This window comes from Sphaeramia orbicularis, chromosome 8, assembly GCF_902148855.1.
Source record: "Sphaeramia orbicularis chromosome 8, fSphaOr1.1, whole genome shotgun sequence".
In the NCBI taxonomy this organism is placed as follows: domain Eukaryota; kingdom Metazoa; phylum Chordata; class Actinopteri; order Kurtiformes; family Apogonidae; genus Sphaeramia; species Sphaeramia orbicularis.
Window position 1 is genome coordinate 28080462 of NC_043964.1, and position 144179 is coordinate 28224640.

General features: G+C 39.3%; 1 long non-coding RNA gene across 1 annotated transcript; it reads right to left on the reverse strand.

The window, feature by feature from the left end:
- Positions 1-46202: 46202 nt before the first annotated feature.
- On the reverse strand, positions 46203-115197 carry LOC115424743 (uncharacterized). The gene is made up of 4 exons (XR_003936129.1): positions 114613-115197; positions 66605-66667; positions 49826-49887; positions 46203-46822 (listed from the first exon to the last, which is right to left on the reverse strand). It is a non-coding gene; the product is annotated as an uncharacterized LOC115424743 (long non-coding RNA).
- Between the last annotated feature and the right edge of the window lie 28982 nt (positions 115198-144179).

Genomic DNA, 144179 nt, shown 5'->3' on the forward strand with positions numbered 1-144179 from the left:
ACTGTCAAATTTACATTATTAATCATAACACATTCATCTTAATTTTGATCCCAGCATCTTGTACATTAGACAAATATGAAAAAAGTCAACGATGTTTCGAGCAGTCAAGTGACGCTATCAATTTCAAATAATAAAATAATGCTCTCATGAGTAAATCTCTGCTTTCCATTGTAAGCCTGCATACGTCTCAAAAACTGCAAGTGAGGACTATTGCCAGAAACCCGAGAAGACTCTTGACAAGCAGAGTCTCCAGAGCAATGGAAAATAAGTCTGAAACCCCATCAATCACATCACAGGAGATTGGTTGAAAGACCTGCTTTTCACAAACAATCTTCTCTGAGATCCTGACAAGATAATAGATTGTGAAGCAGAATGGTTTGATTGAGGAGACACACTGATCCTAAATCAAAGACATGATTTTCCAGAGTATACAGAAACCCAAAGTGATATATTGTTATTACTACAATATTACTGTAGAATTGAAGATTATGTTTTCACGGTATCCTACAGAAATGCAGGGCATGTTATTTGACCAGACAGTTTGACATGGCAACCCCTGCTTACTGTTCCAAGCTTCCAAACTCGTCCAAAAACTCACTGTATTCCACAAAAATCAGAGTAGAAATAGCCGTTAAAGAGAGCATATGAAAGACTAAATGGTTATCTGTAAGTAAATGACCACAAGCAGATGCACAATGAGCACTCCTGGCAATAAAGACACACTTAGCATGATCGAATTAGTCTGCCTGTGGTCAAGGGACGAGTGGAAGGATGTGGAGGTGCCTTGACAGAACCCTTGACCTGTGGGTCTTAGTTGGGGTGGGTGCCCGTCAGTTGGGACAGGATGGGAATGATTGATTGGGTCTCCGTCGGTGGGCTCAGCTGGACATCCAAGAGAGATTTCCTCATCCATCAGTTTTGTCCAGACCCAGGAGGAGCTGCCTCCAGATGGGCAGCATTGTTCCTGGGCCACCCCTGCTAAAGTCTGGAAGTCTGGAGGACCCTGCAAGACCTAAAATGTTACTGACAGCATCCACAGTCAACCCACAACTTCTACATCTGTGCTGTCTGTCATCATGCTTCAAGAGTTGTAGCACACACCCAACTTAATCAATACCATACACAAGATACAATTTGCAGAAACAATAGCTGTCATTACAATTAGGAGCCGTAGCTCAGTGATCATTCACAGAGTGGAGATAAGAGGTAGCAGTGATGTAGCGCTGGCAGTGAGCACTGTGTCTAGTGACTAGTGAGGCATGAGATGGAGGCTTAATTGTGGTGCAAGGCCTAATTGCATGGTTAGGACAGGGGGTAATGAGTTAATCCCAAACCAGTCATCCATGATGAGAAGAAGCAAGTCTTCAGCACAGTAATTACACCCCTGCTCATTAAGTTTCAGGACATTGCAGAGTGCAGCATGTAAGATTTAGGGGATCTTTCACATATTTTAAACCAAACACATGTAAGCTTTGATTACAGAGAAAGTGTTTGTTACTGGTGGCCTTAGATGTAATCCTCAAGGCATACACTACCATATCGAGGGAGGCCAGAGGTTCAGTCAGTGATTTGGAGCTCCAGCGGTACATGCCAGTTTGCAAACCCTGTTGACAGTTTTGAATGTATTTTCTGTGAGGGGGCTCTTCAGGGAAAGAGGATGGGGGAGATATTTAGGGGAATGGGTGGGGATATATGTGATCCCATGGCCCCACTATGACAGGCATCACGCCGCTCTCTGCTCCATGATTTCTTCCATATGGACTCAGAAATGGTCAGTCTGTGTTTACATGAACTGATCCCTAAAACGTGTCCCAAGCCTCAAGCCCAAGAGGTGAGAAGACGAAAGGCGCTTGGGCAATCATGGTACCCCCTGCTGAAGATCCATTAATGCAGACTGCACAGTGGCACCAAGCAGAGCAGCAACCTGCCAAAAACACTCCTGGTTTCACATGCACATATACTCGTACACTTAAACACACACCACTTACTGTTAGAGATTACACCCATCATATTTTCATAATTGTTGGAGGCACCTGAAGTCAAGGCCAAGTCAACACATTTTGCCTGGCAGCCTATGAAAGGTCCATTTGTGTGAAATGTATCTCAAAAGTATTTCATCTGTGTTTGCTTCACCAAATTGAAGAAAATATCTGGGTGTCACATTCAGATGGCATCCTTGCAGAATCTGAGCTTCTTTGTCAACCTTGGACCAAAAAAGGTGTCAAATAATTTTAATGAGGTGGAAGTCTAAAGTCTCTTTGACTGTGACTGCCAAACTAAATCCTGGCAGCTTGACTTTTGACTGGTGTCCGTGTGTGTAACCATACAACCCCGGACAAAATGTGAAATGTTCAACATTTAGGAGTGTATGGTCCTTGCACTTACTGTACTTAAAAATGTTAAGATTTATTATGATGGAAACTGCAGGATGACTACCAAGTGATATAACAGAGAGTTTGACTGTTTTGGTTAAGTTCACTTTTACTTAAAATGTAGTTTCAAACATTGTCATGCCACACATTTATGCAGATAAAAATCTTTCAATTTGTGGCCACTGTAGTCCTCTCCTCAGCCCCCCTGATTGGTTTTCCTCAATTCAAAACATCACTTCATCCTCAGAGTATAAACCCCTCGGTGGATGTTTGGAGAAGGGGGCTCTCCCCATAGTCTACTTAAATAACCACTTCCCCTGGAATGAAAACAGATCCATTGTAGGACAGTGGTATCTCTCCTACTGGGGCACTTCTGCTGGTCTCTCCTGACTGAGTTCAGGGTCTGGGCTTAGCGATGGGCGCTGTGATGGCAGAAAACTGCCCCTTCTCTGTTGACTCAGAGCTGGAAGTGAGTAAGCTGAACTCAGGCCTCGTCTCACTAGGGACCAGCCGCACCCCGCTAATGACATCCAGCCCTTGACATTCTTAAAAAGTCTCTGGTTATTAAGGAAAACAAACAAGGACATCAGACTCACTCACTCTTTGTGCTAACAAATACCATCCCCAGGCAATCCAGTGGATTGCTGGTGCAACTCAATAGTCCCTTGCTAATAATCATATCAAGTTATGATGATTTGGAATGTACAGCGAGCATACCTCAGCATTTATTCTGTGAAGGGAAAGAAGCAGAATGCCTCATATCTGATAAGACACACACGGTCAAGTTCTGATGAAACACACACACATTGTCGTCTAAAGTGAGTTGTCCTCATTGCAGGGTGTTTAATAATGAGATGTGCTTCTCATCCCATTGGGGGGAGCTCTTTCAACCCCTTCACCTGCCCCCACACCCCAAGCTGCCATTTCCCTTCCTCCACTCACTTCCTCCCCCATCCTGCCACACATCATTGCCCCGCTAAACGCTGACAATTGGTGACAAATGGACTGCACTGCACACTGTGTGTCAGTTGCCCAGGGAGACAGTGGCGGACTTGGGGCAGGGGAGACGAGCAGAGGAGGAAGCAAGTGGGGAGCCCTCGCAGCAGCAAGGCGCCTGGCACAGGTGGCTGAAAATCAATACAGATCCGGCCTCTGATTGGGCCTGACAGCATAAGAGCAGTGGAGTGTGGGAATCCACTGAGTGCCACACACAGCTAAATTGGATGATGGAGGGTAAGAGAGCAAAGGCAGAGCAGGGAAGAGAGGGAGGGGCATGGACACGTTATTCTGCATTATCACCATGACATTTTGACAGGGTGACAAGGACACGTTCCGAACGCATGCACACACAACACGACAAATAGGAAAGACAGTTTAACAGATGGCAACAGAACACTTGCTCATAATTCATATTTTTGCATGTTTCTTTGATTATGTTTCAGTCCCGAGGGAGTTACAGTGTTTTTTATTAACGGTGCAGTTGCTGACAGTGGCACGTTCAGCTATTAGGAGGCCAAATAGTTCAGAGAAAACAAGTGAGGCTCATGCATACGTGTACACATACACTTGTGGGATATTTTTCTTTAATCTACAACTGCAAACTAATTTCATCCAAGGCTTAGTCATGCACTTAAGAGTTTGGCACCAAAGGCCACTGTGACTGTGACCGGCCATTCATGCAGGACCAGGGAGGTATAGCTAAATGAGAAAAGGAAACAAAACACACGAGTTAGTAAAGCAACTAAAGTAAACTTTGCCAAAAAAACATGGAATAAAATATGATAATTAAAGCTTATACAGGCCTTTCATCAATCACCTCTGTCATGTCTTGGAACAATGCTTTGGCAAGTCCACTATAAACTTTTGACCAAACTGTTTCATCACCATAAAGCATATTGTTACATTTAATAAATGTACAAGGAAATGAAATGTTTATGCATTTTTGATATTTACATGATTATTATTAATAAACAACTGTAAGTGGAGTAATTGCATTTTTTCAAAAAGTGAGATAACAATTTAGTGCAGGAAACATAGCTGACAGGCAAAACCCATACAGAGAATAAACAGTATGTGACACAAGGAAAGCATTTTAATCAGACTTTTATAGCAAAGGGCTGCCTTAAATAAGTTCTGGCCTGCAGTCAAGCTGTGATGTCTTGATGAATAAATGAACGAATGTACCGTGACTTGATGTAACATTTTAGTCAAACCTATATTTTCTGATTTTTGGCTGTGGATAAAGCAAGTGCAGTCCTGAACCAGCACTGATTATCTGAGGCTTAAGCCAAAAAAAATTCTTTAAAGATAGTTGGAACTCAGTCAGAAAGTCCCCAGTTCACTGTCAGTCTATTTGACAGGGAGGAATCTGGACTTGGGTAAGTGACATTCCCACCCTACACTCCCTAGTGAAAGACCCCTCCCACATATGACAGTACAAATTAATCAAGGTCCCAGACAAACCCTCACCATTCATGCAACAAAAGGATTTTCCTTGGCCCTCTATGGCCTCAGCAGGCAATTAAACTACATGTGCAAGTGTATGTGCATGTTTTTGTTCATGGGTGCATGCTTATATGCACCTATATCAACAACTGCATCCCAAGTCATAAATTTCAATTCATGCATTAAACATGAGCAAATATCTGTGCCAGACCAGCAATGTATATTTATGTGGATGTGAGTGTTTGCATTGTAAGAGTGTGTGTGAGTGTTTGTACATGCATGTGTAGAAAAGTGTGTTTTGTGTGAAAGGGGGGCACAGAGGGGGGGCTGCAATCAGCTGTGTGCAGGTTGCAGTGGGGGTGTGAGGACATGTCGGCCCTGTGTGTGGGAACCCCGCGCTCCTCACTTCTCATACATTGTTTTCCTGCTCCTACAAACCGTTAATGCCACAAAAGATGCTCAACCTATTGTGGCCCGGGACAGCTGAGGGGGGAGGGCAATTGGGCGGAGGCAGGCGAGGAAGGAGGGGTCTGGCCCGGCCTGTGCCTGGTATGGCTGCCTCGGTTACCTCCCCTCCTCTCCTTTCCTATCATCTCTCCTCTCTGCTTCACTGTCCTCTCCTCTTCCACTCTTTCCACTTCTCTCCTCACTCAGCTCTGCCACTTGGCCCCTCTCAAGAGGATTTGGCCAGGCCGGATTTAGGCAGCCGATGCTTATCATACAAAAGAATTAAACCAACTCAAGGTCCGAGCTTTCTCTTCTAGTCCGCTATGGCTAATCTGAGAATCTGTGAAGGAGGGCTTAGGTGATGTTACATTTTCATTAGACTTCTGATGGCAAACGGGCCACTAATGGTAAGAGCCCTGGGTGCCTTTGTGATGCAAATCCTGATTATTTCTTTAATTAAAGCATTGGAGGGGGGCGAGAGGGGAGAAGGGGGTGGAGTTGACACTGACAGAACTGCATGTCCTTACCCCTTCTAGACAAGGATTCTCACGTCCATACCAGACTGGAGATCTGGGGCTCTGGGGGATTTGGCTGGTTTGTGAGGGGCAGGTCGGGCTAGGGGATTGGGGCTGAGCCTTTGAATCTGTGACACAGGTCTCCTATAACAACAGCCCATAATATCATCTATGTAGGAAACAAGTTGTGACATTCTTGTTTCATTTATTGGACACTATCATCTCATCACAATCAGTGAAATAATAGGTTACAAATATTCTGAGATATATGACAAAACATACATCTTTATTAAAAACTGAATCAGGATTTTGAAGTAATATCTTTAAAAAATGACTCATATTTAGATCATAAACCAGTTATGACTGAAGGGATGGAAAATTAGGAAAAAAGAAAATAATTCATGTGAATTCAGTGCTTTGATAATCAATGGCATTCTGATTAGTCACTGCATATAACTGCAGTAGAATTTATTTTGTGATTTAATTGCATTATGTCATTACATAGTGACTCACCAACACTCTTTTTTACAACTGCTTTAATCCCTGCATATTACCCAAAACACAGAGAGGATCAGTTTAGTGAAATAACAAAGTGATGGCTGTGACGACCGTCTGTTACTGCAGGATTAAAATTACGGCAGTTGATGGTTTCTGTCCTATTCTCTCGAGAAAACGACTGCCACAAAAGAGGAAGACCAAAAATATTTGGTAGATGAGCAAACCGCCCTCAGGATCTGTATTGTTTGTCCTCGCCACGGTTCTGGCATTCATGGGAAGACTGTGTGCACCCCGTGTGGCTGTAGACCAGATGTGGACAGGGACCACTGTACGCACTGAGAAACAGCCAAAGACGGGAAGACAGAGATTGGTCTGTGGGTCAAATGCATGCTAGACACACCTCTGGTCACCCTTCAGTGGTGAGAACAGTGTGTGTGTGCACGTGTGTCATGGTTGGTGGTGCACGTTGGTGATGACTGTTGAAAGTGGAGGGATATGGGGGAGAGTGGGGTGAGATGTGCGGGGGTGTGTTTGTGGAAACCCTGAGAACTTTTTTTTTTCTCTTGGCGTAGCTGCGCTGCTCTCCAGGACCACGGAGTGTTGCCCCCCTGCAGCTAAAGCCCCTGTCTCTTTTTGTCCCGAGCACAACAGCCTGTAGCATTCCATGGCAGCAAATCTGGCTGTGCTGTCACATGGAGGAGATTAGCCAAACTAAGACCTCAATAGAATGCTCACTTTACTCACCCATTCCAGCAGTGGCCTCCCCCCTGCTCCCCCAAACACCCTTACACACCCAATTTAACCGTCCCTCGTCTAGACAGAGTGCAAAGCGATTATTATTGGCATTATTAAGACTTATAAGAAATGCTCTTTTTGTCATTGTCACATTCCCAGCGGTACACATGAGCTGCCAAGCAATGAGCCCCGTTTCCCACTGTGAAGGACACTTCCTTATTGGTCAAACCTGTGCATTGCTCCAGATTGTGGAACTAAATACCTTGCAGTGAATTTTCATCTATTTCCTATCCATTTTCTTGTGTAACTGTGGTCGCCCATGCCTCCTGGCTCCTCCGGTCCACCTCCCCTTTATAATGCAGTTATTCTGGGCTTGGTCACAGATATTTAAAATGATCCCAGCCACACTGCCTGTACCCAAACACACATCATCCTTATCTAGTCAGAGACACTCAGAGGAGGATCTTCCGGGAAACTGCAGAGCTCTGTGGCTGCCTGAAGGGACCTGGGATGAACTGAGAGAAGGATAGGGGGGAAAGAGTAGAGGAGATCTGCATTGAACAGAACCCTCTCCTAGGGGGTACTGCAAGAACAAAGCCATCTGACTGCATTTACAGACAAAGAGGGAAACACATATGGTTCATGTTTGTAGCATGTCAGACTTACACCATTTGCCCCTTTTACGCAACCCCTCCAGCCTCATTTACATATGTATTCATGCCCAAATGGGAATTATTAGATTAAGATTTACCAGATATATCCCCTGGTTAAACTTTGAAAACCCTATTTACATCAGGCTGGAGTTAATGTACTGAAAGAGGACACTAGTAGACAGACCCAGATGATGGTTATGATTTTAAAGTAGAAACCATTGTTCCAGTTATTGGTTAAGTGAATCAATCTCTGGGTTAGCTTTGCAGACGTGGGGAAGCCTGAGCTTCATGAGGCTCAGGAGCATGAGGCTAAGTTTGCAGCTGGAGATGAGGGGCCACATTTGCAGCGGCACTGAAAATAATTAGGTTTATTTTCACGTAATGGTCTGCTGCCCAGAGCAGCACCATTGCTAAGCATAGGCAAAAAGCTATTTTATCGCTGCCACATAAAAGGACCTCTCCTACTGCCTCCAAAAAATGGATGTCATTAATGCACCAGGTCTGGTTGCAAAGGGGTGAGGGTAGGGACATTGCAGACATTAATGAGGAATATATGGGCAAGAGTTGCCCAATCCAAACTGGTGAGCTATGAGGGCTGTAACCTCAGTGGCACCGCTCGCCTCACCTGTTTTGCATTACAGGCCGAGCAAAAGCAACAGTAAACCATGAACCGTGAAGTTTAACCACTGAGCATTGCCATATAATGTAATTGCCATCCTCGGTCTATCTGTTGTTAAGTCACATATGGTGTGTAATTAACAGCATTACTTATCAAGAACACACACTTGAAGTTTTGAGGTGCACGCAGACCACAAGGATGGATATTCAAAAAAAACGTACATGGAGTTACAGTGTAATCACAAGCACCTGCCAGTACAATGACAGGTCACTGGAGGCCATCTGTTTTTGAGGACCTGCTAGTATACAGTTTACTGAGTATAGTTTGGTGAAAATGTGTGTTCTATTATATAAATAGTAATGCTGTAATACAGGGGTGTCAAACTCATTTTGGTTCAGGGGCCATATTCAGCCCAATTTGATCTCAAGTGGGCCAGACCAGTAAAATAATGACTTAATAACCTATAAATAATGACAAATCCAAGTTTTTCTTCTTGTTGTAGCACAAAAAAACCCCAATTAAATTAGGAAAATATTTACATTTTACAAAAAAGATGTGAAAACCCTGAAAAAATAGAAATTTCATTTGAAAAATTAATGCAATTTTAACAATATTATGTCTCGACTTTTTATACATGTACATTACATACAGTGTTACATAAACATTTGGTAACGGGCAGAATATTGTTTAAATTTTGGAGTTTGGGACTAAAATTTGAACAGTTTCTACAATATTCTATCTCTTATTATTAACACGACTACAGATAACAGTGGATCCATAAATGCATAAAACATTTAGTAACAGGCAGAATATTGTTCAAATTGCACATTTCGGGTTGTTCATCTTTGTTTTTATTTATGTATTTATTTGTATTTTATTGTGAAAGAATAGTTTTGTAAATGTAAATATTTTCACAGTGTAATGTTATTTTTTTGCTAAAATTTTTTCCACATAATTTTTCACAAAGAACATTTGTAGATGTCATTATTTATGGGTTACTGTGTTATTATTTTTACTTGAGATCACATTGGTCTGTATGTGGAACCTGAACCAAAATGATTTGGACAACCTTGAGTGTTCAGGTTCATTTTTGTACTTTCATCCCGTGGGCTAGAATGGAACCTTTGGCAGGCCAGATGTGGCCCCTGGGCCGCATGTTTGACACCTGTGCTGTAATATGTAAAAATTCTAAAAATGACTAGGCCTGTTATTTTGCTTACTTATATACAAATGTTTTGCTTACTTATGTACATTTTATCAAATGTCTCCAACAATGTTAAACGAAATCCATAATTTTGCTCAGTGTTTCATTTGGTTGCATTAAAATATATTGCATTATGTAATTTGTAAACATGATGTCCGTCTAAATCATATTAAATAGATTTTCACTGAAATGATGAAAGCTCCTATGATCATATGTTACTTCACTACATCAACATTTTGTTATTGATTTGACACATGCCACTTTTACACCAAATGTATCAGCTTAGCTCAGTTTAGACTCCAGCATGTCGTAAAAGTTTTACCAAGGCTTCGTCAGATGAGACTATAGTTGTTTAGACTTAAAATCTTGATTCATCAGGATAGACACTACTTGAAAATGTATTGTGGTGTTTTCAGAGATTTCCTACTAGCTCAATTCGATATCCCACGTTGTGATATAATGACACACATATACAGTTGTGGAAAAAATTATTAGACCACCCTTGTTTTCTTCAGTTTCTTGTTCATTTTAATGCCTGGTACAACTAAAGGTACAAATATAATAAAAACAACAAAAATAGCTCATAAGAGTTTAACTTCAGTGCTGATATCTACCCATTTTCCATGTTTTCTTGATAATAACCAACTCACTTCAGTTCTTACATCAATACCTATGACATTGTGCTGCCAAAAACAGTGCTTTTAGGCATTCCATGTTTTCTTTTCTGTCTGTTTTATCCACATGATACACACAGGAGTTAGTACTTTATTGCATAACCATTGTTTTTGATGACTTTTGATGGTCTAATAATTTTTTCTGTGACTGTACATTGTCACGGGGATATTTGTCATTCAACAAATCTGTGATCTGCATGAGTAATGTAGCATTGCAGTGGTTTGGTTGGAACCTGAGCAAATTAGGGACCCCTATGGAGAGAAATGTTTCTTTATTCATCAATTAAAAAGAATAGATTTGCAATTAGAAAGAATAGATTTGCAACCAAGAAAGAGATTTGAGAGCAAAAGACAGTAAGTGGCAATCAAAAAAAAGATCATTTTGCTTCTACAGGGTGTCCCATAAGTCTCCATACATAGGAGACATAATACATTCCATACATATATGGTTCTAACATGTATTTCTGTATATTTCAGATAACCCAAAGAATGCATTTGAATGAAGAGCAACGAATTGAAATCATCCTGATGGCCGATTCAGCAAGCAGTCGTATGGTTGCAAGCGCATTTAACAGAAAACATGGGACGAGTATCACACACGACACTGTGGCAAAACTTATTGTCAAGTTCAAAAAAACAGGAAGTGTTTTGGATCAATTTGTTCCCGACAAAATGGCAGTCATACAGAGCATATTATATAAATAAAAATGGTTTATATCAAGAAACGTTTATTTTTCCTATGTATGGAGACTTATGGGACACCCTGTAAATCACTCCTCTTTGCTCATGAGTTAAAAAATTTTGCTTGCAACTTCAAAAGTTTTGCTTGCAAATTAACTGTATTATTTTTTATAATTTCTTTTATTTTTTTAAATTTTATTTCAAAAAGAGCCATAGACTATCAACATATGTCCCAGCACAATGGAGAAGGGGGTTTAACATGGAAGATAGAGCTGGCGCTGGAGCCAGGTCAAACCCACCAACAGAAACTCTTCTCTCGTCCGTCAGCGTAGGCCCCGCCCATTAAGTGCAGTTAAATTCACGAGCAAAACTTTTGAAGTTGCAAACGAAGAGGAGTGATTTTCAAGCAAAACTTTTGAAGTCTCATGCAAAAGTTTTTAACTCACAAGCAAAGAGGACTGATTTATTAAGCAAAATGATCTTTTTTTTTGATTGCCACTTAATGTCTTTTGCTCTCAAATCTCTTTTTTGGTTGTAAATCTATTCTTTTTAATTGTAAATCCCTTCTTTTTGATTGATGAATAAAGAAACAGATTTCTCTAAATTGGTCCCTAGCAGCAGAAATTGTGTCCTGTGTGTTTGATGAACAGATACACTGTTTTAATCAGTGGACACTAGTAGTGTTTCTTGATATAGATCTGACTGCAGTTCAGTTGGGTTTATATGTAACACTGTTTTTGTTCCAGGCGTCGCTATCTGGCAGCTGCAGCCAACCCAGTGCACCGCAGCAGTACGCCTGTGTCTGCCTTTCACTGGACACATTAAGTCATGCCTTAGCGTCTGGGAGACATTGAGAGACCCAGTGATCATTTAAGCCACTAGTGATCTAACCCATCAGTGAGGGACGGGCACCAGTGATGTTAGTAAATCACATAATTTCACATGGAGCTCAAACCTTTGTATCTCCAAACCTTCTTCAAAGGGTCCAGCTCACCTAGTACCCCTGGCTCCAGAGCTGCATCTGAATCTAATGCGAGCCATGTTTGTAAGTGATTTTTTGCAATAAAATGCAATATAGTCCAGAAGTTGTAATAATAATAGTATGTGATGGACTGGTCCAAGATGAAAGTAATAGCCCTGGATCATTGCAGAGTTGGAGGTCACGGGCATGTAAATGATCAGAGGGTGGAGCGCTCCACCCCTATGGGTTTTGGGTGGGTGCCTTCATCTTTCACCTCCATGAGAAGGAAAGCGCTTTAGCCAAGTTTACCTCTCTTTGTCAAGCTTTGGGCGCCTGTCAAACAGACAAACCTTAATCACCTCCTCTTGGCAGTTGACCCAATTCTTATACTGGCTTTACCACATAGAAGCAGCAGGGATATCCAACATTATGCATTAAGTATACATTAATCCCTACTTGTTACATCCCCTGGGACATGGGATTACCAAAAAAATCTAGGAAAATAAGAAGGGGATTATTTATGGGGAGACCAAGGAATTTTTTTTTTTTTTTTTTTTTTTAGAGATGACCTTTTGCTGCTCTCACACACAAACACTGAGGTGCAGAAATACAGGAGTGAAGTCAGTGTTTGGCACAAAGACTTAGTGTGGGTACCTGAGATGTCAGGGTTTTGGCTCCGCTGTAGGACTTACTGCCCCTTCCTATTCCTTCCATCCTTCCCAGTTTCCACTCAAACAGCAGTGCCTTGCCAGTGGGGTCACCATCTCATACAACAGACTCACAATGCTGTATTGTCCGTCATACGCTTCTGCTATGAGGCATTTTCCGGCTGTCTCATGCAGAGGCCATTTGCCTAAAAGAACCAAAAATTAGTATTCATGAGGCATCCTACACTTCCCTGCTTGTTTGCACTCTGCTGTGTTCTCACCATAAATTTGGCTCCCAGAACAGTGACTTACAATGGTTTAAATACTTCATGTTTTGTTGAGTGTATGCATGCATGTGTTCCTGCGAATGTGTTTGCACAGATGCTTGATACACATGACTATGACTGTGTAATTATTTGGAGAAACTTATTGATATATGTCACCAAACACTTGCTGCTTAAGAAGTACGTTCCCATGACCAGATGTGACCATTTCGTGTGAAATCGTTTCAGTTCTGTTGTTTTTGAAGAAGACACATATAATACTGCAGCCTAGATAAGCAGTTGGGAACTTTTACCGCATGCTCTGGTGGAAAACATACAACCACACGGGCAGGTTGAACATAGAAACAAAAGAGCATGCATGCTGGGAAAAAAGCTGTGAATCCCCTCTGCCAGAAGCTGGGAATGTGTTAAATTTGGACTATCCATGGTAAAGGGAATGCACCCCAGGATGCCACATGACACTCTGAGCCAGCTCTAGAGAAAAGAGAACAAACCACAGAGCTTAAACAGATTACTATGCAGAAAGAAATTGTCGCAGTCATGTCAGTATTTTGTGGGAAAGACTGACAGAGTGGCGTACTTATAGACCGTGACAGACTCAGAACTTCCCCTTAGAGGTTGGCGAAAAATGAAAATGTGTCTGCATGATATCACTCATGTCAGACAGACGTGGAAAGTAGAGAGAAGTGAAAGTGCATCGTGCTTAAGCTACAATGATGATGTCAAAGCCTCTCATGGAGATCAGACATCTGATCGTGCTGAAAATGTGAATCACAACATTAAAATGAAGTGAGCATAGCGTAACTCTAAATTATACAGCGAAATTCAATTATCTTTACTAATGTCAGAGTTTATGAAGAATGAGATCAACTTTTCCTTGATTTTATGAAGAGGAAGACAACATTTTTCAACAAAAATAGACAACATGTTATGGTTTTGATTAAAATATAACACAGCGATGGATATATGCCTCATGGAGCTGAAGATTGCAAACATGTTGGTGTATGGCTGGATTCAGAACAGTCAAAACACACATTAATCATGTCTTATATAAAGTCAACCTTGGAGTCATCATTCACAAAATATGAATAAAAAGCACGTCTGTCAACACATACTCCCTTTTCTACTTTACTGTGATGTCTATCAGAGTTTCATGCATGTAACCGACTTGTTCTTGAATGTCCTATTCCTACTTATCAGAGACAGAGACACGGTGCCATCTCTTTCGGTTGTGCCCCATAAGAACATATTTTGGGAAAAAAATTATTACAGTCAACGGTGAGAGACAAGTATGTTTTTGATCCTGCTTGAATTATGGAGTCATTTCCACATATGATGTTTGTCAGTTTTTAAAAAATAATTTCACAAGCGAGGAAAGGTACTATTTTCTTTAAAATCGTTTTATTATTTTCACATATTTTCACAGTTTAATTGTATTAGACTGTGCAAATGTTTAAATACAAAGACTTCACACCCAAATGTGACATCATTCTAACTGTCTCCATAATCCTTTGAGAATTCTGCAGCTTCAACATGACCAAACTTAAAGTTTTCGTGTTGTTTTTTTTTTTTTTTTTTCTTTTCTTTTCTTTTTGGCCTCTTTTAATACTTTTTCACCTAACTGTCAAGGAATGAGGTGACTACATCAAGGTACGAGTCATTTTGGTGGTGCTGACAGGTATTGTATGCAATGAGAGATAATATCCACTGAACCATTCCACACAAATCTACGTAGATGTTACTTTACTGTATGTACTACAAACTCTCATTTTCATGATATGGAAAATTATCTTTTAAATTAACAGACATCATATGTGTAAATGGTGGCATAGTATATGCTGATTGGTTATTTATTTATTTATTTATTTACTTACTTACTTACTTACTTACTTACTTACTTACTTATTTATTTATTTATCAACTTTATTTATTTAACCCATAAAAACCCAAACACTCACCATGAACCAAAACCATCTACTGATCAAAAATGTCTAACAACTGTTGATCCACTAATTCTATCTATACATGTAAATAATTGGTGTAAAATGCGCTTTCTCATTTTTCATGGTCATAATGAAAGTGGAAACATCGTCATCTTCTACAACATTTATTCACCAGTAAAACCCATGGAGTTTGATAAATGACAGTGGTTGGAGATTTTTGATTATATGTTTAGTTAATGATATTTTTGTTAAAAAAAAAAAGTAACTTTGTCCTAATTTTTTTTTCTGATTTGTTATAATAACCTTTGAATTTCTTAGCTTTAATGAAAATCTACACGATCAGTGAATCAAATATAGGAAAATACATCATTTACACTGAAAAAACTTAAAATAAAAAGGATAATATTAGAATAAATGGTGATAACTTACTTAAGAAAGGTTAAATAAACAACTTTTTGAAAATGCGAATGAAGTCATATTTTGTTTTCATGTAACAAAATATGTTTTTCATGTTTTCTTGCAATTTGTTTCATTTCTAATGACTAAAGTAGGATTACTTCTGTTTTGTTGCATATTCAAAATAAATAAAATAAAATAAAAAGCTCAAAATATATGGAAAAATTCATTTGGGAACTGCCACAGAGGTACCACTGGGTCTTTATGGTTAAAAAAATAAATAAATAAAAGTTACACAGCATTGTCCACACAAATAAGGGAAACAAATTCATCCAAAGTATGGTCAAGACGTAATGAAAAGCATTTAAACCAGGGGTCTCAAACTCATTTTCTTTCAGGGGCCACATTCAGTCCAATTTAATCTCCAGTGGGCCGAACCAGTAAAATAATAACATAACAACCTATAAATTATGACATCTCCAAATTTTTGTCTTTGTTTTAGTGCAAAAAAAACCATTAAATTCTTAAAATACTTACTTTTATAAACTATCCAAACAAAAAAGATGTGAATAACCTGAAAAAAATGAAATTTCTTAAGAAAAATAAGTCCAATTTTAAAAATATTATGCCTCAACTTATCATTTATACATGGGCATTATGGATCGGATCTACAAAGACACTAAACATTAGTAACAGGCAGAAAATTGTTAAAATCATGCTTAATTTCTTTAGACATTTCAGGTTGTTCATATTTGTTCAGGTTATTCACATTTTATTGTTACAGGATAACTTGTAAATGTAAATATTTTCATAGTTTAATGTTATTTTTTTGCACTAAAACAAAGAAAAAAAAATTGAAGTTGTTAATTCAAGATTTTTTGCTAAATTTGAGATTTTTTATTATTATTTTTTTTTTGCTTAATTCAAGATTTTTTTTTACTTCATTGAAGATTGTTTTGTTTTGTTTTGTTCAATTCAAGATTTTTTCCTTAATTCAAGCTTTTTTTTTTTTTTTTTGCTTAATTCAATTCCAGACTGGAATTTTTGTATTTTGCAAAAACATCCCACGGGCCAAATTGGAACCTTTGGTGGGCTGCATTTGGCCCCTGGGCTGCAAGTTTGAGACCCCTGATTTAAACCAACAACAAAATCAGTTTAAAAAAAAAAAAAAACAACAATGCAAGAATATATTAAAAAGACAGTAAAGTCAATGAAAGACAAGTCTAAAATAGCCAGTTTGTAAAATAGTTTCCCTGATCTCCTCTGGCAGGTCATTCCACAGCTGAGGCAGCAAAAATAAATAAATAAAAAAAGATGCTCAGCTGCCTTTAGTTTTAATATGTACTAACTCATTTGTAGTAATTCATAGAAAGTCTCAGAAGTGACAGAAACGCAGACAAACCGACACAGAGCAGATGGGTTGAGCTTTCCCCAGTCACACTCTCTGACAGTACAGTAATTGGCGTTCTTGGATGCTGTATGCCTGGACATTATACACATCTCTGAGCCCGTCTTGGCTACCGACGGCGACAGTAACCCTGGAACTGCCTGCGCTCGCTGCCTGTACTCCCTTTGTGAAATCCACAGATGACCCATGAGTGTGTCGGCAATTTAAGGTGGCAAATTGCACAGCAAATCTGTCACAAAGTCTTCAAGCAACTGAGCGCAACGTTATGGGAGAAATGTAGGAGTCACAGCCATAGCACGAAAAAATTTTCCAGCACCCTTTCCTGAATGCAGTGGAACTTAAGTCTCATACCGGGTATCAGTTTCCACTTTCCAGCTCCCTATAATTGAACAAATTGCTTTGAATCAGATTTACTTGCATGGTCTGTTCTTTGTTATATGAGTTCAGAGTGATTACAGGATCATGACTGAGCTTTGCCTCAAATGATGACAAACTACATGGATTCTCCTGGTAATGTCTTCTCCCTTGGCTAGCCTTGTGTTGCTACATGCTGGCATGTTCTGATATGAGAGGCCCGGCCGAATAGTTTCCCTATTTAATGGACTTCATATAAATGTATAAGGAAAAACATAGAATTAAGATTAAAGCGTTAGCCCCTTTACTGTTAAATAAATGTTTGAGAAAATTTGCTGTTGTGTGCTCACTGAGCTGTTGTGGCTTCAAGAACTTGTACTTAAATTGAGAACAAGTGTTTTTCATTACAGAATTATTTGGAAAGTATTTCTTCGCCAGGCTTATTAATTGCCCACTTGCTGCTTGTTACCAGATAGGTTACTCTACCCTCCCTTAAAATGTGCCTTTTAGTGCCAAATGCATATGACCTGTCATTATTTTTACACACATACACTATCCTAATGTGATACCTACACAGAACAACATTTAACTGTTTAGATGAACTGATGCATGTGGACACCACACAGGAGAAGATACAAGCAAAGGGACACAGTTTTAAAGGCCCAGGCATTACTGTGAAACTGAAAGAGTCTTTTCATCCATCCATATTATCTGTTTGTTTGTTTCTTTCTTTCTTTCTTTCTTTCTTTCTTTCTTTCTTTCTGTCTGTCTTTCTGTCTGTCTCTTTCTTTCTTTCTGTCTTTCTTTCTTTCTTTCTGTCCGTCCGTCTGTCCGTCCGTCCGTCCGTCTTTCTTCTTTCTTTCTTTCTTTCTTTCTTTCTTTCTTTCTTTCTTCTTTCTTTCTTTCTTTCTTTCTTTCTTTCTTTCTTTCTTTCTTTCTGTCTGTCTGTCTGTCTGTCTGTCTGTCTGTCTGTCTGTCTTTCTTTCTTTCTGTTTTTCTGTCTGTCTCTTTCTTTCTTTCTGTCCGGCTGTCCTTCTTTCTTTCTTTCTGTCCGTCTGTCCTTCTTTCTTTCTTTCTTTCTGTCTGTCTGTCTGTCTTTCTTTCTGTCTTTCTTTCTTTCTGTCTGTCTCTTTCTTTCTTTCTGTCCGTCTGTCCTTCTTTCTTTCTTTCTTTCTTTCTGTCTGTCTGTCTGTCTGTCTGTCTGTCTTTCTGTCTTTCTTTCTTTCTCAAACAAAGAGAATCAATAGTAAAAATGCAGATTAAGGCTATGCTTAAAGGTAGCTGGGAATTTTTTTTAAACAGAGATTTCCCCCTCTCTGTTTTAACTGAGGTTTTGTTGATGTTTTGCAGAATAATGTATGTGTGTGTGTGTGTGGGGGGGGGGGGGGGGGGGATCAAAAAAACAAAATTCAGAAGAAAGAAAAAAAAAAGAAGAAAAAAAAACCCTCTTAGTTAAAAAAAACCCCAATTCCTGAAAACATGTTGATATTTTCTATGTTCTTTTGTAAAATTGCACTTATTTTTGAGATGAAATGGAGAAGACTAATCCAAGACTGATCCAATATCTTAGCAAAGAATTAATGCAACTCTGGACAGAAATAAATACTATGAGATTTATTACCTCTGCCAAGGAGGTTATGTTTTTGGCGGCATTGGTTTGTCTGTCTGTCCGTTTGTCTGTCATGCCATGTGCAAAATAACTCAAAAGTTATGGACGGATTTGGATGAAATTTTCAGGAAATGTTGATATTGACACAAGGAACAAATGATTAAAATTTGGTGGTGATCGGGGGTGGAGGAGTCACAGGGGCCCACTGATCTGCCTTGGCGGAGGTCTGTGCTCTCCGAGTGCTTTTCTAGTTGTAACTTTGCGTATAAATTGCATTGCATAAACTGGGGGTGTCAAACATCCGGGCCAAGAGATGACTTTTCAAAGTGCAAAAATTACACAGAACACATTAACAGTCAAGAGTGTCACTGAGTCTTGACAAGTTGTTTTGATCATAAAGCTAAATGCTGTATTTTCTGGTTCCAGATGCATGATACTAAATGTTTGCCTTTGTAGATCCACTGGAATCTGTAATGATCTGTGATAGACACATGTAAATGATAAGCTGAGGTATAATATTGTTCAAATTGGACTTCATTTTCTTTTTTTTGCCCATGCTTGCTCAGGTTATCCACATTTTTTTGTGACAGGATAGTTTGTAGGCCCTAAATGTAAACATTTTCATCATGTAATTTAAGTTTTTTGCACTAAAACAAAGACACAAATTTAGAGTTATCATTATTTATAGCTTATTATGCCTATTATTTTACCGGTTTGAGGTTAAATTGGACTGTATGTGGCCCCTGAACTAAAATGAGTTTGACACCTCTACCGTGAACAATGCACTAACCAGTCAAAGCTAAAGATGCTCCAACCAAACATTGTGCCCAAAACATTTTTTTCTATCCAGGTAGTGTTTATTTACATTAAAGGAGCAATATTTTGTTTTTTTAAATGGAATTATGGATTTTAAAACATTTCCCTGTGGTCTACATAAACTGTAAATGCTCTGCTTGAGTCTGAATTCTTCATTAATTCAACTCCACAGGTCCATCTTCAACCCTGTTTCTGAGTAATGACACTAGAAAGGTTATTTTGAGCACTGGCCCTTTAAATGCAAATGAGCCACTTCACGCCCCACCCCCTCCAGGTTGTTAACAGTGCTGCTCTGTCCCGTTCAGCCACAAACTGAACATTTTGGGTAATCGGCTCGAAGTTTGGACATATTTTCAGTTTTTACTACAACCGTTGCTGCTGACAAACTCAGAGAAATGTTCGTCGGAAGTCTTGACCTTATATGTGCAAATGTCGTGATGTAGCTAGTTATAGACTACAGGTGTCAAACATGCAAAAACGCCCAAAAACGGCCCGCCAAAGGCTCCAATCTGGCCCCTGGGATGGATTTGTGAAATGTAAAAAGTACACTGAAGATATCAACAATCAATGGTGTTAAAATCATTTTAGGTCATTTCACTCTAAAGTGGGTCAGACCAGCAAAACACTATCATAATAACCTATAAATAAAGAAAACCACAAATTTCTCTCTTTGTTTTAGTGTAAAAAAGTAAAATTATACAAAAACGTTTACCTTTACAGACTCGCCTTTTACAAAAAAGTTTCAATAACCTGAAATGTCTTAAGAGAAGTATGTCGAATTTTACCAATATTCTGCCTGTTACTACATGTTTTGTGTATTTGTAGATCCAGTGTGTTCTGTAAGTTATGATGCACATGTATAAATGATAAACTGAAGTGTAATATTGCTAAAATTGCACTTATTTTTCTTTAGAATTTTCAGGTTGTTCATATTTGTTCATGTTATGTTCAAGTAGAGTTCGTAGATGTAAACATTTTCATCATGGAATTTGACTTTTTTCACTCAAAAACATAGAGAAAATTTTGGTGTCGACATTACTTATCAGTTCTTATCCTATTATTTATATTATTTTACTGGTCTGGCCCACTTTATTAGTCTGTATGTGGCCCCTGAACTCAAATGAGTTTGACACTCGTTATAGACGTAACAAATTAAGCAGGAATTAAAACGGGTTGTAGAAAGCCACTCGATTTTTAAAGATAGCTTTGCAGCACCTGGAGGGTTCAAATTCAAACTTTATTTACTATTAGGGTCCAAATACACAAATAAATGTACCAAAGACTAATAAAAGTGGGTTTAGCAAAATACGACCCCTTTAAAGAAGCTCTCCCTGTCTACAGTGCTGCTTTATTTAGATCTAATTATGTTTTATACATCATATATACAAAAACCGTCTTGAGTCATAGATTGCTTTGAGATTAGTTAAATAGAAAACGATGTAAATTATCCATAATACTGCAAAAAAAATATCAAGATTTAGTTTTTGGCCTTGTAGCCCAGCCCTACCTGCAAGTAATTTTACACAAGCAGAACTCCTACGGGGCTCCCTTTCCCATAAGTATTTCCCATTATTCTCATATAATGTATACACTATAATACTCTCCAGTGCAATAATAGAAGCGCCCTGAGTTTCTATTGGACAGACATTCCCAGGGTTTCAGCTGTCCGAGATGCCTGCCAGGATGTTGTTGGCCCATGCAATACACAGCCATTTCCTCTCAGGGCCAGGTGATTGACAAAGACACAACAGGCTGCAGAGCCAAAAACGACCCGCTGCTCCACTGCCAAGCACTCTGGGTTATAGTGCCATTCCCATACTGAACAAAAGCGTCAAGCAACTGGAGATAAAGGCCCATATCAATTTCAGATTTAATGAGCACCTTCTGTACTCAAGCTTAATAAGTAGAGTCACTAGCTATCATCCAAGTGAGCACCTTACAGGAACATGAGAAAACACATTTTATGATTACGGTTGTTATTCTAAGAGCCACGTGATGCGAGCTAGTGGCAGATTTACACATCCATAATGACAACATAGTTTATATGGTAGCGAGTAAATCATGTCTCTCAGCTATCATCTTCATGTTTATTTCAACACGGCATAAAAGAGTATTGTGAAGCGACATGTATCGGAAGTGAGGGAGCTTCATTACGCCAAAAAAAAGCGAGCATGTACGAGACCCGACCTATAACCATAAGGACCCAGTGTGACTTTTGTGCCAGTTCTTTCTGTTTAACCTTTCCTAATTGATTTATCACCATTTATTATAATATTATTCTCTGAATTTTGCATTTTTTTCCCAGTAGAAATCATGTATTTTCCTATATTTAATTCACTGATCATGTAGATGTAGATGTAAATCACAACTTAAACATTGGATGAAGGAAAACCAAGCCTGTGACCATGAGTAGATTGTCCTCACTGTGTTGTTCTGTGTGTTTTTATGATGTTTTGCCTTTTTGTCAACAGTCTTTCTTGCCACCTGCCTGGGGACTACAGATGGAAACAAGTGTTCAGAGAACGCAAACCTCCGCTAAGCACCCCGAACGGTGTGCATGTGTGCATGTGACTATTTCTTTTTAGATTAAACAGTTTCAAGGTTGTTCCAAACAGCAGAAAAAGTTGAAGCTTGGTACCAGTCATGTGTATGTCAAATTATATTAAATTCCAATCAATATTTGTTGAGTTATAATAAAAAATGTGTCATAAACAGGATTTTCAATATTAAATTGAAATGTCCACAGAGTCTACATTCCACAGTGGATGTGGACAATTTTGTGCCAGATACAAGATATTGTTATAAGCTACAGGTGCATCAAATTGGAGGCTACTCGGAGTCGTTTTGAATTTTTTAGGAATTTTCCAAAATTGCTCAATGATGAGAGATCGGAAAATTTGATATTTTGTGACCTTGCTGTGACCTTGAACTCTGGCCTACTTGGCCCAATATTTAATTGGTTGGCCCCAGGGCCTAGGCGTATCTGTGGGTAAAATTTGGTAAAGATGGTTGGAACAGTTTTCCTGTAAAGTTGCTAACAAACAAACAAGCAAACAAACAAACAAACAAACAAACAAACAAACAAACAAACACACAAAGCAAAGTGATCACAATACCTCCTGGTGGAGGTAATTAGCAGTGCTGCAACAATCCAGCATATTTACAGCTGCATTTGTTGTAGATGTTCATTAATATGCACTGTAAATAATAATAAATAAATAAATAAATAAATAAATAAATAAATACAACAGATGTTCATAAAAGCTGAAGGATAAATTCAAAGGTTATTCTATGAAAACAGAATAAAAAGTGACCTTTTCAGTCAAATTTATCATTAACTGAACATAAACCAAGTGTCTCCATCCACTGTCTTTTATCAAACTCTATGAGTTTTACTGGTCAGTCAGTGTAGAAGATGACTGTTTCCATGGTAACTACAGAACCTCTAAATGTCCAAATGGGTCATATCTGATGACCATAAAAAGATGACAAACTGCATCCGGATCAACAGTTTAGATCAGTAGATGCTTTTGGTCAGCGGTAGCTGTTTGGGTCTTTTATGGGTTAAGCTGCTTTACGCTGTAGTTGAGTTTACAGCGATGAGACGTGACCAAGCCTCCCTCCTGGATCACATCTCCCAAGATCAGCTCAAGGTGAGATGCTATCATGGGGGGGTGGCGATAACATCAGATGCAGGCTCCCAAACATCCCTCCATGAACAATATTTGCTAATTTGTTCCTTTCTCTCTCTTTTTCTCTCACTTTCCTAGAGTTCCAGTGAGTGTACGTAAGCTTTTGTTTTGTCAAGCAGAGACAGTGAGACAGATTCCTTGTCAAAACTCTTTTCCTTCAGGCCTCTTTCATGAAGAGTTTGACTTTCAACCTGTTGACTGTGCTGATGACTGTGAGGATGTAGCTACGTGTGTGTGTATGTGTGTGCAGATGTGCGCATGTTAGGCCAAGCTTGTGCATTTCCTCGCAGTAGCTGTTGAGCTCATCAGGTTTTTTTTGTGTTTTTTTTCAGAGACGGCTTCTATGACAGGTGTCGTTAAAGTATGAGTAAGTGTATCTGTGCACGGGGACGCTCACAGGCTTACAGTTGCCTATTATTAAAGAAAACATTCAGCAGTCGCCATAGCAATGGCAGCGCTTTGAGATGGCTGCTGGGAGTGCTGACAAGCCTGTGTCAGAGCAGAATTTCCACCCCAACATTTAGGAACACTTCACTCTCCAACCCTCCTCTCATTTCTTTTGTCAAACCAGTGATGCTTCCTATACAACTACTCTTCTTTGTTTCTGCTCAGATTTTCTTCTTTTCCCTACATTTATCATATTTTTTTCCCCTTTTCACTGTTTTTGGCAGGCCTAACAGTCTCAAACACACACAAACACACACACTTCTATTAGTTCTCAGAATGAGAGACAGGCAGCAGCAGGTAGAGCTGCCTCAGTTTTCACTCTAGCCCAGGCAACTCCCTTGTCTTCTGATTTAGGTCTTTATATTCACCACTTCACAGGCGTGAGGCGCTTTAACCCTAAATGACACTGCTGTATCTATCTACAAAAGATGTTCTATGAAGCGAGGTTTGAAAGTAATAAAAGCGCAACTTTAAGGCATAAAGACCCAAACAGCAACTGGCGACCAAAACTATCTACTGATATAAAATACTGAATAACTTCTGGAGCTATAATCCTATCAATACATGTAAATAATTGATATAAAGTGCAGTTTGTTATTTTTTCATGGACATCAGATATGACCCATTTGGACGTTCAGAGGCTCCGCGGTAAACATGGAAACACCGTCATCTTCTACAACACTGATTCACCAGTAAAACCCATGGAGTTTGACAAAGGAAAGTGGGTGGACATGCTTGTTTTTATGTTGAATTATGGATATTTTTGCTAAAAAAAAATTCACTTTTTCCTCATTTTTTTCTGATTTGATTTAATAACCTTTGATTTTCTTCGGAGCTTTAATCAACATCTACATGATCAGTGAATGAAATATAGGAAAATACATCATTTACACTGAGAAAACTTAAAATAAAAAGGATAATATTACAATAAATGGTGATGAACAAGTTTACAAATAAGCAAACAAAGTCATATTTTGTTTTCATGTACGCAGGGTGCAATTTACCCAAAAAACAGAAGGGGGGATGTTTTTTGGGGGGTTTTGGCGGGGGATGGGGCAGCAGTTATATACATGGGGGTGCGGTCCATAAGTACCGTAACTAACGCTGGCGTGAAACGGAAGTGAAACTTTACATACTTTCAACGTCCAACTCCCGGGTTTTATTCCTCTATTATACAGCAGATCTTACATGAAATTTTTTTCAATTTCTAACTTGTATCCACTGGACACACAAATGCTGGGCCCCATAAATTTGTCACGTTTACCCCCCCTTTACGGCGCCCCAGTGCATGGGCACGTTCGCGAATTCTGAGACTGCCGACAGTTCAGTTCAGGTGAACGTTAGTGCCAGTAATGTAGGATATAGGTGTAAGAAAACTGTCACAACCTGCTGTTATTTCAGTTGGTTGGTTGTCCCCCCCGAGGATGAAATTCATTGAGCAGAAGTAGGGATGTAAAAACCAAAGGGGGGGTTGGATCCCCCCACCCCCCTCAACAAATTGCACCCTGAGTACATGTTTTTCATGTTTTTTTTACAGTTTGTTTTATTTCTAAGGTCTAAAGTAGGATTACTTTTGCTTTGTTGCATATCCAAAATAAACTATAATAAATGGTGATACATCATTTAAGAAAGGTGAAATCTAGAGAACCATTTATTTGTGCCACAAAAGCAACACTGGGTTTTTTTTGGGTTAAATATAGAAATACAGAAATTTTAAAGCAACTCTAAAGCACTTATCTGAGTGTTTATTTTTCACAACGTAAGTGATCAGAAAGAAAAGAAGGACCGCGTAAAAGAGATAACATTCAGAGTTGAACAAGCATTCGTCACAGCAGAGTGCACACATTACATTCTTACAGCACAAACATAAAGACGTGATAGAATACCCCAGTATTTGCACTGTCAGTCACTGTAAGTAAGTAGACAAATAACAGTAGCTAAAGATACTTGTGTGAGTCTGGCATGAAGAAGCACATACCAGTTCCTGTGTCTCACCCACCCAGCGCAGATTTCTGGGTACAAGCCGTCAGCTTATGTGTTCTGCATGACTCAGATTTTCTGATTAGTGGCCTGTTTACATAGATACAGAACAACTAGAAACAAATGGAGATGAAGAATAACTAATGGCACGCTCTGAAGGAAAGAACAATTTATTGAAATTGAAGGTTCAAACAGCGGTCACTGATAAGTAGCCTACTGGCTGTTTGACTTCTGAATGCAAAATGAAGTTGATTAATGTGGGCGTTACATCCATGTGTCTGAAAAACTGTCACGTCAGAAAGAAATCATTCATAAGTTCACAAAATTTATGACCAGGTCTGAGCCTTATTTACCTCTAAGGTGGATTTTATATTTTATCTGTCCAATAGTAGGAAAAATGTGCACTTTTATGAATGCATACTAAATAAATATATACGGTAATTTCCTGACTGTTGAGCGCACCTGAATATAAGCTGCATTCTACCGTCTCCAACGTCTCACCATCGATTCACTAATGCCAAGCTTACGTGCAGCAGCTCTATTTCCTTCTTCGACAGCCAGATCGATCCCCTTTAACTTGAAAGCTGCCTCATATGCATTTCTTCATGTGTTTTCCATGATGAGGGAGTGTGGATGACACGCAAAATGATTAATCTGAAGAATTTAGTGTGAGTACGTTTGATTTACAGTGATTAAAACGATTTCATTGGTCCACTTCGACCTGTTTGGTAATTTCATTGGTTTGGTGTGATGAGCCTAAATGTATTGGCAGCATGAAGCTCGTTAGCCCGTAAAACATGAATTAGCTGCATCATTGTTTAAGAGACAGGGTTCAAAGCGTGTGAATAAAGTAGCGGCTTCCAGTCCGGAAAGTGCGTTTTTTTTTTTTTTTTTCAAGCTTTGTTAATTTGGAGTTCTGCAGAAATTGAGCAATACAAACAGTGTGTCATATGTGACCAAACAAAACAAACAATCCCTAGAACAACTAAACCAACCTTCTCCATTAACAGGAAAAACGGCCTAAAAGGTTCACATTTAGAATAATGATGCATTATGTGTTACACAAGGTAAATAGCCAGACAGAAAAGAGAAGAGGACTAGACAGAAAAATTAACATAAAGGTCAGTCTGGAACAAAGGGGAAATTAGTTTTTTTGACTAGTTGAGACAAAGGATTCCAGATTTGTGTGAATTTATCAGCAGAGGTCTGAAGTGTCACTCAATTTTTTTCCAATTTGAGTAAATACAGGACATGTCTAAGCCAGTGTATAAAGGAAGGGGCTGTGGTGACTTCCATTTTAAGACAATTACCTGTCTCGCAAGAATGGTCATAAAAACAAGAGAGTTACTTTGAGAGGTACTAAATAAAGATTTAAATTGCTAACATGAAACATATATATATGTTGTGGTATATTTTGCATGGATTTTTGAACATAACATTGGATTAACAACATGCTCCGATTCCTTTCGTTCAGTATTTGTTGTGGTTACAGACATGCAGGGGAAAAGCCTCCATGTATTACACCTGTAGATGTGTTGAAATGTCACCTCACGGAAACATGACAAGTCTCCACCCCTTCTAAGCAGAAAGCTTGTCCAACTTCTGGGTCTTACATAAGTGAGAGCTCACTTAGTTATCAGCAAAGAGCCTCTGCCACTTAGGAAACATCACATTTTTATGATCAAGATATATTTTACACTCTGAGTCCAGAGTGTCAGGCTGAATCATTACTCTGTGTTGATGGAGTCATTGCGACTCATGGTCATGTATGGAGCCTCTGAGAGATTTGTCATAGCGCAGCAATGTGATTTATGAATTATTTTCCACCAATGTGAAATCATCTCCAGTGTGTTTTTATAGTAGGAGAATATCATAAAACTTTGGCACCCCCACCCATTTTCTTTCATCTCATTTTCTCTTCCCCCAATTTTCCTCTTAATTTTTAAGGCGCGTGGTAGTAAAGTAGCTGGTAAAAATTGGAACAGCCACAATATGATGACAGATTGATGGTGAATTTAGGAAGAGGCTTTTCAAGTGACGCACAATCAAAGACGCGAAGGAAGTTGGATCCAATCTGTTTGTGATCCTCCTCTAAATGTACATGGATCTGTGTTTGTTGTGCTGCGCTACCACGTGAATGTAGGGCAACACACAAACACACATTCATTCTCTTAATCACTCACCTTTGCTCTCTCACCTAGCGCGCACACATGCCAATACATGCAACTTTGCAAACACACACACACACACACACCATGAGCACTGCGATCAGATATAGAGCTGCTGACAGTTCCTTAGGACTGATACTCTCTAGCTACAGTGACAGGCCAAACAAGTTTGAGCAGCGTATATTCATGAACTTTTCATTACACCTGGCCTGAGGCCTTAGACACAGTAGGCAGCAGGACGGGGCTAGTGCACCTATTACTCTGGCACCAGACCTGGTAATGCAGCACAATACTCAAGGTTACACTCCTTTTGATTTAACACAAATAAGTCAGTTAGGATTATTTTAACTGCTCTGTGGGATTTTGTGTACGTGTGGAGGTGATGGTTCATTTGCTTCATGCTTCATGACAAAAAATACCTCAATTCCAAACCCTTAAAAAGCTTTGTGAAACTCTAGACAGTCAGTGTATAGTTGCATACTTCTCCAGAGGACTGTTTTATCACACCATGCTGTTCCCTCTCACTGACAATAGCTATACGTGACATCCCATAATTTGAATCGTGTTTCATTTTCAAGTGGTTGTGTATCACCTAGACAGCATCTATATAAGCCTGTCCTCCAAGTGAACTGTGCTCTGTGCCCTAATGAAGTGGAGGGGAACAACAGCCCTCATGGCTATGGGACAGCTAAATTGCACTCAGAGACAAGGGGCTGTTGTGCGAGACAGAAACATGACACGTTGTGATGCAGGAAGTGATTTTTTTTTTTCTCCCACTGTGAAATAAAGAATTAAACCCTGGGAAGAGGGAGCATTATAGAAACAATACTGGCACCTTTGTGTCTGTGAAGGTGTTAGAACAAGGTAATGTGTGACTGACAAGCAATATGTTCCAGAGCAGAGCATGTCTCATCATGTATAAAACTGCAGCACAGTTTGTACAACAGAGGGATATTACCATTCAACACTGTATGGTACAACAAAATTGCCCTTGGAGCTTGCCCAGGCAGTATCTAAGCTGTGGATAACAGACTTGCATGCAAATACAGTACAGCTCATATAGAAACAACTCAAAAAACTGTCTCCTTTACGATCTAGATTGCTTGAAATATATTGTTGCAGTGGTCAATATTATCAGGGAGAAACTGACCCACAAAAGCATAACATCTGATTTCCAAACCCAGCTTTTCTATTTAACCCAGCTGACATTTCAGCTTCCTCTTGTCCCCTGACAAAAGTCCAATATAACAAGACAGCAATTAAGAAACACACAGGATCTGGTTTTCTCTGAGACAGCAGTATCTTTGGCTCGAGAGTTGATATCTGTCTGTGACGTGTAACAGTATCTGAATATAAAAGACTGTCTGCTTTGCAATATAGCCCTGTTTGGCAGTTCTACTGTTATGCTAACATATAACGTCATAGCGCTATTTTTTGGTGCCAAGATGCAGAGACGCTAATGATTTGTGCTTTGTGGGAAAGCTCATGCAGCATGCATGGATGGGATCTTGAGAGATTCAAAGATGAGTAATATATGGGGATAATATAGATACCATATGTTCTCCTGCCTCTGCACAAGGCGAGTAGGCTGAAGGATGATGAGGTGCTAGGATGTCAGATCCTTGACACTCAAAAATCTAGGTGATAGAGGAGAGGAAAGGATAGGGATAAAGAAGAAAAAGATGAGGGGAAAGTAGGAACGGGTGCTGAGAGAGATTCAAAGACAGTTCCCATGCATCATGCCAAGTATTAGACTGGGGCATACAGTCTATGACCTCACTGCTCTGCGGCTGGGTAGAGCTGCTCGGCAACTTCACTGCATCAGCCCCTCCACTTTTGTGGTTTTGTTTGGGACGGATCAAGAAAGCCCAAATGGAGCACAAAACATGGAGGTGGGCTAGCGGCCCAAAAATGATCAGAGCCTGCCAAGTGCTTGTGGTCGTCTAGTCAGGTCAGTCCTGGTCAGAGTAGAACATCGCCCCATCCATCCAGCAAAGCAAGCTTACACTGGCCTCTGCAATGACTGCATCACAGCAGAGAAACCCCTCTTGACCCGGGGCTGTGCTACCCCTCTGGATGGAGCTGCAGCCACGGCAGCACGGGTGCAGGAGCTGGAGCCAGAATAAAGATCACAGCCATGTGGCTCTGGAGGTAGAAGCACCACTCTAACCCTGCAGTACTGGGAAGAGTCAAGCTTCATGAGAAAACAAGGAGCAGGACTATTTTGGGATTAGGGGATATTACCCATAGTGGATAAACTGAAGTGATGATTGAATGCATCCTGCTAAGATACAAATGGAAAAAAGAAAGTGATGAGGGATAAATGTCTGAGGAATGACTCGGATGTGTGTTGGGAGGAAGAAAGGTGCTTCAAATCCTCCATGGGTGTGTGCATTCCTGTACTAACCACAGTCAATATGTTAAGTACATAAACCATCCTTAGGAGTCATCATAGAGCGAAAAAACTGCATTACATATGTTGGGTTTTTTTGGACACATAATTTATATGCTAATAAAAACTAGTCACTTAAACCTCAATTTTAAGTAGCATTTTAAACAGTTTTATATTCATTTATTCATTCATTTATTTTCTGAACTTCATAGTCCTTGAGACGGTCATGACGGACCTGGAAGCGGTTCTGTTTTATATTGTCTGTTTACATTTGTCTCCTTTTGCTTAATGTAAAGTGACAGACAGGGAATCATATTAAAAAAAGAAGGACAGCATGAGAAATAAAACAACTGATAAAAAATAAAGAGATAAAACTGATTATATGGCAGCATTTATTTAGACATGATAAAAAAATAATTATGTACTAATCTGTACAAATGTGTTTCTGAAAGGGTTTTAAAAATAGACACTAGTAGCTGTCATTCACTTATAACTGATACAGTTCTCATGCAGGTGTGAGCATGTTAGCAAGCTGACAAAATAGCAGACACGGTACATCTCATTTGCTGCACTGTAGCTGCACCCTCTGCACAACTTTATTCAGTTGAACTGCCTGTTTATACTAAGGTGTGGTTTTAAGAAAACATTTGTGATGAAGCTTCAAACCGCCCACTGTAAATGATGCATACAAAAAGAATAATCAGGTTATGCATGTGACTTAATCTGCAGGCCTGAGAATGTTTGGTGGGAAGTGTGGCAGCTTTCATGTCATGCTTACATTAGAAAGTGCTTTCTCTCTTTGTAACTTTCATTCCTCTCCCACAGAGCTGAACCTTGTCCAGCAGCTGTATCTAGCTGAGCACTAGCCAGGATGCTAACCAGTCCCAGGTGCCGTCAGAACTATGCTAGCACAGTAGGCCCACCTAGACTGTGAGGCCTTGGGTTTCACCTCAAACCACAGGCAGCCCTCTTACAAAGATCCAAACTATACCATAAAAGTGTTGTGGCTAAGTCAGACTAGCTCTTGTGCAAGCATGTCCTGTCATGCATTCTAAATCTATCTACATTTCCATTATGCACAATGTCTCTCAATCACATTTCTGAATTATTCTTCACTAAAGTTGTTTGCTCTTCTGACATCCTGAATAAACTGTGAACAAGTAATCCTGGCCAGTAGTGGGGTATTAAATACTTGATTGACTTGATGAACTGACACCAAAGCTGACTTTCACACTGGATATATTTGCTGTCTTCTATTAATCTTGTTCAAAATGAAGTAGCTCAGAATAAAAAACTTCCTTTACTTGCCAGAACACTTCCTGTTTCTGGGTGAGGCATACTGTATGTGAGTGGTTGATCAAATTTTAGAGGCAGAACTAACACAATATTTTTCAGCTGTCAATGTCTCCCTTAAAATTAACGAACATTTATAGCTGCATAATATACTGTTGACCATAAAACTGGAATAATATTGTTTTGAGATCCGTTCCTCTTTTTATTCCTATTTACACACATCAATAATCACATTTTGACCAAGTGCAGTGATTCCATACTGGGTCCCAGTTACGCTTTATCAAGAATAAATTGCATCGCCACAATCATTACATAAGAAGAGGTAAGAATGTTTTGTTTTGTTGTTTTTTTTTTCAACTTTATAAGGCAACAGTGCTAAAAGAAACTGAAATGGGCTGCAAAATGATGACACCTAAGATAAAGACAAAGAAGGAGAATGCACAAAACTGAAGCTCCTCCCCCTCAGTGCTGCCACCATGCTCTGTATATAGATATGCTACATGCATTATGCACGAGTGCATACCAGGAACAAGCTAAATAACACGTAATCCCCTTCATATCACATCAATCGTAGTCATTCCTGTGTGTGTACCCTCACGTAAACTCCCCTCCATCTCACCTCTAACTTCCTAGAACACCCTCCAGCCCACAAATCCTTTTGGGCCATTGTCATTATCTCACCTGGTATCTCTGTGATTTGCTGTCTCTGTACCCTGCCACTCCTCCATCCCCCTTTAAAATACACAAACACACATACGCTGCCACCTCTACCCTAGAGCCTGAGCTAAAAAATGCAACAGGCAGCGCTGTGAAAACATGTCCCCTCATATCCACTTTTCTGGAGACCATTTCAGCTGCTTGAGCTTGTCTAAGCCTGAACAGGAGACAGTCCAAGGCTGCACTGCATTTGTCTTCCAGCGTGACAGTGATCTTTTACATCTAAACATTACATCAGTGACACCATGCAAAGAAACTTACATGAAATGCTATACATTGCTAAACAGCTATAACACAAAAACTGAGTTGCCGTTCCAAGAGGATCCCACCCCACAGCTGCAGCGGTATACAGGCCTGTCCACAGAAACACAGAGGTGGTGCACAGATGTACCCTGAACCACCCCAAAAGGACGGTCAAACAGTTCTATTCCAGCATAATGAGGTAATTCCCTTTACTTTCTTTATGTCATTCTCTTATCACTTGATCTTAAATGTTTTTTCCGAATCATGTAGGTTTTTGTGTCTCTTTTATGGCTGCGCTGCCGGGTCATCCACAGGCTAACTGATGTCATCTGATCCTGAAGGCTGATTTTCATAGTGTCTCTATCAGTAGTCATCTTATTCAGCTACTGTTTGTTTTTCAACCCACACAGAGAGACAAGATTCTTGTCAGCGCAGATACATGACATCATGTGTGAGAGACAGCTTGTTAGGGTGAGAGCTGTAGATGAGGTATGTCCATGCTGTTTGTACGAAAGAGAAAAAAAGAGAAAAAAGAAGAGAGAGAGAGAATAAATAAGCAAGAGGAATGCACAGAAGGCCAATGAGCAACAACATATTGAAGTATATGCTCGTCTGTAAAGCCCTATTCATAGTAGAGTGCTTTTTTTCATCTCCTCCACAACAAAGATCCATCTTCATGGATCAATCTAATCATGTAAACCACATTAAAAGGCTGTGCTGTAATCTCAGTGTAGAGTGATGTTAAGTTAATGCCAACATTAACAGAACGTTTCTACAAGCAGGTATGTACAGAACTTGTTTGAGATTAAAACAGATAAAGAAATCAGATGTAAAAGTTATCACAAACTGAGAACAGGGTTATGTTTATGTCATGGTACTGGAGGAATTAATATTCTCATATAATTAGTCTGGCTAATGAGACTTTATCTTGACATATCAGTCTTACTTGATATGTCTCACTGCAAATGTCATCTAAGTTGATTAAAGATTGACGAGTGACTGTGAAAGAAGACGACAAACAAGTATTGTCACCTGCCAGACAACGTAAAAAAAGAACAATGCACTTCCACTCATGCAGGTTTGAAAAAATGTGTCTGACATATGCCACAATGTGATGAATTGATGTCAAGAGGTTAAATATAGTAACATGAATAAATGAAAATGGCTGCATATGATGAGTGTAAAGTGGATGTTGGTTAAGATGTTCATTGTGTAACATGAGGGTTCGTTGGTGGTTAATAGTTTATTCTTTATAAACTGAGCCAGCAGGATGGAGACGGTTTTCTTCTTAAAACAGTGCTTTACTTTTCACATACCATAACTACTGCTACGACATTTCCTGAAACATCATCTCACATGACTGAACAAACCAATCAGGAGCTAACATAACTTAGATCAGTAAATGTAAGTGATTTAGAAAGGCACATACAACAGATTCTCTTAGGTGTTAGTATACAATAAATAAAAATAATTAACGGCTAAAATTTTCTTAGGGGGTTAAATGAGCGGCCATTTTTGTCACAAAAAAAAAAAAAAAGTTGTAAGAAATGCATAGAAGTGTGTTGAAATAATGCTAATACATTTGTGCACAGACTACTGATATTATTTGACAGTGGAAGCTATATTTTCAGAAATATTGGATTTTGAATAGCACGTGTATGTGAAAACTTTTTCTGGTGGACGGATATGACATTACCCATGATGATCTGGTCAGTACCAGTACTTTATTAGTAATAAACTTATAGACTGACTATTGCTAATTATGCTCTTATTCATAAATGTTAGTATTGTGGATCTAAAAAAATAACAGCTGACACAAAAACACAAAATGTGGCAGTGGACGGATGTGACATGGTTATTACGGATCCCATCATACTGATGCTCGGCAGCCATGTCACCGTTTCCATAAATGATCCCTGTGCAAAAACTAGGATCAGAATTATTTATTGTATAGTTTATCATCATACTAAAGAGGAAATAACAATATAGAATTGTTATTTCTTTATAAAAATGCATATTATTAGAAAACTGTTGATTTAAAAAGTGATGTGTGACATTCTTAATGTATGTATTGGCGTAACATAATCAGGATGGATCAGCACCATACTCCATATTTCAACCTGTAAAAATAAAACGTGATATGTAGGATAGAATCTTGAAAGAAAAACTGGGGAATCTAAAAGAATAGAATATTTGTTTTTCAGGTAAACTCAGTTAAAATATAACTTGGCCATTTGTGACATGAAAATATAGCATTAATTGTGATGAAACTGGACATTTTTGACCTGAAAACATAGTTCATATGACCATCAACATGTTGCAACAGAACTGAAATTCTGTAAATTTGCATAACTCGTATTTACCAACACAAAGTTCCTTTGGGGATTTACTTATATTGATTTCTTATGCACAAAGACATAAATGAGATCTCTAAGCAAATTTTAGCCATTAAATGTGTAAAGGTGTAAATAATAATTCTGCAAACATAAATGTAAATAGTTATTTGGGTAAACACTGTCAATATATTTTTAACAAACAGATAAATTAACTCATTCCCTGTAATTTATTCCACTGTTAAACCTAACATTTCATCAACATAAATTATTTTAACTTCTGAGCCTTACAATTGTAGTGCAGGTGCAGGATCAGAGGGAGTAGTGCATTGCATTGCGAGTGGGCAGGCAGTGGGTGGTAGGGGTGGAAGTGCAGTGGAGATAATCCCCAGCTTTTGCCCTAAGTCCAATGCACGCTGGGCAGATCAGGGACTGAAGGAGGAGTGGTGCTACCTCGTGGCAGTCACCCAGCCCCGAGCCTTCCACCTGACCAGCCTGGCAGCCCTGCAGGCCCGGAGACTCAACCTTCAGTTTCACTTAAGGACTGCTGAACACTTATGCCTAAGTCTGGCTCAGAAGGCTTTGAGCTTGTTGTTGGCGTGACTGTGTCCTTAGCTGCCCCGGTCCACAAATGCAGATTATCCAGTTTCTTCAAACACTCCATCATGTCACATTTTTAGAGTCAGAAATGTAAATGAGCATCTTGAGATGTTTCGTAATAGCTATTGCTACTACTGAATGAGGGTGAAGTGTCCCATGTATCAATAAGCAGGACACAGGGGTCAGTAGGTTAATGCGTTGGTAGGTTAATGGTCGTGCGTTTGGCCCTGGGGAGGCATGAAGTTGAGAGGTTAACCCAGAGGTTGAAAGGTCAGGTAACCCCAAAAGCACCGTTCCAGGACGAGCCCAGATTCAGCTGGAGACTCTAAGGAAAGACCCTTTCAACCCACGCATCGGCCTGCACGCAGTTGGGAGAACCAGCTGTTAAGAAGAGGAAAAGATGGGAAGAGGGAGGGAGCTCAGCTGACAGGATGTGCTCCGGTCCCAAGACACCATTCACTGCTGTCCATGCAGCCCACATTCTGTGTTAGTTATCAATCATACTGAGAACTTTCTCCGCTCATTTAAAGAAATTCCCTACATAGTTATAAGGTCTTAAATATTTCAGACTGAAATTTTTAAAGAGTGATAAATAATTCATTCAAATGGCTTTATATGACACTAATTTTTGAATGAGCTTGTGATGTGAGACTGGGTAAAAAAAAAAAAAATTGTGGTGTCATGGTTAATCAGCCCCCCCCCCCAGTGGCAATAAAGTGTGGCTCTTCCTCAACCGGCTTTAACCTCTCTGTAACCCCACCACTACTGCTGTCATTATAGCCATCACAAGAGTCCTAACCATGTGATATGCACATATCTCCAGCCTGGCTCCAGCTGTGAAGCCACAGCCTCACACCCATGTCCATCAGCTCCACTGACTCCAACATACACTGCTTGTAAACACATAAACAAAAGTCAAGCACATTGCTTTACTGGAGGAATTCTTCAGATAGCTGAGCTGACTATTTCCCTAGTCTACACCACAAAGTCACTGTTAGTTCCCTCTTGAGGTTGTTATGAATAACTCTGTCTTGATTTCCCTATTGCAGGGAAGTTCCCAGGTGTTTTATAGCTTAATACTGAAACAGGAGGACGATGTTATCAAAACACGAAGCGATGTCTTTACCCGAGTAAAAGCGTATAATGATGTTTTTTTGAATATTAAATCATTATGCTGGGAAGTGGGAAGTGAGAAAATGGGTCTATTTTTTTAATCAGAAACTGAAAGTAAAACATTGACACCAACTTCATGAAAACTTAACAGGAATGAACTTTTAAACAGCTTAGTTCATCTATTTTTATATTCCTTCTGGTAGTTACTGTGACTTTTGACTTGAATGATAGACAGTTTTTTTCCTCCAACCTGTGGCTATTCAACACACACTTTCACCTTCTGCCCTTGTCAGACAACATGACATAAAATTAGTTCTTTTCAGGTTTGACCTATTCTTTAACTGAGCAAAGGTCGGATTGGCTGTGAGTACGTCCCTTGTTGTCTTCAAGAGATGAATAAGAGCTGCGTAATTGTGAGGGACTAGTGTCTGATTTAATCTGCTGCACAAAAGAAGATAATATTGCCCTGTATATTGTAATTGTGGTTTTCAATTAGACCAGAAGACATTTGCAATAGGTCCCATGAGAACCAGGAGCTGTTCCCAACAGGTGACAGATTACACCCACCTGTTAAGAAGACAATGTCCTTTAAACTTCCTCAGGTAGAGATGGGACTATATGCCAAGGGTTATTCTCAGGAGGATTCAGCGTGGGAGTGATTTCTGTGCATAAATGAGCACAATGAATGTTTTTATTTTCAATGAAAGAGCTGAATTCTCCCATGTAGACCTGTCCTTGATAAAAACACACCAAACAGAAGCACACGACACATCAGCGAATGTAGCGTTTCAAAGTACCTCTGCATCTTTTCAACAGGAAAACAATAAACAGCATGAGAAGTCAGTGAAAGCAGAGTTTTGGCACAAAAGCTTGCAACCAGGTTCAGAGGCACTCTGCCCCTGTTACTGCGCTCTCATATAAACACATCCCCAGAGAAAGGACACATGGAGCCAACTGCTGGAAAAGTTTGCACAGTCTTGACTCAGTCACATGAGGCACCCACCCTAAAACGCAGCAAACTGTGAGCGATTGATGTGTGTTCATACAGACAGATCCCAGGAAATAAAAACGTGCAGCAGCATAGTGTGTCAAAAAACATCCATATTCAGGCGTTTTGGGGTTTGTTTAAACAGCACTTTGCCTGATCAGCTTGTATTATACGTTGTACAGTACCACTGACAGATGCTACTGCTACACTTTAGTCCAGAAACCTCAGTGACTGGACTGAGTCCAGTGCAGTGCATTTATCCATCCAAATAAAATTCCCGTAAATGAGGGAATTCATGTTTGTTTCTGAACACAGTGGAAGTTAACTCTAGGGAGTAGCTGAGCTCAATTAGCATGTTGTTTTAGCAAATGGACTTGCTGAGTCGTATCCAGACACTTTTGCCATGCTAAAAGGCACAGAGCTGAAATTTCAAACATTCTGTGCAGATGTTACGAGAATGTTCATAAAGTGACCCATGATAGACTGGCTATAAAATGTACATAATCACTAAAAATGACAAGTGTCCCCATTAGAGAAAGTGATGACCAGAGTGAGGTCAGAGTGGTAAAACAGCATCTTGAAACATGTAAGACTGGAGATTGCCTTTACTGTCATTGTACAATTAAAATACAAATTATGAGGTGTTACTTTTAAATCATACTTAAAAACAAACAATCATCATACACATCCATACCTACATACACCCCGCACACAACACACACATATACAAACGCCCCTAATAAATAATATATGTAAGAAATAAGTGGCAAGGTTAAAAGTCAGAGTTACACAAATTAATTGCACTTTAAAATATGTGTCTTGTGCTGTGAACATGCATTTATAATAGCTTAGAAGTAAACTTTAACAATATTTGTTAAACTTCCTGTACTAATATTCCTCTAGCGGTGATACTTGTCATGTTTAATGATACTTATATTTTTTAAGAGTAATAGTAAATAAACAACACCTCTCCTTCTTTTAATCACATAATGAAAAATCTTCTTTATCTCACTCAGATAACTCAAAATGTGAAAGAAATAATAAAATCAGTGAAAACCCAGAGCTTTCGAAGACATAGGAAGCGTTTTGAGTTACTAGCAGGGACAAGACCATTCTGGGCCCCTGTGATAAGATCACACACAACGTCAACTTTTCTGGGCTACGTTTCAAGCAGGATGAAGAAGACAAAGCCGTCTTTGAAATATAAATGCAAGTGAAGAAAAATCCTGAGTCTGCAGTATTTTGATCATTCTCTGTTTCAAGATAAAAGCCATTCTAATTTAGTCTTGGATTCCTCAGATTTCTGACTACAGGATGCATGCTGAATTTAACCTTTACCCTGTTTGGCATCATTATTTATATCAGACACTTTCTCTGTAAATATAAACTCCTATTTTTCATATAGAATAAAATCAAAGGTGTATCTAAGTGATTGACAGAAGTTGTAAAAGGATCGTTTTGTCCTTGTCTGTCAGTTTGTCATCGAGGTACATGTGCAGCAGGGTTGATGGAGCTGAGTCTGCAGACTGTGGGTGCCGAGGGCCTCATCGTCTGTGTAAACAGGGCCCGACTACCCTCAGAGCTGATGGCTATCGACCAACCAAAACCCTGGAATGACAGGTTTTTATCTGGAAGTGGGACTGAGATGCATGTCTGTGTGTAGCTGGTATGTACGCGTTCTTCAAATCTCTATACGACACCGGCTCAGTCTTAGTAGCAGCACCATCCATGTTGCAATGTCATTACTTGAGTGACACACAACCAGCATCTTGTTGATTCTTTCATTGTGATAGATAGCTGTGTGAGTTCTTGTTGTTCCTCACCTCTCTGCCAACTCTACACATTAGGAAACGAAATTCAAGTGCTGCATGTAAAAAGGAACTTTGTGTGCATGGGTCAAGGGGTCACCGCTTTCCCTTACCAAGAGGATTCCTTCAGTGTGAGAGCCAGCGAGCTGTCAGATCTGTCAAAGTAAAATAATTGGATCCTAATACACACTGTAATCATCCCTAAAAGTCTCAGAAGGAGCCGAGAAAATCACCTATGGCACAACATCAGCAGATATTACCATCTCATCCCAGGGAAGATCTGTGCTATATGTGTTTTCCCCAATGTTGAGACTCATCAGCAGCCATAGATTTATTTGGATGACAGGGATTTAAGGTGGAATTGAAATGGCATAAGGGGAGATGAGACATAAAAAACAGATAGAAACAGAAATGGAACAGACAAGAAATTTAGGACCTGCAGAGTGGAGAAAACACAACGAACAATATGACCTTAAAAGTATTTCAAATGCCATTAATGTTGGTGCATTTTCATCCCTTAACAGTGAGTGAACTTTAACTCCTGCATGGTGTTATTGAAGCTTTAGTTAAAACTCTTATATTTGCAATAATTACCACAAAGTACAAAGCTAAAATTACTTAATGGATTGTTTAATTAATTGTTTCCCCACATCATCAGATAATTGATATTACCTTGTATGTGTAACATCCACGACAGTTACGCTTTAGATGAAGTTTTCCTAAATAAATAAATCATGCTATCTATATGGAGAGAGGCTTTTGGGCACTATGCTAAAAATATATCTATCATTAAAGTTGTGTTTAACTCTTGTGTGATGTTCAGATTTTTGTTATTCACCCAGTGTTCGTGGGTGTGGTGGACCCGCTGCCTTTGTGGGTTTTTAATTCAATATAATTAAACAATTTTATGTTAAAATACTCAACAGATGTTTACTTCATCCCAATTACAAGCAACATAAAAAGCATATATGTTAAATGTTTGCCTTTTACCTTTGTTAGATCACATTTATGAAATAAAGTGCTACTCGTTTTTAGTTTGTTTTTTTTAATAAAATGGAATGTAGTCAAGATATGAGAAGAAAAAAAAAATAAAAAAGAAAAAATTACTCATCATTTTTGTTTTAATAAAAAATGAAAACAGGTCCCACAGACCCAAACACCATACAAAGGTTAAGCAAATAGTCGACTGTAATATGTAAATGTATAATCCAGTAGGACACAGTATATAGATGACAAATAGTCCATTTATAAGCTGACTGCTTCTGGGGTGCCCTATTACAAAATGTATCTTGTAAATGAATTGTTGATCTTAACTGTTTGTAATAAATTGACTGATTGATTGAACAGGAAGGAAACTCCAAGGCACTCTCTTTAAGCATTAAAATGCCTTTATATCAGTGAGAGTAAAGGCATTTTAATGCTTAAAGAGAGTGCCTTGGAGTTTTCTTCTGGTTTGTCATCTACTTTATGAATCCTTTTATCCAAAGAACACCTCAAACAAACTCTTTTTTGGGTCTTATAAGCATTCCTTCCCATGATTCTTAGGACACAGTATATGTTTTGGATAATTATCTTGCTCAGATTCATAATAATTCATGCATAAAACAGTTAATGTAATAAAAAAAAAACAAAAAAGTTTTTTTATTCCCAAACACAACAGTACATCTAGTATAATATGTATTCCAAGTCTTTATCATTGGGTCTGTATCGCCATGTTTCTTTCTGACAGGTTCAAATGAAGACATCATTTATCGCTGTAGCTGACAGGCTGACACTCTCTTTCTAAATTCACCAGTCGCATAATGAGACATCTCTATCTTCCTGTTTTGTTGCAAGGTAAACTCCAGAGTATCACCAGAGCTTCCAGCGAAGAGGACAAAGTACTGACCTGACCTTTTGACTTGACCTTTTCGACACAGGGAGAAGAAATAAGTGACACTGTTGGGGAAAATGCATCTCTCAGAATTTTAGTGTCTTCCATTTAAATCTAATTCTTCCTCTTTGCCAAACAGTAAAGGTCAGGCCAGTAAAGCTGCCGTGCTGAATCACCCACTGCTGGAAAATTTTCAGATTTTCAAGTGAGAAAAGGGAGAAAATAAAAAATCATTTGTCATAATTTCCCCTGTTGGACAGATCTGGCTCTGTGGCCAGTCGGCAAAAGTTCAAACGTGGTGTTCAGTGGGTTGGAGTGACGTTCTCACCAAGCGGGGACAAACCGAAGTGTTTGAGGTGGTCGCTCTGCTGGAATTCTGAATCCAGGAGTGAAATGGCCTGTCAGAGTGATGTATGATGTAGAGGGGACAGAGGGCTGGCATCCTGGACTTGAGAACGTCTAGCATGCGCCTCCATTTCTCAGACAGCTCGGCAGCACACATGAATTATTACAGCAATGTCTCACATAAACAGATAAAAAAAGACATATTTTAACACTATCTAAGAAGCAAACTATGTTACAGTTGTGTTGAAGATACTCAAGTGATGCACTATACTGAGAAGGACATGCTACTAATCAGAATTTACTGTAACTCATAAAAATCTACCGGGTTAATAATAAAACCAAGTGGAAAATGACTAATCACAGATAAAATGTTGATGATCTCTGGCTTCACATTTGATGATATACTCTACAGTTCCTCTGTCTATATATAATCATTTTCTTGTGATCACTTCCCCGGAGAGCAGACACTTACGTAACGAAAGGGAAATGCTGCATTGAACCCAAATGTGCCCGCTCATAAGGTCAAGCTCACGTCATATTTGGTAGAAGTGAAAGTTACAAATGTCGTCTCACTGTCTCCCTTTCCCTTTCTCATTACAACCTCTTGGCTTTTTCAGTCCGCCATGATTTCCATCTTGGCCTGTCCCCCCCCTCTAAGCTCTTCATCGTGCCCAACCCCGCTCCCCAAAACTCTCCCACACCCCCTTGCCCCCGCCCCTAGCCTTGCCACTGCCTCTTTGCATTGATGCTGATAATTACCACTGAATGGATCTGCAGATTCCCATGGATGTCAGTAGAGCCTTTGGCCTGTTCTGTTGCTCCCCTCCTCCTCATCCTCTCCTGCTTCCTGAGACTCCCCTTCCCCTTCTCAATGGGGATTAGAAGAGAGGGACAGAAGCAAGGGATGAAGAGGGTGAGAGAGGGTGCTTGCCCAGACTGAGGGATGCTTTGCTATGCAGTGGCCTCATCTATATCACCTTGCCAATCAAAGCTGTCACCAAGAAAAAAAAAAAACAAAAGCAACGGAGCATGTTGTATGATTTTTGGGAAGTCTAAAACCTTAATGTCAGTACTAATTTGCAGCTGATGTGTTGATAAAGTTCTTACTTTGGAAAATACAGTCGTAATAAACTCAAGGTAAATCCCATGACACATAAGCAAGTAAAACCCTGTTGGAAAATAGGTTACCTCTATAAAGAACAATTGTGGAAAATGCAGGAAAAAAAGGCAAAGTAGTGGATTCCCACCATTTCTCAAGTGCAAGCAGAGCTGAGTGGATCGACGTCATGGTCACTGGGAGCCCACGCACCCCGAGCATGCCAGAGGTAACCGATACCCAGTCAGCGCTCATCCAAGCTAGAAAACCCACTAAAGCAATGCTTTCTTCCAAGGAAGTCAAAGGAGGGGCCAACCCAGCACACCACAGTTAATCACATCACACCACAGGGAACAGCAAGAAGGGGAAAGCATGAAAACTGCAGCGATGGGCACTTTAAAGTGGGTAAAAGACTTGGCATGATGGACAAGATAAAGCCAGGATACTGTATGAGAAGAGCAGAAGGAGAGAGTGATCTTATTTTGTCTAGTATGCACCAGTTAGCACAACCATGCATCAGGCTTTACTTCTAAATGTAATGCACAAAGTTCAACATGAAACATGGACATCTTCCAAGACCAAGTGGTAATTGTGTCATTTTTTCTTCCGATACAGCTCCAATTTGAGGAAATGGTTTGGAGTGTGCTTAAAGGCGTCTATGCTGCAGGAGTGTTTGGAACCAACAAGGTTTGGCTCCTGCCTTCATGTCAACCTCACTTCAAATTATCCTCATTAACAACAATTCTGGGGGGAAATGTCCATTTGCATGTGTGTGATACTCTGGAGTACAAGGTTTATAATAGTCCTGGATGCACACCAGAGTGAAAAGTGGCATTTATAAGTCAGGGTCAGAGTGGTACTGAGCTTCATTAGGCAGCCAGTGGCAGCTCCTCTGGCTCCGATTCTGTGGGAGAACCCAGGGTTTCTTTCTTGACGTCATAGACGAATGGACGGAGGAACACCCCAGTTATACACAGAGAAAAGGGGAAACAATTAGGAAAAGTGTATAGCTTCAAAAAATGCAAAACCATTTATTTTATTTCCAAGCTTCTATTTGAATCATTTACAAAAATCAGTGCACATAAAAACAGAAAATGATTTGAGTGACTACAGCACTGATCCAAATGTCTTCAATGATTAAAAAAAAAGGAGAAAGAAATCAGTGAGAATCCAAGCTACTATACCCCCCTTAAATGCCCCCACATTTTCCATCTCACAAACGTGCCCACTCCCTCCTTGAACCTTATGAGAGAAAAGTGAAGCAAAATGAAACTTGCACCAAAACTTGGCTCTGGCTCGACATAAAGTTTGACAGTTCTTGCTGGGATGCTTTCTCTATTGAAGAAAAAAAAAAAAAAAACATACACTCAAAAAGGTGAAATAAAGAGGGAAGCCACCATTATATCCAAGACCATGTCCTACTCCCCCTATCATTTTCCAAGAGTGTTTACGGCAAACACAGGGCCAACGCTGCCTGAGCTCATTATGGAGAGCCAAGCCACAATATACTGCCAAGTCCTGCCCCACAGCCCGGGCCTAGCTCTGTTGTCATGGCAACGCAGCATCCAGGAACAGGAAGGGGGCGTTCGGTTGTGTGCTGGTGCTCGTAGTGATATGTTTGGGAGGAGGAGAGGGAGGCAGAGGAGGGGGGGCACATGATGTCATCCCGTAGCATGAAGGGGGCCAATCAAACCCTGAGAAAATTATGTCACCTTTTGTTGAGCTCGTCCATTCAGGGCTATAGAAGTGCAGTGAATTGAGAGCTGCCGAGAGGTCATTTTTCCCCCACCGAGTCGCGTATGTGTGTATGTGTGTGAGAAAAAGCGGGGGAGAAAAAAAGGGGGAGGCAGGCAAGCAGGGAAGTGCATTGTGAACATGCTAATGTTGTTGACCGTAAGCAGAGCCATAAAGATGTCATGAAGCTCAACTTCCAAAACATCAGCGCCGGGTCCTTCACACAGCTCCTTTTTTTTTTTTTTTTTTTCCAGACACTGATGACCTCGTCCCCCGCAAATTTGATTCTTAATATGATCCCTATGATGCTTTGAAAAAACTTGTCAGAACATTGTCAAGCACCAGAATAAAGGCCTCAATGCACGGCAATGGAGCCTAGCCCAGTCGGCTTTGTTTTATCGCAGAGAGAAAGACAACAATAAGCAACCCCTTGAAGAATAATTACCCCTTAGCAACTCCGCTGCGACACAATCCAGCACTCATGTCCCATCCCCCGCCGGGTCCTTCGCACCCCTGCCCAGAGCAAAACCTTATTGAATCACAGCTGAATTTGACAGTGAACGACAGCTGAATGGGAAGTCACTTCTGAATTGTTGAACTCATTCAAACTAATTGAAAACAAAAAATGCATTTGTAGTGTATGCTAGAATGTGTTTCTACAGAGGAGGAGGGAGGGGAGGTGGTGGTGGTGGTGGTGGTGGTGGTGGTGGGGTGCAGTGGAGATTTTCATCCAGACACTAGTGAGAAGTCCCTGTAGTTTGACCCGCGTTGACTTTGACTGTGACATTAAGCACTTCTCTGTCAGCATCATGCACCAGCGTTTACAGAAACTAAACACACCGAGATAACAGGTTTTCCATTACATCATCCTTTTTCAGAAATCTGTTTGCGACTTCTAGGAAATGGGTTATGAACATATTAAGTCGCTGAATGTACTAGTTATATATATCATTTCATTTATCATTTTAAATTGTGTCTATTATTCACACTTTTATTTTTTTGTGAACTTATTCTTAGATTGAGTTTGAGTTTTCTTCTTCCCACTCCTTTTGAGCCATACATATTGAATTTATTGTTATTACTAGTGTAAGTGGCAATTGCCATATTGTCTTGATCACCTCTATGTATTAATGTATTTGCTCTATTATTAGTTCCTTGTACACGAAAAAGTTTAGTTCTTTCTTCTGCCCCAAACAAACAGTTGCACTAAAAACTATTAGACCACCCTTGTTTTCTTCAATTTCTTGTTCATTTTAATGCCTGGTGCAACTAAAGGTACATTTGTTTTGGACAAATATAATGATAACGACAAAAATAGCTCATTAGAGTTTAATTTCAGAGCTTATATCTATCCATTTTCCATGTTTTCTTGATAATAACCAAAATCACTTCAGTTCTTACATCAATATCTATGGCATTGTACTGACAAAAACAGTGCTTTTAGGCATTCCATGTTTTCTTTTCTGTCTGTTTTAGTCACATGATACACACAGGAGTTAGTACTTGATTGCATAACCATTGTTTTTGATGACTTTTAATGGTCTAATAATTTTTTCCGCGACTGTAAATAAATGAATGAATGAATGAACTGAATATTTATAGAACCTATCCTCATAATGCCATTTTTACTCTGCCTTCATTTTCTGAGAAAAATCAAGGTGGTTGTCATACACACTGTCCTGTGAATTACAGGACAGACCAGTAATGAAGCCAACAAGATGAACAAGAACAACAGACACATATTTGCATGCACGTAACGAACACCGTGAAAACCTCCTATCAGTTATAAGTTATGAAACTCATAAATCCACAGCTGAAACAACATAACAGACAGCAGCTTGGATACAGTTTTTATTTTAACTAACTGGTTGTCACAGACACAACAAAAAAGTCATGGGACCATTAATCATTCTAATAATCAATATCTTGACAGGATTATTAAACAATGTTAACACAGGCTGCCAGTGTCTCGTAATTCTGTAATAATGACGGTTATTGGCTTGGCTTCACCTTCACCTTGATGACAAAAGCCTCTTTGTGGCAGCAATTAGAAGGAGTCAAATACCAGAACATACACTGAGGATACACACTACTAAGACATGTTGATTGTTTGTGTTAATTTATTTGACAAAGGACTTTTTTTTTTAAGTTCTTTTAACTAAATTAAATCTGTCTGTCCTACATTTTGTAATCAAGTGGAGGTAAGCACTCCCATCAGTCAGTAAAAAATAATACTAAGAATGAAAATAACATTGATTATTTTCCATTTACATTTCCAACACTTGTTGATACAGTATCCAGAATAACACAGTAAATGTCGCAAGAACAGTGTATGAGCAGCAGTGCAAATAAACACTGGATATTAAAAGCAGATGTATATATTGGGAAAAATAGTAATCCTGGTGCAGTTTAGAAAAAGGCTGAAAATATGTAGATCCATTGTTGGAATTATGGTAAATGTATGTGTACTGAGGGTTTTTTTTTTTTTTTTTTCCCAGCGAGCACCTCTCCAGACGGGGGTTGACTGATCCATTCCATAATGACAGAGCAGCGGAGTACACTCCACTGTCCCACTGAGTTTATGTCACTGCTTTTCTTCCTCAGGTCCAAGCTGCTGGGGCTGGATCCTCAGAGTGAGACTGTCAGTGATGGAGCTCATTCTGTCAGCAGCGATGCCAGCAGCAAACATCTGCTGCAGGGGACGCAGCGCCGCGGTCCAAACCAGGATTTAGTCTGATCCTAGAAACATAATACAGAAAGTAATGATTGACTGCATCCAAAAACCGCTTGAAGCTTGAACATTGACACGTGTTTCTCATACTCAAACTAAAGAAAATTTAAAGTTCTCTGGCTGCATTTTAATGGTAAAAGAAACTGTTAAATGGTGCTCTTTGGATAACCTGAAAAATTCTCCTGTCTTGACGATTTGCCTGCAGAGCAGATGCTCACGCTGCTTCCACATGCAAAACGGATTGAGGGTTTAAACTGGAGGATTTAAACTGGCATCAGAAAGTTGCACAGGAACCACCCACAGTCTTGTCCACAGCTGAAATTATCACATTACCAGTGGTGGCAAAATCCTGACTGTGTTGGCTGCTTCCAGGCCTGTGGAAAGACAGCACTAGGTCTGGTTATACTTACGGTGCACATGGATTTAGTAAACTTTTGCAGTTTTGATTAGTTTTTATTTGTTAGTCGCTAATTTGTCTCTACAAATTTGTTGGAATTTGTACACATTGCATAAGTAGTTTTCTTTAAATTTTATTCAACTGACTATTTTTAGTTTTACCTCATGTTTAGGTTTTCAGGTTTAATGAAGGAAGAGTCCATTTATAGACCCTAAACAGGTAGAATGACAGAATGCATGACATCAAATATGATTTAGAAAACCTTTTATTTAATCAAATCCTGCACATTATTCCCATTTTCACACCAGATTGTTTTTTATTCTTAGCCACATGGCAAACCAAGAGGAAAAGCAAAGTTGATTTTACCTGTAACTGCATTTGGTTTTAGTTTGTGTTGCATTGTTAATTATAATTTTACAAGTTTAGTTTTTTTTTTTTTTTTCACTACCTTCTAGTTTATATTAACCTTAAATTTAGAAGACACAAGAGTTTATACTTTAACTATTACATAAGACATAAGACCTTTTATTTAAGTGACAAATATTAAAAACATATGCTTCTGGTGCACATGGACTTAGTAAACTTTTGCAGTTTTCATTAATTTCTATTTGTTAGTCGCTAATTTGTTTCCACAAATTTGTTGGAATTTGTTGTGCAAATTGCAAAAGTAGCTTTCTTCTAATTTTAATCAATTGACTATTTTTAGTTTTACCTTATGTTTAGTTTTTCAGGTTTCATGAAGGAAGAGTCCATTTATAGACCCTAAACAGGTAGAATGACAGAATGCATGACATCAAATATGATTTACAAAACCTTTTATTTAATCAGATGTCCCATATCCTGCACATTATTCCCATTTTTACACCAGATTGTTTTTTTATTTGCAACCACATGGGAAATCAAGAGGAAAAACTAAGTTGATTTCACCTACAACTGCACTTTGTTTTAGTTTGGGTTGCATTGTTAATTGTAATTTTATTTAGTTTGAGTTTTTATTTTTATTTCACTGCATTTTAGTTTATATTAACTATACATTTAGAAGAAACAAGAGTTTATACTTTGTTCAACTGTATTATGTAAGAATAAGACCCTTTATCTCAGCGACAAACATTAAAAACTTATGAATTTCATTGAGAAAATATGGGAAAACACCTGATATGTATTACTTTAAAGAGCATAAATCAAACAGCATTCCACTGAATATAATCCAGAACAAGAGCTGGATTCACTTATGAAAACAGTGTTGATCAGTGCACAGCATCTACTTCTTTCACACACAACAAAGTCAGAAAATCCCAAGGTGAGGTAATGTAGGTAGGTGGCCTGTTGACAAACTATTCTGCGATGTCTTTCCCCCGCTTTTCCCCATGGTTGTCATGGCAGCAGAGTGGCGGGACCAGCCCGTCTCTTGCCTGGGGAAGGGTGAACGTGTCACAGTGTAGTAGTCATCCATCAGTGTTTCTCATCTTCTTTCTGCCTGTCTGCACCTCTGAGCTGGTTTACCTGTGAGGAGTCACGTTCACCGCCGTACAGGATGTGGCCTTGTGGTAAAACTCTTCCTCCAATTCTCTCATCTGGTGCTCTCGAGTACTTTTGTCACTCCTTTTATTTTTATACTGTTATTATTTTTATTCTTCATGTCATCTGTGCTGCACATTCATCAACTTTTTCTCATACCTGTCCTATAAATAAACGACTTCCTCCATACCTTCCACCGCTCTGTTAACGCACACACGCACACACACACACACACACACACACACACACACTGCTATTACCTACTCTCATTTTAGCTGTGTTTTTTTCAATCCGTGCTATCATTAGCCTTTCTTTTACCTGATTTTCTTTATGTCTCCCTTTGCCCTCCATTCTGGCGTTCCCTTCCCACGTTTCTCTCCTATGCCTCACCTTGGAGCAGAGCCAGCAGAGCAGCATCAGCATACAGAACCAGGTTCCAACCTGCCCCTCGGTCTCGGCCTGCCTGTGTACGCCTGTCTGTGCCTGAGGCCGTGACTGAAGCCTCTATCATCCTCCATCATCAGCACATCTACTGTACCTGTCTGCTGGCAGCCTGCCATCCACACACACAGTTCCCCTTCATTTACTGAGAGAACCAGGTAGGAGAAAAAACGTCTAACATCTATAGAAAAAGACTACTCATGTTAAGGTCAAGCATGTTTGACCTCTATTGAGAACACCCACAGTTACCCTGAGAGGCGGCATGTCTACAGTACCACTCATTCAGACTGCTGGCTGCCCTGCACAATCCCATCAACAGGTTTCTTTGAAGGCCACCGACTCCGTGGTGGGCCATCAAAGCAGATCTTCATTCAGTTCCACTGAAAGGATCTGAGGCTCTTGAGAGAAGCCGTGTTTGAAGTGATATCTCTGTGCCACTGCATTCTTTACCAAGCTGTCATGACTTGAGTTACACAATAAAAAAAAGCAAGAACATGGGCGGAAAGCCAGTGCCACAACCCTGATCAAGTCTCATATATATATGTGAACTACTACTTCTCCTCCGTTTGATCAGAGTGTACCAAATTCTTGTTGTTTATTCCACAGTATGATCACACATGAGCGAAGATCAAACAAAAACCAGAGTCATCCTTACCTGAATCTTTGCAGATCATGTTTCCATTACTCAGCCTCTTCTCGCTGCTCACCTGAGATCATCTGAAAAAGATTAAGGATGGGAAAAAATTACTCAGAGTGGAGCTCGTTGAGGGTAAAACATAAAAGTATACTTAGAAAGAATCAAATTTACTTTGGTCTAGCTCTGCTCATATTTACATTAACATTGATTGATTTTCCTACAGTGCAATGAAAAGCCATAGCTGCTTCCTTTGTGTTCCTAAGCATGTGGAGATTATGCTGAGGCAGAATAAAGCCTGGGAGTCTGCACCCCTAAAGGCATGCCGTGAAAATTAGAGAAATCGTAGGGCAAGAGGAAAAAATGTATAGCACACAAGACCAAATAGGAACAGAGGGAGGCTAGACGTCTTTGTTTCCGATACCTTGAGGAGCATTTATTATGATGCTTTTAAAATGTGGTTAACCCATAAAAACCCAAACCTCCAGTGGTGACCAAAAGCACCTAGTCATGTAAAATGTTTAATACCTATCAATACATGTAAATAACTGGTGTAAAATGCAGTTTGTCCTAGTGCCATGGTCATCAGATGTGACCCATTTGGACATTCAGAGGCTCCGTATTGAACGTGAAACACTATCTTCTACAAAATTGAGTCACCAGTAAAACCCACTGAGGTGGATCAGTGACAGTGGATGAGGACACTTGGTTTTCTGTTTAGTTAATGATATCTTTGCTGGAAAAGACACATTTTCTTCAGTTTTCTGTTTTGATATAATAAATTTTGAATTTACACTGAATTTTCATGAACATCTAAATTAAATATAAGAAAATACATGATTGACAGTGAAAAATGCAAAATATAGAGGATGTCATTATGGTAAAAGGTGATAAATTGCTTAAGAAACTTTAAATAGAGAGAAAAAAATCATTTGGAAACTGACACAGACGTAGCATTGGATCTTTATGGGGGTTAATTGAGCAAAAATTCCATCATATAAATGTTAAATAAAAAAAATAGAAGATTACAAATTAAATACAAATATCCATTACTTTAAAATAGGTTATCACTCAATCATATTATATTTAATGCTTTTGAGCAAGTCTGGTTTTATTATGACCACATGACTCAGATCTTTTCCAGTATCTTCACAGAACATTTAAAAAGTCAAACTTGGAGTAGCAACATAGATCACCCGACTGCTGTTTTATGAAAATCTAAGGTTTCAACAGAGCTCTGAGGTACCTGGCAGTTCAGGATAATGGAAGCAGTCACAGTGGCTTTTCCATCGTGCCATTTTAAAATTACTTGGGTTATTTTATAAGGTCAACAGGTTCAGGTAGATATAGCTTGGAGAAATGTGCAGGTTTCTTGATACAGACTGAAGTTTTTGACAGAAGCTGTGCTCTCTGGACCAATGACAGCTAGGGTCCCTCTTTCTCCAGACGCAGACAAAGGTGCTCTCTGATTCTGAGTTTCACTGTCCCAGACTTGTTACCTTGGCAACAAATGCACTGTTTCCGAGTGACACAAAGCCTGAACTTAAGAACCTCCTTTCAGGTTGAAGGCTCCAAGAGTTGAGGGGAAAACAGCAATAACAGGACGGCAGGGAGAGAAACTGAATACTGGCAAATTGCTTCCCAGAGTTTCTGGAGGACATGGTAAAATGATTCTTTCTTTCCTCTCCCTTTTAAAATACCTTTCCCTGGCACCAAGCACCATAGGTAGTTGCATGCTGGTCCCATTTCTTTTATATCCCTTCTTATGTTTCCCTTTTTTCAAGCTATCGTACCGAGCTAAGTGAGTTATCATGTACGCTGGTAGACTGGAGCTGCATGTGGCTAGGCTAAGCCTCCAGATGAGGTAATGTTTAGAGAGTTGGCGAGCCAGGAGAAGGGTTGGTCAGGTCTTGATTAGCTCAGGGGTAGGGGCTCTCTAATATTGGACACCCCTTTGTGTGGTGAGATTACTACCTTATGAAAAACTGCCCCTGCTGACACGCCTGATGGGAACAGAGCTTCCTGAGTGCTGCATCGTCCTGCTTATGAGCTCTCACACACAGCCAAACACCGAGCACACACACTTGAAGAGGCACGAGCAGTGAGAGGTCAAAAAGACAACACTTGAGTAATGTACGTGAGACGTGAAAACAAGCATGCATAAAAACAGGAACATGTATGAGCGCAAACATCACTTCTAGGAGCTTCCTGTCTGTATGTGATGACTACGACCGATGACCCCCCGCATACATTTATTAACAAGGCAAGATGACACACAAAAGCACATTCCCTCGCTCACTCTCCCACTTTACTGTGGCAGTCTCCTCCGGCCACTCTCCAATGAAAATCACATGATGGACCACATCCAGCCCTGAAAAAACAACCAAGAATCTCCTCCTCGAAAAACATCAACAAACAATGTTAAAAAAAACGGAGAGGATTCAGAGGCAAAGCTTTCAGGGGATTTCATCGTAGCAGTCCTCTAAAGAGGGCTGAGGCTATAGGATGATTTCAATTATTTGATATAATTTCTGATGGTCCATTAGTTCAAAATAAAGCTCTGATTATATGAGATGTGTAAACAGAATGTTGCAAATAAAACCTGCATGAGTCCGAAACAGAGTCGTACTTTTTTCCAGATGTGTAATCGACTGTTAATTAGAATGGCCTTACTTTTGATGTAACCTTTCCTAAATAAATCTCATTTAAAACCAAGAACAACAGAATAAATGCGGTATTTTAGTCTGTTCAACCACATAGCAAATTTCAACACCTTTCTATTTCTACTGTTTAGGGAGCCTGCACTAACAAATGCTCATATTTCTACAGTGCACCTTGTGAAAACAAATTAATACTTGTAGGTGTATACACACACAAGCATGCGAGCATCCATACACACCACTCATGGACACTGGCACAACCTTGCGCCAGTGGTCCTTTAAACCAGTCATGTGAAACGACCCGTTCATTTCTGCAAATCAGATTACATCTCCAAGCTGAGGTCTGCAAGTCCACACACATAACGCTTGGGGCTCAAGCCCACACAACACACGCAGCTTAATCACATTTTGTCCCACAAACCCTCTTGTCTTTGTGAATGTAAGCAAACAGCTATTATCAGCCTGGAAATACACTTAATATAAGCTAACAGAACAATACAGGCTACAGTATAAAGACAATACACTATACTGTCCACAATACACGGATCTGTTCACTTCAGTACAAAACAAAATAAAACATTTTCTAAGTTAAAGAAATTCATAGAAGGCTGTGATAAGCCTGCTTTTAGTAGAGCCCGACTGCTGTTTGGCAGCCCCACTGTGGAATGAGCACATGTGGAAACATGTTTGTAGTGTGTTTGGCAGGAATGAAAATGATAGATGATTCCCAAATTATTCAGATCCTATTCAGGTTACCCAGCACTGTCAACGCGGGAAAATCACATTGTTTTCTGCTGAAATCATTGTCAAATAAAAATCAATATGAAATATGAAATACTGTATGTAATGACATATGTGACCTCTGAGTGCCTGACTTACTAGTTTTACAATTTATATTTAGTGATTAGACTCATAAATACATTATGTTTTTGCTCAACTCAAATATACCATGTGTCACAGTGCAAACGGAGTTGGCTGCTGACACACTGGTCAGACTAATCAAACCCAGAAAATTGAAGTAAGCACAAATCTCCACCCTTTTAGGATCTACATTAAGCTACACACTCGTAATCAAAAAGCCCTTCAACTACATCAGCATGTCCCCCTGACCCAGCCAACAACCAAATCTAATTTGTCTTCACAGAAACTGAAATTACTTCCCTATCATGTTTGAAAAATCAGTCACAGCTGTCTTATAATTCATGGAACCAAACAGAAAAAAAAAAAAAAAATCTTAAAAACATCAGCTACATAGCAAACTGTCTGAGGCCCTTTTGCCCTTGGTGAAATGGAGGTCAGGGGGTTGTGGGTGGCAGGAAGCTGAGACAGTTGTGATGTCAGGACTCTGTCAGTCTGCCCAACTCAAGTTCAGCTAAAGCAGGTCATTCTCTCTTCACAGTGAAATCTGAGGAGACCAGCAATGGTGACCAGCGGCTCCGGGAATGGAGGAGCAGAGGGACCGCACCCTGGGTTCGATTGCACTGGATGGGCAGATAAGGCGACAGAAAAGGGCAGATTGGGGCAGGGCTACAGGGGAAACTGGCCTGGGTTCTGTTACCCCAGGAAGAGCTCAATCATCCCTTAGATCACCTGCCACACCTGTGGAGGCAAAGATCAGATTCAGTCACACAGTGTCACCGGTCAGGAGGGTGGAATCGCTCACCAGAGGCTTAGAATGGATGCACCTAAGAACTGAGGTGGGGTAAAGTCTGCTGCAAATGTGTGGAGTAGATAATCGTACTGTTGGCAGTGTTGCATGTTTTGGACAAATAAGTTATGGTGAATGTGTTGAATATGAACAGTAATGATGTTTTCCATTAAATTGGGTATTGACTCAAAACATAGTTGGCGTTGTCAGTATCCCAAATCCCAAATACACCATATAAAATGCATTTTTGTCTATATTCTGGCTAAGGCTAGTCAATGCATCAAATTGGATGAATTGCGAATTTTGCAAAAATTTTGCCTAATTTGAGATCATCCCAAAAATAAAGTTAAAGAAAAAATTGAAATGTAAAGAAATGCAAAGAAAAAAGTCATAGAAATAAAGTTACAGAAAAAATTGGAAAACCAGGGACCATCCCACTCAAGACATCAACAAAAAATTCAAAATCCAACCTGTTTGCTTCTTCTAATGTAAAAATTGTGAATGTGTTTCAGTCAGACACAGCCTAATGCTAAACCTTGAGTAAAGAAAGAGTAGTTTTGAATCAACTTTTGTCTTCAGTTCATGTCGCCAGAAAATAATCAATCAAAAAATCCTAAATCATTCATAACACTGAAAAAAAAACAGGAAAAAATATCCTGGCAACGAGAAAAGTTCATTTCTTTATCCGCTACAGCACCATCTGAGAATAGCAGTAAATTAATCAATAATTTTCTTCCAGCTCGGTTTTATAGAAACCAGTATTTTGTGGTAACAGACTCCTAAATATGAAGATTTGTACAGGTTTCACGTCACACATTCAACCATAAGGGCACAAATTCAACCAAACCCTAGAATTTTAACTTCCATTTTTTATGTCTGTGCTAATTTAATGGGGTTTGCACTTTGGCCAATGCTCTGCGCTGTAAGTTTCATAAAAATGAGAAAACTAGTCTTTACACAATCCTGCTGACAGTTCGATAAGTGTGAATCAAATTCCCGACCAAGGTTGGAGGAAGTAATATCAGATGACTGAAAAGGTTTAGGGCCATAGAGTTACTGTAAAAAGAAAGGCTGTGACATAACTTGGGGCGCATTTAGACAGCACTACAGCCCAAACCCTTTAAAGTAAAAGCATACACATGCATACCGGTAAAATACACCACATTGTAGTGTCTTCATCTGGAGTGCATTTCCTCACTCCGTTGAGTTGGCACATGGTTGCTGGTTCCTGTTTTACACCACTGAATCTTTCTGGGTTGCAGTACTCGGCCTGCATGGAAACAACTGTCTTTAAACTAAAACCAGGTCTGATTTTAGGGACAAGAACCACTTGCGTCTAAAATCTTCTGACTGAGACTTGTCTATAACAGTAGGTGCAGAGGAATGAAATTTACTCCCACATCTGGAAAAACCCTACATGGTGGATTATGTTGGTTTAGGATCTAGTTTTGACAAGTTCTGTTCCCAGTTTGCTTAATTCTCTCATCATGAAGCAGAGAGGTGCAATCATCAGTGTCATACACTGACCTCTGGGGTGGAAACTGAAAAGATGATAATAAAGTTTGAGCCACCAGCTCTTTAATAAGACAAATAAGACAGCTCAGCCTTCCTCACTTGAATATATGGTGGAAAAACTAATTTATGTGTCTTTTTACTAGGTGACAAGTGAGGAGAGTTTCTTTTTAACAGCACTCAGTTATGAGTTATCTCGTTTTACGCAAAAACGTCACCCGATGATCATTTATCAGCTTTTTAAACCAGTATAAGTAGTAACCAGGAGTGGTCAGGAGCTGTGAAATGTTAGTTTTAGAGTGAAGGTAAACAGCCTCTCCCATGGTGGGCCTGAACCCTACACAGAGTAAGCACATGTTTCCCATTGTGGTTAAAAGGGAAGGAGATTAAAGTGTAGTGCAGCCGGAGCCACAGTCATACACCCCATGGAGGGATCACAGTACTCTCAGGTCTTTCAGTACTGCTGATGCAGCCCAGTTGGAAGTGGCTGGTGTGTAGGGAGAAGCTATGTCCAGATATATCAGATGGGATAGCCGGAGTCCTCTGGAGCCTCAATGTGAGGCCGGTTGTAGAGCTGAGGAGGAAAGAATGGTACCATGATGACAGAACTGCATGAATCTGGGCCCGGCAGACACTCACACAAACACAGGCTAGGTACGATTATGAAAAGGTGTTGAAATCAAGCGGATTTAGCTTTTCAGGCGCCCAATTCAGTTTGTATGAAAAATAGATCAGCACTAAAGCTACATGAAAGACAGAAACAGAAGTAGAGAAAGAAAGAGAACGGGTAATGCTGAAAATGAAAAAAAAAAAAAAGTGATTATGGCTGCTAGTAGAAGCTGCCAAATATGAGGTTTTCACCCCTGGGCCTCAGGGTCAATAGGCCACATTCAGGTTCCACAGGGGACGGTTAAAGCAGGAGACTGTGACTGTGCAGCCAATTAAAGGGCACTTTAAAAAGGCAAATAGTGCAAGGGACATTGAGGAAGATATGCATAGTGAAGCATATCTACACTTACCAAGAACTGCCAATTAACCAACACCCCATGAAGCTCAGCTGTGACTGCCTCTGGACGACTTCCATGTGCACTGACTAAAACATCTTTCTGTGTAGAGTAATAAAGGATATAAAGGGTGGGTTACACATTCAGCCCATCAGGTACACCCAATATTAAAGTATCAACTTCTTGCTTCGGGTCTTGCAAGGTCGGAAGGAGAACAAACAGGACTTAAAACCATAAGTAAAGAGAAGGAAAATGACCATGACAAGTTGTTGAAGTAAAATATTAACACTCCACTCTGAGTAAAGTCTTCATTAAAATGTTGGTATTTGACATTTCTATGCAATTAATATTACTACTGCATGCATGTGTATGTTACATTTTAATGCCTTGAAACTAATATTTGTTTTGCTGTTGGATAGCATAGCATCACATTCTATCAAACCATCCTGTGTTTGCAGCATAGACCATATATAATTAATGGTCATATTAACTCTGATGTAACATGTTGGTTTCTGAACTGCCGTTTTTAAGCCAGTACTTTGTGATTTGGACATCACCTCTGTGAATTTTTGAAGCCAGGTGTGACTATATTTGGACAAAAAGGGCAGAACTACAGGAGCCTGGAGGGTCAGAAGTGAGCAAATGCAAAGAGCAAATTTCAAAAGCAAAATTCTGACTTTGTAAAATGGTAAATTCGTCTTCTTTTTCACCTTAGATCTTATTTATAGAGCTATAATTTAAAGATGGACCACCAGATTACATTTTGGAGGTTCCTAAAAAAATGGATTAGAGTGGAATGAGTTCTGATAAACAAAAGATACATAAATACATATCTGAAAAGTAACTAGTAAGCAAAGTTATAAGACAAATATTGTGAAATAAAAGTGTAAATATTTGCTTATGTGATGTAGCAGGAGTATAAAATGCCATAAAATGGAAATAATCAAGCAAGGTGCATTTAATTTGAGCTTGAATACATAATTATATTCCACCACTAATTAAAATGGTGTGAACTGGCCCAGTAAAGCCACACAACATGAATATTATTAATGTTCCTGGGTCTGTAGTACTTGCTTTTAGCTTTGTGAAAGAAAGGATGGAAATAAACATCATTTTATGACAGCATGCAGAGACAGCAAAGATTTGCGTTTTGAAAAGCAAAACCGCTTGTAAAAAATTGAGACTAGTGTTGGATTTGTCCCAGAAAACAAAAACAGCTTTGGTCACATCCATCAAGTCAGATGTGATTCTCACTGAGACAAGGCTAAGACATGAATTCCAACATATTATAAACTATCATTTTTAACCTTCTGGCCTCAAAGCCCACACATAAACATAGATAATTACACATCTGTCAGTATCGCAGAAATACTGTATCAAGTTCTGCATGTGTTTGTTCATTACGCTGAGCAGCAATTGAGTGTAGATTGTGTTTGTGCAGATTTGCAGAGCTTTCTCACCCACAAAAACACAGTGCGGGTGAAAGAGTACGGCATGTTAATGAGCGAGTGCATGGTTGTGTTTTGAAACTCGGAGCAGATTTATGCGGCGTTCGGGATCAGCTCTGTAAAGGTCACGCTGAACACACTCAGTAAAATCCAGTCGACTCCACGGTCCAGGTGACTCCACGCCAATAGTGTCACACAGGACGCAGACATAAGCACCACTCAGATCACTTTCTACATGACATCAATAATTTCCAATCCCCGATGACGCTACACTGACATTGAGCGTGTTTGATTAATTGGTTCCCACAGGGCTCTTGGACAGTTCCATGTGAAAAAAAAAAAATACACAACAAAAACAGATTCTGGAGGCATAAATTGTTAGATCAAACCACATGTCCAGTTGCAAGCACCAGTAAAGAGTAGTGTTGGGAGTAATGCCTTACAAAACGTAATGAATTACAGTGACAGATTACTTTTTGCTGTAACGCAGTAGTGTAAGGCATTACTAATCAATTTTCAGTAATTTTTTATTTGGTACGTGTTCAGTAGTGCTTGCACTACAACACACTTTTTGCCCATAATTAAATAGCGCAAATGACAAAAAAAAAAAAAAAAAACTCGAGACCTTAAGGAATCAAAAATACTGCAGGAAAATTCTACTTCCTGTTGGTGTTCAGCCAATGGGTGAAGATGGCAGAAGACAGTACATCGGCCACATGGACATATGCTCATTACTGACCCTAACCCTGCTTTCAAGAAGCTAGTTAGCATGATCCCTGTGATCAGCAATGACAAGGTAAGCTAACATTTCTATAGCCACTTTTACACATAGGTCCCGGAAAAAAGGTGAGATGGTGATCCCTCCTTTTTTCCAGCATTGACCGATTTCCACAGCCAAGTCAAAGGAGTAACAGAGGTGAGACAGGCTGGACTTTTACACAGTGGACCTGCATTTCGGAATCAAAGGAGCGGTGACGCAGGGTAGTGTATAGTGTGATGTTTAAAGGTGCGGGAGACTTTCGTGAGCAATTTTTCATCAAATCTGTAAAACTGCAGGGAGGTTTGTGCAGCTACCTGCAATAGCAGCGGTACCGTGAGCCTCCGTTTCCCACAATGCACATTGCGACAAAAAAATTCGAAGATGCCCGAGTTACCTCCGGGTTCTGAATGTAAACACATGGGGTTTGTTTATGGTGGAAGGCACTTCGAAATTGTTCACAATAATGCAAGAGATTCAGGTGAGTAATCACAGAAAGACTTACAGATTCATGATACTTAGGCTATGACTGAGGTTTTACAGATGTGATGAAAATTTGTTCACGAAAGTCTCCCGCACCTTTAACTTGCACATCAGAAATACCCCGAGCATAGCGGTGTTGCTAACCTCTACAGAGTCTTTCACCGTTCCACAAAAGTTAGCATGGACAGAGTCCTCCGGCCGAAGTGACAACAGCTCACAGATCTCGGTGTCTCCCCAGTTTGACATCTTTCTGGTCATGTTGATATGTTTGTTTAATGTACACGGCCCATGCTCAGGGGTCGCACACGCAATACGTCATCAAAATGACACACGGTTGCGGAGCGAAAGATGTTCCTTTTACATAGCGTTCCAGAATCATGATTCCACCTTTATCACGGCTCTGTTACTACCTCCAGAGGCGTTACAGAGCCGCGATAACGGTGGGACCAAATGATCCCACCATTTTGTTTACATAAACGTTGTTCTGGAATAAAGGCAAAATATTCCCATAACAGAAGTGTTGTGCAAAAGGGGCTTATGATTAGTTAGAATTCTTTATCAGTTATGGATTTATCTACCGGCGTCCTCTGCATTGCTCCCCTTTTGAACACATAAAATGTTGAAAAAAATGCAAGCATTCCTGCTGGGATTCGAACATCGTAGACCGTAGCGTTACTTACTGAACTATCCGTCCACATATACTTTGGGACGCAACTTTATATGTTATATGGCTCTCCTATCTCTTATATTGGGGAGGGGGGGGTTGGATTCTACTGCATATGTGCCATTTATAAAGTCATGTAATGCATTACAATTCTGAAACAGTAACATTGTAAGGTAAGAAATTACTTTTAAATAACATAACAAGTAATCTGTAATGTATTACAGTTTGGAAGTAACTTGCACAACACTGGAAAAAGAGTAAGATACCCTGGCATGGGGCAAAATATCAGCTCTAATCCCAGAGTTACCCTGCTGACAATGATCCCAATACTACATGTTATAGAGTTAGAGGGTATATCTGTCAAACACTTAATTACAAACATCTCTCAGTGACACAAATTTAATGGAACACACACATTCATGCACTGACAGACAACCCATAGGCACATGTTTGTGCACATACAGCGAGGCACGCATACATTAACAAATGCAAACACTTTTCAAAGCTCCTAAGTAAATGTCACGGACTGCGCTGTGGAAAAAGGTGGGATGAGGAACACATCAAGCTAATCCAGCCAGGGATTAGGAGCAGGCAAATATTACCAATAATAAACAAATGACTAACACTCCCATTCTGTGTGGTTGCAGGCCCCGGGGCTCCAGCGAGAACCCAGCAGCGTCTGGATCCAATCCCTGCTGTTTATCAGTGAGAGGAGAAGTGGCCACTTGTGAAACCTCCATGACAACACTCCAGGGACAAACCCACAACGCTAAAAGTGCAATCAGGCCTCCTCACATTTCTGATTTACAGCTTAGATCTTAAAATCCTCGGCCTGACAAACAAACAATATGGACGCAACTTCACTAAATATTCTCATCCTGTGAAGTGACGATTTGATTATACTGTAACTACTGTCCATGATAGTTTGGGGGACTTTGATTGTTTTTTTATTTAGTTTTTCAGGTTGATTTTCAATTTAACAAGTGTATATATAGTGCTGATTTGATTCTGAAGAATGAACTAGTTTGGTTCAGGGTTAGTTTTTAGGTTTTTATTTATTTTTTCCACATATCTTTTTGATTTATAGAAGCCGAAAACAGGTTAAATTAACCTTTAAACCTAGACAGCCAACAGCAACCAATACCTTCTACTTATCTAAGATGTTTAATATCTTTTGAACCATTAAGCCTATCAACACTTTTTAATAATTCAAGTAAACTTCACTTTCTCAGTGGTAACAGATATGAGTCATTTGGACGTTCAGAGGCGTCGTAGTGAATGTGAAAAATACTGTCAATCTACTGCATCATGTATACACCAGTAAAACCCAAGTAGTTTAATAAATGACAATAGCTGTAGATGCTTGTTTTTGTGTTCAGTTAATGATATATTTATTGTGAGAAAGCTGAGAAATCTACATGATCAGTAAATTAAATATGGAAAAATACCTGATTTCCACTGAAAAAATGCAAAAAGAAGATAATCATACTATAATAAATGGTGATTAATCACTTAGAAATGGTTAAATGTAGAGAAAATCCCATCTGGAAGTCACCACAATAACAGTTTTAGGTCTTTGTCGGTAAAAAAAATGACATGAAATACTGAAATACTGATTGCTTATGATAGATCGCCCAATCTTTATCCTTGTACATCTTGTACACTGAGGATAAGTATAGCCGCAGTGATCAGTACAGTATATGTTTAGCATTGTTTACAAAATATTGATTGCTTGTCTAGTTGTCACCATGGAGATTATATCCCAGGAATGCAGTACAGATAAGTAATGAGCCATAAATTCCTCTTAAGTAGTAACAGGGTTGGTTAGTTTGCCAACGCGTGATGAAACTGAGATCAAAGGTAAAGCAGTGAAAGTAGGCTGTAATTTACCACGAGGAAACGGTCCTGAAGAGATAAAGGACTTCCAATAAACACGCCGACACATAAACATCGCCTCCATCTATTCTGCGAAATGTTTGTTTATTTGACAACAGATGAATGCTAAAATTAAACAAGAATAAGCATGAATTTAACTATGCACAGAGATAAAAAGTTGGTCCTTTCCAGCTATTTAGTTCCGGTCGACTGTTCAGATTCAGGGTAGAAAAGTGCCGACACGACCACATTTTGCTTTCTGGGTCCATCTATCCTGCTGAGCACAGAGAGTCACCAAGCTTGAAGGACTCTGTTGCTTTAACCCTGTCCCTAAAGCATGTCCCCGGCCAGGACAAAAGCCATCAGGGGTGCGGCTGAGAGCTTCAGCAACAAAATAACTCTTTCAATCTGTGCTCGGCATGGTTCTGACTGGAGGCTGTTGAGGTCGCCAATACCGAGACTCTTACCGGACCTCCTCCTCCTCCCTTCTAATCCTGGCCTACATGACTGAATCCAAGTCAAGGCCCCACACGCCAGAGGTGGGAGCCAAAAACACTGCGAGTTTCAAAAAAGACCACCTGCCTCATCAAACTAAATTGCACTCACTGAAGGCGTTGGGGGAATAGGCCCGAATGAAAAGGAGGGAGCAAGAAAAAAAGTGTTAGAATAAAAAGACAGACAAGTCACTGCTCTCCCTCTGTGATCTTGGCAGACAAAAGAAAAATTGCATTTCTGCGTCATGGCGCCCGAGGGTCAAAATCGACATAGGGTCCCACTCAGTTCTGTTGTGTGCGAGTATGTTGATATAGGTTCCATCAATTCCCACAAGAGAGCTGGAGAGGTGCACAGGCCTACCTTTGAGCCTTTCATCTTGGCTTCTTTGTATTCCGCTACACTTGTGTCTGTTGTCTGTCTATTCTATTGGGTGGAATTGACTGTTATTATTCCAAACAGCATTATCTTTATTAATGCCACAGGTCTCGGGACTGTGCACTCCCTGGGAGCCGGGTCTGGACAGACCTGCAACCAATCTCCCTAGATAAAAGCTCAGCGGAGAGCTGTATGCAAGCCAGACAGCTCGGACTGGGCCTTCATCCTCCCTCCTTATTCTCACAGAGCGGTATATGGCCTACAAAGACTGTGATAGGGCTTTAATCTTGGCACTTTCAGTCAGACTGAGAGCAGCTCTCTACAAGGCTAGCAGAAGTCACTTTAGTTTTAGTGAGAACAAACAAAGTGTTATTAGCAAATGCAGGTTCTATATTTCTAAATTGCAAAATTATTCACAATACAAAAAGTTTAGACAAGCTGAAACTCCAAAAACCAGAAATTTAACAGGAAGGATTTGGAGTCATGCTAAAACCAGTCCAGTTTGTAAGTGCGCCTTCCATCTCCACTGTGGCTTATATTGCTGGTGGCCTGTATGTACTTGGAGTTGAAGCTGTTTCCCAAAGTCAACCATGCATGACGAGTTATTTTAAAGGTAGTGTGGAGAGCTGACGTGTGGCCAGGCCAGGGCAGGGCAGCGGCTGGGGTTTCGGCTTAGTGCCTCAAGCCCCTCGCTCCAGTGGTCACACAGGATCAGCTCCCGGCCTGAGCCCGGACACTGATTTATGGGACAGGGGGATTACCATCAAACCAGCCGTGAGGACCACCCAGATGGTGGCACACAACGACAGCCACACAAACACTAACAGACACACATGCACGCAAAGTCAAATATACTTACAAATGTACACGTCACTTATATATGTCCTTTTAAATAGATGCAGAAATAGTTTCTCAAACAGTAAAACTAAATATTTTTACACAGTGCTATTTTGGTAGAGTAAATATGAAAAGAACGAAGTATGAAAAGATGCACATGCCATTTGTAATGGCTGTTTTAACCACTCAAGTGCTGTGGAAGGAATTAATACGCTATGGCTTCCTCATTACCACAAAGCGAGAAAGCCAACTTTGCTCATCAGAGTTCATTTGAATCCACAGGATGTGCCTGGTTAGAAGTGTAATTTTGCTCTCATTGAATCACGTCATAGTATTTTTTTTTCTCACTCTTAGTTTGTATAAGGCATAATTGAAGACTGACGACTTGTGTAATTTTGTATCTCAACTGACCCAAGTCCAAAACAAGACCCTTCCATGTAGTTACGAATGTGAGGCAGAAGCCAGACTCTGGCTTTCATCAAATATGTTGTATATTCACTAAAATGGGTGACATTAAACTTGATCAGGATGTTTAATAATTCACTTTCCGTTTTATTCTTGATGCAGATCTGGACTCATTTTCATTCAGAATGCATTTACCATCTTTAATACTTTTCCACCAAGCCACATTTTCATCCAAGAACATGTGCAAATGCACTGAGCAAAAGAGGAAAAAGGGAAGAAAAGCACATATTTCTCACTTGCCAGGGCACAGCAGAACTCAACCTCAAGGCACCGGTTGGATGAGATGAACAATAAGAGTCAATGACAAATCGGACACAGTGCATTCCTTGGGCAAACACTCACCTCATAAAGGGAGACAGGTAGGCAAACACTCACCTGCCCTAAGCTAATAATGTGTGTGGAGGCAAACACACAGACACATACACATGGACACACTAATAGGACTCGATGCATTGGGAAAATGATAGAAATTATTCTGAACCAAACAAAAAAGATGAGACTAAATCTGTTCAATAGAAAATGATAAATCTCAGGTCACAGAAGACATCCTTTGTTTTATTAAAAAATAACTGTATAAAAGAGACATTTAAGAAACGTGTCTTTTTCACTGTATTACCATGCTATGTTAAGTGTGGTAAAAGCTGTACGTATAGGCTAACCTATCTTTTGTTTAGGGTTTCTGTTAATCATTGCATCGCGAAAATAAACAAGTCAAATGATTTTAACCATGGCCATCACCATGGCTGCAGGAGGTGGATTTAAGAAGCTTAGGCAGGATATATTTTATAATAACTTGCACATTATATCACATGTAGGTCTGGCTGAAACAAACTCCAAACAACTGGATTGTCCAAAACTTTTGTAAACGTGTGCGGCACACATGCATGTGCATCTGTGACCCTGTGTAAGAGTGTTTAAAAATGTCAGGAAATCATTGATGACTCGACTTTCCTACAAAACAAATCACACATATTTTCCTCTAAGGCCTACTTTCCCAGCAGTGACAGTGCTGCTCTGCTCAGTGGGATGCACGCTCAACACTTCCTGACCATGTGACTGTCTTCAGCTTCCTTTTGATTGGTTACTTGGAAGCGGAGAAGATGGAGAGAAGAGGGGGTAATGGTGGCGGAGGGTGGCGAGTAGCGGGCTGGCAGCGGACACATGAGAGAAAACAAATTCCTGCCCCATCGCCATGGAGATGAGTCAACAGCAGGTCGGGGGAGAGCAGAGGAGGCTGGGGGTTGTTGGGGCACAGGCTGCCCTGCTGTAGTTAACAATTCATCCTTGCATCCGGCTCCCAAATGATTGGGCAAACACGGAGGATGCTGCAGAGTCAAAAGGGCCCCGAGGGGCTGAGAGAGGGGGCCTCACCCTGGGGTGACACGCTGACAGACACACACTGGTTGGTAGAGGGTGGACCAGCTGAAAGAGGGGAGTAAGGGATGGGGGAACCAATGAGCAGGGAGGGGGGCTGCTGGGATGTGAGAGAGTGGCTGAGTACATCGAGTACTGTAGAGAGTTTACACTGCAGTCACAAAACACTATTGATGACTGTGGCTTCTGAGAGCAGTGAAGTTAAAAGGCTTGGGCTTAATGTCAGAGTGAAGATTGAACCCAATTTTGTAAGTGACAGAAATTTAACATTACTGTTTAAAAGACACACCAGTTGGCACCAACAGTTTGCAGATATATATTTGGGCTGTAAAATTAATGCATTAATGCGTTTTAATCCATCATCATGATTAATCTGATTAAAAATATTAACGCAATAACCCATCTGCAGCGCAGAATGACTCTGAACGTCTCTGCCAACACAGTTTGGGTAGTTGTCGAAGTAGAGTTAGCGGCACGCATGCGCAAATGGGCAGTTGATTCAGTAGGGACAGGAGCAGAACCAGCCCATAAAGATGGAAGACGCTAACAGCACAGTGGCCCTCTGGATGGAAATATGTGTAGAAAAAAACCAAGATGGAAAAGTTGTTTCAAGTTGTTTTGTTGAAACTGTTAGGTGTTTAATAAACACGTTAAGTACATATATATTCCTTTCTTTCCTGAGTCTGTTCACGCAAAATGAAACAGAATTAATACAGATTAAAAATGAATGATATATAATTGTGATTAATCCACAGCAACCCTGTGACTAATCTGATTAAAAATTTGAATTGTTTATATATATATATATATACATATATATATATATACATATATATACATATATATATATATACACATATATATATATATACACATATACATATATATATATATATATACACATATACATATATATATATATATATATATATATATATATATATATATATATATGTATATGTATATATATATATATATATATATATATAAATAATTTTTTTCCCTATAACTCACGTCTGAGTACATTGCAGTTGAAAACCACACGAGGTTCAAACAAAACACTAACCTTACTTACCCTGACAATTTCCCTCACCAAGTTCTGAGTTAAGGGTATTACATCAACTTATGACAGCTAAGCGAGGATAATAAGGCCACATGGTTAAAGCGCAGATGGGTGCCTTTAGGAACACACAGTACACTTACCACAGTATCCCTTGGTACGCCTTTAAAGGTTGATATCTCTGTCCAGACATTTGGATTCCTTCACTGTGGAAAAAAAAAAAAAAGAAAGAAACCTAACGTCACTTCACACATCAATTGGTAAGGGCTTCATTTCTAGCCTTTATTTGCTTAACTCTTCACTCTCCATTTGTCCAGCTGGGTTCATTTAGGTAAAACAGTGTAAGAACATGTAATATGAGGTAGAAATGGAAAAATGGTTGAAAGCCTCAACCCACAGGACCAAGTTCCAAAACACTGACCACTTTACTGTAGAGCGGAGCGTCGCTTGACAATAATGGGTCAGAGACAGAAATAACAGTCGAGCGACGGGTGGATCTCATCAATGTCACATCATACAGAAGAGGAGGAACCACAACATTTCAATACTGTGCTTATATTAGACTAGACTTTACATAGTGTAGGTTTTGACTCTGTCAGCACAAGTCATATGTAACTTTATGCACTGTCACAGCTTGGTTTTCCTCCACAAAATGGGCAAAACCAAAGCCCATTATCCAATTGGCCATCGAACTTTGAAGGGTTGTAGTCCCAGCATTACAACAGACCTTTTACTGGGCAGGAGTGTGAGGAGGGTGTGTTAGTAGACAGGACCTGTTACTGGTTCTCCACTGCTACTCACGTCAGAGCACAGTGTTTTTATAAACACTGCTGAAGCATATCCTTCCTTTAGTGGGAATTAAGATCCTCTCTGTAATAATCCACCCAACAAATCTTATAAATGAAAAACAGACTGCATCATTTATAGTGTGTCTGTCAGAAAAAGAGAGAGAGAGAGAGGAGAGGGAATAAAAATAAGGGGAAAAAAGCAAGATGATGATAAAAATAGCAGATGTTAGGAGTCACTTCTCGAAAGGTGTGTCATTCGGGGAGTTTGGGACGAGCATTTTGCCCAAGCTGATGTCTAAATATAGCATCTATACTAAAATAAAAGTGAGTTCAGTCACTGGCACTGAAACTTTCTCCTCCTTATTCATGACCTAAGTGGTGCAGCCAGCGTCACTCATGACCGAAATACTAACCATATAAAACAAAAAAAGACCTCCTCAAATACTCTGAGTACATAAGGAAACAACCACAATTTAATGTTCCCCGTAAATGAGCCTGTTATGGCAATCCAAGTCCAAATGTTTTGCTCTTTCTAAATTTAGATCGAGTTTAGGTATAAATTAGCTTTTACATAACAGCCTTAACAGAACACTGAGCTACTGTGATATTTTATAAATCGATCAAAAACAGACAACACCCCAGCTCAGGTTGTGATCAGTGTTTACTTAGAGGTGTTCTAGTATGCATGACACATGAGTGAAGCTACTGTCTGTTTACTGTGTCTGTACGGACTGGGATCGGCTGAGAATGGGTGGCGGGACAGGGAGGATGCCCCTGGGCCAGGCTGAGCAGTCACTGAAGCACAAGTCCCATCTAAGCTCTAAAGCATGCGAGTATCAGGCTTGTAACTAAAACACAAGCGTAAACACAGGCGATGTTAGGGATTACACCCTGCAATACCGCCGCAGGAAACCACAGACAGCGCAGGTGTAGCCACCGCCATGGATGCATTCTTCCCCATCGACCGCTGCACCGGAGGAGGTCTGACAGACAGCTCATCATCTACCTTTGTTGGCTGCGTGAAACTTGTGTAAACATCTACAGGCGCTTGTATGCCTGTGTGTGGAGCAGCAGCCACAGGTGAGAAGGACACACACAGACACACACAAACAGGGGGATTACAATAGACTAATGTAATGTCAAAAAAAGCCTCGAAGCACAATACCACACATTCTTCGAGAGACACACATTTCCATCAAGAAATCACTGTATTTATTATAATTTTTCCATGTATTTTCTCAGAAAGTTTTGTTAATGCGATCAAAACAGTGAGAAATGTCTTGTAAAAAGTCAAAACAGTACACCCAAAATGTTAAATTATGGCCGGTTTGAGGTTTTGTTTTTACTTGAAGTTTGTAAGAATGCACTGAGGATAAGATTTAGTGGAAGCAGCAGGGATCAAGGCGGAAAGCGAGCACATTTCCTCAGTAAACAGCACCCTCTAGAGCAACACACTACACTGAATCCTCATCTCGTTCTCATTGTTGCAGCCTGTCAGCATAAACTGTACAAAACTCTACTCACACGGCGAGTTATTCACCCCGGATTAAATTCCTGCACTTTCTAAAAATGACAAATCGGAAAGAATACGACCACAAGCTTAGATTTATCCTTTTGTAGATAAATAAAAGCAGGTTGTATTTTCTTCTGGTCCATATGTGCACGATCAACTGAGGTGAGGTCGAACCTTACTTGTTTTCTCAGTGCGGGTTGATAATGAGGCAGGCTGTTATTAAGATGTTTGCTTTAATCGTGTGCAGGGTTATTAGGGGCGGTTTACAGTACACAAGAGAGATTAAGGTAGGCCATGCATGACGGAAAGAGCTGAAGAGGCCGACGATAAGCCAGCAACTCGCAACTGCTAGGTGGGCTGAGAAATATGAGCGCACAGTAGGACATGAAACCCAGCATGACAAACCTCTCCCTCTCTCTCTCTCTCTCTCCTTTTCTGTCTCTTTTGCCCTCTGTGTCTCTGTTTGCCTCAAATCATGTTACACAACCACAAAGGAATGCCTCGTATATCGGAGACAGATTTAAAACAAGCGGAAAAAGACGAGAACAGTAAAGAGAGGATCACAAACCCATCCATAGAAGCAGTGGGTGTTGTTTTGTTCCTTTATAATTGTATAAAAGAACAACATGGCAGGGTGCTTGGCAGGACTGTAAAGGCTCGCTGCAGTGACACACACACACACACACACACACATACACACACAAGTCCAAACACATGCACACCCAACTGCTCACATGCTTACATAAACTAAATCAGCCTAAGACATACAGTCCTGTGCACCGACCGGGGAGCACTACACATTTCCTCTAGTTTTTTTTTTTTTTTTTCATGCCATTAATAAAAATAGACATTGTATTGTTTTAATTTTTTTGTTGGAATTTGGGGAGCACTTGAAAATCCATCTTTTTATGAGCCTTCCAACTTTCCCACAGAATACCTACTGTTTTTCCCTGAATTCAACCCACATACATTAAAAAAAAGGGCACTCAGAGCCTGAAGTGGGACACTCACTATGGTACTTACACATGACAAATAGCTGCTACATTTATGAGACCTGTGTTGTGTTAAAAATGATGCATTCACTGTCATATAGACATTATAAAACAACACTCCAGTTTTCTTCAAATATGAGGAAAGCCACAAGGCAGGAATTTGATTTAGAGGGTATATATCATAGAATCCTTTTCAAGCTTTAATAATCTAAATGTTGTATTTATTTATTTGTAATGTATGAAAGTTGTTTAGTCTTTATTAATTATTGCAATTATGTCTGTGCTGCTTTCTTGGAAAACAGATTTTTAACTAATGTTCACTTGGGATATCAAGAAATAACAAATACTGTAATTTAAAAAAAAAAAAAACACACTGTTGCCCATAAAGTTGGAATAATTTAGTTTTTATGACACATTCATCTTTTTATTCCTATCTCTACAGATCAGTAATCACCTATGACCTGTTTCAGTGACTATATACTGCGTACGAGTTACACTTTATATATCAAGAATAAATCACATTGTGGCAATCTTTCATGAGAAGAGGTAAAAATATTTTATTCCAAATTTATGGGAAATTGTGAATAGTAAGTGGGGTATCACCATCCATATATGGTAGCAAAATGGACAGTGGTTCACATTTTGAAGCACCTTCTTTGCAGAAATGACTCAAAGATCACTTTTTTAAAATGTATTTATTTGTTTTTTTAACCCATAAACACCCAAACAGCCACCGGTGACCAAAACCATCTACTGATCTAAAGCGTTTAATACCTGTTGATCCACTAATCCTATCAATACATATAATAATTGGTGTAAAATTCAGTGTGTCATCTTTTCATAGTCATCAGATATGACCCATTTAGATGTTCAGACGCTCCGTAGTTACCGTGGAAACACCGTCATCTTTTACAACATTGACTCATCAGTAAAACCCATGGAGTTGAAACAATGACAGTGGATGGAGATACTTGTTCTTGATATATTTCCTGAAAAAGTCACTTTTTCTTGACTTTTCTCTGTTTCTGATCTAATAATCTTTGAATTTACTCTGAGCTTTTATGACCATCTACATCAAAGGTGTCAAACTCATTTTAGTTCAGGGGCCACATTCAGCTAAATTTGATCTGAAGTGGGCCGAACCAGTAAAATAATAACATAATAATATATAAATAATGTCAACTCCAAACTTATCTCTATGTTTTAGAGCAAAAAAAGTAAATTTACATTATGGAAAGGTGTACATCTACAAACTATCCTTTCAAAAGATGTGAATAACATGAACAAACTGAAAAAATAAGTGTAATTTTAAGAATATTCTGCCTCAGTTTATCATTTACACATGTACATTAGTACTTACAGATCACAGTGGATCTACAAACACATAAAACATTTAGTAACAGGCAGAATCTTGTTAAAATTGTTCTAACTTCTCTTAAGACATTTCAGGTTGGTCATATTTGTTCAGGTTATTCACATTTTTTATGAAATTATACATTGTTTTAGTGTAAATACATGAAAATATTTACATTTACAAAGAGAAAAATTTGAAGTTGTCATTATTTATGTGTTATTATGGTAGTATTTTACTGGTCCTGCCCACTGGAGATTGAATTGGTCTGAACGTGGAACCTGAACTAAAAGGACTGATAATATCTTAGTGTAATTTTTGCAATTTACAAATTCATCCCAAGGGCCAGACTGGACCCTTTGGTGGGTCGGATTTGGCCCCCGGGCTGCATGTTTGACACCTGTGATCTACATAATCAGCGAATTAAAAATAGGAACATACATTATTTTCACTAAAAAAAAAAAAAAAGAAAAAGCAAAATACAGATGATAATATTATAATAAATGGTTATAAATCACTTCAGAAAGATGGGAAAGAGAAAAAAATATTTGGAACAGTCACAAAAATAGTCCTGGGTCTTTATGGGTTAATACTATGGACAAAAGCAGCTACACTATCTTACACCTCCTTACACTCAAAGCATGTGAAACCAAAGAAGAACATATTCTACGTCTGTCTACGTCATTTTAATTGGTTGCACAACAAATAAAACCACAAATATCCAAGATTGCAATGAACATTTCACACATCCCTCTACCAACCATGGACTGCCTGCATGAGTAAAAGGTGTGTGTTTGTCTGTGTGTATCAAGTTAGCAGAAGGTCAGAGTGGTGAAGTATTAGAGCGCTGTTTGCTCACTTCGACAGACCTGCCTGTTTGAGAGTTTGAACAGTGACGTGTGAAACCAGTAAAAACAGGACATAGCGCCACTCTGTTTGCTTAAGAACACCCAAAGAATGGACTGCTATTACAAAACAAATCCCTCCACCTGCATTCCTCCTGTCCATCAAACCCTACCTGTTAAACAAGATATGACACAGAGCGGAAAAAGGTAGTTACAAGAAGATCTACTTTATGGAGGGATGACTTGCAATTTGTTAAAAGTTGACAGCTCTCTGACCTTCATGTCTGACCCGAGAAAAGAAGCATGCGTCAAGTTTGCGCATACACACATACAGTAGCTGCCCTCCATTAACGTACACTGTCTATACCCATAGCATTTTACTGTGCTGCAGTTTATATCGTGTAATAAATGCTCCTCCTACCAGTCTGTCATCATAGATAATTCACTCCATAAATTGTATCTTACTTTTTAAAGGCAGCTGACAGTTTAACAACGATGCCTTTATTTTTGCCTTCTGTCAAGCATCTGTTATATGAAACATTATAATGATGTTTTCAGCAGAGATGCCCTACTTGTTCTTATGTAACATCTGATTCATCCCATGACAACAAACTGATGAGTCTGATAGTGAAGTTCGGGTGACATTGTGTGGAAATCCATCAACTGGAACAGATGAAAAGGGAGAGAGGCACCACATGATCCGAGTCCCCTCCTTCTTTCCCTCCCCATCATCCTTGTATCAGAGGAACCATTGGAAGAACTGGATGTGATTTGTATGTGTGTTTTTGAAGAGGGGTGCTCATAAACAGCCATGAAAGGGGCCCCTCTATTCAGCTCGCCAGCCGAGATGCGCTTCACTAGGCCGGCCTTTTGTTTTCCCCTGTTCACAAAACCTTAAGCATAGAAAAAAGGGGTTGATTCTCTCGATGTGTGCAGGCTCAAATTATGCCATTAGATTGGTGCCCGCTTTGGGTGAAAAAGGCTTCAGTAGCGCTTGAAGTGATTTAAAAGATGCAGGAGAGAGCTGCCTGCAAATCCTGTTTGGGAATAACACTGGAGGAGAATGGGGAGGCAAAATGCCAAGCTAGTGATCATTCTATAGTATGCAAAATTGCTCTCAACTCTGTGAGTGCCGTGGATGTTAAAACAAAAGATGCGGAACATTCCTTTGTCACGTGATAAGGGTCAATGTGCTGCGGTGGTGCGTGGGGTCAGGAAGTTCACCAAACTTCCCACGCTGCCTCACACCATAAGCCCACGGTTAAAGCCTGTAACACTCTTCATTACTGCCTGGGGAATTTTGTCTCAATAGGGTCTGAGTGCCCACACAGGGATGAGCCATCAAAAAGATATGCAGAACTTCATCATCAGGAAGGGTGTAGATCTGCATATGTGCATTAGGAGCATGTCTAATAGGCAAGGCAAGGCCAGTTTATTTGTAAGGCACATTTCAGCAACCAGGCAATTCAAGGTGCTTCACACAGGACGTTGAAATACAACAACAGGGAAAAAGAAATACATTGAAAACATTATAAAAGAAACATGTAAAAGGTGATTAAAAACAGCAAGTAAGAAAACAACACATAAAATCCAAAAATATAAAAAATACACACATATTAAAGTAAGAGTTGCAGTGCAAAGTTTCGAAAGAGAATATAAAATTTAAAAAGTCAAAAGCCTTTTAGTCAAAGGCAGCAGTGAACAGGTGAGTCTTTAACCTTGACTTAAAAGAACTCAGACTCTCAGCAGACCTGATATTTTCTGGTAGTTTGTTCCAGATATACGGGGCATAGAAACTGAACGCTGATTCTCCGTGTTTAGTTCTGACTTTTGGAACACAGAGCAGACCTGCACCAGATGACCTGAGTGGTCTGGATGGCTCATACTGGACTAGAAGGTCTCTGATATATTTTGGGCCTAAACCATTCAGTGCTTTATATGCTAGCAAGAGAATTTTAAAGTCTATTTTCTGAGAGACAGGGAGCCAGTGTAGAGACCTCAGAACTGGACTGATGTTACAGATAATATAATAATGTCACAGAAGGGTCTAATTGGATTTAAGCAAACTCTTCTGTATTATTTTATTTTTTTTACATGTTAAGCTCTATTAGAGGAACTCATAAACTCATCATCCCTATTGTTCACACCCTGCACAGCACATACAGTTTGTCCATGTTAACACATTTTGTGCTATATCATGCTACTACCAACTAAGGCTACATTCAGACTGCACGCAAATGTGGCCGAAATCAGATTTTTTTGCCCATATGTGACCTGTATCCAATCTATTAAAGACAGTTTGAACAGCACAAATCTGATATTTTCAAATCCGGCCCAGGCCACTTTCATATGTGGTCCTAAATCCAATACATATCCGATATTTTGCAATGCGACTTCAGTTTGAAAGGCCAGGTTGCATTTATCCGACCTTAACATCATTAAGATGCAACAAACGTCACAGTTCTGCATCCCAGGAAAAACATATGTCTGGACCTCTTTTGCGCATGCGGGTCACTTCAGGGTTGCATTCAGTTCATACTCAAAACTGATAGAAGTCACATTTAGTGCATAATCTGAACGAGCACATACAAAAATCAGATTTCACCCTAAATCCAAATTGTGCAGTAAGACCTGTTGTTTGAACATGGGACAGGGACATAAGGAGCTGGAAGTGTTTGGAAAAACCTGCTAGCTACAATAAACAATCTGATGTTAAACATATTAGCTTGTTTTAACTAGCAGTACAACCCTGGATTCAGTAGGCTGACAGCCAGGCAGAAGTAAAGGTGTGTTTATTTATTACTTTTTTGTGCAGCAGGCTAGAAAAGCAAAGCAAATTGATGAGAAAACATGTGCATCTTCCAGGTTTCTATGGAAAATATGAATTATTGATTATGAAGTATGGAGTTACAAGGAAGGAAAAGGATTCAGTACAGTCATAAGAAAGTCATAAAATGAAACCTATATATTTTATTCATCACTCCTTTATTTTATTACAAATAGGAAACTGAGAAATGAAGAAAAATATCAAGCAGATGCTAAATATATGTTATTGTGGATTGACTGGAAATTATTGTACTGTTATTTTGATGTTAATATATAAATGTTATTATAAAACTGGACACAAGAATAATTTATTCACGTTGATGCAGACCATTACATTTCGTTGACCTAAATACACTCAAAAGATAAATGGTTCGACACAGAATAAATGTAAATTTAAAAAGACATATTTTCCGCATTAAAGTCTGAAAGTAAACTGTATAACGTTTGTATAAAGTCTTCAAACTTTACTCATTCTTTCCATTCAATGACAGAGGGAGAGAACGGAGAGGTCAAGCAAACAATAGAATGAATCAGAGAGCGAGCCGTGATGGCAAGAAAATATGAAATAGAAAAATGAAACGTTACTTTTGGACTTTTCTTCACAGGGTTATTCTACAAAAAGAGTGGAACGAGCATCAGTTACTGCATCATTATCTTATTCCACCTGTGCAAAACTACCTGTATAAGAAAACAGCAATAGAAGACAGAAATATAAAGTACAGGCAGAGGGCAGGGTCTCTGCAGATAAATACATACACCACAAACTGACAGAGTCGGAAGTGATTGATAGAAGCTAAAAACTGTAAACATGCGTCATCTATTGACATTGTAACTGTGTAATGTAAAAAAAAAACAAAAAAAAAACAAAACCCGCACATCCTCCTACATCAGCACTGTCTAAAACAGGCATTCCAGCCAAACAGGCAGGTGATAACCTACCAACCAATGGCTTTGTGCAGAGCATGTCATCGCGGTGCCCATTCGTCGACAGCAACCTAATAGGCATGGGAACCTGACAGTGTCAACAAAGGGACAGTGCCAAACAAAACCACTGGCTGTGAGCAAGAGGGTTCCTGAACAAGCTAGGTCCGGTTCCACTACGCTCTGCTCAGCCATCACTTCCAGTTACAATATGTCTCACTGACATCTCACCTGTCAAGACGAATATTTTGTGTTTGTTTTACTTTCACAATACAAGTGCTATTCTCAGATGCCACCTACACCTGCTCTCTGCGAACCTTTGCAGTGTCAGACTCCTTCAGATGATACACTGGTCTATTTTTGCATTGTTTAGAATATCTTTTCTTGCTCTTACTGACAAAACTAATCCATGGCATTTACAGCTTTAACATAATAAGCAGGTAGAAGAGAGGCATAATGAGTTGCTATTGTAAAGTATTCATTGCATCTAATTAATTATATAATTGTTTAATACCCGTTATTGCGCTCCTCCTTTTAAAAGGTGTGGAAAAAGCAGTCATGGTTTAGAGTCTACGTGACTTTACAGTAACAGATACTGTACATGGGAGGTACATAAGAAATATTTCTGGTTAAGAGTGTTTCCTGTTGAGTAAGTACTCCTCCATTGATTAACCCTTTAACCCCTGAGATATTATTTCAAGTAAACGTGCTGCTGTGAATTCATGTCGGTAAAAGTGTTATAAAAGCTGCTGTGAGTATGCGCTTGTGTTCCTTTTTTTCAGTGGTTTTGATTTACTGTGTGTTTTAAGGTCAAAACAGGATGGAATAAGAGAAAAAGACAAAGAGAAGAATTGAAGTTTACAAGTTTGACTAAATAAGACAGAATGTATATCAGTAAGAGATTTAACTGTGAAATGGAACACACTGAACAAGTAATTGAATTTTTGGCTGAGTAGTTTTTGTTTTGGGGCTCTTTTTTTTCTAAATCACTTTATGGCACCTGGTTGAACTCAAAAAAGCAGTTACATGGTCAAAACTCTGCAAAAATTCATTAAAAAAAAAAAAAAAAAAAGATAAAGGCAAATCACCGCAACACTCCAACTAACAGTAAAAACAAAAAAACCACAAGGAAAATGGTGTAAAAAAAAAAAAAAAGCCCATACTGTCTATTTTTATAGTGAACAGGTCTCATTCACTGCTCTGTTTTACCCCCAATGCACTGAGCATGCTCAGATGTCTATGAAAAGAAGAAGAGCTATTTAATCAGCACATTTTGAAAAATTTCATATAAAGCAAACAGTTGAATTTTTATGAATATTTAAAATAAATCATATATTCAGAATGCTCACCACAGACACGTCAGGGGCTAAAGGGTTAAAGATTATTAATATACAAGCACAGAACCACACAAATAATTCAAATCCTTAAAATTGTGCTTATTTGTGCTAGAACATACAGAAATACTTAGTGTAGTTACTGGAAACGAGGAATATTAGTCTTCATAAAAACGTCTAGTGCCTTTGTTTAGTCAACAGGTGGGTTAACAGTGAGTCAAATCGACCACATGTTCAGTGACTCCGATGGGCTCTAAACTGATGGGTTTTCCCCACTTGGCTTATTTTGTCAGCTGTCTGACCTACCAAGCTATATCACCTCTAATTGCACATGACACGGCAGTCAAATGCCCTAAATACCTTACTTATCAGTGCTCATTAGTAACACAGTTTGAGACATTTGAGATAAGGTTTCTGTTGTAGACTACAGTCACTCCTGAATGGATGGAAAGTTACTTTATGCAGACGCACTATTCTCTGCTACGTAGACAGTGACAACGACTGTAATACAAATACTACTACTAACAACTGCAGACTACTACTATAATAATCTATCTACTCACAAAGTTTGTAATACACTTAGGAAATGCTACAGAAGTTACTTTAATACACAAACAACTTACATGTTAATGTTTATATGCAATCTGTATCAGTTTACTTCACACTGTACGGTAAAAAACTGTATGCACTTTAGAACCTACTGCTGTTCAGAATTTGTGTTGTAAATCTTTCTTTTGGATATACACCACACAATGTCTGCCAGTGTCAGAGAGACAGGAAAACAATAAAACTCATATAATTAAGATTAAACCCTTACATTTAAGATGACATAGAACCTCAATAGCCCTCTTACCCTTACAGGCAGTAACAAATATAGGCACAATGATTAATTTTTTATTTCAAAGTCAAAGATATGGAGTTTACAGTTACTATTGTTAATATTTATCTAATTTTGAATGATAAAGGCCATTGTTATATTATTAAATATTCCATGTAAAGTGCCTCAATTACATATATCTGTCATTTGAGTTTGATTACTGTATTTCAGGGGTGTCAAACTCATTTTAGTTCAGGGCCCACATTCACCCCAGTAAGATCTCAAGTGGGCTGGACCAGTAAAATAATACCAGCGAAAACAGTAAAATTACATTATGATAATGTTTATATCTACATTGTTTCCTTAAAAATCTGAATAACGTGAACAACTTGAAATGTTTTAAGAAAAACAAGTGTAGTTTTAACAATATTTTGCCTCGGTTTATCAGTTTATCATTTACACATGTGCATTACAACTTACATTACAATTACAAATACACAAAACATTTAGTAACAGGTATAATATTGATGAAATTGCATTTGCTTTTCTGTAGACATTTCACATTGTTCATAGTTCTTCAGGTTATTTGCATTTTTTGTAAAAGGATAGTTTGTTTATGTAAACATTTTCATGTAATTTTACTTTTTTACACTAAAACAAAGATAAAATCTGCAGTTGTCATTATTTATAGGTTATTATGACAGTATTTTTCTGGTCTGACCCAAATGAGATCTAATTGGTTTATATGTGTATGTATGGAACCTGAAATAACATGATTTTTACCCTATTGATGAATATCTTCAGTGTAATTTTTGCATTTCACAGATTCATCCTATGGGCCAGACTGGACCCTTTGGCGGGCCGGATTTGGCCCCCGGGCCGAATGTTTGACACCTGTGCTGTATTTGAAGAGCACCACTGAATTTACACTATATCGTTAGCCTCAAAGCAGAATTGCTCAAGTCATATTTTTTGCCAAAATGTGAAATCTGCATAAAATGAAGCAGCAGTGTTATGAGAGTAAAGTTATGCATCTATATCACAATTTGGCCACAAATATGACTTAGGAAATTATGCTATGAGGCTGTAAAATAACAGTCAAAAATGAATAGATGACACTGGGTTACAAAAAAATGTTTTTTGCAAGTTGTCTAGGTTTTTTCAACTGAATTAGGAGCATTTTGCACCGCTAAATCCAAAAATGACATCTGTTTTTCTCAGTCAGGTCAGGTTTTTTTGCTAATTTGATTTTGAAAAATTTGATCTTCTCACAAAATTGATTACATTTTTGTGACTTTATCAGTTGATTTTTTTTATAGTTCTCACCCAAAATAGGTTTTAAGAGAAAAAAAATCATTTTCTAACAGGATTCCTGTTAGGTACAATAGTGTATTCACCGCAGATGTAGCAGAATACGTCAGGCTTATTTTTGCAAGATCTTCTAGTCGAAGCCATTTCATTCACCTGTAATATTAAAAAAAACAATCATAAATTGGCAAAAGTAAAATCTTCAGAAGTTGTTTATTGCAAGAAATATGAAAGAATTTTGTATCATATAATGTGAAAATGCCCATAAATATAAGCAAAAATGTTAAAAAGGCAATATGTAGCATAGTTCAGACAGTTGACCTGATTGAGCAAAATTAATGTGATTTTTGGATTCAGCACACCAAAATTATCCTAAATCAGCTGAAAAAACTTAAACAACTAGAAGCACTTGGAGAACCCCCCCCCCCCCCCCCGTGGGCCCCCCCACACCAAGGAGGTTATGTTTTTGCCAGGGTTTGTTTGTTTGTTTGTCTGTCTGTTTGTCTGTCCGTTAGTGTGCAACATAACTCAAAAAGTTATGGACAGATTTTGATGAAATTTTCAGGGTTTGTTGGAAATGGGCCCCCCCCGTGGGCCCCCCCACCCCCGATCACCACCAAAATTTAATCATTTCTTCCTTATCCCATTTCCAACAAACCCTGAAAATTTCATCAAAATCTGTCCATAACTTTTTGAGTTATGTTGCACACTAACGGACAGACAAACAAACAAACAAACCCTGGCAAAAACATAACCTCCTGGGCGGAGGTAATAAATTTGTTGTTGACCAGCGTAATTCTATGAGGAGTGAAATTCCAAAACTGTTTCGCGTGTGTTATATTTACCAGCTCTGGTAAATAATAATTTTTAATAATTTCTGAGAAATGGTCTAGGGCTGAGTGAATTGGTCAAAAGATTATATGACATTTTGAGGTAGGATCACGATCAGCGATCTTTATAAGATGCTTTTTGTTGTTATCCGACCTGAAACTGAATTTTTGGACCAAAATAACTCCAATATTTTTTGACAATATCAAGATGAAGTAAATACAAGTTGACATTTTTCTGTACATACAGCTGCAGTGTTTCCATTCCCAGACTGTGGGGGCCTAATTTGTCCCAGTGGAGTTTTATAATGAATAGAAAATGTATTTACACTGTAATAAAACTGTAAATCATCTGTGTAAATCAGTTCAGAAGCCAAAGCCACAGCTCACAGACATATGGTAATTGCTTGTCATCATTTCTTTGGCATCAGCCAAATAACATGCAAAGCAACATGTTACACAAAATCTGCAACTTAATGTAGATTAAAAAAGAACATGCCAGTGCACACACATGCTAAAGTATGGCATCGGTTAGCGCGATGCCTATACTGTAATTACACAGGTAAACAGGCATTTTAAAACAAATGTGAGCTGTGTTGGGATATTTTAACAGTGCTGTTATTTATTGTTTTAATGATACAATCAGTGTGATCCCTCTGAAAAACAGATAACATGGCAAATTAACATCAATCACAAACCAAGACCGTGAGATCGCCCAGAACTAGATCCTCCACAAACTCACTCTTCTACCCAGATCTAATTTCAGTAACACAGTTGCCAGAGTTAAAAACGAGTGGGCAATGACAGTGTGTGTTCAAACTCTATCTGATGCAAGACCGTATGCGGTATCAAATCCTTCTTGCTTCCTTGTACAACCAGATAACTGCATAGACCCGAGTGAATATGATGTCAGTGGGCGTCTTTTCCAGAATGCTTGATATGGGTCCTGTGGGCTTTCGCTGATAAGATTGAGGAACAGGTCATTAGGAGACCCTCAGCGAGATGCTTAGTGCTTAACAATGCTGCCTCAGTCCCAGCTATCGGACCATCTCACCATAGACCACATGTGGGTTCGCCGGACACAGGTAATCAGGGCTGTCAGAATGGGACCAGCTCCTCTTGCAGAAACCACAAACCACCATCCTCAACTCACACACACACACACACACACACACACACATCGGATAGAAACTCATGCACAGCGAGCGGAGTGATTTCATTCATTTCTCTTTTCTCGTATATTTAGTGACCTTCCTTGCACAAGCGCCACCACAGACTCTCTGTCAAACCGGTTGGTGGTGAAATCACTGCTCATTGTGATGCCTGTTGTCAAGGATACACCCAGGTGTTGCTCACAAGTCAAAGCTGAAAAATTAGAGAGCCAAGACACTCACTAATCCTTCTCCATACCACAGTGTGTCAATAATCAGGAATGCGCTGTCTAAACTAAGCTATTGTTCCTCTGCCAACTGAAATCACAAATATAAGCACCGACACTACCTCCGGGCTCTGTCGTCTTTGGGACTGAAAAAGAAAAAAATGCAGTAAAAAGAAACAACTTAAGAATTAGAGGTGGAGGAGGGATGCTTTGATATCTCTCCAGACAGCTTAATACTGTCTAAATCATAAAGCATCAGGGGATGTATAGTATTGTACTGCTGGGGATCGGCTAAATCAGTCGAGTGGTAGCTTCTTTATACAGTCGGACAAAGTCGGAGGAGTGAGCTCTTGAGAGGACCAGCTGCTGTCAACAGTTGGATGGCTTTGAACTTCCACTAAGCCATGAGACAGCAGGAAATATCCTCTTCATGTCTTTGAACTCCCTACCATTAGAATCCAATTTAGGACATAAAATCTAATAGAAAAATAATCTCACCAGGACTTATACAGACTCACTTTACAATAGTGTCTGATCTCTGTGGACAAAAGCTACCGAATCAAAGTGGCGGTGACCCACTGTTCATCTGTCATGCAGTAAAATTTTTATTGCTTCGCCCCTGAAGATGGTATGTGCCACGCTGCCGTTCGCACAATTATTGTCTTGATTTGAAATGTACGTCTCAAAATCTAATTTGTCTCCAGTTTCATTTTACCTGGCGTAACTTATGTTAAATGGTAGATGACAGGCTAGCGGCAACACCTCTACCGTCGCGCACAAAACCGCAGCTCGTAGTTTAAGATCAGACATGCAGACATGATTACCTCTGAGTCCATACTGTGTAAGACGAGACAATAGATCGTCTGTTGTCTTACATCTGTCGCTCTCTTCCTTTTGTGTGTGTATCTGTGTGTGCTGACATGTTGCGGTATTATAGAACAGAGGAGCACAGAAGTGAACAAACAGATGTGGCCAAAGCGGAACGCACTAGTGGAACGCCTCGGCACCAGAAAGGTTCTACTTATAGCTTTATTGTGCGGGACAGCTCACCACAACCAGTTCTCTTTCTCCGAGATGCAAAGCCAGCCACAACAATAAGCATCTTTGTGGAACAGTACTATTATCTTTACACATTACTGTAAATGACAGGATAGGGAGGGTAGTGCGTAAAAAGTCCCCGTTTAATGAGCTCCAGGTACAGTTGTGGTCGGAAGTTTACACACACTCATTATGTGCATGAATTGGGCTTTCAGTAATTTCTATGAACCATTCTTTTGGGTCACAATGGTTCTATAACAAGTGAATTTGGCGCACAAATTTTAACTTTGACGTTTTCTTAAATCAGAACCGCTCAAACATATACCCACTTTAATTATTCGTTTAGAGAAATCACTGTAATAATGAATAACCAATGCGCTGACCTTTGGGGAAACACGGGGACTAGATGTGGGAGTTTTTATGCTGGGGAGAGCTAACTTTTGGAAAAGATCCTCCACCTCCTGGACTTCATCATTGTCAGTACAGAGGATGGGATGCAAAAAAAAAAAAAAAGGGGGGGGGGTTAAAATCCACATCCCAGGGACCACATCCCAACTCTGGGGGGCAACATCCCAGTCCCCCAACATGGATATTTGTTATGTATTCACACATGCTGTACCACATTTCTCCAGCAGTCACTACCAAAGCATAAGGTTACCCCATTGTTCTAAGTGTAGCCAACATGATTCTGGGCATAGCAATGTGATTGTAAAGCTAATGTATTCCAAAATTACTAATATCTCCCAAAATATTGGTCCTATCAACTTGCCGTTTTTGCTAATCTCTTTCTTGACCAAAAATACATAAGTATGGCAAACTTCAGCAGTCAGCTCTTTCCGAATTTTGTGTGATGCCTGAGACACGCACACAAACAAACAGACACACACACACACACAAATAGAGTCCACTTCCCTTTAAAAATAGATGTTCATTTCTACGATGAATGTACAGAAACCTTTAAGTGCAAGAGATTAATATAAAAACTCATGTGTCTAAGAGCATGAAAACACTGATCTGACAGAAGCTACGGAAAAGCAGGAAGTTTTGGTTCTCGGGAAAGGAAGTTATTATAAATATAATCTATCAACAGCACTTTGGGGTGTGAAAAACATTCTTTGGAATGAAGTGTAAATTAAAAACTGTTTATACCAGAGTGTAATCTCACTTTTTAGTTTCACCCACAGCATAGCTGAAATGTTTACTCTGCAACACATTTTTTTTTTTTTTTTTTTAATATTTGCTTGTTTAGTTTTCCACTGCCAGTTACAAGTGAAACAGGGCATAAAAGCAAAGGTTACATGAGCACACAAGTCTGTCGGTGTAAACGTTAAAGCTGCCGAAGCCAAAATCATCAGGGGGGGAAAATGTCAGAGTATGAAAATACACAGCATCCCTCTGCAACTCTCTCCTTGCAGTCCATATATAAAGGCTAAACATAAAGATATATGACTTGCTGCTGTGGTAAAATGAACTTGCTGAAGACACGGAGAATCGCATCCAGGTCATGTCTGAAGGAATCTGAACAGGGATCGGTAATTAGAGCTGTCAATCACAAATGTACCCCCCCCTCCCCAAATCTGTCTGAAAATGCCTGTGATAGACTAAAACTATGTCATGGTGTAGATTTCCCATAGCCTGAAAACACACATGAATGCCCCATGTCTTCCCAGATCACATGAATTACAATATGCTGGAAGGTGATTCTGGAATTTTTGCTCTGTTTTTAAGACACTAAAAACGATCAAGAAAAGCAGCTTTAACAGTTTTTTTGGTGCATTTTCACTATGAATCCGATAGATCAGGAGTGTCAAACTCATTTTAGTTCAGGGGCCACATTCAGCCTAATAAAAAATAAAGTGGGCCGGACCAGTAAAATAATGCAAATAATAGGATAAGAACTTAGAAATAACATCAACTCCAAAGTTTTCTCTATGTTTTTGAGTGAAAAAAGTAAAATTCCGTTATTAAAATGTTTCCATCTACGAACTGTACTTGAACGTAACATGAACAAATATGAACAATCGGAAAATTCGTGAGAAAAATACGTGTAATTTTAACAATATTACAGCACAGTTTATCATTTATACATGTGCATCACAAATTACAGATCACAGTGGATCTACAAATACACAAAACATTTGATAATAGGCAGAATATTGTTAAAATACTACATACTCCTCTTAAGACATTTCAGGTTGTTCATATTTTTTTGTGAAAAGCCAGTCTGTAAATGTAAACATTTTTGTGTAATTTTACTTTTTTGACACTAAAACAAAAAGAAAAAATTGCTTTTTTTCATAATTTCTAGGTTATTATGATAATATTTTACTGGTCTGACCCACTTTAGATTGAGCATCCTTGACTGATAATATCTTCAGTGTAATTTTTACATTTCACAAATTCATCCCAGGGGCCGGATTGGACCCTTTGGCGGGCCGAATTTGGCCCCCGGGCTGCATGTTTGACACTTGTGCTGTAGATGTTGCAAAAGTAGAAGAGAAAAACATGATTTTTCAGTTCACATATTTATGTTCACATACACTTGGTGGAATTATTAACATATGAAGAGCTACAAACCCAGTTCACTTTGTTAAGTCAGCAGGTAAGAGACGGTGGGGCATGTAGAGGCACTTGACCCACTACTAGTTTACAACTCAACCTGAACTTGACCCCTCTGTAACCTGATTTAAGCACCTGCATTTAAGACTTAGCCGGTTGCCTGAGGATCATCTGACCCCAGACTTGTAGAACCTGGCCCTCCCCACTTGGCAAGTGCTCACTCGTCCTCATGTCATGAGTCTAATTGCTCCTGCTGCGTGGGATGTGAATTCTGATATAAGGTACATTGTTGACTGTGTGCGGAGGGTTCCATATGTGTGTGTGTGTTTGTATGTCATCAGCAGCCAAACTAACTCTTGCCTGCAGCAATACACACATACACACTCATGTCTTCACCCGCCGCAACCTATCATTACTGCTGTCATGTAGCCACCTCCGCAGCGGGCCTCACAAGCCCCGACAACCACCGACACACACACCTGGAGGGCCAAACACTTAGTTCCCAGCCCTGTGCTTCATAAACACAGCCTTTAATACACATACACACATACATACAAACACACACACCTATTCATATCCTGCAGCCTCAGCTTCTACTTCGCCCCTCCCATTCTCTGTAAAGTATGTCTCACTTTTCTCCTCAACCGCAAATGCTTTAGTGCTATTTAATTTATTTCCTTTGTTATCGTTTTCCACACCAGCTGAGTGAAACAGCACACAAACTGCAGAGCCAGGTTGGCAGCTGCTTCCAGGCTGCTCCTGTGACTACACAAACAACAGGCCGCACTATGGATTTGAGAACAAACACTGTGTAGAGAAATGGACTCAGAGAACTTGAATGGTACAAGTCTACCAAAGAAAAGGATCTCCAGTTTCTGGTAAAGCAGGTTGGGATTCCACAAGCCTATATTTAACCCCGTGTCCTCATCTATGTTTGCGTCAATAAGGGGCTACTTGAGAGTGGATACGGTTGAAAGAACACATAAGATCACTGAGCAAACATGAGGCTGATGCTGTACACCTGAGCCTAACCCGCTAGCTACACATGCATGACCTTTTCAGAAACTGTCACTGTGACAAATCAGACACAGAAAAGTCCTCTGAACACCTCAGCCTGCTGGTTTAAGGCGGCTCAGTGCAAACAGACACTTCAAGCAGAGTTAATCTCGGGGACAATGAAAGACCTCTGGAACGTGCTACCCCATCCGAAGCCTTTGAAAGAGACAAGAACCGCTGTGGTGTTTGCCCTCTTTTGTTATGTTACAAGAGCATCTTGGGTCTGTACTTGTACTTGCACTATTTTCTATTCAGAGAGGTTTTAGTGTGTAACAGGTTGTGTGAAACCCAAAACGTATATAGAAAAATGGAAAAACAGCATGTCACACCTAGAGATGAGTGATACGGCCCAAAAAATTAATCTCCAAAGTTATGGACAATTAAAGTTTATAATCTACTGTTTTGTGGCTAGGGGGGTAAGAAAATATCGGTTCTGCAATATATTGCGATATTTCATTTCACGATACTGTTTCGATATTAAAAAGCACTGTATCAGTATTTTTAGGTATTTATTCAAATGCAGATATGGCAGAGGTTCATTTTTGTTTTTTGTTGTTCTTTTTTGTTTATATTTTATTTATTATTATTTAGCACTGTTTTATTAAATAATGGTTATTTGAAGCATCCTAAAAGCACTTTTTTACTGTCTGAGAGTGTCAGATTTTAGTTCCTTTGGAAACTAGGAGAATTAGAAATATTTTGAGATATAGCATTAGATCCTGTTCTGATCAAACATAAGTGTGTTTAGTATTTGTACATATTTCTGGTGTAATTCAATTCTTCCAGGAAATAATCTTAAAAAAAAAAAAGGAAACAAACAAAAAATTGCTGTTTTAACAGTATCATGATATATCGTGATATATCATATTGTGATCCTAGTATTGTGATTTGTATCGTATCGGCAGATTCTTGCCAGTACACATCCCTATTTGTGGCTAGAAGAACTGACAGCAAAACTTCAGTGAAACAAAATCTTACTTTACTTTAACTATGTCATATATAAGACACATTCACAACAAATGTACCACAAACTGACATTTTTCTTTTTATTTGAGCTAGAAAACCCTTCAGAGGATAATCTCAATTGAACAATTTATGCATTTTTCACGATCTTCAAGAAGCAAAACCTTGATTAATCAAGATAATCTGTTACACGTGCCCAGTCTTGGTTCATACATTATGAACTTCAATCCCCAGAAACCACAAGAAACCACATCACTGAATATCAACATTTTTCCATTAACAAAAATACCAAACATTAGAGTTTTTCAGCATTAAATAGTACCATGTCTTGTACTGGACTGAGCATGGTAAGAGTCATGGGAGCAGCAGAAAAAAACAATTTTCTGTGAAGGCATGGACATTTTGTCTTTCTGAAATCATACCTCTTCTGCATTCTTTCCTTTCTGTACAGGGGTTAAAAACTTCTCAAAAGCTAATGAAGCAGTGGAATTTAATCTTTTTTTCACAAAATGCAGAGTATAGCAAGCCCATGTAGGCAGGTATCAGCTTTTACATTAAGCAAAGCTTTTGCTACCTTATTTTGCATGTGATGTTAGTGATATGCTGTGTGTTACAAATGACCTCATCAAACACCAGAATACACAGCATAGAGGTCTGGGCAACATCAAGTCCGTGCAACTCCACAGAGCCCCGACAGTATCTCCCCGCTTCATTTACATACAACAATATACAGGTCCACAGCCCACTCCCAAACACACATACACAGACCATTCACGGCATGCTAAACTTAATCTCAGTCAGAACACGTCTCTGCACGAGCATTACTGTGTGTGAGTTAGTTTCGAAGTAAGGACAAGAGAGGGAAAGTTTCCCAAAGAACATGTCATCTCAGATCCATTTGGTGAGCAGGATGTTTTGGAGGCATAAAGAGGGAGATGGTACAATGCTTTTACTGTTCACAATCAATTAAACAGTCACTTTAATCTTTTTATGTGTTTTGTAATGGTACCAATGAGCACAAGAGCAGACCGGTGTGGTAAATGTATCCCTTCACACCTCTCTTGGTGGAGGCCCCGTGTGTGATTGGTGTGAGAAAAATGAAGAACTGCCTCCGATGAGAAAACTGGGGAAAGATTCAGCCTCGGGTTATATATGTGTGTGTATGTGGACGGCTCAGACATGATCAAACAAAGCATATCCAGGTACAGTATGCCATTTGTATTCCCCTCTGTCCAAAAATAAAAAATAAAAACCTCTATTCCCTGCCCTCTCTACCTCTAATGCTAAGTCTTTGCAGTATATGCAGCGTCAGAATGAAAGAGGCCTTGTCTAAGAGCCTAATCCTTGGGCGATTAGTCAACGCGTCTTGATTAAAAGCTGCCAATGTTGTCAGGCCCCCCCATCCTTACAAAAAAAAAAAAAAAAAAAAAAACTCCTTCTCCTGTGGAAATGACAGCCCACAGGTGTCCACACAATGTGTCTTGGTGGTGGTGACTTTCACATGAGACAGAAGACAAGTATGAAGCAGTGCTAAGGCCAGAACAATCCAACATAAAAAGCAGCAAGAAGAGAAAAAAAATAATTAAATGAGACAGAGGCAAAAGAGGGAGAAAAAGAAGCAGTGCAGATATTTTTGGACAGATTATCCCTTCATCAGTCGCTGTTTTCTGTAAACAGTCATTTTGAAGTGGAAGGATTGAAAGCAAAGACAGGTATTCCACCTAATCAGCCTCATACTCCCTCTCTTTCCATCAACATATTTTCAAAGGCTAAATACCTCATCTTAGGGAGATTCCCTTGCCAGAACATGCCACTACTACCAAAAATATTGTGACTTTAATAACACTGTACACAACCAGAGGATACTTGAACTTTCCATCTTAACGTTCAGAAGGTACTTCGGTGCAGACGTGTTCAACTCTCTGCCAAAGACAGACCCTTTTTCTGTAGAACCTGTGAGTGTATGAGGTGTTTGATGCCCTGTCCATGCTAGCAAAGATATATTTTCTTCCTTTCTTGCAAAAATTCTGTATTCATCTTGCAATATAAGCTATCTCTGTCCATGCAACAACACAAAAATGACTACAAACACTTATACATTGTTTCTGTTGGACAGACAAAGGTTTTAATCTGTCATGAAGGTGAGCAGCAATAGTGTTTGTTTTGTATGTGGACTTCACAATAACGCCGATCTGCTTCGTCTCCCAAAGGTGTCCATGCTGACCTCAAACAACCGGAGTTTTCAAAGAATCTTCACTTTGGAGAGTTTTTTTTTTTTTTTTTTTTTAATCACTATTTTTGTGACCTAAAACGCTGTGTACGTGAAAACAACAGGCCCAAACATAGAGAAAGATATTGATTTTGCAGAATATCCACATTAGTGTGAACAGGGAATGAATTTTACAGTCTTAACAAAGGGCTTGAAAGGGAAGGTAGGGGGTTTTACCAGCTTTTCTAACACCAAAGAGAAAAGAAGAAGTAAGGGTTATGACAAATCATACAAACAGTACTGTCAAAGAACAAAGACCTAGAATTTTGACCTTTTGCCTGACCCTACTGATGTTATTTTGTTTTTGTAACTTATTCTAGTGGTCAGAATCAAATTTCATATCATTATGTGATTGAAGAGAACCTGACATTTCAATCTGTTTCAAATTCCAGTTAGACAGTTTGTCTAGGAAAGAATGAATTTAACAGATATCTTTTAATTGCCTTAAAAAAAAAATTAGGTGTTCTTACTGTAAGCTCAGATAGAACCCTAATGTTTGGAAAGTTGAACCTGGAAGTTCTAAACCCAACCTTTCCTAAGCAAGTTATAGGAAATCAATATCAATCACACATATTAAAGTTTATGTAATTACTGTTGAACAATAGAACTCTAAGCTGTTTAGCCCCTTCATTGTCACAGTAAATTTCATCTTTTTTCTTAATCTGCTCCTAGTTAACCTGTGGCAGCTTGAGTATCAGGAAATGACCTTTGGCCCTGGGGACAGGCTACTGTACTTCCCTAATCACATCTATCGTGTGCCTAACTTTGAACGAAGGCTCCAAGAGGGAGGGGTGTGTCTATGGAGACCGGACAGAGAGAGGAATCACTTACCACTTTCCCCAACAGACCCCAATAGACTTACAAAGAGGGGGGATTCAAATAACAATGGCAGGAGGGAGGGACTGAATGTTTCCTGAGATCAAATGTTGTTAAAAAGACTAGAACACTTGCCAACCAGGCAGCCAGGCAGGCAATATGTGGAGGTCCACAGGGTGAGAACACACATGGTTTGAGTTTGGCTTCATGTAGGACCGGGAGGAAAGAGGGGCCTGGTAGCAGGAACCCTCCAATTCTCACTTCCTGCTTCTGCTGGAAACGTGATCCTCGCACCCGTCGTCCCCATCAACACTGAGCGCAGTGTTCGCCCGGCAGCCAAGGGGATAGCATGTTCATGCACAGGGCACCACATCACACCGAATCAGCCTGTCAGCACCCTGAAACCAAGGCTGGAGTTTCCCCTAATGAGCTGAGGGGACACGGCAAACACAGTCCTGTTCAATCCTGCCGTCAAGCCTCCTGTGCCAGAGCGTCGGGTTGGGTGACATTTCTTCATTTCTGCAGGAAGTATTTTTTATCAGTGGGGCTGATAATTAAATTACACGCACGATCTGAGTGTTTCTCAGTCTTTGCAATGTGTTGTATTGGTTTGCAAGCAATAAAAATTAAAACATGTATTGCTCTGTTGGCCTGGTTTCAACAACATGCACCACGAAAGATATTTACCGCTAATGTGGCAACATGAGGACGCACATCAGTGACACATGGAAAGAAGCCATAATTACAGGCTTGCGCAACCATGTTAATTACCATTACTACCTGAGAACCAAATCAATGTCAGTCAAACTGCTTCTGAAAGACAGGAACTCCAGCTGACCTCGCCGTCCCACCTCGACAGCGGAAGATGACTCACCTCAGTAGGCCACAGGTTACATTTGGTCAAGTAAACACTGCACGCTAATAAAACCAGTCGAAAGCATCCAAGTATGTGCGCCACCGACAGCAACAACAGTCTGAGCTAATTATTATTATTTCTGTCTAAGAATACGAGGGACAGTAAAGAAACTTAGATAGAGATATAGATTCCACTGAGCAATAACATGTGTGAGTGGTTGTGTATGCGTGGATGTGTAAGCGTCCATGTGTGCCGTGTGTGTTGCCAGGCCTTAGCTTCATTGTTTATGCTCTGCTGTGTTTGGGTCAGCAGCGCTCTTGACTGAATTCTTGCCCCAGCATGTAGAAGGTTTTAACGGTTGTTGTTGCAGGAGGAGGAATGATTACATTATAAAAATACACCAGACCATATGTCCTAGTGAGAGCCCAAACCGCACAATGACACACAGTAGAATCCAGTAGGCCTTTAACCCCATTCTGCTGTTGCTTTGGGTAGAGTCGCTCACCAGAATGAAAAGGAAAGATCACGTGACGACGGTAAATGCTTATTCAGCAACTCCTTACGTGATGGAAAACTATAACACAGCCATCACAGTAAAAAACGTTTCACAAACTTTAGGTTGGCTACTTGATCATCCTCAGGTCTGACCCCAGAATTCACAAGTTTTCAGTCCAACTAAGTGCACTAGCAACACATTTTAATGACCTGCACACTCAGTCCACTTCTTAATCCTTTTCTTTGGTTGAAGATGTGCCAGGCGGTGCAATTAACTGGCGTGGTGTGTTTGGTTAGGGTAAAAACATGCTCTTGGGCCTTGATGACACTATTCAACTACAGTGAAGCACTGTGGGAAATGTACTGGCACAGAAGAGTAAATGCTAATGTGGCTTTGGCAGCAAAGGTTGTCAGTGCTTCTTCACACATATACAAACACAGCCCAACAAACTTACAGGCGCTTTTGCATACAAAGTTTCCACTTTTGTGTGAACCTTCCCACACAAGTTCATTCTGGTTGGGAGCCAGTCGGTTACCTCGATCAGAACCTCGCCCTCTTTCTTCCCGTCTCCATTTCACTCTCTCTCTGTACTCTCCTTGTGTCTCATAACAAGACAGAGCATGCTCACTGTAAACCTCTTGGGGGGTTGAAAGGGATTGGGAGATTAAATTTATTTTGAATTCCTTCCCCTTAATGTGGCAATTACCCCCCCACCCCCACCCCACTCCCCCTTCCTCCTCCCTCCTCTCCTCACCTCTTCTCTCCTCTCCCAGCAACACAGCATGGAGCCTGTTCCAAAGCACATCTCGTTTATGTTTTGTACACAGAAAGCATTTCTTTCACCCCCAGCTGAAGCTCAGACTTCACAGCAGTAATGGACTGCCACTCATCGGACTTAAGGTGGATTAGATGTACAAGTACCGCTGAAAAAGTGGAGCCTGGGTACGAATTTCTAAGTTTGAGCAGGGTGGAAAAATATCCAGTCAGAGTCATATCAGATTATTAGTTATTACAAGTTGTATGATGCTTGTACGATAGCAGTAGACGTTACTAACCCTATTTTAAACCCTCAAAACCTGAACAGCTACCAGTGACCAAAGACATATATTGATCTAAAATGTCTGACAACTTTTGACCAACTAAACCGATCAAAACAGTTAAATAATTGACGGAAAAAGTGGTTTATCAGCTTTTCTTGGTCATCAAATCTAACCCATTTGGACATTTAGAGGCCCCATAGTGACCATGGAGGCACTGTCACCTTCTGCAATGTTGAATCAGTAGAAATATATATTTTGGAGAAAAAGTTACTTTTGCTTCATTTTTTTTTCTGTTTTTATAAAATAATTTTTTAATTTACTTGGAGCTTTTATGAACACTTACATAATCAGTAAATTAAATATAGTAAAATACCTAATTTTCACTGAAAACTAGAGGTAATATATACTTAATGATGAAAAGTTGCCATTTTCTATTGGCTAAATGTAGAGGAAAAATTCTTTTGGAAGTCACCACAAAAATAGATCCAGGTCTTTAAGGGTTAACAAAATGTCTACAGCTAAAGGTGTATTTTGAAATGTTGAATGAAAACTCTTGTGAAAGTTGCATTTTTCTGAGTACGACAAAACCTTTAAAACTGAGGATCCTGATCACACTTTTTTTTTTTTTTGTTGTTTGTTGGCCACGTCATAAGCTTGTTCATTTCTGTCTAATCGTATTAAGCAGATCCGAAACTAAGTGTGTACAAATATGTGTGTTTGCTGTGCCATTTTTTTTTTCCTGCATCCAAGATAAAAGGTCAGGAATGCTGAGGTCAGCCATGCTGCAGTTACAAAAGAAAAGTGTCTGATTGTGACAACCCAAAAACAACTTGTGCAACATAACTAGTAAAAAATTTCAGCCCCATTTTTGTGCCACTTTTAAACAGTCTAACCCCTTAAAGCAAACGCAGACTCGCCTTGGCTAAATCGGCCCGACCGCAAGGTTCCATTTCACTCTTTTCTTTGGTTGGAGGACCAGTCACAACCCCCCTATTCAGTGCATTTTCACACATTCCTTGCATCTAAAATGGTCTCGTTTTCTATCAACTGGGCTCCTTAATTGACTGTTCTATACAGGGAAGGATTAGCTGATAAGTGGGGTGAAAGAAAAGGGGGAAAGTAGAGCAAAAAGAGGAAGTAGACGGTCAGCTGGGGGGCGGCAAGACACCAAAGGATTACCCCTGTCATCTGCTGCGTGATAAAAATACATCTTCAGAGGTATGGAGGGTAGGAGGGAAGACTTTGTGGGGCATCCAAGAAAAACTTGCGCTATCAGGCACCCTCTCCCTGGGAGAGAACAGAGGAGGGCCCCTGCAGTGACCATTCAGAGTTTCTTCCATAAGTAGCTGCAGTAAAAGCGCTCTGAGGATGTGAAACTCTTTCCACAGGCCTGTCTTCATGTTCTCTGCAGCAGGACTCACAATGCTTGGCCCACATCTCCGCTGCTCTCTGTTTCTTTATGTTACTTTACACAGTTGCCCAGGGCCTATTCGTGCACTAAATATTGTGTCATCACGTCATGCCGTAATGTTCTAATCCGTTCTTTCCATTGTTTGCCGAGCTGCCAGTGCACTCCTATGATTTTCAGTACAAACAAGGGAACGAGCTTGTAAAAGGAGGTTTTCGTGGTGCTGTGAGATCTCCAAACTTTTTAGAGCGAAGCTGTAGAATGACTAAGTACAACGGGGACTGATATAGTCTATAACCTGTGAGTACAGTCGCAAAGTGCCAGCTGTGCCACTGACGTAGGTGGAGTCCTAGTATCAAGCCAACACAGGCCTTTATAATTGTACTAGATTTATAGGTGTGGTGCCTTGTGTTCTATATCTAATTACAGATTTTTACAATGATAGCATGCTAAGTGAAATGTAATACAAGAGTGTTCGAACCATTGCTTTGACCTAGACATGGCAGCCCGTGAAGCCCTACCTTTTAATTTCATCATATAGGATTTCAGGCTGATATGCTTCCTCCTCAGGGTGCAGAGGTAATCTCAGTGGCAAAAAAGCACACAGGAAATTTTTTTTTTTCTCTTTTCAATGTGTTCCTCCCTCAATCTGCCTCTTATTTTCTGGCTTATCATTCTATTCTGTCTAGCCCTCTCTCTCTCTCTTTCTCTGCACTGTACGTATCTTTTATCTTGTGTTCGGCAAACAAAAGGTCCTATTAACTGGCATGCCTTCTGACAATATTTAATTAGGTTAAAACAAGTAGATATGTCCAACTCTGACTCCAGGGAAATTCCATGTTGGGATGACAGAGGCGGTGGGGTAGCAGGAAGGGTTGGGTTGGGGCGAAGCAAAAAGGGGGAGAAAGCGTGAGGGGGGATGAGGGGGGGTGAAAGTTGAGCTCCATCTCTTTTTGACAGATTGGTACAGACATGGGGAAACTTAACACGCTGTTTATTTGACCATGCTTTCCGTATGCACGTATCATATTTAAAACCACAAGTGTCGGGAGAGGAGTCAGAAGAAAGGGCTCTTGCCATCCCTCAACAATACCTGAGCTGTTTCGGGCTGATTTATTCAACACAAAGGTCTGCAGAGAGAGAAATACGCACTTTTATGTGTCACTCAGTAACTCTACTATAGTGCCACTGAGGATCTGCGGTGACACATTGACGCTGCGGTATCTGCAAATACACATAGGTTAACACATGGAGACGCAAACGCAAACACAGTGTAGATGTAATAGACTCACTGGAGTATCAGTCAGTTACCACTATAATATTCAATCTGACACCTGGTGATCAGCAAACAATTATAAAGCCATCAAACCGGTAAACCCTGGTGGCGTTGAAACAAACATGAAAATCAATTACTGCGCTATAAATAAGAGGCACAGCATGTCCTTTAAAAGAACACGCTTATAAAATAAATCACTTGGATGCTGGATTGACCGTCGACTAGAGCTGCACAATATATTGTTTGAGCATCGACGTCGCAATGTACGTGTGCGCAATAGTCACATCGCAGGTCCTGCAATGTAGGAGGCAAATGAACTCGACTTGTTCTCATCTAATTTTAACCTGACACACACTGCACACAGCAATCCACCAATTTAGTTATTAACTTAGTGATTTATTTTGAACATGCAAAGAAACAAATAAAATAAAACAAAACAAAATACAACAAAAACAAAATAGCATTTAAATGAACAGAATCTATTTTCAAGTACATGCAAGTCTGAATTTTGCATGGTCACAAAGGAGTGGGAAGAAGTATAAACTTATAAAAGTATAAACCAGGGGTGTCAAACATGCTGCCCGGGGGACAAAACCGGCCCGCCAAAGGGTCCAGTCCGGCCTGCGGGATGAATTAGTGAAACACAAAAATTACACTGAACACTTAACAATCAAGGGTGTCAAAATAATTTTAGGTCAATTCATCTAAAGTGGTCAGACCAGTAAAATATTATCATAATAAACTATAAATAATGAAAACCACATTTTTATCTCTTTGTTTTAGTGTAAAAAAAGTAAAATTACACAAAAATGTTAACATTTACATATTAGCCTTTTACAAAAAAATGGGGAAAAACCTGAAAAAATATGAACAACCTGAAATGTCTGAAGAGAATTAACAGTAATTTTACCAATATTCTGTTATTAAATGTTTTGTGTATTTGTAGATCCACAGTGATCTGTACGTAATAAACATGTGAAATTGAGAAGCTAAGGCCAAATAATGGCATAAATAGTTAAAATTGCACTTTTTTTCTTAATACATTTCATTTTGGTCATGGTTGTTCATGTTTTCCACATTTTTTTAAAGGATGTAAAATTTTTGATAATATAATTTTACTTTTTTCACTCTAAAACATAGAAATTGGACTTACAAATTTTGGAATTGATATTATTTATGTATTATTGTGTTATTATTTTAATCATCCGGCCCACTGCAGGTCATATTGGGTTGTATGTGGCCCCTGAACTAACATGAGTTTGACACCCCTGGTATAAACCAATCACAATCGTTCTTAATCAGTTTGCCGAAGCAGACCACGCCCCCTGCACATGGAGTGAGTGGCTGGTAACAATATTGACAAAATGAGCAATGAACAAGAAAAAAATCAATGAAAATGAAAACTTGGTGCCAAAAAGAAAAGCAATATCAGTTATCTGGAATTATTTCAGCTACAAGAAGGATGATACTGAAACACGTGTTCTGTGACGACACGAGACGTAACACAACTAATTTGTTTGACCATTTACGTGGGCACCACACAGCTGTTATATCCTCCTGAGTATTTTTTCACAATAGGATATATTGCAGGGCTAAAAAAAAAATAAATAAAAAAAATAAAAATCGCAATTTATTATATTTCCAATATCGTGCAGCCCTACTGTCGACCATCTAAATGTAATCATACAAAGACATGTAGAGGCTTATTTATAATTTTGGTGCAAAACTGCTGTGACAGAACAAGGTAAACCTCATCCAACAGAGGTGTGGATATGTAGATTTTTACTTCTGCCTTTGCAAACTATGAAATGTTGAAAAACAAACACATGCCATCATTAATGTCAGCATCGTTAAACATCACAATGCATCAAACTTTCAGCTGAGCTTAGAGGAATTCATGTCTCTCTGTGCCCTCACATTTGCAAAGCAGATGTGTTGATACTGAGGAAAAAAAAAAAAAAAGCTGTCATTCCCCAACAACGAGACAAGGGACATAAAAATGCACACAGTTCGGTTAAAGAAAACAGCCTGTTGAGAAATAAAAGTTTTGTTTTCTAATAATGAGGCTTAGTATGCGTTATTTAACTGTATTTGTAGCTTATACATAGAAATCAGATTGTACATTATGGTATTAAAAAAAAAAAAAAAAGAATCCAGGGTGATTAGCGAAGACCACCCATGTTTGCTCATATAAAAACTGTGGCTCTCGTGTCCAATCACATATCATAGATCAGCCTGTTTATGAGACAACCTGTAAAGACCAGAGGCAAAGGCTCAACCACATGCTTTACTGCTCTGTTTGAACAATCAGGTACAAGTAAAACAAACAGCTACAGAAGGGATGTTTAGCAAGGAGCTCAGGATCCAACCTGGGGTAATAAGTGTTCATTAGTTTTAATAGCCTGGCTCCTGGACTAAATGAAATGAAGACCAGAGGACCACATTCAGCCCTGAGTAAATAAACCAAAAATCTCCTCCACTGTCCATCTTGAAAAATGTTCTTTCACTTTCTCTCTGGTGAGGAGAAGTAGAAGGAAGAAGGAAGTGGAGGGGTAAGCTGTCCTGGCTGTAAAGTATACTCTGTGTTTTACTGTAATTAAATCAACAAAAAGGTACAAGTAAACCAAAAAGAAAAACATCTAGAGAGACGTGAATTTTTTTGCTAAATTGTACAAACACTGAACATTTCTATGACCAAATGTGCAGGACTTGGGTTAAGGATTGTCTGTGCTATGTCGTAAATGACCCAGCGATTCTGTTTTAAACCTGTAAACCTCCGTCAGGCAGATGCTGGTGTTTGGTGGCACATCTTGATTCCACCTGAGCCCAGAGAGAAGCAGCGAGGCAGCTGGAGTGGTCCAGATGGCCCCCCAACACAAGCCTGAACATAAACATGGCTTGGGTCTGGTTGAGGAGAGGGAGACCCCGTTTATTTATGGACATGTCTGGGTCTGGGACACAATTATAGAAAGATAGATAGAGGAGGTGAAAGACAAAGGAAAAAGGCAGGAGAGTGGCGTGTCCAAACTTACACATGTGGAGGACATCCAGTACGGTGAGACCATTGTGTGATCTGGCCCACCTACGGGGCAAAACCTGAAGGTAAATGTGTGTATTACAGTCTGAATATGAGTCTAGAGTCAGTCCAATGTGCAGACTTTAACCCTTTATTGGGCAAGTGACTATTTTTGGTCATTTCCGCACACATTCACATTACAAGACAGTGACAGCAACAGTTGCAGTGAGTCAACAATTTCAGGTCCAATGTGGTCTACAGGGTCTGTAAGGTCCACCTCTGCATGAACAGTGAGTGTACCTGCTTTGTTTGGTACCATGAAGTAATGGTTAGGTACGTAACGATTACCGGCGGTAAAATTCCTGATGGTTAGTATTACCGTTTAAATTCTAATTATCATGATAACTGTGTTTGATTACCACAGTTTGAAAACTCATGGTACTGCTCATTTCCTGGAGAAACTGCAGCATTCCAGGTGCACATGTCACTTTGCAATGTATATCTATCCATCTATTGATCTATCTATGAAAAGATGGAATGGAAAATGGTCAAACAATGGCCATAAGGTGACATCTTTAACCCTTTCATGCACAAATTATGAGAACCTTAATCAAATTTTTTTCCTGAGTGTTTTTATTCCTCTTGAGGCATAAAAAAAAAAACAATGCGATTGAAAATTTTCTTCTGGGAAAAAAAAAAAAAATTGAATTATTTAAAAAATGTAAAAAATACATTACAAAAATAATGATAAAAAAAATCGTATGAACCTATTTTTCATGAAGTTGCAAAAATGTCCACTCAGCTGGACACCACACGTTTAATTTTTGACGCACAGAAACATGTATTTACTGAAAAATTGTGTGAAAACTATGGGGAGGGCTTGTGATTCTGGGGGTTTATGCTCAGGAGAGATCTACATAGTGTAACCAATTCATGTCATAAAATATATGTAGTGTCTAAAAACTTTAATAAAGATATGTGTAAAAAAAACAAACAAAAAAACAACGAAAAGAACAACAAAATCCATGAATATATAAGAGAACAGCTGTAGAAAAGCTGTCCACTGGAGTGACCAGTATGCATGAAAGAGTTAATGCACATATGTATGTTTGATGTTTACATGTTAATATTTGAATGTTTCTGCCAACAGAAAGTATATTGTGTCTATTATTTTATTTATTTATTTATTTATTTATTTTTTCAAAAGACAACTTGGTTAAATTATTTCAGTGTGTGTATTTTAGTACTTACTGAACATTTTGAGCACAATTTCAACAATACCACGATAATAATGATAACCGTGATAATTTTGGTCACAATAACCATGATATGAAATTTCCATATCGTTACATCCCTAGTAATGGTACTAATGTAAGGAAGGATGTTCAAACTGATAGTCGCGGAAAAATTATTAGACCATCAAAAGTTATAAAAACAATGATAATGCGATCAAGTGCTAACTCCTGTGTGTATCATGTGACTAAAACAGACAGAAAAGAAAACATGGAATCCTACTATATCATGCATGTTTTGGCCCCGCCCCGTGTCCAGTGTCCATCCCATTGATGTCCGATCTATGTTGCAAACACGGAATATAGAGGGCGTTTGGGTGCAATGCCGCTGTTGCACCACGGGAGGGTGCTATCGAACAAGGAACTGTGGGTACAATGCCGCTAGTGCCTAAAAACACTGTTTTTGGCAGTACAATGCCATAGCTATTGATGTAAGAACTGAAGTGATTTTGGTTATTATCAAGAAAACCATGGACAATGGATTGAAATCAGCTCTGAAATTAAACCCTTATGAACTATTTTTTGTTGTATTTGTCCAAACAAATGTACCGTCAGTTGTACCAGGCTTTAAAATGAACAAGAAATTGAAGAAAACAAGGGTGGTCTAATAATTTTTTCCGCGACTGAATGTTGACAGGTGTCTGAATCAGCACTTATGTTGTTGTAATGTTTTAAAAGTGATGTTCTAATGTTCTAAAATACATGTTCCTTTCCCATTATATGTGTTTTTCTTGGATTTTTTTGCCACATAATGGGAAAGGAACCAAATTCGGTAACTTCACTGGCCTTGATTTTCTACGTAACAATAAAAAAATTTGAAAAGTTTCACAAAAGTAATAAAGTCGTGTTATGTCCTGCAATAACAGACTATGGTTGGAGTATTTCTATGAGTGCCCTATAAATGGTTAAAGAGAAATATCTGATACGGGGGAAAAAAGTGTAGCTGCTCCTTTGAGGAACTAATTAAATTCCCTGTGACATCAAATGCACCACAAACATGTCCATGAAGCAAGAGGTTTTGGCTGCAAGGCGGCAAAAGTAGAGTGATTGTGTGAGGCCGGGGAATTCAAAGAATTTCCCCGTGTGCTTACCGGTAAAAACCAAGCCCACTCTAGGTTTATTAAGTATGGCTAAGCACAACCCTTTTCATCTTTGCAGCACTATCCTCGACTATATCTGTTCAATCTAGGTTTTCACAATAGTGCTTTACAGCTTAATAGCTAGCCGGTTACACAGACCCAGACATCGTAAGGTGTTTTTATGGGTTTATGACTGGGACAAATGTCATAGCATTACTGTACCGCATGGGAGTATGTAGCACTGCAGACAGTTATTTTGCTTTCATAATCATCGCAGGGTCCCTGACATAGACGTAAGGAGCACACATACACATACACATGCAGTTTGTACTCCACGGATTAAAACACACTGCTTCATACACCCTGCCAGCTCATGTGTTTTCTGTTGCCTTCCACAGAAACCAGAACAAAACAGCCATCCAATATGAAAACCAAGTTACACATTTCAACAAAGCCTTTATGGAGGGAAGCCTCAGCAAATCTGCAAGACATTTGTTGTTATCAATGTTCCTTATTTTTCACATTGTGGAAAAAGTAAAAAAGGGAAAAAAAAAAAAAGAAAAATAATAGAGAAAAGACAGAAAAAGTCTTTTGGTATCTTCACGTTCATTTCAGTATCGTTGTAACATTGCATAAGGCAGTAAAACTCCAGCTAGGTGATTAGCACAGTGGCCTGACACAGCATGCATATTCTCCTAAACACACACACATACACACATACACACACTGCAGTATAAACATTACACAATCACACCAAACATATGAGCAGCTTCAGCTAATTAAGACCACGCTGCCTTTTAATGCCTGTTTATATCTGCCTCTTAAATGAATGCTGCCCCTGGAGCTCGTTCCAAAACAGCTCATTCAAAGAGTGAAGTGGAGGAGGTGATAGGGAAGGTTGGTTGAAAATTACAGTAGGAAGGGGACTGGCAAACGATTTCACCCTCAAGTGTCCCGCGGCAAAGAATTCACCGGCGAAAACAAGGCAAGAAAAAAGCCGAATCAAAAAAAAAAAAAAACAAAAAAAAAACTGTTTATCGGAAAAGCAGTGCAGCCCTAGGGATAGTGTTTATATTATTTTAACAAACCTGGCTCTGAACTGTTCTTTAAATGATTAAAGAAATCTATACCGTGGCAATTTGAGTAAGCAAGACATTTGAGGCCTGAAGATTAGCAAATGTGCTATGCCGTTCCAATTTCTTTGATCTTCATGATTCAGTGAATGGGTGAACATGAGCGGGGTAAAGGGAACTTTAATACTTTGCAATCAGTACCATGTGGGGCTTTATTGGTGTGCCGCTGCCATTCTCGGTACTTTGGCGGGCATGAAGGACGTGAGGACCCAGGAGGCAGAGGGACTGGCCATCGCTCACTCGCATCGTTAAAGCCGATAAGCTGGCAGCCGGCAGGAGGGAACTTTGCCATCCGTAACCACCAGGTCCCTGACCACTCTACTCACATTTTCCAAAACCTAGACTCAATCTGCTCTCTCCTCTCTGGTTCGAGTCAGACCGGACCCGGCCTTCTGTTTGACCGCCAGCTGGTCTGATGCGTGGCGCCACAGTTCTGGGTAGCGTTGGAAAAGTCCGGCCTCACCTGCGTGACCTTTGCCGTGTCCTCGAGGCCACCGTCAACAATAAACATGTGAAACTGGCTACTTTGACAGAAATACTTCCAAATACCTACCCCGTCTTTACAGGCTGCTCGGAACACACCAACGCAATGAATACTAGGGGTGTAAGAAAATATCGGTTCTGCAATATATTGTGATAATTCATTTCACAATACTGTATCGATATTTAAAAGTACTGTATCGATATTTTTAGGTATTTATTCAAATGCAGATATTGTGGAGGTTCATTTTTGGCTTTTTTGTTTTTCTTTTTTGTTTGTTATTATTTAACACTCTTATTAAATGATGTTAGTTCCTTTGTTGGGATTGAACTAAAATAATGCTCTGATGTTAGTTCTGAACTAAAAGAATATGAACATTTGAACAGGATCTTAAACTGTAATGTCTGTAAAACAGAATTTAAGTTTGAACACAGGAACATTTTGTGATATAGCATCAGATCCTGTTGTGATCAAATAAAAATGTGTTTAGTATTTGTGCATATTTCTGGTGTATTCAATTCTTCCAGGAAATAATCATTAAAAAAAAAAAATTGCCTTCTTAACAGTACCATGATATATTGTGATATATCGTATCATGATCCTAGTATTGGGATTTGTAACGTATCGCCAGATTCTTACCAATACACAGCCCTAATTAATACAGTGGATCTTGATTTTAGAAATGTCACTGTTGTAATTATATTCGAAGGCGGATTACTCTTTCATATGCAGAGATTTTGGGACGGGATTTGGATTTCAAGTTGCGGCTTGTACGGAGCTGGGGATTAACTGCGAAGGTGGTGCAGGCGTATATGTGAGCGTGTTTGTGTGTCTGTGAAAGGCAGAGACAGATGTCTGGAAGAAGCTAGGTTGGCAGAGTTTACAGTGGAGGAGTGCAGGCTTTGTAAACCAACGCAGGAACACACATAAACATACGTACCCACCTCCCTTACTTACACCACACTGAAACCCAAGCTTACAACAGTCGCGCGCTGCTGCTAATGTCCTCCCTGACGGTGTATGTGCACGCATGTGTATCTATGCTGAGCTGCAGAACCTCTACAGCTGTTCGCCCCTCCACACGTGCACTCCATTAGACCGCTGCTGATTGAGCGCCAATCGGGGGTAGCAACATAAGGGGCATAGTTATTCATTTTCATTGCGCTAGGGTTTCCCCTGGTTTTTAATTGGGGCAGTGCCAATGTTACCCGCGGAGGCCCGGTGTTGGATTGCAAGCTACCCACTTCAGGAGTGAAAAAGTGTGGAATTGAGGGAGGTGTGGGGGGGTGATATGTTAAGCAAGGCTGTAAAGGAGCTGCTGCCACTAACAACACCCTATTAACATCAACCACAGGGAGCAAAGACACAGAACTAGAAGAAATAGCAAGATAAAAGCTCACCATGTAGAGTTTTATAGTGCAGCTGCAAAATGTGGTTAATTCATAAACCTAATATGTATGGTGAGGGTTAAAATGTGAAAAATGCAGCTAATGAAGACATGTTTTCCAAAAAACCCTGACCTGCCTGGGTGTAAAATACAGAGGAACGGCAAACTGTAGTGTCAATGATTAACTTGAACAGTAGACAGAGGGTTTTCTGAGCCATCGACTAGACAGATACAGGCTCAGACTTCCTCCTTCGTATCAAGGCTGCACCTTGACTTGCTCATTCAGCCCACTCTGCCATACCTCAATGTACCGTCAGCAGCAAACAACAGCTTGGGAAAAACATGGATCTCTTCCTTAAAGGCAAATGAGCTGCTACAATACCTGCCTGCCTACTTTGGACAAGCCTGATCAGGTTTTGAGTTCAGCTAGCCTGCGGTAGCTGTTATCAAAAGCTGCTGAAGGATTTAGATGATCGATTATTATGAAGAGATGAGTAATTTTGTAAAAGCTTAGAAGCGATGGTAGAGATAAGCAGCTGGGAAGAGTGTTGCAACCATTCACTTGTGTTGTGGGTGCCGTTGCCACTCCGAAATGAAGTGAGATTTGACACAAGTGCTAGTGTCAACAGGATTTCCAAGACCTGAAAGCAAACTGTTGGCGGCCAGGCTCGCACTTTCACTGAGAACAAACAGAAATGAAATATATGAAAAGAAAAACGGAGAAGAGAAGCAAATAGTATGAGCAGATAAGCATTGAGTTTGAAATTTCACGTTAGCTTCAGCCAGAAAAAAAGATGTAGATAAGAGGCATCCGGAGGAACTGCACTGACTGTGTGAAATATTACACAGGTTATACACAAAGCTGTGTGTGAGTGTGTGAGTGTGTGTGTGTGTGTGTACAAGCAGCAGAACTCCTCAAGGTGGCTTAATGTCCACTGAGTAACAAACGCACAAGGACATATAGGATTAACTCTTTATTATGGGCAGTGTCATGTACTCGCAGCAGCCGAGTGTACACACATTAGTTACTAAAGGCCCATCCACACATACACACATATGAAAATTATATATGAAAAAAATCATAAACATACAACTCATACTACAAGTTCTCACGGTTGCACAATACACAAGTGCAATTTACTCACCATTACAACCCTTTTCCTTGCCATGCTCCGGAACTGACAAGAACCTGAATTACTACATACTCTAAAATCTGATTTGTTGAAGCTAAATTGGTCAACATTCAACAATGTAGTGTGCACACTGACAGAAAATGGCAGGCTGCACCCATTCAAAGAAGCAAAACAACTCCCGAAATAGAGTTTGTTAAAGGAAATAAATTCGAGGGGGGCCCGGATGACAAGAATGTAATGTAATAATGGTCACATGGATTGGAAGGAGACAAATAGAGACGATTTGATACTTTTTAATAGTTCAACAAAGTACGCGAAGCAGTAAAGAAAACATGCTGCATGAGTTAATCCTCTGCTAAATGTGCTCAATATTTACATGTACTAGTGCCAAGACACACAAACACCATACACCTGTACGTACTGAGCGGTAAATGGCATTATAGTCATGTTCCGACTGTCACCTAATCACAAGCTGCCCCACCTGTTCTTGAACTATGTCGCCTGTATCTTTCTCTCATTCATTCCATACTGTCTGAAGTTCACAGAAGACGAATAAAGCCAACAAAGAACTAAAGAACTTGCCAAGTTTCCGTATCATGATTCACACAGCCAGACTGGTTGCTAGTTGTTTGGCCTTTTCAGAGTTTTATTCATCTCCTCTTTCTTTTTTTTTTCCCTTTGCTGAGCTACAGTGCTATATACTCCGAATGATACTCCCAACTCTGCTGGCGTTACACTTGAATCTTGTGTTGATTTACTTTGAGCAATCAACGTGAAGTGCCGCACAACTGTTGACTCTGGTGGTTCGACAGCGTTTCAACGTGTGCTGTTGGGAACAGGCAGGAGCGACAGATGTACAGAGTGAGCAGTTGGCTTTATTGAAGTTCACTCGGGGTTTATCAGCGTCGGTAAACACACAGAGGTACACGGCAACTTTGATCTTCAAAGAGAGATGAGCTAGAATGAGGGGCAATAAGAGGATAATAATGCCAATCTACATCCATTACTCCATAGATCACAGGGTTACCTCCACATGCTAAGTAGCTTTGACTCCTCAGGATGCTGTGTTTCATGTTACCACATTGCCATCTAGTGGACAACCATAGTACTAAACCTATCTCCTCTGGTGGTATCTGCTGCAGCACAGAGTAGCTTTAACAACAGGTCAATCTGATTGCAACAGAACATGAAGCAACAAAACATGCAGCTAGATGCATATAGTTGTGTTAGTATTAGCTTCTTTAATTTTTTCTATCCAAAAGTCAATAGATGGCCATTTCATTGTGATATTCTTAAACATGGATAATCCCTAAACACGTTAAAGCAGTAGGATTACATAAAAGTGGTAACCCTTTACTATAACAGAGTGCATTTTATCTTTTTTCTTTACTTCTTACCAAAGACAACTTTCATTGCACATGTTGAAACTTGTTTTTCTCTTTTCTGGAAAAAAAAAAACAAAACTTAAAGTCAGAGCAAAAGTAGAAAACTATGACATAAAAAACACCAACACCCTCTTATAAATCAAAGTCTTAAGGAAAAGAGACACCTTGTGGGTAATGTAGTTTCCTGTGGTCTGAGAACCTACACACCAAGAGGACAATAAGGCTGTAATGTTACATTGAGTCCAGCTCAAAGCAGGACAAACTGGCATATAAAATAAACTTTTTACATGACAATTATTTGCTCTCAACTCCAAAGAGTCAAGAGAAACCAGTTACTGTCAAAGTAAGTCAGCCTGCACCAAATTCCTCAGGTATGTCTCAGGAAAATGCAGTAACAGTGACCTCTAGTGGTGACATAAAGAAAACCACCAGAAGGACAATGTTCTTTACCCCATCGCAATTAAATTAACATTTCAGAAAAAAAAAAAAAAGTAGTGTGAGATACTCCCTGGTAAAATGTCCAAATAAAAGAGGATACGCAAGCAAAGGTGTCAGAAAAATGGGCAATGATGACTGGGAGTACAGCTGGTGTCGGCTGCTGCCTTATCGGTACAGACAGCTGCCTGTCAGCCAGCTGAGCCCATAAAAAGAAAGAAAGAAATTAACTAAATAAATAAATAAATAAAATTTTACCTTTTAATTTACATTGTTCAGTGATGATCAACTGATCCCATTAGTGTGCATTTTTAACATTAGAAGTGAGAGCTGTTATATGTTACATTTTATTATTATTATCTTGTTAAATTGCTGGTTTTACTTCAAATTAATAATTGAGAAGAGGCAATATGCTTTAAAGATGTAATAAAGATGGTACAAAGACCAAAAAAAAGGGGGGGGGCGGGGGGTCATCTTTGTTTGTAATAGGTCTGAATGATACGAGTACTGTGATAATTATATGACTTGTGATGCATAAAAAAAAACAAACCACTAACCACCAAACAGTCATTAGCCTTGTGATGATAGTGATGTAATTTATGATGCAGTTTATCTGTCAGCACTAAAGTAAATGTTTTAAGATTATGTTCAATATTCGCTCTTTCAATATTCGTTCTTTATTCTTTCATTTTTTGTTCTATTGCTTTAATTGTTGAGCTGTTAGATTTTAATTGGCTGTTTTATGCAGATATAGACAGTCAGAGATTGCAGACCCTCACTCCTTTAGATGATAACCAACATACTAAATAAAATATGTAGAAAATTAATTCTTTGACCACAACAATAAATTTTAAAACGTCACTTGTTTCAAAGTCACCTAGGGTAAAGTGGATGCAATTTCAATGTAAATACTGTCACTCGTACTATAAACTATGAATAATAAAATTGTCTGATATGGAAAAACAAACAATGAATATCAACAATAAGTACAAAAAACAAATAGAAGTTTCTATGTTCAAAACTAAAGTCAGGAATATAAATCAAATATTATAGATATAGATATAAAATGAAAATATCCTCCCAGTTCTGGATTTTATGTGATGTTTTTCAGTGCAATAACTCATAATGCTGAAGAATTCTTTGACAAAAAATGACTATAACTGCCAAAAAACTTAAATTTCCTTTAACTTTAGAACCTGCCTTGTCAAACTATATCACATCTAAATATACTGGAATAAGAGTAATACGTTTATACAGTTCTTGTTTCTTCTGCATTCCTTTTATTGAATTTGAATTGAATGAATTTCTTTGCGTTACTATTTGGGATCTTATTATGAACCGTGACACATTCATTTAATTACATAAAGTTAGATGCATTATACTTTTATAAGGCTGAATCAAACATATTGTAAAACTGTTTACTGTGATGGTGTCTTTATTTAGACTGCAAGTGAGTAACTATACAGTAATGGAAAAAAAGTTTTAAATCAATCTAAAATATTAGAAAGAAATACTTGCAGAAAAATCTGTTTTGTGTTTCAAAGGATGTGACTGCATCAGATACACCAATAAATGCATTTATTTATTTAGTCATTGTTAACAAGAAAAAAATAACTACACTTTTTGTAATCAATTAACACAGACTATTGTGATTAGGAGATATTAACACATTTAGTAATGATTGTATTTGTTGTAAATTTGTTGTAAATAATTAAAATGCCTGTAAATATTATACTACGTATATAAAGTGCATATAATATTATATTATCTATTAAAAAATATTGATTATACAAACCTGATTGTGTGTGAGGTGGCTAAAAAAGTGTTTGGTGAATGGTACATGGATGCTTTGCGTTATAGCAAAAATGTCAAAAAAAATAAATACCTTTTTTTAAAAAGTGTGTTGACAAAAGAAGAGGAATCAATTTAATTATGAATTTATAAAAAGGGGGTGGGAGTCTATAAGTTATACTTCTTCCCCCTCCTTTATGAGTGCAGGTCATTTTGTTTGTTTGCGTTGTATTGTTCTTTGTGATGATTGTATGTGCTCGAAATAAAACTTAACTAACTAACTAACAAAACTAAGTTCTTAACAGTCTCAACATGTCATGACCTGGATGTTGCATTATCTTGCAGAAACATCCAGTTTTGACCTGGACAGAACAGTACATGTGCAGAAGAGAGCATGTGGGTTTAAGACAGGAACAATACCTGACATAGTTCAATAACTTAACCTGTTTAACTCTGACCATATTTTCCGGGGAAAAACGCCTAAAAAGACATACCCAAAGTAAATGAAGAATTACTTCACAATAATAAGGTTCATACGGATGTTCTTGGTGTCTATGGACATTTAGAGACCTCACAGAATCTATTCCCATTGTCTAAAATATTGTATCTATTACTGTACCTGAGTAAACTGTAACAAACTAAAAGAGAAATTAGAATTTTTTATCCTCGCCTGTTTTTTTTCGGCTGGATTTCACGATGATTAGCATTAATTAATTGTTCATGTCGGAGATTTTTAATAGCATATATTTCACCCCACAGAGATTAAAAATCATGTTTGAACATTAAAGTTTGCGCTAAAATACACTTTTGATGTACTTTTATTAACATTAGGGTCTAAACTTTGAGCAAAAGTTGAAAAAAACATCCATTGTCCTGATTTATTATATTTTTATAGTAGATGAATATTAATATAATTTTTTAGCCCTAATATAATTTTTTAGCCCTATCGGCCCGCCGGCTAAAGGGGTTAGGAGTGATTCATAATGCAATATATTACAAATGCATGTGGTTTCTTGTGTACTTTTTTTCCCCATCACATAACATTACATTGGCCCTATACTCCCCTAGTGGCCAAGTGGGTAAATACAGCTTGGTAAATATATAAATCTATAATCTGTCATTGCAGACTAAGTCCACTAGAGAGCAGCAGAGTCTAAAACATGTGTCACCTTATAAGCAGAGGCATCTCTGAAGTGAACCACTTTGACTTCTACATCACCTGCAGCCATAACTGACACAACAGAGACAGCCTGTCTTTTATTTGAATCCTTTCAGAAGAGACACAGAATGTAATCAGCTGCTGCCCGCAGAAAAGTCTGCACATCTCTGAACCCTGTGGACCGCGCTCTGTGATGACAACCTGATGTCTGGACGGCCTCCAGTCTTTTAAAGCTGTCATTACAACACTTTGGCACTGACAGAATAATGACCGCTGTTATTGTCAGTTTATCTGGGTGTCCGGTCAAAGACACTGACAACCACTTCTACTGGCCGCCTGTCATTCCCTCAGGACTAACCACGACAGCTTAGCAAATACAGGAGCAACTGCCTTCTATTCACAGCAGCCTCGCTTTTATAGGACAGGATAATTTATACACACCATTCTAAACAACATGATGCTAAAATCCTTAACAATCGACTTTAATCACACTCATTTAATTGCTTTTAAACAGCAAGTAAAACCAGACATGCACTAAAAGCTGTCAGTGTAACACGGACATCAACAAGTGCAGGATTTAACACACACACACACACACAAACACACACACACAGAGTCTAAGGCTAAGGAGCCTGGTGGTCTGCTGTGTCCCAGGGAGGTCACACAGGAAATTTCACGCTCCTCTTCACACTGAAAATGTCTCCTTTATCCTTCCCCGCTGTGAACGAAAGAAAAGGGGAAGAGGAGTAAAAGAGAGGATCGAATGAGAGCGGCCCACATCCTGAATGAGGATGGCTTACACTTGTGTAGGTGTGACTCGCAGTGACGTTGCCATGGCAACCCACACCCAGAAATAGTGAGGTTGAATGTGGTCACAGGTTTGGTGGAATGTGACATTTGGGAGCAGGGGAGCACAAAGAAAAGGAATTTTCCCTCCAAAACGAAAGCATGGAAAGAACAAGCGAGGTCAGTTTGAGAGAAAACAGAAGAAGGAATATTTGGGGACTGAAAAAAAAAAAAAAAAAGAGATCATTTTGATGAAGATGCCTTACACGCAGAAACACCTGAAAATACATTCGTTGAAAAATAACTCCACAGGTAAAAACACACACTTCCCTTCTCTGCTAAAACCCTGACCTCACCTGTTTGCATTCAAGTCTGAGCAGCCCGGTTGCAGCCCGCTCTGAGCATCTCTTATTTACTTGTGTCCTGCAGATCCATAGTGTCTTTGTAGTCAGGTGGGTGGTGCATGCAGCCTTCCTGTGGCAGGACCTGAATGGAGTGCTGTCTGTCTGTGTCCGGCTTGACAGAGATGCCCCTGTGCTGCACTGTGTGTCTTCGCTGTTTACTCTGGAGAGTGGGTGGGGGTCGAGACAGAGCATGCTGGGAAAAATTGACCGCCCATCCTTCTTTCGCCTTTCTTACTCTGAATTTCTCCTGAGCTTTTTCAGCTCGGAGAGGCGCTTCGATGTGAGGTCTGGGGTAGAAAGGACCGCTTTTCCCCTCAATACGTAACGACAGGCCACATGGCAGTGAGGTAAACTGAAGGTTTAAACACCAGGTGCAGGAGGAGGGTTATCCAATAGCACCAGCTTTTTGCCTCAGACCCCCAGGGCATCATTTTAAGGAATCCACGCTTCCTCAAAAACACTCCGCCACACTCTCATTCAAGCATGGGCCGTCTGTCTCTCCGGGCCTCAAACTTCCTGAGAGTTTGCAAAGCAGGAGAAACACCCCCCTCCCCGCCTTCTCTCTCTCTCTAAAACACACTCTGCTCTCTGTGTTGTGGTTTTCCCAGTAGGAAATCAGCAATCTGCAGCCATTACCCCCCTCGCATTTTACTCCTCCACCCTCCTGTCTTTTATTTCCCTCCATTTTATAAAGCATCTTTTCCTCATGAGCATCATTAGGAGATAAATGTTGGTATAATCAGAGTAGATTAGTGCACTGTTTTTGGTCATTAAATGTATCCCTGAGCGATGTAAAATGTCCCAAACTTTTCATCATTTCTAAACAGGTGTCACAAAGAATGACTTCATTTGCGTCCATTTCTTGCACATTTCCCTGAGAATCCATCACAAACTGGCAGCACAGACACAAATGACAAATGGAGGGGAAATCATTGGAAAAAAAAAGGAAAAAAAAAATCCACCCACAGAAAACACTTTACACAGAGCTCCCAGCTTTTCAAAACCTCTCTCCTTCTCCCTCTTACACACACATAAACACATAGGCACAAACACATACACCTCGAAACAAAGGTGCCATTTTACTCAGGAAGGGTCAGCAGTTCTCTCCATCAGACAGGGGCTTGTTCTTGGTCAGAGGCTGCTGCCCAATCTCAGGCCACCCTCTCCTGGCTCCACCGGCCCCCTCTGGCCCCCCTCTGGCCCCCACCACCCTGGAGACAAGCTCCCCATTGTTCGTGCACTACTAATAAATGACAGTTCTCCTGTTCAGACAAACTTTAGAGCCCATTCTAAACACACACGCCCACACACAAACTGGGTGCAAACGGTTCTCGATATGAAAAGATACACAGCCCCGCGTCGCCCCAATATTTCTCATGGAACTCATTAAAAGGTTATCTGACACTAATGATGGAGGGATATTTTCCTGCAATCTGAGCTTTGTGTCCTGCAGCCTAGATGAGGTAATGCTGAGGGCACATTTACTACAAAAACAGGCTGTAATTTATTCGGAATAAATGTTTCTGTTACTTTCCATTTCCCCTCGGTGGTCAGAAACGGTCATGACACATAATAGACACAGTTCAATGGTAGGTCACGGCGCTCAGTTGCTGTTGTCACCTGTGTGCTATGTGACAACACACGCACCAGATCTTGAGCTTGATCTGGGCCAGACGGGGTCTTGAGGTGAGCCTCGGGTTTAGACATGATAAATCACCACTCAACTTAAGCTCATAAACACACCATTAACACACTTGACCACAGCAACTTGATCTGTTTACCTTAACCACTGTGCTGCTGCGGACTATCGCTCTCTGGCGGGCTTGTATTAGCATGCCTTTGGGCCTGATGCAGCTCTGGGTGCTTCAGCCTCGTCTTGAAGGCGTTTCACTGGTACATGAGGTCATTTTCTAACACTATAACCTCACATCTCTATTGAAGAAGGATATTTTTAGCATGGAAGGAGTGTGTTTTAGTCCAAAATGATCTACCCTGAATGCAGCTTTATGCCTACATTCTAAAGCTATGACACATTCATCAACTAACAAATATTATCTGGAACTTGTAAACCTGATCTGCTCTAGAATTCACTTTTAATTATGACAAGTGTAATAGAGATGACAGTGGCGTTGAACCAAGAGTTTCCAGTGATGAGAAAGTATCAAGGAAATGTCAAGCTGAGTAAATACAGGCTTGTAAGTGAGGCTGACCCCGGTGTGTATGTGGCTCTCTAATGCGGTTCACCACAAGCATATCATATGACAGCGCAGCCAGCACAGTCAACCCTGTGCAAAAGTAAATTCCTGGTTTACTAATCTTAGCTTCATTCTGTCACAGCAGCTTTCGAGCAAAACACATAAACTGGAATATTCTGCCAGCTTTGATGTCTGGCAGGGAGTGAGGAGTGGGCGTTTAGGGGTGTGTGCACAGGCACATCTGTGTTTGCATGGGGATTGTGCAGCGCAGGGGTGATGTTGGCCGTATGCAGGACAGATGCAGGGCGAGTGGGGTCACGTCAACAGACATGGTCCCGCTCTGTCATTCAAACCACAAAAGGAGGAGGAGGAAGAAGAGGCAGAAGTTGTGAGGAGTAAAAAAAAAAAAAAGACTTAGTGTTTAGTCAAGGCCTGCTCACTGACACAAAGTCTGTCTTTGTCTGCCTCCCAGGGTGCCAGATAAAGGAATTCTTGTGTGTCGGGGGCTCTGACCGAGTTTATTTGACACTTCAGCTCCTTTTGTGAAGCAAGTGTCCCACCGTCAATGCTGGCCATGAGAGTCACTTGGCATTAGACAGAGGGTCCCTCTTCAGTGGAGAAAGGGGGTCTTGTTTGGAGAAGATTTTTAATGGAGGGGGTGTGTGGGGGGTGCTGTGTTGGAGGAGGGGGAGTCTTGGTCTGTGCACTGTGCTGTATACGGACATATAGTGGGGCTCTGTCCCCAGCCCCAACAAAAGATGGAATTCTTTATTGCTGAGGAAGTAGATGGAGTTGAGGAATAAGACCTGAGAGGAGATGCTTCAGGAGGGTGGAAGCCTCACTCCTGTTCATGCATGAACACACACTTACTATGAATGCAATGCCATGGTGTGATCATTTAAGATCTTGTAGAACAGGTCCACTTGTTTCTCACATATGATTCTGACCACATAATGAAATGATAAGAGTTAAACATCATCCTGTGCATTAACCACAGGAGTGATTGTAAAAGCCCAGGTTGGCAGCAGCAGCCTTAGGACTGACAGACACTTACACAGCAGCACTTGTAGAAGTTAGATCTCAGACTCACTCTCACCTGAATGGGCTCACTGTGAGACAGGTGGGTGGACTACATGCGCTCTTTCTATGGACACTGTATCCACACTGTTCATTTATTTAGCTGTGCTCGCTCTTTCACAACCTGTGACAAGCCACGGCTCTGTCTGTGAATGGGCAGCGAGCACCTGGCACTGCAGGTGTATGGCATGGTCCACGGAAGAACAGGTTAGAGTCTGTGGGCTGATCCAACTGTGGATGGGATGTTTATCAGTGACAGTGTTTATGCAAAAAAAAAAAAAAAAAAAAAAAAAAAAAGAAGAAGTCTGAGTCAGCTTTGAGAGAGATGCGCGCGTAACGAACCCAGAGAATAACGGAGCAGTGGCACACAGCAGGTGAACCTGGGAATTTGGGAGCAGACTAGACCAAACACGCCCCTCTCAGCAGACCCATTTTAATAGAAACCTTTCTGAGGAATCACATGGGTGAACAGAATAATTCGGTAGTAAATATGTAGGCCAAATGGTGTGTAGGGAGATAACAACACAACCTTTGCTCAAAACAGCCACCAACACAACATTTCTGTGCGTAAAATAACAGCTGGTGACGTTATTTTATTCTATAACTGGGGGGGGGGGGGGGGGGGGGGGGGGTCACGTTAGTTTACATGACACTGACTGAGATCCACGAAACAACACGTATCCATAATAATAAATAATATTTTTGTCTCGTTTCCACGTACCTGCTGGATCATGGATTTACGCACATTATCCAAAACGCTGCACCTGGATGTTTCCTGAGCATCGCTTTCTAAATACATCCCAGGATATTCCGTTCATTGTGCCAAAATCCAACCCAAGGCACTTCGTTGTATTGGCCTTTCTATGACACCGGCCACGCGTTAAGTATCCCGTGTTGTCCAAAAAAAAAAACCTCACTTGTCCAACAGCAGGACCTGGGCAGTACGCGTAATGGGCTCCACTCATCCCATGGAACAGACAGTGTTTCCTTATATCCATGAATAGGTTCCACAGCTGGGGGTCTCAATCCAACAGCTGCTGCCAACATGATCCACTTTGACCAATAATAGTAACTCCTCCACGTGTGTCAGTGTTGGAACAGTCGTATTTAATCCATTTAACGCGCCCAAAGAATCCTCGTGTAACGTTCCGTATGTTTTGGCAAAAATCAATCAGATCGATACTTGTGATTATTTCCTATTGGGAGTAAAAGAAGTCCGGGTTCTTTCAATGGTCCAGAGTAACGATAGTCCCTGCTGGAGCTCCAAACGCCGTCTCTGTCCTGGTACGATGCGCTTCCATCAAGAGCCGGAGCCACACTGAGCCATAGTTGTAGCAAAGCAGCGCAGCACATGTTGCACTCAGGTGACGTAACGCGCAAAGCATGATGGTAAATGAAGTTTACCAAATGGGTGATATGAAAACAATGGCAAAAACGTAAACCTTTGAAAACTCCAGCATGTAATATTTTAAATATCCTCCTGAAACCCAATCCTCTGTATGGGACAAGAGTTTCACAGCTTTAAAAAAAAAAAAAAAAAAAACACTTTCCATTATTTTTTTAAGTTTGTACTTCTTCCTCCTTCTTTTCGACCATGCAAAATTCAGACTTGTATGTGCTTGAAGATAGATGCTGTTCATTTAAATGTTATTTTGTTTTTGTCTTAATTTGCTTCTTTTTTTTTTATTGTGTTTCTTTGCGTGTTTGAAATAAATAAATAACTAAATATGAAAAAAAAAAAATATCTGAAAAAATTGCATCATGTTGTCTTCAAGAAAGGTAATTATTTAATGTAAAAAAAAAAAAAGTGTACTTTCGTGGGTGGATATACAGTATTAAGAGAGATGGGAGTTGTAAGTTAAAGGTGCCCGCTCATACTTACTTAAAAATAGAATAGAATAGAATAGAATAGAATAGAATAGAATAGAATAGAATAGAATAGAATAGAATAGAATAGAATAGGACTTGATTTGCCATTTGCACAGATACATCACAGTATATGTACATTGGAATTCTTGTGCGTTTCCCTGAGTCATGGAATCCAAAGAAAAAAGACATGAACAAAAACAGAAACAAAGCATAAACAGCTAAAATCATATAAAAACAGTTATTGCACAGACAAACACAAATGCACACTTGTAAAATAGAGTACTGATCAAAAAAATGAAATAAATAAATAAAAGTACTGGAAGGTAAAAACAAGTTATTGCACATTTGAAATAAAGTACTGGGAGGATTACACTAAATTTCATTAAAAAATTATTAAAAAGGTACAGTGAAGATCCTAATAATGATCTTCATTGAAGATGATAAAAATAATAATTATTATTATGATTATTATGATGATGATTATTATTATTATTATTATTATTATTATTATTATTATTATTATTATTATTATTATTATTATTATTATTATTATTATTATTATTAAGATTAATTGTGGCAGTGCTAGTAGTAGTTGTTCTTGCTGTTGTTGCTGTTGTTATGATATTCTCTAACATTCAGGCATGTTATTATGTCATTAATCTAGGCTATTTTAGATTTGTTGCAATCACTCATCATCTGTCAGTTTGATCCCAGGTTGCGTGTGAGCCCTGTGTGAGCAGTGTGAGTGAGTAATAATGATCATCTGTCGCAGTGCAGAGATACAGGGATGTCGGTGCCTTGAATCACCTTCCCATGAATGAATCTCTTGTCTTTCTTACCTCACTTTCATGTCCTAACCACCTCCAGGCTTGCTTGTATTTCTGGGATCATAGCTTCCCCGAAACCTCAAAACAAGGACTGGATTCCAGGGAGCGGAGTTCAGTCTGCAGATTAAAATTAGAACAGTACTATATTTACACTGCAGTGAAGACAGTTAACTGATCTGTAACTTCAACCCTATGTTTATTTATTCAATTTGCATTAGAAGAGAAAAATCAGTGAAAATCTTTTAGGATCTGGTTTAGTTTTATGAAAATATCTGCATTTCCATGTATAATTACACAGTACATTACATATTTAAGCAAAATCCAAAATTCCTTATTATGAATCATGGATGTGCTCTGTATTTGTATTGAATGTGGTATTTATTTGCTACATTCAGGTGAAAAGTGGTCACAGAAATGCTTTAATATGTGGGTCATGACAGGTAAAAAAAAAATGCATATTTGCATTTTTCACCATTCTCACATTAAGACAGCGTATTACTGATCTCAAGGTAAGAGGTGCAGTTTGTGTATTGCACATTGAGCAGGTGAGTGCCAGCACTCCATTCCACTCCACCTTTTCCTTTACATCTCATTTGGCCATCCTCCAGTGCAATCCTGGAGTACCTGAATTGCACGCGATTCTGTCAATTGCAGGTACTTGATGGCTTTCTTGTGTGCAGGGGTTGAAAAGTTGCAAGAGGTTTGTGCACACAGCATTGCGTGACTAGAGCTGGGGATGAAAACACAAAGACATTGTTTTCAGTGATCAAACCCCCTTTATAGTAACTCAACAGCATTCCTGTCTCGCATTCCTAAGCCACCGCTGCTGTGTGAAGGTTTTTTTTTTCTTCCTTTGGAGAAAAAAGAAAGAAAAGGAAAGTTACACATTTTTATCGGGTTCAGCGTATTCACCCGGTTCGTTACTTAAAATATATTGTTCCTCATTATCCCAATAATCATTAATCAAGGTGAATTAAAAATGTAAATGAAGGTAATTATCATTTAGTGTTATTTAAAAGGTGAATGTCTCTTATCTGAAACTATGCTGTAAATGTGAACAGTGGAAGTCCCCCCTGCTGTTGTGCTCACCAGTTTGTCAGACACATAACGCAGAACATAATTAAATGAAAATGTTTATTTCTCAGTGTACATATGTGTGTATGCTCACATGTGCTTATGTGAATCCTTCCTCATGTCACTACTCACACCAGTGTGTGTAAATAAGTATGTGCTAATGTGCACACAAATTTTTTCCAGATTGGTGTGACAAGGATAATCATATCCAGAGAACACAAAATCATTTTGAACACTGCTCACACAGATGAGAAGAAAAGCAGGAGAAATGAGAAAAGAGAGGCTTTAGATATTTGTATTTAATAATTACACATAGAGTACATAAAATGCACTTTATTTTAGTAAACATAGAGTAAATATCCAAACTACACCAAACGTAAAGTGTGTGATAGAAGAATGAAAAACAAAAATGTGTGGAAATCTAATCTGCCCATACAAGTGGAGCAGTGATCACCTGGTGGTGTTGTAACAAATCTAATATTTACTGGAGGCTTTGACCTTTACGACTTCTGCTTTCAACATACAAAACATAGAGAGGAGGACAATGGAGTCAGTCATATCTCCAGTGTGTGCTCTGAGAGTGATTAAGACTAGAGGACATTCATTACTGGCCCGGCTCAGACAGAGAGGGGCTTCAGAGCAGAGCTCTTGTGTTGGACTGTTTGGATGTCCTATCCTCTTGTATCTCTTTGACTACCTCCAACACAAGGCTCTATTCAACCAGACTGGGAACAAATGTTTCCTTATGTGGCTCTGAGTGCCCGAGCTCCAGCGATGGGACAGAGAGCAAACGCATGAGAGTGAACGAAAGGCGGAGGTTACAGTGATTAAGGCCATGCCATAAATATCTAACTACTCTGACCAACATACAGTGTGATGTGAGCTTCATTATGGGGTAGGGGGGCAATGACGTCCAGTTAAGATGAGAAAATGACAAGTATTTCCCATTAACAGCATCACCCACTGGCATGGCCTCCACCTCAGGCTTGATATCCTGCCACGCTTCCCCTCCTTATTTTCCCACTCTCCCACTTTTCATGGGTGTTATTATTACTACATCCACCTGGGAATTAATTTGGTAAATATCAGCCAGGAAACCTGCGGCTGGATTCCATGTTGGCAGCTCATGTAATTTCAATTACAGCCAATATTCTGACTTCCGTCAGGGTTTTGGCCTCTCTGTGGGAACGGGCAAAGTGAAGCTAAACAGGGGTCACAGGGAGGTTTCAGAGTGACGTGGGTGAAGATTACTCATGTGAAAACTGGTGAAAAAAAAGGTTTGTGTGTATGTTCACACTTGGTTCTGCTCTGTATAATAAGACATAATGTGGCGTGCACCTCTTCTCTATAGAATCTCCTTGGATAAAGAGCTAATCCTGTTGTGCAGTGAGACTGATAGAGCTGGACTCCTTCCAGCGCCTCAGGGAGTCAGATCTGTGGAAGAGAAGCTCTTTCAAAGGAAACCATATACCCACTGACCCCCTCTGTTATCCTTCACATTCAATACTTACCATAAAGATTTCGGTAAAATCACTTCCTCTATTTTACACGTCATCTCCCCTGAGGACTACACCATTTTTTTCTCTCTCTCGCCCTGCATTATATGATGTCAAATTGTAATAGGGATTTTAATGTTTACTTAAACATGTTTTCCCACTTAAGGAAAAATTAAATGAACTTTTGGCCTTGACATGTGCATTACTCATTCCTCCTTCCTCTTTAACACACACATACACACACGCACACACACACACACACACACACACACACACACACACACACACACACACACACACACACTCTCATACTGGGCAAAAGGGGAATTTCTTTGGACAAACACACCCTTCCTCTAGTCTAATATGACCATGGTTTTTTTTTGTTTTTTTTTTTAACTGGCAGGTGCTTCAGTTTATTGGGTCTCTATGTCAAAGAGCAAAAGTTGTAAAAAATCAAGCTGTAAATCAGTAATAATCAGCAGAAAACATCAGAATTTCTGCTGGATAATGCAATGCGATGTGCAGCTGCGGATGGAGATGCATGGGTGTGTTGGTTGACTTATTCAAAACACACATTGAAAATCTCGCTAAATGTTGATATTTGATAAATTGAGACAAAATACAGTAAAATAATAGGCAAACTATGGGGGTAAAATATGAATCTGCAGTCAGCACTTGCAGAATACTCCAGACATGGTGGATGTTTTTTTAGCTGTGTGTGTATTTAAGCTCAGTTGCAGGCTGAGTGTAGGCAGCTGGGAGTGTGGCAGGGCTATGCGTGACTAGGAGAAATACACCTGTCTCTGTGCTCAGGTACGGAGGGGGAGCCGGCACGCAGGGGCCTGCCAGCCGAACAATGCCGCCTATTGTACCTGCACTCTGACTGCAGACGCTCGCAGCAGAGGAAACCCTGCATGTGTGGAGCTCTCTCTCTCTTTCTCACTCTCTCTCTCTCTCTCTTCTCACATAATCACACGAAATACACAGTCAAATTATTTATAGTACACATATTGTGCCGACCGCAGGCGCCCCGGGCTAAATCCCAATAACTCTGCCTTTTACACGCAAGCTGCCAATCTGACACTTGACAGACAGATTTTGCTTCCAATCAAAGTTGAAGACACAGTACAAGCAAGAACACAAACAAAAGTTGTAGCTTTTTGCTGCTGTAGTCATATTTTATAAAATGCATCACATATTATTGTCTGTGTTTAATCAATCAAAACATACATATAAGCTCTTCTTTTACAATCATCCTAATAAATAAACAGTTGAACTTGTACACACCCACATGGAGATTATTCCAAGGTGTTACAGTAAAGGTCTATTAGAATAGGGAGCACAGGAATGTCAAAATAAACCCACGATGTGACTATTGTTGAGAAATGTTTTATCAGCCGAGGGTTTTTTTTCAAGCTTTTTGTTCTCAGGGCAGATAAGGCAACCTTGAGATGAAGGGTCGAGATACTGCAGATGTAGAAAAAGCAGCAGACAGACAGACAGCGAGACAGAGAGACCCACAGAGAAAGCAAGAGAGAGGCCGCCCGTCAGTAAATCACCAGGGTTTTCTGTGGTTTCCACAACAAAGGCTGACTCTCATTTTGTCTTGATTTGTTGGCCAATTACGATGAAAAATGAACAGGGCAACTACAGAGAGGGTCGAGGACAAGGGGGGGGGGTACTGAACATCTGCTTTCAGGAGATTTGGGTTCTGGGTTGAGCTCGGATGGACACAAGTACCCTTCTGTCAAACAGAAACTCCAGCTGCTTCACAGATGGGGTCGGTTATTTGCTCCCATTTGGTGTATAATGTGTGGCCACAAAAAAGTCCGAGCCTCTTTTGATCCCATTATTTGGAAGTCAAGAAGCTTTTTCCACCTCATTTTCATGGTATACCAAAGATAGCTGCAGTTTAAGTGCCATCATTCAGTTATGTATTCCTGTTAAATTCCTTGACGCATGTGTGTGTCAGACTAGTGGTATCTTATGCGATTGTGTGTGTGTGTGTGTGTGTGTGTGTGTGTGTGTGTGTGTGTGTGTGTGCTCATTGACTAACGCAATACAGTCTTCATAAAGGTAGTATTGTTAAGTTGCGTGCGAAGCTCATGCTTTAGGCTTTGGGTCCCCGCCCACCCCTGTAAACCACGGCCTTTTTTTCCTCTCCTTTTTTCCCTTCTACACCTTCCCCTTTCTTTTTGTTACAGGTAAACATTTGATGTCCGCACGCAATCCCCAGTGAGTCTCCTCCCCTTGTTCTCTCCTTGGCTCCCTGGCTTCCACTCAGCGTTACTCACACTCTCACACATGTACACACACCTCTCTCTCTCTCTCTCACAGTCGCGCAAAGAGACACGCTAGCCTTCCCACCCCATTCTTCTGACATTCCTCTCCTCCCTGACTCAGCACATGTTTCCTATGGAGGTTATGAAGTTTCTCTGACGGCCAGTTTCTCTGTAACTGACTTCATTTTACTCATCTATTTTTCTGTTTTACTGGTCTTTCTTTCCACCTACTGTTTCTTTAACCCATAAAGATCCTGTGCTACTTTTATGGCAGTTCCCAAATGCATTTTCACTCTGTTTATCATCATTTATTACAATATTATCCTCTGTATTTTGCCTTTTTTTTCCAGTGAAAATCAGGTATTTTCCTATATTTAGTTCACTGATCATAAAGATGTATATTAAGGCTCAAATTAAAGTTGAGGGTTATTATATCAGAAACAGAGAGAACTGAAGAAAAAGTGATTTTTTTCAGCAAAGATATCAACAATTGGTCATAAAAATAAATGTGTCCATCTACTGTCATTTATCAGACTCCATGGGTTTTACTGAAGAATCAGTGTTGTAGAAGATGACGGTGTTTCCACTTAACTACAGAGTCTCTAAATGTCCAAATGGGTCATATCTGATGACCATGAAAAAATGTCAAACTGTATTTTACACCAATTATTTACATGGATTAATAGGATTAGTGGATCAACAGGTATTAAACAGTTTAGATGAGTAGATGATTTATTTATTTATTTTATGGGTTAAACTATGTGATTTCATTTCTCCTGCAAAATCTTGTCATTTACTCATTGTCTCATTTACTCAGTCAAAAATCTGCTGATGTCTTATTTATGTTTTATTTCAGAAACAAAAACAAAATCAGATCACAACCTTTGAAGATTACTGGAAGAAACCATAGGCACAATCTGAAAACAAACTGTTGCCCATAAAGTTGGAATGAAATATTTTTACCTCTTCACATGAGATGGTTGTGACAATGTAATTTATTCCTTATAAATAAACTGTAACTGGACTCAGTATATAATCATTGTACCTGAACTAAGATGATTACTGATGTGTATAAATAGGAATAAACAGAGGAATGTGTCAGAAAATAAAATTACCAATAGTGTACAAATTAAAAAAAAAAACAGTGGTGTCAAAATTTACTTTGACTTGCATTTGATTAACACAGCATAGTTCATGTTTGGTTTTTATTTTCATTTTAGATTGTTCTACACATTCAGGCCTGTGGTACAATAAAGAACAAGTAGGGAATGTTGTCATTTCTTTTCAGTTTCAATAATTAAAACAAGGGCTGTCAAAATGAACTCGAATTAATCTATCATGATTAATCTGATCAAAAATGTTAACACAATTAACCCATCTGCAGCACAAAATGACTTTGAACATCTCTGTCAACGCATTTCGGGCAGTCTGTCCAAGTAGAGTTACTGTCGTGCATGAACAAATGGGCAGTTGATCCGGTAGTGACAGGCAGAAGAACTAACCCATAAAGATGGAAGACGCTAAACAGCATGTTGGCCCTCTGGATGGAAATATGAGAACAAAAAACCCAAGACAGAACAGTCAACCAAGATGAAGTATTATACACACTCTGCAGGAGGGAGTTTTCTTTTCACTGAAGCACTTCCATCTTAAATTACCACATTAATATGAAGCGTACGTTGGGGATTCTGCTAGCATTTTGGCTAGCGCGTCACTCAGCTTGTGACAAAAATGACAAGTGCATATATATTCCCTTCTTTCTTGAGTCTGTTTGCTCATGTAGAATGCAACGCAATTAATATTGATTAAAAATTAATGATATTTAATTGTGGTTAATCAAAGTTAATCCACTGCAACTCTGTGATTAATCTGATTAAAAATTGTAATTGTTTGACAGCAATAATCAAAACATATTCAGGGACTGAAGACACCAGGTGTTTGAGGTGAAATTCCTATCATTTCTGCAAATCTTAAGATGTACATGATCACAGAAGCGCCGCACATTCTCGATCGGTGACAAGGCAAAACCGTATCAGGTCAGTCAAGAACCTGCACTGCCTTTGCAAAGCCTGCACAGTATGGGTTGGTATTGTCTTGTTTGAAATATGCATGTTTATCACTGCAAAATTGTCATCTTGAAGGCTCCAAAATCTTAATGTACTTCAGCATTAATGGCATATCACACAAGTGACATTGACCTTTGACCCCAGACCATGACAGACCCTGGCATCTGGACTTGCTGCTCCTAGTAACAATCAGGTTGGACCATTTGTTTTTAGTCCATTTTTTTTCTTGACAATTCATCAGAGATACCTTATTGCCCCTCAAAAAAAATTGACAACACTTCCAGAAGTAATTATTATAAGACTTCCTTTTCGTACAACAAAGGTTGATGTGGCATTTATGTTTGTAACTGTGTATTGTAATCTCAGGACTCACAGTATTCAGTGCCTTTTACACAGTGAAATGCATCCAGATTCTGTGAGTCTTTTAATTCTTCTCTACACAATAGAGAGTGAAATACTCAAATCTCTTCCAATTTTTCTGCGAAGAACATTATTTCTAATCATTTCAGTTATTTTCTGAGTTTGTTGGTAAAGTCGTGGTGGTGAGTGACCCATCATTGATCCTAATGAACTACTTTTCCTAGATCACAGGTGTCAAATATGCAGCCCGTGGGCCAAATCCGGCCCGTCAAAGGGTTCAATCTGGCCCCTGGGATGAATTTGTGAAATGCAAAAATGACACTGAAGATATTAACAATCAAGGATGTTAAAATCCTTTTAGGTCATTTCAGCCTAATGTGGATCAGACCAGTAAAATACTATCATAATAACCTATAATTAATGAAAACTGTAAATTTGACACTTTGTTTTAGTGTAAAAAAAAAGTAAAATTACACAAAAATATTTACATTTACAGACTAGCCTTTTACAAAAAAAATGCGAATATCTGAAATCTCTTAAGAGAAGTATGTGGAATTTTAAAAATATTCTCCCTGTTATTCAATGTTTTGTGTATTTGTAGATCCACTGTGATCTCTAAGTTGTGATTCACACGTATAAATGATAAACTAAAGCGTAATATTGTTAACACTGCACTTATTTTACTAAAGAATTTTCAGGTTGTTTATATTTGTTCATGTTATGTTCAAGTGCAATTCGTAGATGTAAACATTTTCATTTCGGAATTTACTTTTGTCACTCAAAAGTTCTTATCCTATTATTTATATTGTTTTACTGGTCCGGCCCACTTTATATCTCATTAGGCTGAGTGTGGCCCCTGAACTAAACTGAGTTTGACACCCCTGTCCTAGATGCTGCTTTTGTGCCAAATGATGATTCTATTTGGTATTTATTTTAAATCACATTGTAATTTAATTATTTTAACCCATTATCAGCCCTAATTTGCCTCTTTTTTAACTTTTCTACTGAATGTGTTTCAGACCTGAATCTCCAGAATAAATGTACACAAATGAACTGAAGTCAACCACACAAAGAATGAAACATGCTGCGTTGTCATCAGTGAAATACAAGTACATTTTAATGCTATCTTCTTTAATTTGTATTTCTTCTTATTTCTTGTTTGGGGTTGTATTTTAAGAGACTCCTACTAACTTCCTTTGGTGTTGTCTTTTTGGAAGAATAACTTTCTAACCAATAGTAGTCCAGAGAAAAAAAAGAAAGAAAAAAAAATTAACCTTTAGTATAGCGTGAGTAGTTTTTTATGGTTTGTTTATTGTAACAGCAAGAATTTTCCATAAACTTGAACCTTGCTCACGCTATATCACATATTAATGCAACAGGATGTTGAGTAAAGCTTATTGTAGGAGAATATGTGTGAATAAGATCCAAAATATTTATTGGTGTGTGTGAGTGATTGTGATCTAACAGATGTTGAACAGTGAGAGAAGGTAATAAAACAAGTCCAAATCTGGTTTGCGGACTCCAGTTTTGCTACCCATGCCAATCTCAGTCACGCACAGCTCCCAGCACAAAACTCAAGACTGAATGAAGGTCTGACTGGTTCTGACACATCGTGGACGACCTTCACGTCCAGAGAGGAAAAAACCACAAAGCCTGCTGCCAACGGTACCAACACAACATGTGACTTCAATCAGCGTTAATGAATGTACGCCCAGAGAAGACATTTTTCCTTTTTTAACAATATCAAACACACCCGCTGACACATGCACACTGACATGCCGCCTGTTGACAAACCCTGATGACAGTAAAGATAGTTCTTGGAGACAGTTTCAGATGCATGGTGACCAAATGTTTTGCATTGCATTAAAAATAAGGATAGTTTTAGTTTTCGGATTGCTCAATCTTTTTCAACAGAGACAACTTGATCCTACCGATTTACTTCTTTCACTTCAGTTCCTGCCTGTCGTCTTTTCATTTGGGAAGACCAGACTACTAGAAAGGAAGACCCAGTCCCATGCAGGCACAAAAGAAATTATTTCAATCCCCACATTGTTGTGTCTCCTTTGATAATTGCGGCCGCTGCTGTCTTTTATCGGGACCTCTTGGCTCACATCGACCAGCCCAATTAGTAGCTCAGCTGAGGTGGAGTGTATTATGCAAATACAAACAGTTACTGTACCAGCATGAACAGCCCCCTGCAACAAGGCTATGTTAAATGAATATTAGATTTGTTGTGCCTACAACAAGTTACCTATTGTTGTTCTGGCCTTTCTGCTGCTCTGGAAAAGCCATTCAAACAAGATAATCTGTCTGCATCTCCTCAATGCAGTGCACTGTTTCACCATGCTTGGACAAAATACAGAGACAAAGGGGCTGTTTGATTGGGAATATGAAGCAATTGGTGTTGGAGAATAAAGAGATCCTTCTTCACGGTTTGTCACTGGACCCTTGGATGTAGCCACAAAAATACTTTCATTAAACTGACAACAAAAATTCGTAGTTTCAACCACCTTTCGTGTCATTTCAGTTGCTCTCCTTCCCCCTGTTTTTTCTTTTTTCATTTTGTTTAAGCTTTAACCTCAATCTGGCTGTGTCCTGTGGCTATTGTTTCATGCTTAGTCTATCTTGGTCTCTGTCTCTGCGCTCTCAATGGAAACAATGGTTTTTGTCCATGAAGCCAGTGATGTCCTGGATTTAAGGTGTGACATTTGGGTCAGAGCTGTGAATGAGTTGTATTGTCCTTCCTCACAAACTGCAAGGTGTTCATGGAGACCGACCAACAACACACAACATAACGACGAAACCTTTTTTTCTCTTTAAATTTGTACCACATGGCTGCTAAAGTAACCACTTGATGTATTTCATTACCTGTGTTAGGTTGTAAACAAATATTTCCCTATTCATCCATAAAAACAGTAATGCAGATGGTGTGGTCTCAATTATCGAGCATGAAAGCAGCACATATTGTTTTGACGATTACACATTTTTGTTCGTCTGTTTGGTTTTAAACATATACTGATGGTTAATGCTTTTTCTTAAAAGTGCAAGGGCTACATTCTTTTCTGTCTTATGCTCTTTAACACCGCCTTGGTTTTAACACCTGTTCTGTAATGTTTTATCGGCAGAAAAATGTCAAACAGTCCTGTAGGCAGAAATGGACAGGTTTGGGGAGTGTTGTCGTGCATAGCCTGTGTGTCACTTTCTCTCTGGTTATGTCAGGCAGCTGTTTGTAAACAGTACTCCAACGCCCCGGCCAACTAATGATAGGGTTGAGCTGCAATACAATGGCTGATTCTTGGCACGCTCTAACAGAGAAAAGAACAACGCTGACAGCAGCCTTGAAATGAACAGATAGTACTGGCACTGGAACACATCTTTCAGCACATCTTCGTTGCAAAAATACTGAAGTTAGAATTTTGTGTAAATATACAAATGTGCATCTGATTGATGTTTTGCATTATATTTCTGTATTCTCAATTTTCTTGATTAACCCATAAAGACCCAAACATCCATCACTGACCAAAAACATCTACTCATGTAAAATGTTTATTACAGTGGTTTCCAACCTTTTTTGTCTCATGACCCCATTGTAACATCACAAATTTCTGGTGACCCCAGACATTCAAAATGGAGACTTTTTTTTTTTTTTTTTTTTGGCTAAAATTAATTTGGTTTTGATCATGTAATAGTTTGTTGTACTATGTAGCAAATAAACGATAATTTTAAACAATGTTTAGTCTATATAATGTATATTATTATGGCCAGAGGCAGAAAAACCAGGTGTAGATTACTGCACAAAGTGAGAATTTTATTTTTCTTGGTCAGGATATGTACAGTCAGTCCAGCTTGGATTTACAAGGCTGACAATTAATACTGAACAAACAATAACTCAAACTATGAATTATGAAAGACTTGCAGCATCTGAAACTGACCACAATGAACATTTGACAGATAAACAGTACCACAGTGCTTCAGTTCCAGCTTCAGAGTTTGTCATGTCTTTTATGGATTGGGATTGTCTCTCTCAACTCACTATATATTTTTTATTAGTAACTTTTTATTTATTTTTTTAATCAATTACTAGAAATTTCAGGCGACCCTATTTGAATTCCAGGAGACATCACGTGGGGTCCCAACCTCAGGGTTGAAAAATAGTGGTTTAATACCTGTTGATCCACTAATTCTATCAATACATGTAAATAGTTGGTGTAAAATGCAGTTTGTCAGCTTTTCATGGTCATCATTTGGATGTTCAGAGGCTCTGTACTAAACATGGAAACACTGTTATCATCTACAACATCGATTCACCAGTAAAACCCATGGAGTTGGGTCAATGACAGTGGATGGAAATGCTTGGTTTATGTTCAGTTAATACTAATATTTTACTGAAAAAGTCCGTTTTAGTGCAGTTTTCTCTGTTTTTTATATAATATTCCTCAACTTTGATCTGAGCTTTTATGAACATCTACATGATCAATAAATGGAATGTAGAAAAATGCATGATCTAGAGTGACAAAACAGAAAAATAGAGGATGATATTATAAATAAATGGTGATAAATTACCTAAGAAAGGTTAAATATAGAGAAAATTTAATTTGGGAACTGACATAAAAGTAGCACTGGGTCTTTATGGGTTTATAAAGTCAAACCTACAGCAATGGAAAAAAAGGTTTTGGACAGCCTTAAAATTTTACACAATAAAAAAAAAAAAGTGTTTCAAAAGGTGTGACTGCATCAAACAGACACAAACAAATCCAAATTATGTTTTTATGTTGTTGTTGTGTTAATTGTTAACAATAAAAAATAAGAAAACTAAATTCTTGACAGTTTCAACATGTCATGGCCTGGATGTGTTTCATTATTTTACTGAAACATCCCGTTTTGATCTCGATATAACAGAGCACATACAGAAGAGAGAACGTGGTTTAAGAATGTAGTAACATTTGGCAGAGTTCAGTGACTTAAAAGGGATTCTTAACACAATATATCACAAATGCATGGGGTGTCCAGAACCTTTCACCTTCTGTCCCTGTCTCTCTCACAGATGAGGTCTAACTAGTAAAATCAGAAAGTGCAGCAACATTTTTCGAGAAACAAACACTTCACGACAACGTCCCAAACATTCCAAGGAGGCCACACTTGTGTGTTGCAGCCTTAGCTCGCAGATGCTTACACCAATCAGGTTCTACTTTTCTTTTCTTTCCTGTTTATTTGTTTGTTTGTTTGCATGCAGCACTGACTGTGAAGCAATGAATGCATTTCTGAAAACAGATAAATCAGCAGCTAATCGCTCTAATTACTGTTAACTGCGTGACATCTGACTGGAGGATTATCATTAGTGTTCTCTGTTTCTCTGCAACGAAGAACACCCACAAGCAAAACTCGCAGCAACCACTTCAAAGGGCCAATAAAGAGTTCCTCTGACTTGCAAATCCACTATGATTGACACCGGCTCTTGTATTTGTATAACAGTTGTCTGAGGCATCTTTCATGAGAACAGAATTGTCGGGGAATCGACACTGGGACACTTTGTAAAAGGGATCAATTCAAAGGAGTGGTCAGGAAAGCGCAGACACTTCAGTGTATACAAAGACCACGCTGAGGAGGTTCGGTGTATGGAGTCACTTTAGCCGCGCTTTGATGTGTGAGAATGGTATGCCGAGGTCCGACTTCTCTTGCTGACTTAGTCGACTGTGAGCTAGCGTGACAGCCGAGGCAGGTTAATGTGTTCCCCCTGGACAAACGCTATGAAATACGACCGACTGACTGTTACCTCCAGGCAACGGACATCAAGCACAGACAAAAAGAAAAACTCCTCTTTTTGAACATTTTGGGGGGTTGATTCGCCCAGTCTCTAAAGTAATTACACTGAGGTTAACTCATCTTTGTATTTAAAATGTCAAAGCGTTTAGTGCGATACTCATCAGCCCTCCACTTTTGATCCCCTTTGAACGCACTGTAAATTTAAGTCAATCCTGCTCTGGGGCAAATCCAGTCCAGTCTGGGTTGGCCTTTAAAACCCTTGTGAGTTTTGTCTGGTTATGATTGTTCTAACTGTAAACAAAATGAATTGTCAGCGGCTCACAGTTTGACACAAAGCCAACACTTTAACAGAGTGAACAGCAGACTTATTTAAAGCTTGACAAAACGCAAACATTGGGCAGACACAGAACACATAGAGTTTGGCATAAATAAGGCTGAAGGGCATACCATTGTTGATTCATCAACTGTAACAACAATAATAGAACAGTGTGTGACAAATAGAAGCAGCGTGGATCTGTGTATGCATAGATCTAACAGACAGCCTTGTTTATTATGTTTTTTATTGACTTAGAAAGGACATGAAATAAATACTATTACTGGGGCTTATTTTCTTTGTATCGTCCGTAAGACATAACACTGCAATTAAACGTATTAGTCACTTTGATTTATTAAAAAATGTATTCTATTTCACTGTTTTTCAAACTAGAAACAAGGTGATAGGGTTGGTTTATTTAACAGTAGGAGATACTGAAGTAAACACATGGATACTGAGATAGCTGGAGGTCACAAGTCACATTTACCCTATGGGGATAATGAAGCAAGTTAGCCTTAAAAGTATTAGAATATGTTCTAATATTACAATGAGTACCACATTAAATATGATCATAGTTAATGTGACAGGTCTGAACAGATCAGGTTTAGATTATTTAAAGCAATCGGATGCTGTTTGAGCACTTTACATCCTGTTATTAGGCTGTTTATGTGACGTTCAATAACAGGAAAGTACTGAGACGTGTATCTGATATATTTAAAAAAAAAAAAAAAAAAACACAAAGCAGAAGGAAAGAAGACGACAGGAAAAAGATAATGAACTGGATTCTACACCTACAGGGAAGTACTGGTATGTTAATTAACTCTGTGTATTCACGTGCTTGGTGTACATGACTGTTTACTCTGTTTATATGGTTGAAAAACAATGTAGTTTTCTGATAAATATAAGTGAATGAGAAGTTTTATTGCAGTGTCATATATTACCTCAAGTACAAAGAAAATACTCCTTTGGCAAATTAAAAAAAGGTTTAATTTTAAAATTATTCAGGAATATTGAATTGAGATGGTAGATATGCTTTTGTTGTTGCTGATTTTTTTTCTGTTTATGGTGTGAATGGTTGATGCTGCACACATTTAATTTAATGTAAGGAGTGTATTAGGTGAAAAGGATTGGCAAAAAAATAATAATAATCCTTTTTTGGTTTTAATGTTTATTGTGATTAATGAACTGGATGTAATGACTGATGTACAAACCAAAATAATAATAATAAATTTTATTTGTATAGCGCTTTTCATAGAGCTCAAAGACACTTTACATGAAGCAGATAAAAACAGAAACCAAACATTTTAAAAACAGATAAAAAGCAGGCACAAAAGGCAGATATATGAATATAAAACAATTAAACATTAAAATTAAACATTAAAAGCAATCTTAAATAAATTAGTTTTTAAAAGGGATTTAAAGGTGTTGAAATAAATTCATTCATTCATCCATTCAAATAAGCCACAGTAATATTGTCCAGTAATTCAGGTCCACTTTAACAATATTCATATAACACTGTGTGAGAAACGACTAAAATTCACACAACCTGCATGTAACAATGGTTCACACAGCCGCAACACACCACCATACACCCGCATATCAGCATACTGTGGAGGAAAAACTAAACCGATAAGCCAGAGTAAAGACTGGAAAGTTTTTTTAGCGTAATATCAACTTTAGGATCATTGATGTTTATTTAGTCAGGAGTATAAACCATCCTAGTTTCATGTTGTGGGATCAGTGAAGAGATGGGAACACTTTACAGAAGCATGGTGGTCCGGTTAATGTGACAAGACGGAGCTCTAGAAAAGTCTGAATGCAAAGAGGAGTGAATAAGTTAAGTCATATTATGTGGTGGTTGTTTGTTAAGGGTGCAGAGTGTGTCTTTGTTGGATGATGTGGGCTGAATGGGGCACTTGTTGTGAAGAGGAGATATTGCTCGACTGCCTCTGCTGGTGCCCCCACCCCACCTTTTAGTTTATTGTTGGGATTTGTCGCAGGAAAGGAGAAACCGGAGCGAACAACTTGAGGGAAAGGGGATGTGATGAGACAACAAAGACAGATCCAGCTTATTCATGAGAAATCTAGCCTGTTGGGACACACACACACACACACACACACACACACACACACACACACGTAGACAACATCCACACAGTGAAGTGCAAACAAAGTGTTGCTACACAGCTTAATTTCCACTCCTCCATTTCATCTCTGACTGTTGACTGACATTTATAGCACCAACAAAGGACTGTTAACCTCACAGAAGTCCTTTATGATGGTGAAGGATCTGCATTTTTATTACTGCTACCCACTCTTCTTCCCAGTGTTCCAATGTGTGATTTGTGCCTGCAACACAAAGTCCAGAGTCTGCTGCCAACACACTGAGGATGACGCGGAGATTTGGTTCACCTACTGAACGCCACTTTGACCCGTGAAACAATAGGTCACCTGACTGTCGCACTGTCCCAGAAATCTGCTGTAATAGAACAGAATAAAATAAAATAAAATAGACAAGAATAGAATAGGATAGACAAGAATAGACTAGACTAGAATAGAGTAGGATAGAGTAGACTAGACTAGACTAGACTAGAATAGAATAGAATAGAATAGAATAGAATAGAATATAAAATAGAATTGAATAGGATAGACTAGACTAGAATAGAATGGGATAGACTAGAATAGAATACAATAGAATAGAAATTAATAGAATAGGATAGGGTAGAATAGACTAGACTAGAATAAAATACAATAAAATAAAATAGACAAGGATAGAATAGGATAGATAAGAATAGAATAGACTAAAATGGACTAGACTAGAAAAGAAGAGAGTAGAATAAAACAGAATAGAATAGGATAGACTACACTAGATTAGACTAGAAAATAGAACAGAATAGAATAGAATAGAATAGAGTAGAATAGAATAGAATAGAATAGAATAGAATAGAATAGAATAGAATAGAATAGAATAGAATACACTAGATTAGACCAGAAAATAAAATAGACTAGACTAGACTAGACTAGACTAGAATAGAATAGAATAGAATAGAATAGAATAGAATAGAATAGAATAGAATAGATCTTTATTGGCACTGTTACAGGACCAATGAAAACCAAATGCAAAAGGACAAATCGAAAGTGAAACAATCTAAACAGATTAATAAACTGCTAATTTGCTGAATTTACATACTACCAAACAATCATGAACTGGCTGTTAATTCATGTTAATATAGAACTACAAGTGTTCCTGAGAAAGAATTTGTGGTATTTTTTGCTGTAGGTGTTCCCACATTTAAACAGTATTATTATACATAGGTGAGTATGATTTGATAATATCACACTCAAATGTCAACAGTGGCTGACTGAGTCATGTAACTATAACCTTTATTTTCCTCCCAGAAGCTATAGCAGGTGCTGTTAGTGCTGCAGGTCTTGATGAGTGACGTGAAACGGGACACTGACAAATGTTTGCTAAAAATGCAAACCACTAGAATGCAATTAAGAAAATATTGACAAAGACACAAGACTGATGCAGTATAATGAGGATTTGTTTGAGATCTACAGAAGGGTTTGTATGTGCTGAGCTGCATGCGTTCTTTGTGGCGCTGAATATGTATGCACATTTAAATGTATGGATATCAGTCTAGGTGTGATGTGTAAGGCCGCATCCAGAGTCAATCCTTTGTTGTGTGGAGGAGTGTTGCCCTAAGGTCTGTAGCAGCGTGAGTATGAGCTACGTGGTGCTCTGGTAACAAGAAAAGCGGCTCTGTTTTTGGATGGCTGTCTTGGCTTTGTACGAGCGCTTGCTGGCATGTAGTCAAGATCCTGCCCCTAGAGAGGGAAGATTAATGACAGCTAGTCACGGAAAGGCTTTACAGCAGCAGAGAGCAAAAGAGTGAGGAATAGAGTGGGGAGAAGGAGGATGGAAAGGAGGGAGGGAAGGAGGGAAGATGGAAAACAAAGGTGAGGAACCCTGCGTTGAAGTGGGAGTGATATGAGTAGGTATGAATAAAAGGTGTGTGAATCTTGCGCAAAACAGAGCCTAGTGCAAACACAGACGAAAGAGATTAATGGAATCATCATAAACATGCGTAATACCTGTGAAAACAAAGTGAGTACAATCACTGGACAGAAGCCCATGCGCCCGTCTTTTATTTTCGTCACGCTAATCCGGCTAATGTCCGTATGACAGATCTGACAGCCACTTCACCGGCAGAACCTCACCCTGCTTCGATCATATATTCTAAACACTTCTGCCAAATCCTGGTGGAGAAGGGGTGAGAGATGGCTAATTACACAGGTTTTGTTTAGTTAAAGTCTAGACGTTACACCTATCTGCTATCCTGCGCTGACGCCTTTACAGACAGTATCGTACATCCTCATTTTGCATGTGCCTCAGAGTTTTCACCAAAAAAAACAAGTCTATCCAAGCTGCAGTGATTTATTTTTTTGCCGTTATTTTATCTTGCAGAGCGGCTTGTCTTCTGTAAGATTTGGAATCGAAAAAGACATCAAGCTCCGTCCCTGAAGAGAAGTAACCCGAGCCAACGTGAGGAATGGGCCAAAAGTTAGATGCTGCCAGAGTTGACCTCTCTCTCTCTCTCTCTCTGTCTTCAAGTCCAAACCCCCAAAAACCAAAGTCCCAGGCTCCAGGGCAGACACAGGTCACGGTGAACTCACTCCTCAGCTCGGCTTTCACTCCCTGACCACACAGCAGATGACCTCACTGCTGTTTGAGCCCTTGACAAACGTCCGTCCTTGCATAGCAGATAAATAATGTTCCTGAGTCAAAGTTTGCCCAACAGAAATCTTAGATTCCTTAAACTGAGAGCAAGGACGGGAACACATGTGTCTGTTTTTCAAGGCTGTTTACTTCATCTTTCAGATATGCCGGATTCCTCCATCATAATGCATAATAAAATGCTCCATTTCACAGTGCCAGGCAATTCTGACCACAAGAATGAGAGGAAAGTTAGTGTGTAAAACCATTTTCATCCGGAGAACATCTCTCTGAGCACAGAAAGTCATTCCACAAGACTCCACAAGCAAAATATCAAATTGAGTACAGAACCGTACTTAGGTCACTCTGTAATAGACAATTCTGGAGAACACAATTTACTTAAGCTGAACTCAGTGGTAAATGTTTACACTCCAAACAGGGGAGGTAAATGGTCATGCACCCCAGATTTTGCAGGTTTCATTGTCCTTTTCTATTTGTACATGTATATTGTTACTTGTTATATTTTTATTACTGTTGTGCAAGTTACTTCCAAACTGTAATTACAGATTACTTGTTACTGTTATTTAAAAGTATTTCCTTACTTTACAATATTACTGTCTCAGAATTGTAATGCATTACATGACTCATGTATTACTTTTGAGTTACACACGGATCTTGTCATAAATGGCGCATGCACAGTAGAGCTCAACCCCCCCCCCCCACACCCCCCCACACCCCAAAGTGCATGTGGTAAGGGTGGGTGATACTGGGAATTTTGGTATCAACACAATACCAAGTAAATATAGGGCTATCATTGCCAATATTGATACTTTTCACTTGAAATGTCATGATCATTGTGATTTTGCCTTTAGTTAGGCGAGTTGATTATGATTATGATCAAACGCAGGACAAAGATTTTAGGCAAATAAACATGTTTTTTTTATTAACTAACTACAATATATAAAAGAATTTAACAGTATAAAAATAATAAAATAATTCCCCTTTTAAATTTGTGGTGTTGCCACAGTGGTGAATGACTTCATTGCACACATCCATCACATGTGGAAGTTTCCCTTTCAGATGCAGTGAATAAGCTCCACACAGCACTTCTCTTTCTCTCCGCCATCACAGGCTGCTCTCAGTCAGTGCTCTGACTCTCTGCTGTCCGGCAGAGCAGGGGGGGGGGGCGAAGTGTGCCTGAGAGAGCGGCAGAGAGAGAGAGAAAGAGAGAGGTGCACTGTTTGCACAGACAGACTTGGAGAGAAGCTGCGCTCCCATGAACTCTGTGAGGAAACTGGAGTAGTTTGCTGGACGTATAGAAGAGAAACTGTAACAAAACTATTGATCTTATCACGCTAGTATCAATTCAATACTGATACTGACCTTGGTACCGATACTATCGATATTTAGATCGATACGCCCAGCCCTAACATGTGGATTGATAGCTCAGTAAGTAATGCTACAGTCTACGATGTTCAAATCCCAGCAGGAACGCTTGCATTTTTTTCAACATTTTACATGTTCAAACACGGGTGCGGCACCGAGGACACTGTGAGATAAATCTGCAATCCATAAAGAATTCTAACTAGTCATAGAAATGTTAGCTTACCTTGTCATTGCTGATCACCGGGATCATGCTAACTAGCTTCTGTAAAGCAGGGTTATGGTTAGTAATGAACATACATCCATGTGGCCAATGGACCGTCTTCTGCCATCTTCACCCATTGGCTGAACACCAACAGGAAATAGAACTTTCCTGCAGCATTTTTGATTCCTTAAGGTCTCACGGTCTTGGTGTTTCTGTTGTTTTTTTGTTTTTTTTTTTCATTTGAGCAATTACACTATTGATCTTGTACCAAGTAAAATATAACTGAAAATTGATTCGTAATGCCTTACAGTAGTGCGTTACAGCAAAAAGTAATCTGTTACTATAATGCATTACTTTTGCAACGCCTTACTCCCAACACTAGTTTTTATATGTAATGCATGAATGGAAAGTGGCCGTCTTTGCTATAATCCAGCATCTTTCCAACTCATATTACTCACAAAGCAGTTTTTTTTCTGTGTGTTTTCATCACCCTGTCTTAGAACAATGTAGAAACACGAGGGGGGAAATAGAAAAACACTGGGGTTTGTCCAAATAATTTGTCACTAGCTCTCCTCTGGGGGTTCTGAATTGTCCAATATTAAAATTCTCTTTGGTGAGTGGGTTGCTGTATTTGCATGTCGAAACACTTTGCAGAGGGGAGTTAATCTATTACTGTCATCGCCACATTAGGAGGTCTCTATGTAAAAGAATGAATGAGGAAAGAAATCTATCGTAGCTCACTCACTGAATGCCTTCGGTATTTCCAGAGGAGCACCTGGAGGAAATTAATTTAACTAAGCAAAACAGTCAAACACAGTTGGACCTTTCAACACTATCTGACAGGCTGCGCTCTATAGACATACTATGCACAGGTGTGATATCTCTGAATCAGCGCCGATTGGTAACTATAAGTTTATCTCTAGAACACAAGGGTTCGTCTGTCTGCGACGACGTTCCCAGTCGTGTGCGATGTCAGTACTCACACTGTCTTTACACCCTTCAGAGCAAAGTCCTATCTGTCCTACTCTGGTGTTTTTACTCTAACACCTGCCACCCATTCTGTCGACATGACCAGGGAGGGAGCGGGGAGGGCGTTTTGGAGAGAGGGACTCTGGGAGGGGTGCTATTGTTGGCACACTCCTACAGCTCTGCAGGCTGGGGAATGTGTAGAGGTGGAGAGGGGGATTAAAGAGAATAAATATTATTCTTTCGCAAAACTGCTTTGAATCGGCCTCGAACAGCGTATTTAAAGCTGTGCAAATTGGATGAGATCATTTGGGGGAAAAGCTGCTATGGTAACTATAGAGAAAAGGAGAAAAGGTTCACAGTTACCAGTTGATGGAAAGGACAGAAAGTTGAATTGTAGGATAATAAGAGGCAGAGGCGGGAATTATTTTTAGGCTTTTTCCTTTATTTTTTTGACCAGATATTTGCTTTCCGCTTCTACTTAATGAGAAGTGTCTTTGTTAATTTGATGCATATTTAAAGCTATGAGCTCACCACCGTGGTCATTTACTCTCTTTTCCATTCCACACGATGTTAATCAGATAAGTGTGTTTTTTATGTGTTCATAACGTCTAAACACAGTGAACGCTTAAAGCTAAGGTTTAGACTTTATTCTTGGAAACATAAGTTGAGCCGACATGGGTGAGGTCATGTGATGCTCCGCAACATCAAAAAAAAAAAAAAAAAGTTGTTTTTTTTTTTTTTTTACAGTTGTTTTTCAGGATTTCTAATCTTCCTCTGCTTACTTAGCAGAGCAGCGAGCAGTGCTTAACTTCATTTCTGCTTAACTGGTCAGCCTCTGTTAAGCCTGCAAGGTTTCTTCAAAAGATCATTCTGTTATTACACCATAGCTCTTGGTGAAAGAAATCTTTGAGTGCACACTGACTTTCGGGGGAATGAGGGCCCGGTTGTTCATTTTGACTCGACTTGGACCGGTTATTTGAGTCCTAACAGAGCGGTATTAGATTAGTCATGTACAATGAAGTGAGCCTGACTCTCTGGTTGAACTAATCACTGTTGTGTAACTCAATTCTTCTTTTCCTCAAGAATATTTGACCCAAGAGTCTGAGATCAGGGGTAAAATCAGAGACCCTGGTGGAAACATTAAATTCTTTACAGATTACTTAATCAGTGCTAAAGCAGCAGAGCATCATATGTGTACATGTGCGTATGTATATGTGGTATATGCATGTGCGTGTGTGTATGTATATATACATATGAGCTCATTGTAGACTATCTACCTCCTTGCGGTGTATTGATTTATTTATTTCATTTTATTGTCTCCTGGGTCAGTTTTTATGCACTTTTATTGTTTTTTATAAAATTTATACACATTTATTTATTTATTTATTTATAGATGTACATGGACTTTTTTACAGAGCTATGTGTTTTTTCAAGTATCTTTTATCCGACTCCCTGAAAGACCGCACAAAAGTTAAAATGTGTATATGCAGTGGTGTACTGGTCCCTGGAGAAGTGGGTATACTCTAAACTTTTGCCATTTTTTAACTTTCTCAATTTTTTTCCAAGTAGTCCAGAAAAACGCTGTTTTAAAAACAGTTTTAGAAACATAGGATAACATTAGCCTTCCATAACGTTAGCCTACTCGCATTTTTGAACTATTGGCAACAACATCTCTTCTTCTCTAAATGTACAGTCATATGTCCAGTAGTTTAAAACAGTGACTCATTTGGAAACCACCTTAAAACTTGCCTCAGAATTATGTATTCCATGAAAGTAGGTTCTCTCAGTATGTGTCACTCATTGCAAAGACATTTATTCTGCCTTTCTCGTTCCCATTTCCAATAATCACGCATCTTTCAATGAGACGTGCAGTGGCCTGTCAATCAACTGGGGTGGCACTGGCACTTGAGGTGTCCAATCAGGTTCCAGAGGTGGCCAGCGTTAGTTAGCAATATTTTCCTTGGTATGACCCACCCTACTCTGCCTCTGATTGGCTCATCAGTCTTCATGCCTAAAGTTAACCAATTCAATCAGTGAAGGCAGTGAGTGCTAGCCAATTAGAGGCAGAGTAGGGCAGGTTATGGCTTCACCATCCTAGGGGAAAACATGGGCAATTTAGCTCAGATACTACTGAAAGGTGCACATTAGGGGATTTAGAAATGGATATACCCGCTGATGACTGAAAAATAAATAGATATGCTCTATATACTGCCGTATATCCTGAACTACACCACTGTGTATATGTATGCACAAATGGCAAATACATTTTTTTGGAATCTTTAGAATCTTTGACTCATGAAAGTGTATTTATGACACAATTTGCATATATGCATGTATATACTGTAGATGTTTTTCAAGTTGGGATTAAACACAGTGCAGCCCAAGGTGAACCGAGGTGTTGATGAGGTTTGGTGGAAGCTGTCATGACAGGGATTCGATACACAGAGCAAGGAAGAGAGGCGAGAGTTGGTCGTAGGTTGCGGGGCACAGAGAGGGCAGTGTCTGGGGGAGAGAGGAACTCTGATGGACGGGCACAAAGGGACCATTGGTTTGGCTGAGACGCAGCAGGAATCCAGTTGGAGTTCCGTGGGAAGAGCTGGGCTCAATGAGACAGATCCCTCTCTCTCCCTCTCTCCCAAACCCTGAATAGGTTTGTGACAGAGGAGAGGAGATGGAGACATCAACTAGACTCTCACAAGCAGCCCTCAGTGATTCAGTGCTGGCATTACTTTAGTCTAACTTGAGATACGGACCATTACTGTACTGCTGGCAAGGAAGTAAAACGACAAAGCAATAAACACATATAGTTTGAAAAGAAAGTCAAATGTGTTGCACTTCATTATCTGTAATGTTGTAGAGACTTAAGAGAAATTAATTAAGCACCATGAAATATAATGAGAAATGTATTATTGAGCCTTTGTTCATCAATTCCTGGAAAATATTTCTTTCTTGCAAAACTATCCAAAAAATATGACATATTCTCAGTTTTCCCTCATTTTATCTGCATGTTGACCCAAGCCAACACATGTTGCAATCCAAAGCGCACACTGATTCCCATGAAATAAAAGCATCAATCTGATCCAAAAATACTACAGAAATCCCATTGTTCCCCTCCATGCAACAATGATGCTCTATTGAGAAACTCTGTACTTCTGTTCAGAACGACTTCCTTGTTTTTCCTTACAGAAATAAAAACATGCATGTTGTTTTGGAAGTCCCAAGCAACTGTAATGGGACAGAGGACAAAAAAAACAAGGTAAAGAGATGCTTGGAATTTAGAGAAGAGAGCAGCAAACAAAGGGAATTGAATTGTTTTAGTAAATGAGTATAATCAGGAAAAATGACACAATAATAGAACAATGCACTCGTTGAAGTTTAATCAAATGAATCATAGGTTGGAACATATTTATGCAACAAATTTTCTTATATTAAACCTCAACAGACATAAACAGCTGCTGGCGATAAGAAGTATTGACTGATCTAAGATGTTTAATAACTTTTTAACCACTAATCCTACCAATGTCTTTAAATAATTCAGATAAAATGCTTTTCATCACGTGTCTCCCTAGTGAATGTTGAAACTTTGAATTTACTGTAAGCTTTAATGAACATCTACATAATCAGTAAATTAAACAGGACAATATCTGCTTTTCACTGCAGGATACTAGAATAAATGTAAGATAATAAATGGTGATTAATCACTTACAAAAGGTTAGGTGTAGTGAAAAAATAACTAGGAAGTCATTAAAGAAATAGTTATAGGTCTTTAAGGGTTAATTAAGGCCATTACCTCAGTTAATGTTATGTGAACACGTCTGTTTGTCCATCCATCTGTCGGCTTATATACAAAGTCCACTGTTTCATGCACCAATTTCATGAAGCTTGAAGATGTAAATACAAACTTATTAACTCATTTAGGAGGAGAGGCTGGAATCGTTTTTCATTTTCTTTAACGCTGTAGAGCCTCAGGCTAACTTGGAAGTTAACAGGAAAAATAAGAAAAAAAACAAAACACCAACTTGTACCAATGGTCATGTCGTAACTTTTGACTTTTGTTCCCACGACAATGGTCTGTTACACTAACAAGAGGCACCAACTGTGGGAAAGGAAGAAAATATAACTTATGGCTTGTGAATTACAGAAAAATAGTGGCCTAGTGGTCTCAGCGGAGGTCTGTGCCCCTCTAGTTTCAGATGTTTCAAGTCTTTTACAGGCCTTTAAAGGTTCTCTTTAACTCCTTCATCAGTGTCATTTGTCCCTCCCTCCGGGGCATGTGTAGATGGCCCTGACACACTGTTTTGATTGTTATCACACACCATGAAGGGTTTGTCTGTTTTGGACGGTGTGATTGCATCGCTGCTTCCCACTTTACTGACTGAACTCTTAGATCAGGTGCCACCTGTGGCACCAGGTTTAAAGTACCTCATAGTCGACAGGACCCAGAGGGATCTACTCCAAACAGATCTAACACTTAATATCCCCAAACTCCCACAGTGGCCATCAAACTATCCTGCAGTGAAAAAAGACAGCACAGACAGTCAAACAACCAAACACATGTATACTGAGAGTGACCTTAAGAGTCCAGTCCACTCCTTCTGTTGATGACCATCACCTTCCACCCCGTCCAGTCACTAGTACCCCCCATGACCTTCCAGACTCTCACTTGATTTCTGCCCCCTTGCACTTCCCCACCCTCCTGTGCCCTCCCTGGCACCTTTGCCCCACGGCCTGGCCTCATTCATCTAGCCACCCCTCTCCGGCCAGGGGAGCTGAAGGCCCTCTTTGTATGTACTCCCTGGGAGATATTAACCCCCCGTCGCCGCACTCCCACCAAACAAAGGAAGCACTTACTAACCGCTAAAGCCTTAACAAACAGCGCCTTTCAAATGAACCCTGCTCCATGCGGTGCAGAGGGAGGGGAGTGCCTAGGAGAGAAAAGCCCAAAACATTTGCTTGTTTTTGCAGATTACAGAAAACCTGGTGGTTCTGTACTTGGATCTTGTCGACTCTTGTTGACTCGCTGCATCATTAAGTTCCTGCTCGGACACACACCACAGATAACCATTTCATTAAGATGACATTGACACAGAATCTATATAACAGTAATAGTACACTACAATATTCATAATATCCCCTCACCTCAGGACTGTTGCATCTCAGCAGCAGGTTTCCCAGAATCCACTTCCTAATCATAACATCATCTTCATCATTGTTTCTACTGTCCTGTGTAAAAGTCTAAGGGTTGATTTTTTTTTTTTTTTCTTTTTTTTAGTGATGCTATAATGACCATACATTTGCATTTATAATGGTCATGCATATAGTTCCTAGTCTCTATGTCAATATACAACAAGAATATATAGGAAATGGGTGCCTCTATGAAACTGGTCCCTAAAAACAGGACATGGGGGCTAAAAGTTAAAACCAGATGTCATGAAGCAAGTTTGGAAGCACTTTGGGTCTATTTGAAAAATAAATACTTACTGAGATAAAAGAGAGACTATTTTTTCAAATAAAACACATTTTTATATTATTTTCCATTATATTTAATACAGAAATCTGTATGTAACACGGTCAAAAGGACACAAAAATTACATGCTACTATTTTTTTGAATGTTTTTATTCTCTCACAGGTACATTTTATGAATTGAACTAATTAAGAAAGAGTGTTTCACAAAAATGACCACTGTTACAAAATCATTCACAATTTATATGCGTTTAAGTGGGCAGGTTCTGTATGTAATGCCAGTGGACACGATGAAACCTGGAATGAGACTGCCAATTCATGAAAAACCTGCATGTCTGGATGAGAAAAACCACTAGGATCAATACATTTAACACAGTGTCTTTATTTATAGCGCTATAAAATACTATTTCAAGCCATGTGTTCCAGATCAAATGGACTGACACCTGGGTAGTTCTTCATGTCCCGATTTTGGTCCTATTTTTGGCCCCAACATTTTATTAAAAATGCATTAATTTTGGGATGGCACGGAGCAAGAGAATAATTATTTTGCGTTTATCTGAGGTCATCATTAGGTACATCCTGGGGGGAAATATGTCTAAATGTGTCTTTTATTTTTGGGTCTAAAAAAAAACTGGCAAAGTGCCAGGTACCAAAATGTACCCAGTTTCAAATACAGAAATAAGATTACAACAAACAATTCAGATTTAAAAAAAGAAACATGAGTATTATAGATGCTGTATTGAATCATCTGGACAGAGAAGAGAATTAAAGACAGCCCAAGTATAGAGAACAACTCTAGTAAGTATGAGTTTTGTGTGCATAAGCTAAATATTATACCCCAGACTATATTTTTTATTAACATTAACTTTAAAGTGGGAGTTGTCCTGTATTTACAAAAGAAGACTAAGCTCAAATGTTTCCTTTAATCATATAATAATATAGTTTCAACAGTGTGCAAAAATGAAGGGTTTTGGTCAAACAGCAAAAATAAAACCCATTAGAGCACCTATAATACCAAACCAATCCACAAACCAAACAAACCCTGAATATGTCTATTCATTACAGCCCTGCAAAAACAGCAGAAAGTGGCCTGTGAAAGAGGCACTTTTGTACAGTACAATTATTACCATTACCATTAGAACCATTCAAACCCATAAACCCATAATAATGGCTAATATGAGGTTGAATAATGTTTAGCAGCAAAAAAAAAAAAAAAAAAATCATTTTATGGTGAAGTGATAGAATTATATAGTCCTATAGTGTCCATTCCTGCATACCTCTACTTTAGCATTTTACAGTTATAGGCATCTGCAGAAGTGGATGCTGATAGAATCTGGCAGTTAGATTAAAACTGACTGGAAATACTAACTTTGAAGGAAAAGGATGGCTTAATACATAAAAATCATTCCCACCTACATTGTTCCCCCTTCATTTCATATTCAGTGGCATATTTATTGGTTAATTCATTTGGGTTTCATGTTCAATGACTTGTTCTGT